Genomic DNA, 144,179 nt, shown 5'->3' with positions numbered 1-144,179 from the left:
TCAGGCAGCCATTTTCCAATTGAGAAATATTGAGCCAAGCAAGTTGAATCTTTCTCAACCAATTTTGCCCCATCAAGCTTGGGCCAAGGTTTGCAGTGGTAATTGAACTAGTTGCTTCTCACAAGAGACCAGAACCGAAGTTGTGCCCTTAATCTGCAGGGGTTTCCTGGTGTAGATTTTCAGTCTGGCCAAGGCCTTATGCAAACTTAAGGGTTGGAGCCCAGAATGAATTTTGTCAAAGACTGGCTCCGTAATCATTGATACACTCATACTGGTGTTGACCTCCATTTGAGCTAGGTAACAATTTAACCGGACATTTATTTGGATTGTTTCTGATTTGAATGTTGCTAGCAATTTAACTGTTCCAAACCAGCTGTAGGTGGACTTTCCAGGTGTGCATTCTCCAGATGCTGGCCTATGAGTTCTCTTACTCGGTTCAGGCCTAGTGGGACTCTTTTGCTATCTCGAGTGGCATTCGGGCAGCAACTACAATGCTTGCTGGCCCAGATACTCAAGAAAATTCTAACAATCAGGCCACGGCTGGGCTTTGTTTTGGGCTTTTGCTGTGGGCTGACCCAGGACGTCTGTGCTCAGGATATGTCCTGAGTGAGCATATGCAATTGCGTTCACTCAAGTAGTGTTGCCCAAGCTCACATAATGCTAATAATATCCATTTGCATTAGCATACCCTGTAACTAATATGCTGCACTTGCCCTATTATCTAATGACATAGCCAGTTGTTGTGCTTGTTTGAAGACCTGTTGAGCTTCAGCTGGTAGGTGTTTTTGCATGGCTACATCGTTAATTCCACATACCAAATGGTCTCTCAGCATCTCATTTAGGATTAAACCAAAGTCACATGCCTCTGCCAGTCAGCTTAACCTTGTCAAAACTCCTGATACATATTCCCCTAGTTCTCAAACTGCTGAGTAAAAATGATAGCATCTCAGAATTAAAGGAGCCTTGGGATCATAATATTCCTTAGCTAAATCTGTCAACTCATGAAAGGTTTTAGTATCTGGTGCTTCAGGAAATGTTGGCTTCTAATAACTGATAAAGCTGCAGGTCCACACCCTTTCAGGAGAATTACTCATTGCTTTTCGTCTGCTGTAATGTCATTTTCCAGAAGAAAACAACAAATTCTTTCCATTTACTGGACGTAGTCTTCGGTGGTAAGGTTGAAACAGTTAAGCTTCCCAAATAATAGCATAATGCTAGAAATATTTACCACCATTCAAAGACGTCTTTTGAGAGCAAATCCCTTCAGGGCATGTTTTTCTCTCATTACCACTGAAGTTACTCCATGAAGGCCAGTATCCCAACACCAAGTCACCCTTTGTTTACGCTTGCTTAGTATATGATACCGATCCAGCCAGCTCAGGTCATAGCATGAACAGAACCACTGACACTCCTATTTGTATCTGTCAGCCAGCACACCCTGATTGGACCAAATTAACATCCTCAATCAGGAAACTTATATTCTATTCACAAAAAGCACATTATTGGATCTGTTATTAGTTCAAGATATTATGCAACATTTTCTTGTTGGTACCTTTGATTGCAAGATTTTGACCAAAAGGCTGCTACACCAATTTTTCCCTCTCTTCAGCTTTAACCCCAAAAGAAATCATGCTTGCTTCTTTCTCTCTTTCTCCTTGTTACTATAGAGCAGTTCCATTTTCATCCCACCTGCAACTTTAAAGTTGTATGTGGGTCTCAGTTGAATCTGACAGGGGCCTCACACTGTGTCCTATTTCGAATCACAGTGAATTTTAGTCAGTTCTTGAACAGAACACCTCGTTGATCTTGTTTTGGCAACCTCTGGTGCAGCTGTAACCTTGTATACCTCGTTCTGTCTAAGCACCTTATAATCTCTATGTCCTTGTTTGCTATGATCTGCCTGTACTGCCCGCAAAGCAGAGCTTTTTACTGTACTTAGGTACATGTGACTACAATAAACCAAGTTGAATCAAAAAAGTTAAAGCCAATATATCCTGCTAAGGTGTGATTGAAAAGAAAATAAAAATGGATGGTGGTTTCAACAAGGAAGTCCAGACTTCTATTGTCCAGGCCATCTTTCTTTGTCCAGTTCTCAGATCATTGAAATGTACCCCCGCCCCCTCCCAGATTTACCTTGCTACTGGAATTGCAAACCTGAGACTGGCAGCTCAGTTACTGCTTTTTGTCTGAGCTAGGAAAGAAACATCACTCAGGTGAAATTCCGCATTATCATCTTCCACAAATATAGATTTATAGATTGTCTGTAGGCTTCTCTGTCCTTAGTACCATGGGAAACCTACAGCATGCAGTCATTTAATATACAAAAGGAAAAAATATGACATAGTGATTTTTTCCTTTGACAGTGCAACATGTTTTATGAAGTTAAGAGAACATTTCCCATCCCTTTTAACAAAAAGCTGCAAATAAACAAAGAAATATGTTCAGACTCAACTTTCTCCAAGGGTTGTGATTCCACAGAGAATAGCGCTAACTCTTTCTAGTCATTCATCCCTAAAGCATAGCAACCCACAGGAAACACCCTAGAGTGCATTCTAGCACTTCATTTCTGTAGCCAGAGGACCCGCAGGAAACCATGCAAAGTGATTCAAGGAAAATCAAAAAAAAACTACTCCCACAGAGTTACAAGTTCCCACACAATTGTACTGTTGAGGTCTTTTATTTCTTTTAGAAAGTGCCATGTCCCTTTCGAGCTTGACGTTTCTGTTGTTAAAGTCCTGCCACATCATGTCGGAATTCTGACTGAAATATGAATAATTTCTATCCAAATGTTCAGGTTCAGGGTGATAGTTAATGATATTTGCTGGGTGAGAATGTTGGATCTCCAATGAATTTGCATCATGCACAATACCTGTATTCAAAGGATTCATCTCAAAGAACCTGGTGTCTTATTTCAATGGGCGCTGGTAAACACAGTGTTCAAATATTTAAATATGTTGGATGTTATTTAAAAGTTATGTCCAATATAATATGTGACCCAATTTGTTAAGCAGTGGTGAGAAATAGATCATAGAGAGGACATAGTACTCATCCATTTTTGTTTGGTGTTTATCATTTTCTCCCAAAAGGTTTCATAGGGTTTTGTTTTCTCATTTTTCTCCCTCAGTACTGTTACTGGCACTTGTAATTGCCTTTAAAAAATTCCATTGTTTGAAACCCCTGTACAAAAATAAGGAGTGCCATGGGAAAAATACCAAACAGAGATACTCCATATCTAATCACCATTTCTCATACCGCAGCAGGACATGTTGGATTTAACTTACCTGATGGGTAGTTCTACGGAGGAACTGATTGAAATTCATTGATGTCCCATGTATGACACAGTATAAGGCCCTGCCAGATTCCAGTGATATCCCTCTCCCTATCCTAGTCAAAACAAACAACTTTAAAATTGTAGATGAAATAGTAGGAGCTGCCGATGCTGGAGAATCTAGGATAACAAGGTGTAGAGCTGGATGAACACAACAGGCCAAGCAGCAGCAGAGCAGCAGGAAAGCTGACGTTTTGGGCATTTCAGAAATAGGGTGGGTAGGGGTTCTCAAATAAATAGGGTGAGACGGGAAGGCCGATAGAAGATGGATAGAGTAGATAGGTAGAGAGGAGACAGACAGGTCAAAGAGGGGGGCATGAATGTAGGTGGGGAGTTAGGGAGGGCATAGGTCAGTCCAGGGAGGATGGACAGGTCAAGGAGGCGGGATGAGGTTAGCATGTCGGAGATGGGGGTGGGGCTTGAGGTGGGAGGAGGGGAAGGGTGGGAGGAAGGACAGGTTAGGGAGGCAGGGCCAAGCTGGGTTGGTTTTGGGATTCGGTATGGCGAGGGGAGATTTTGAAGCTTGTGAAGTCCACATTGATACCATTGGACTGCAGGGTTCCTAAGCGAAATATGAGGTGCTGTTCCTGCAACCTTTGGATGGCATCGTTGTGGCACTGCAGGAGGCCCAGGATGGACATGTCATCTAAGGAATGGGAGAGGGAGTTGAACTGGTTTGCGACTGGGAGGTGCAGTTGTTTATTGCGAACCAAGCGTAGGTGTTCTGCAAGGCAGTCCCCAAGCCTCTGCTTGGTTTCCCCAATGTAGAGGAGGCCACAACAGGAACAGCGGATACTGTATACCACATTGGCAAATGTGCAGGTGAACATCTGATTGATGTGGAAGGTCTTCTTGAGGCCTGGGATGTGGGTGAGGGAAGAGGTGTAGGGCAGGTGTAACACTTCCAGAGGTTGCAGGGAAAAGTGCCCAGTGTGGTGGGACTGAAGGGGAGTGTGGAGTGGACAAGGGTGTTCCAGAGAGGGGTCTCTCCGGGAAGCAGATAAGGGTGGGGAGGGAAAATTGTCTTTGGTAGTGGGATCGGATTGCAGATGGTGGAAGTTTTGGAGGATGATGCATTGGATCCGGAGTTTGATGGGGAGGTATGTGAGGACGAGGGGAATTCAGTTTTGGCTGTTATTGCGGGGAGAGGATCTGAGGGATGAGTCACAGGAAATGTGGAAGATATGGTCGAGGGTATTCTCGACCACTGAGGGGCGAAGTTGCCGTCCTTGAAAAACGAAGACATCTGAGATGTACGGGAGTGGAATTCCTTATCCTGGGAGCAGATGCAGCGGAAGCGAAGGAATTGGGAATAGGGGCTGGCATTTTTGCAGGAAGTTGGGTGGGAGGACGTACATTCTAGGTACCTATAGGATAACCCCCTTCCTCTCCCCCATTTCTGAAGAAGGGTCCAGGCCCGAAACTTCAGCTTTCCTGCTCCTCTGATGCTGCTTGGCTTGCTGTATTCATCCAGCTCTACACCTTGTTATCTTAAAATTGTAGATGCCCTGTTTTGCCAACTGATTACTGCACACTAAGGCTCCTGTTCTCAAAGGAAGCAGGTTTGGTAGACCTGATGCAATCATTGTGATATGTGAACGATTTACTGACCCTAAAGTTGGTTGCTTCATGATCTGCATCAGATCACAATAAGTTTCCTGGTCCTAGTAACACTGCATAAAAGGAAATATTCCAGTTTACTCAACAGGCAGCATATGCTAGTTCAGAAAACCTGCCAACATCCTATCATTTATGCTAGTGACTATAGACACAGATTTTTACAATGACCATGTTTAGTTGCCTTGACAGGGATCAGGTTATCAAAGGGCCAATTTTTAAATTATTTTGTTGATTCAAGATTGCATTAATTAACTTATATTGTGAACTAAGATAACAATGGTTTTGTAACTGGGTCAAACTTTACAATCTCTTACTTTGATAAGTATTTTGCTATTATTCCAAATGGATGAAACAGTCAGCTCCTGTAGGATAAAAATTCAAGTGTGGTAACTAATACAATAAGAAGGAGGTAAGTAGCATACATTGTGCTGGTGTTACTGGAAATCATTGAATTATGATTTCTTACACTAGAGAAAAATGCAATCACCTCCAACCCGAGACATAAAAATCACACAGGCCCAATAAGATTTTATTTGCTTTTGAAGCATTATTAATTAATGATGGAACATTTTGAAATGATGTCCAAACAGAAACAAGATATCTATTGCTGTATGAATACTTTTAAGTGCTTATAACATCATTCAAGGCTAATATGTTTCTCTCTGTTGTTACTGTGCCTAGATGCACTAATTTGCCTTTGTTGGCTGCACAAAGCAAACAATAGCAAGTTTACAACCCTTTTTATACTTGAGCTTACAGGATATAGTGTAAAAACAGCAGTCAATTAATGAAACAATAGAAATGGAATCTGGAAAAGTTGGCAAAGCACAGCAGGCTTGAGCAGAAAGAATATCACAATTCTAGGCGTTTTTTCAGAATACTGCAGTCAGCATGTCCCATGGATATTGTTTCCTTCCCTCAGTCAATGGCAGAAAACCTCATCCATAATAATTGATCGAGTTGCACAGAAGCAAGAAAGCTTTTTATAGTGTTACATTGAACATTCCCTTCTAGTTTAACCACTGTTATTTCCACTTGTAATATAACCTTGATATAAAAACCTGAATGGTCTCATATGTTTATTGTTAATGAATGCCCAGGGGCTGGGAATCTCAAGATCACTGTTTGAAACTGTCTGTTTGACATGTGTTACTCCATTCCAGTAAAATTAGAACACAAACTATGCAAACATTCTCTCAGCATGTGTTAACCAAACAGAAGTGAAAGATTACGATCAGAAATTGTCACAGAGGTTCACCCAAATTTGGCTAACAACAATCTAGGCTTTCTCTCAGGGTGAATAAGAGTTCAGTCAGTTCTTAGCAAATCCATTCTACTACTGCAAGGTCCTGGAAGAGGTATTTCCTGTTTATGCAGTCATTTCATTTTGTTAGCTCCATAAATTTATGATTCGAGAAGTATAACAACGCTTTGTTGTCAACAGCATACATGTTGTAGGCTACGAATAGGGCTGTCGCACAAAGAAGCTGTAACTCTTTGATTCCCTACATTGTTCTCTATCCGTATTCATAACAGAAGCTAAAAACTACAATGAGTGAAAACTAGGAGGGCCAGTAAAAATGCTGTTGGGTCTAGGCCCGAAACGTCAGCTTTTGTGCTCCTGAGCTGCTGCTGGGCCTGCTGTGTTCATCCAGCCTCACATTTTATTATCTTGAATTCTCCAGCATCTGCAGCTCCCATTATCACTGTTCATGTTTATTCCTTAATTGTGGAAAGCAGTACAGTTTATGGAAAGCCAGGAGATCTCCCCTTTGAGCACAAAATTGTTTAATATAATGAAATAACATATGGCTGCAAGGAAAATAAGGTCAAATGTCACACAACACCAGGTTATAGTTCGACAGGTACATTTGACATCACAAGCTTTTGCAGCACTGCCCTTCATCAAGTGAAGTGAAGAGAACACCCAGGCGCAGACTTTATAATCAGAGAGATAAAAAGATCATACAAAGATGCGAATGAAGTGTCGACAGGTCAAATAATAGGTTTCTGAGGGTGGTCAAGACTGTCAGATAAGACCATAAGACATAGGAGCAGAAATTACCTCATTTGGTCAATCGAGTCTGCCCCGCCGTTCAATCATGGCTGATAAGGTCCTCAACCCCATTTTCCTGCTTTCTCCCCGTAACCCTTGATCCCCTTGATAATCAAGAACTTATCTATCTCAGTCTTAAATGTATTCAGTGACATGGCCTCTACAGCCTTCTGTGGTACTGAATTCTGTAGATTCACCACTCTCTGACTGAAGATGTTTCTCCTTATCTCCATTCTAAAAGGTCTTCTCTTCACCCTAAGGCTGTGCCCTTGGGTCCTAGTCTATCCTACCAATGGAAGCATCTTCCCAACATCCAGTCTGCCTGGGCCATTCAGTATTCTGTAAATTTCAATTAGATCCCCCCTCATCCTTCTAAACTCAAATGAGGGTAGCCCCAGAGTCCTCAAACGTTCCTCACATGTTAAGCTTTCCATTCCTGGGAACATTCTCATGAACCTTCTCTGAACCCGCTCCAGGGCCAGTACATCCTTCCTGAGATATAGGGCCCAAAACTGTACACAATACTCCAAATATGGTCTGACCAGAGCCTTTTAAAGCCTCAGTAGTACATACCTGTTTTTACATTCAAGTCCTCTCGAAATAAATATCAACATTGCATTTGCCTTCCTGACTGCTGACTCAACCTGCAAGTTTACCTTGAAAGAATCCTGGACTAGAACTCCCAAGTCTCTTTGCACTTCAGACTTATGAATTTTCTCCTCATTTAGAAAATAATCCATGCTTTTATTCTTCTTACCAAAGTGCATGACCTCACACTTTCCCATGTTGTATTCCATCTGCCACCTCTTTGCCCACTCTCTTAAACTGCCCAAATCTTTCTGCAGCCTCCCCCACTTCTCAATAATACCTGTCCCTCCACCAATCTTTGTGTCATCTGAAAGCTTAGCCAAAATGCCCACAATTCCTTCATCCAGATCATCAGTGTTCAAGGGAAAAGTTGTGGTCCCTACACTGACCCCTGCGGAACACCACTTATCACCAGCTGTCATCCTGAGAAAGACCCTTTTAACCCCAATCTCTGCTTTCTACCAGACAGCCAATCTTCTATCCATGTTAACACCTTGTCTCTAGCACCATGGGCCCTTATCTTACTCAGCAGCCTCCTGTGTGGCACCTTATCAAAAGCCTTCTTGAAGTCCAAGTTGATAACATCCATTGGCTCTCCTTGGTCAACCCTGCTCGATACTTCCTCAAAGAATTCTTGCAGATTTTTCAGGCTTGACCTCCCCTTGATGAAATCATGCTGACTTTGCTCTATTTTACTATACACTTCCATATATTCAGAAATGCCATCCATTACAATGGACTCCAATACCTTATCCACAACTGAGGTTAGGCTAATCAGCCTGTAATTTTCCATCTTTTGCCTTACTCCCTTTTTAAACAGGAATGTCGCTGTGAAGGGATGCTTACATTCCAATTAATTGAGGCAGAGAGATAATTACAATAAATTAAAAGTATGATGGTACCAGAGCCAACCAATTGGCTGGAATAACATGCTAGGTAAAAGAGTTGTATGACGAGGGTCTAACCAAAGTAATAAGTAATTCAAAACTGTACAAACTAATTAAGGTAGAGAGATCATAAGAAGTTATCATGGTGATGTTATCGAAACAGGACAATAAGGAACATTTTACAGAAACAAAATAGTATGGTGGGGCCATATGCAGTGCGACATGAACCCAAGATCACAGTTGGAGACCACCTTCATGGTTATGAAAACTAGCTATCAGTTTCTGCATTGTTGTGTGTTTCAAAGGCTTCCTGCAGGACACTTATTTGAAGATTGGAGTCAGAATGCCCTTGACTGCTGAAGTGTTCCCTGACTCGGAAGGAAAACACCTCTGTGGCGACTGTTGCATGCTGTCCATTTTTCCATTGTTATGGATCATAGAATTGTTACAATGTGGAAACAGGCTCTTTGGCCCAACAAGTCCACCAACCCTCAGAGCATCCCACCCAGACCCATTTCCCTATAGTCCGCCTAATCTACATACCCCTGTACACTATGGGCAATTTTAGCATGGCTAATCCACCTAGCCTGCACATTATTGGAATTTGGGAGGAAACCAGAGCACCTGGAGGGAACCTATGCCCCCAGACATAGGGAGAATGTGCAAGCTCCACACAGACAGTCACCCAAGGGTGGAATTGAACCTGGGTCTTTGGCACTGTGAGGCAGCAGTGCTAACCACTGAGCTACTGTGCTACCTTGTATCTTTGGGACAGCACGGTGGCTCAGTGGTTAGCTCTGCACCATCACAGCTCCAGGAACCCGGGTTCAATTGCAGCCTTGGGTAATTATCTGTGTGGAGTTTGCACGTTCTCCCTGTGTCTACGTGGGTTTCCTCCGGGTGCTCCGGTTTCCTCCCACAGTCCAAAGATGTGCAGACTAGGTGGATCAGCCATGCTAAATTGCCCGTAGTGTTCAGGGGTGTGTAGGTTATGGGGGGGTGGATCTGGGTGGGATGTTTCAGTGGGCGGTGTGGACTCGTTGGGCCGAAGAGCCTGTTTTCACACCGTAGGTAATCTAATCTAATCTAATCTAATCTATATGGTCTCATCAATATACCATGCTTCAGGGCATCCCTGTCTGCAGCCTATGAGATAGTAATCCTGTAATTATCTCTCTGTCTCAATTAACTGGATTATAGGCCATCCCATCACTTGTTATTCAGCTGTTGACACGTTACGCACACTGTCTGACACTCTTGGCCACCTGCAGAGACCTTTTACTCAGCCTGTTGACATTCCACTCAAACCATTTATATGATCTTTTGATCTCTCCGATTATAAAGTCTGCTCTCTTCACTTCACCTGACAAGAAGGCAGTGCTCAAAAAGCTTGTGATTTCAAATGAACCTGTTAGACTATAACCTGGTGTGTGACTTTTGGCTTTGTCCACCCCAGTCCAACACCAGCACCTCCATGTCAGAAAAATAAGGGCATGAGTTTACTGATTTTTAGAAAATTGTAAAGTTCCACCCTATACATTTAATTAAATGTTCGACTCTGCATATCTTGGCTGTATTGTCTATTGAGAGAGTGTTTATTTACGTGAAACACTGACTGATTCATATTCATCGATAGATATAGCTAAAACAAAAGGAGTAGTGACAGTGAAAAACCATCTGCAGAAATACTTGGCCACTATCAACTTGCATAAAGAAGATGCTCCATTTGGTCAATAGCTTTAGCATACTTTGTGAGCAACACAAAACACAAGGTATTGAGTTTAAATTGCGGACACTGTGCAGAATATACAATATCAAGTCAGTGTAGTGCTTGATAACTGCTTTAGTACCCAATTTGGAGAACAAACATTAGATGAGTAGCTAAGTAAACACTTGCCAGGATTGCTTACATGCCATCCAATGGGCAAAGAAAATAATAAACAAATTAAAAAATGACATGTATGACTCAGAGTAACCCCAGCATTCCTACAATGCCTATGAGATTATAAAAATTATAATTGTATAATCTCTAGTGACACATTTGTCTATGACAGCTAAACTGCAGTAAAATGATCTTGATGTGAAAGCTGCAGCACAACTTGTAAATAGAAGAAGCAAAGAATTTACAGCAGAAATGATGGCCATTTTCTGTTTGTTACCCAGTCATCAGTTATTCAAGCGCTGATTGGAACTTCTAAATGCACTGAGACTCATAGATGCAAGAAAGACCCCATCTAGAAGGCCATCTCCCACCATATAAGATTTGCACTGTGAGATGTGGATAGGTGTGTTTTGCATGTTTGAAGTGGGATAAGTGGAAGTAGGCAGGCCCTGACAATGGTGAGGTTCTGGGCGTGTAAGTTTGTGGACAGAGACATGCAGCGATGACATAAGTTTCTATGTTTGATCAGGAGTTTTATCACAATTCTTCTGAAATGCTCTCATTGTTTGGAGGAATGTATTTGTTTGCATAGAATGTCACTTGCATCACTGCTGTAACTACTTTTACTCTAGTTTATGACAGCTATTAAAAACACATTTGCCAAAATAGGACAGCGTGGTGGCTCAGTGGTTAGCACTGCTGCCCCACAGTGCCAGAGACTTGTGTTCAATGCCACAGACATCTGTATGTGCGGAATTTGCACATTCTCCCGTGTCTGCGTGGGTTTCCTCCCACAGTTCAAAGACATGCAGGATAGGTGGATCAGCCATGGGAAATGTGAAGTAATAGCAATAGGGATAGGGTACAGGAGTCAGTCTAAGTGGGATGCTGTTTGGAGGGTCAGTGTGGACTTGTTAGGCCAAATGGTCTTTTATCGTAGTGTAGGGGCTCTAGTCTATGAAACAAGGTTTAAACAAGTTGGAATGGTGAAGTTGAGGTCTGAGGTTTATTGAATGTTTCAGGACTGTAGGAGACAGCTACCACAAGAAAACAAACAGGAAGAATTAAAATTGTAGTCTGCAACTTTAATTTACTGGATGAATCAAAATATCTGCAGCTTTTCTATTCCTGTTGCTGTGGAAATGAGAGAATTATGAGGCTTTTGTTTTCATTCCAGGGATGCAGCTATTCATACATATAAGTCTATGATTCTAAGTGGCAAAACTGTAAAACTGTTATAGAATTTAATAAAAAGACATAGCAAGAGGAACAACTCTGTTATTAGTGCAGGGAAAAGAGCGCTACAATCTCTGTTGCAAAATAGATCCAATTAAGCAGGAAAAGCAGACTGCAGAAATTTTGAAGGCTGTGAAGAGATATATGGCGTCCTGTAATAATGTTATATATTAAGTTTATTTTCAACATCAGAGCTCAAGGGAATTTGGACACAACTAATCAGCATGCAATGACATTGAATCCAATGAGACTGGACAATTGAAAAATGATTTTAACAGAGGTAGGATTGTCTTAGACATAAAAGATCCCTCAGCAAGAGAACATGCACTGAGAGAGGAGAAAAATACTCACAAGAAAGCTCCTGACATATGTAGAATTTCTGCGACTGCTAATGATTAACTAGACAACGATGCTTGAGGCTTTGTTTTATGTTGAGAGGTATCCCAGGCCAAATTAAAGCAAAAAATCAGGAAAAAGGGATTGGAAAAGCAGCCCAGCAAAAAGATCAAGACCAGATGGCAAGATGTAACAATGGCAGAGAATGCCACACCAAAGAAAAGAAAGGTTGACCAGTTTAGGGAAAGACACTGCAAGAATCTGAATTACTTTGCAGCCAAGTGTTTAGCTAGAAATGACAAAAACTAAGCCCATAAAAATAGCTGTTAGGGAGATGTCAGCCACTGGGTCTTGATAATCACGCTACACCTTACAAAGGTTTGGCATTGTCAGGTCAAAATGTGGTAAATGGCTTGTAATTGTTAAAAAGGTGGCTGTAGAAGAAAAGCATCAAGCGCATGTGATGTGTCAGATGGTCACATGGGTTTCAAATGTGAGCTTCGTGGACTTGTGTGAAGTGGCTCAAGATAATGATAAAAAATTAAGCTCACACAAGTAAGGCGAGACAAAGTTGGAAAGTGACAAGGTACTCATCTGAGAGTACAAATGAAAATGCAAGCTGAAGACAGTGGAAAGATTAAGAATCTAGAGTTCCCAATCATGATTGTTGAACAAAACCACTCATTTCACCTGAAGAAAGTCTAGGACTGGTAATCCTGGATGTATCAGAAGCATTTTGCAGGCCACCAAAGCATTGAAGGTTGAACAGATACTAGAAAATTATACATATGTTCTTGTAGGCATTGACTGCCTTGAATGCCTTCCAGATAAAGATCATCTCAAAGTACATGAGGAGGTGAGACCAAATCAACAACTGCCAGGAAGATTTACGCCTACCCTAAAATCCAGTCTGAAAGACAGGATAGAAGAACCAGCAGCCCCACAGAGAAAGATGCAATTGAAGATGCTTGAAATCAAGTACATATGTCATGTACTTACAGGGAAAGGATTTCACTAGATCCTAACAAAATGATAGCCGCAGCTGACAAAAACAAAGTTGCTAGAAAAGCTCAGCAGGTCGGACAGCATCTGTGAAAAAAAAGCAGAGTTAATGTTTTGGGTCCGGTGACCCTTTCTCAGTTCTCTGTTAGCTCTGTTTTTCTCTTTCACAAATGTTGTCCGACCTGCTGAGCTTTTCTAGCAACGTTGTTTTTGTTCCTGATTTACAGCATCCGCAGTTCTTTTGGTTTTTTATAGCTGTAGCTGAGATGTGGTCAACACTATTGAGAACATAATGACATGAATTGTTGGATTATGAAGTAATTAGCAAAGTCCTTAGCCAATTTGTTATCAGACTGCGTCTATCTATGTGTATATATGGTCACTGCAAAAGACAGCAATGATGTGGGTCACACAGCAGATTTCACTCAAATTCAAAAACTAGCAACAACACCTAACATAGTCTTGAAGTCATCTCTGTGCTTTGAGCACAAGGATCTGAAGGTCCTTCGCAATGGCATGGTGTTAAGAAAGGATGTATTCTTCCCATAGGACCACCAGAGGCATCCATGGCACAGACACTGCTCAATATGGCCAGGATCATGAGTTTATTATGTGGGTCAGTGCAGTCTCAGCCCAACAAGGTAGAAAGAAGGCCAATGATCTGTACCTACTGTAACCCGGTAAGTGTGACCACCTTCTGTTTATTACCTCACAGTCACTCTCTTTTTGCTACTGCGTACACCTGTGTACACCAAAAGGCAAGTCAATATTGAAATGCTATCACGTGAACTTGAGCTGAGGGGGCAAAGAGCTAAAAGGCAAGGTAAGGCAAGACAAGACAAAAATGCTGAGTACCAGGCACTAAGTGAACAAATGCTGAGAAAGCAAGCAAGCAGCCCCAAGTTGTAGACTGGAGTAGTCCACCTGTCCCTGTGCATAAAGAGTCCTTGCAGCAACATTTTAATGATAGTTACTGGTGTACTTCAAAGCACAACATTAAAGTGAAGATGCCTACTGTAAGTGTATTGGATTTGTGCCTTGATGATCCAGTGAAGGTAAGCATGTGTTGAATGCCAGTGTCTGTCAATATGGAGTGCTTGCAACTGCTGCACTTAGAGCATGGCCTGGAAAGTTGGCAGCAAATGTCCAAGGTGGAGGTCCAGAGGAGCAAGCAGTGAGTTGGAGTCATTGTTACCTACCCTGAATTTTATATTGAAAATTCTCAGTGCCTAGTTTCTAGCTAGTGTTTGGTTGAGTAGGAAAATGTACATTGAAGAGGTAAAGTTCTTGTCGTCAGAGTAACATGAGTGATAATTTTCATTAATGGGTTTTGCATCAGTCACTAACAAGAATCTTGTCATGAGTCCTGAACTTGGTTGGCAAATATGACTTGTTGCTCCCAATATCATTGGATTTCTCAAGTGATTTTCCTAATTTTTTATTTTGATAGCTCATATTGTTCCGGGACTGGGAAAATTCAACCCATTGAATGAGAGATAAGTGTCTTGCTATAATCCAACATCAAGCATTATTATGGGAATGACACTGCCCAGGGAAGGAACAAGTGCCAGACACACTGAAAACAATAACTTACACCCATGTCATTCAAAGGTTTCAACACTTTAGATACAGTAGATGCAGAAACTGATGTCGGTGACTCTGAAGAGAATTAACATTTTTATTTTTTACAATGGACTTACAATGGAGAACTTGGTTAACTTGTAGCTGAAAATTAATGAAAAGTGAATACAACTTTTTTAACAAAAGGGGATGTTAGGAGAGATGCTTTTGTACATTTGAATACTAACAGTAGTCATGTGACCTCAACAACAGAAGTAGTTGCTTTCAGTGATAATGGGAACTGCAGATGCTGGAGAATCCAAGATAATGAAATGTGAGGCTGGATGAACACAGCAGGCCCAGCAGCATCTCAGGAGCACAAAAGCTGATGTTTCGGGCCTAGACTCTTCATCAGAGAGGAGGGTGGGGGGAGGGTTCTGGATTAAATAGGGAGAGAGGGGGAGGCGGACCGAAGATGGAGAGAAAAGAAGATAGGTGGAGAGGAGAGTATAGGTGGGGAGGTAGGGAGGGGATAGGTCAGTCCAAGGAAGACGGACAGGTCAAGGAGGTGGGATGAGGTTAGTGGGTAGGAGATGGAGGTGCGGCTTGGGGTAGGAGGAAGGGATGGGTGAGAGGAAGAACAGGTTAGGGAGGCAGAGACAGGTTGGACTGGTTTTGGGATGCAGTGGGTGGAGGGGAAGAGCTGGGCTGGTTGTGTGGTGCAGTGGGGGGAGGAGACAAACTTGGCTGGTTTTGGGATGCGGTGGGGGAAGGAGAGATTTTGAAGCTGGTGATGCGGCTTGGGGTGGGAGGAAGGGATTGCGGCTTGGGGTGGGAGGAACGGAGGAAGTAGTTGCTTTCACTTTAGTTTATTGTAGCTTGCAAACCACATTAGATAAAAACTCATGCTTTCAGCTTAAGTTTTTTCTTCTGCCTGTCATCACATTGAACCTCGATTAATCATGTACCAAGAAAATGACATTTGAATAGTACATTGACAATAAAACATTTTTACAAATGGTCATTGAGGAAATTTCGAAATCTACATTTATTGAAAGGAATAAGAAAACAAATTTTGGCTTTCATTCCCTTTTAACCAGACTCCATGTGGAATGCACCTCACATTGTTACAAGCTAAACTTGTGATTTTTTTATTCAACATCTTGTTAAAGAAACTCAATACACTTTTTTTTACAGACATCATAGAAGAAACTGACTTCACCTCCTACCTATTAATCGACACGTAAAAGGAGATAGTGGAATTTGAACCAGAAATCATATAGGGTGCTACTCGATAAATCCTGCTTTGATCCATACAGAATGGGGGAAAATGATCATCATGGATCATAGATAGCAGGAACTGCAGATGCTGGAGAATCTGAGATAACAAGGTGTAGAGCTGGATGAACACAGCAGGACAAGCAGCATTCAAGGAGCAGGAAGGCTGACGTTTCGGGCCTAGACCCTTCTTCAGAAAATGAAGAAAGGTCTAGGCCCAAAATGTCAGCTTTCCTGCTCCTCGGCCTGCTGTGTTCATCCAGCTCTACGCCTTGTTATCATAGATCATTGAATCCCTACAGTGTGGAAACAGGACTTTTGGCCCAACAAGTTCACACCGACCCTTGGACCATCCCATCCAGACCCATCACCCTATAACCCACTTAAGCTACACATCCCTGAACACTATGGGCAACTTATCATGGCTAATCCACCTAACCGGCACATATTTGGGCTGTGGGAGGAAACCCGTGCAGACATGGGAAGAATGTGCAGACTCCACACAGAAGTTGCCCAAGAGTGGAATTGAACCAAGGTGCCTGGCACTGTGAGGCAACTGTGCTAACCCACTGAGCCACCATGCCTCCCCAGATGGATGTCTAGGAGCAGTTGGCTGAGTCAGTCAGAGGTCTGGGACAATGTCTGTTGATTGTTCAGGAGGGAGCCTATGGTGGAAGTAGAGGGATCACTGCCAAAAGCCTGGAATATTACCAAAGGTGTGCGGAGTCAGGGTTTGGTTGGTAGAGGGAAACACAGGGTCCATGTTTGCTGGATGCTTGGATAATGAGCAGGCAAATATATGAAGCATTCATTTGTAAACTCCAGCTGTATTTAATTTCCAATTAATTTGTTGTTAATTTGCAATGCAAACAGAATGAATGTGCTTTGGTTTCAAATGCTAGTCAAAGGTGATTTGCTCCACACCACTGGAGTTTGTAAATTGAACATTGGCAACTCGATGATGCTGAAGTTAGCCACAATGACTTAAAAAGAAGTGAATACTGGCTGAAGGAGACCCATTGCTTGTGCAACTTCCAAGGATATCGTGGCAGGCAGAGGCCATCACTTCTTCATGTGGCATGTACATCTAATTATGATCTGACATTAATGCGACTGAAAGTTGAATGGTTGAATGGAACAGGGTTTGGGCAGCAGCAGGTGCTCCCTTTGATGATATACAATAAAGAAATATGGGTGCTGGAAGTCTAAAACAGAAGCAGAAATTGCTGGTGAAGCTCAGCAGGTCTGGCAGCATCTGTGGGCAGGAAACAGAGTTCGCATTTGAGTCTAGCAATTCTTCATCAGAACTAAAAATGTGCAGGTCCCTCAGTTGATGCATATGCTGAAGCTGAAACTGAATAAATGATGGAGACCTGATCATCATTTTCAAGGTGCAACATGTCTTGCTGTTTGGCAAAGTAGCAGGATAAGGTACCACTGTCTTTTCTCAGAGCTAAGGACACATTTAGCTGTTTGTATTCCCAACATACATCATTTCCAGCAAGGGTCCTGTGCTCTGCCGCTGGTAGGATGTTGGTCTCTGTGGCTGCCTTCTTAAGAAGGTGAAGGTGGATGCAGTAGGACCAGGGCTAACAACAAGACCAGTTGCTATTGAGACAGAGGAGCAGCAGCAAATCACTGTGGAGGATGAGGTGTACCTAACTCAGGGAAAGGTCACAGTAGCAGGACACCTCAAGATGCATGGGGTTGGCAAGAGGAACAGAGATTTTCATCCCTGACTCCATTTCCTGGGAGATGATACAATGTCGATGCATGCTTCATGTTCGTGCGATGTTGCCATTGAATTATGGAGGGCCAGAAATCTGATGGCTGCAGGAGTGGGAGGTCATCATCTCCAAATTGCTGTGAAGGTGACAGCTGCTTTGATCTTCTAAGCAATCAGCTCCTTCCAGGGAGCGACAGGTGACCTGTGTGGTGTCCTTCAGTCATTCAGCCACAGATGCATTAGGACAATCTGAGATGGCATTTATGCAAGATCATACTGATTCGTTTCATTCTCCCAGAGTGAAGTCAGTGCTGCTGCCCTTTCCTCATATATCCTAGAGCACTCTCATGTACTTGTTTCATTTAAGAGTTTCAGGCCCTTGCTAGACTAGTTACTGGGAGACAAGGGCTGCCCATTGCGACCATGGCTCATGATATCATTGTGAACCCCGATATCTGGTGTACAGCACAGATACTATGCTCCCTGTGCTTCAGTCAGGACCAAGGTGGAGCAGAAGAGGTTCTGCTGAAGGTGTGGTTCCAATGCCTAGACCAGTCTGGAACCCCTCCAGTATAGATCAGACAGGGTGTGCTGCATCATCCTGATATTCTGTGCTATACACAACTGGAGCAGGTAACAACGTGATATAATAAATGCTGAGGTGCTAGGAGAGTGTGAGTAATTTTCCAAAGAGGATGTGGAGCTGAATTGGAGAAAGCACTCCTTGTCTGTTACAGAGGCTCAGTTGCATTGAGTGTCACAAGGCAGATTGGACCTGATTTAATACACAGCTCTTGTCAATGAGAGGTGGGTGCAGAAGACCATCATGAACCTAAAATATGTGTTGGTCATAATGACAACATTTGGTCTGCATTGAGGGGGTGAACTGCAGCCTCTGTGGAATTTGTTTGTTTTCACTTTTGCTGGCTGTCTGCCAAAGCTTATATTTGGAATTGTCCAATGCGTTATCTGTACATGATGGTCCCCTACTGACAATGGCAAGATACTCGTCTCCAGTGGGCAATGGAGATAAAGTAATTGTGACTTTGAGAAGTTGTTTAGGCAGGATATGACAGATGGGTAAATTGTTTGTCATAGTGGTTGAACAGTGACAAGGGTAAGAGAATGAGATTGTACGTGCGAAGGAATATCTGTCATACCAGCTAACCGCCATGAGCAGAATAGCTGCTGTGCATTGCGTTGCTGGTGAGGGGCAATGCTGGTTTGCCAATGCTTGTCTGGGGTGCTGAACTACCTTTCGATGATAGCACAGTGCAAGGGGTGCTGGTCTTTTGGTGGCTAACTGATGAGTGGCAAGTTGTTCTAGGAGTGGCACTTGGTCTGGAAATAAAACATTAGGGATGGGATGGATGTGGCAGCTAATTAATGCTGCTAGTTAGGTGAGATGTGAAGGCAGGTTTTGCTGGCCCTTGGGGGAGAATCCCTCAAAAAATCTTGACACAACTTGCACTTTCGTGGAAAATTGTAAGATTCAGCTCAATACTAAAATGTCATTTTATCTTACACTGGGGCCTGTCTGTAACAACACAAGCTAATACACAACAGAGGAGCAGAACTAAACCATTCATTCCTCAAGCCTACTTCACCACTCAATAGGATCATGTCTGAGCTGTTTGTGTTTTGAATTCCACATTCCCATCTAGCCCTGATAACCCTCAAGACTCTTGTCCAAAAAGAATTTATCCACTTCTGTCAATGACCTTGCCTCCACTGCATTCTGAGATAGAGTTCCAATGTTGCTTAACCCACTGAGAGAAAAAAATTCTCTTCTTTCCATATCCAATTATTTTCATTAAGAAGATTTTTTGAAACAAACTGTCCAGTGGCAGTAAAGCCTGACATTCTCTCAGCTTCATTTTGCATTAATCAAAATTCATTTTACATTGTTATAGAAAGATTTGAAGATGTAATGGACTTTCCAGCCTGTATTTACGTTTCTCATGAAGAATGCATACGTACAGGTGAGAATTTAGTGATAAAACAGTAAATAGGTGATTACAAAACAAAATTGAGTGAAATGATGATCAACATGCTTTTCTGGTTCGACATACTCTTTCGTAAAATTATACCGGCAGCAGCATTATTCACTTGTGTATTATCAATAGTGAATAGCCTCAGCTGCTCCGCATTTAGAGACCATGCTGAGTGTGGCCTTTATATAGAGACTCTGTGGGGAATGCTGGAAGTTAATTTTGAACATCACATCTCATACTAATTAGAAAGGTCTGTGCATCACTAATTCTCTTCCAAAGTTGTGAGTACTTGCTAAAAATAGGACCGTACTCAGTGTACTTTAATTTTTGGAAAGAATGGGAAATATAACTTTTGATTAAATCAATTAATGCAAATTCTTTTCTGTTCCTATGCTATGTTTAATGGCCAGAATTCCTTCCATTTCTGGGAGGTTTCCATCCATCATGATTTACCACTGATTAAACTGCTGAAACACTTTACTTGCAGCATTTCACCCAGTCTTTGGCAAAATCTGTTCCAACCAGTCATGTTTTATGTATTTAAAGTGTATGGCCTGGATATTGTATTTACCTACCAGTTTGTCTCCATCCACTATTTTTGAATAGATTAAAACAGACTTCAGACATTACCCTTTGATTTTGAGTTAAATCTTAAAGCATTCAAAAAATAGCCCTCTGGGCAAGTAGGGATGGGTAATGTTGGCCTAGCCAGAGATGTCTTCATCCTGTGAATGAATAAAAAAAGTCATTCCCTAAAAACAAAATGACAGTATGTTACACATCTTTCTCTATAACTCCTCAAAAATCAGCATTAAATCCTATAAACCATTCTTTTCAACAAATAATCCAGAAGAGACATACAAAGGTAGCACTTAAAAGGCTTCAACAGATCATTTCATATGGTATCATATGTTATTTCACAATGGCCCTGAGAAGTCTCTGAGAATGTTTTATTATGTTTGAGGCATTATATATTTTATTATGTTTAAGGCATTATATAAGTTGTTGTTGATTTCTAATGTTTATTCAAAGTGCTAATTGAATTGACTCAGAGAGATGGCTTCTAGAACAAATATATAGATATAGTTTATTAAATACAATGTCACTTTATAACCCAATGCACAATATAGTGATAAACAATCTGCTTTTATAATTGAAAATATGCATCAATTTTTCAAATTCTCATTTCTACTTCCAGAATGTTTGACACAGTTTTGCTCACTTTTAAATCTCATATTAATAATATATATATAAATAATATATAGTACATGAAATGCTTTATAAATCTAAACACCTGCAAAAGATAATCTTCAGTAAAATATTTTTCATTCTGAAGAAGAATACCTGCAGCACACAGAAATATCAAATTGCACAGGTCTATGAAAAGTAAGGTACAATTATTTCATAAAATGTATTTAGTTTACATTGTGTTTAACTAACAAAAGACTTGTTGTTAAAATCCTCCTGCTTTTTTTCAAACCTCAATGTGTCCTTCGCAATTTCTGTTACCTCTTCTAGTTCTATAACCCTCAGAAATGTAGATGAGTGTCAAATGTTGTTTGATAATGCTACAATGAAATACTTAAGGTGTTTTACTACCAAAAAGACATAATAAATGTAAATTATTGTTGTTTATGTGTACAAGATTCCTTCATTTAAAGCAATTTTTTCTGTGTCTCTACTTAATATGAAATAAATTTAGATTTCCATTTGTAAATTAATAAACTTATGGCTGAGAAATTAAGCCATGGCTGAAAATCGACATACATGGGATCGTACTAAATTGATGCTACTGGCTCTAGTGTCTCCTATGCAGAATGGTGTCACATTTTGTTTAATAATGCTGCTGTGGAATATTTGGAATGTTTTACTATACTGAAGTCAATATGTAAATAGTGAAGGGCAGGATATTGAGTGTGAATAAGGCTGCTTGAAGACATCAGTTAGCATTTAACTGGATGCTTTGACAATACTTCCTGGAAGGACAGTGAGACAGAGTACGGGAAGGAGATAGATAACTTAGTGGCATGGTATAAAGAAACAATCTCTCCAGCAAAATGAAAGAGCTTTATCGACTGTAGGAAGCAAAATGGATGACATGCCCCTGTCTGTATCAATGGGGTTGAGATGGAAGTGGTCGAGAGCTTCAAGTTTCCAGGACTAAATATCACCAATGATATATCCTGGTCCATCCATGTTGATATTGTAGTTCAGACAGCACACAAAAGCCTTTAATTCCTCAGAAGGCTAAGGAAATTCAGCATGTCCATAGTGATTCTTTCCTATTTTTATAGATGCACCATAAAAAGCAACCTATTGAATGTATCATAGCTTGGTATAGTGACTACTCAGTTCAAGACTGCAAGAAATTACAGTGAGTTGTGAACGGAGCCCAGTCCTTTATGGAAACCAGTCTTCCTTCTGTCTACATATCCTACTGCCTCGAGAAAACAGCCAATATAATCAAAAACCCCTCCCACCCTGGTTATACTGTCTTCCACCATCTTTTATCAGACAAAAGATATAAAAGTTTGGAAACGTGTACCAACAGATTTAAGAACAGCTTCTTCCCCACTATTATCAGACTTATGAATGCATGTCTCCTATATTAGAACTGATCTTTTTCTCTGCATCTTCTCTGTAGCTGTATTCTGCGTTCTCTTGTATTACCCTGATGTACTTACATAAGGTACAATTAGTCTAGTTAGCATGCAATATAATACTTTTCTTTGAATCTTGATACATGCAATAACTATAAATCAAATCAAAAAGGCAGTACGCACATGGAAGCATCAGCTCCTTTCTCCTCCAAGTGGCACACCATCTCAACTTACATATCATGCACCGTTCCTGCATTGTCAATGGTTTTAAATTCCAGACTATAAAATGTATTTCAGAGCATAGAATGGCTATGGTACTGGTTTAATTATTGTAGGACACTATGGTCCTAATATATAGTATATCTTTATTTTCATCAGTGAGATGGAGCAACAATGTCTCATCTGCTTGTTTTTCTTGCAGCTACTTTGTAAATCACTTAGTTTGGCAAGCTTGCAAAGAAATCAAGGATTTAATTAGAAGAGTCATAAATTGCAATTAGGATTAAAAATTAAGGCCAGCTGGAATGACCAAGTGATCATGGACCAAATATTGGAAGTTCTAAATTGTTCCACAGCTCTTGAAAGAGGACCTGGCAGAAAGTCAGCTAAACTAAACAGCAATGAACAGTGGAAATCAAAGTCTAAAAGATCACAAAGTTTCAAGGAGAGCCTGTTACAACCAGCTCAAGGGTATGTATTGTGGTAGTATCGATTAGATTCCTGGCACCATAACATCCAGCCAGTGCCTGAGAACATGCGCTTTGCACCTCCCTGGCATAGTAAAAAAGGCCACAAAGCATTCACAAAGTCCAGAGCAAGGTTGGAGATAAAAATACAATGGAAACCATCTGGCCAGTGAAGGCTCACAGTAAGACTCATGGCAGAAGACTGTGCAGTACCCAAGAAGATCCAGGAGAAAACCTGCCCTGACTTGCAAAACCCATATTCATTGAAGACAGGCAGTCTTGCGTGAGAGAAGAAGAGATTCAAATCCCCAGCTTAAAATGTGGATCATTGCTGGTAATATTCTTTCTCAGACAAATAGGGCTAGATAAAGGGTAAATATTTGGGAATCTGGAAAATGTACACTTTGTTTCAAAATAAGGGATATTTTTTCATAAAATGGAGTTGAACTGCAATCCAAATTGTGCTTCCTTTTGTCCCCAACTGAGAAGAGCACTTGGGTAAAGTGTTTTTAATCCATTAACTGGCTGAAGTATCCAAAGCACAGAGAACAATACATGGAACAATGATGATGAATATGAGAACTCTAGCTTTTCTCAAACCCTTTGCAGTTCCCTGCCATAACATTGTCCCCAAATAAGGAATTCACTAAGCTTCCATGAGGTTTTACAGCAGCAGAGTGAGAGAAGCGCTGAGAAAGTTTAATATCCCTTGTTACTCGCAGCCATTATTGAGGTGACCACAAATGGATTGTTGAATCCACACGTTCAATGGAAAAATGGGCTTTTCTCTTTGCAGGCCTTTATTCTCCGAGAACTAACAAGGCAGAAAATTGCAAAATGAATGCATTAACAAAAGCAAGTTATGGCAAAAATCCATGAGCAACAAACTCAACAAGCACTAAGTATTTAACTTATTTAACCCAATGACTCACAGTAAATGAAAAATAATCTTTTTGACTGATATTTTAAATCAACTACAAGCTTGGGCTTCTGTTCAAGATAGATACAGAAAAATGTTTTAAGAACAAAATAAAGCCAGTCGATTGCAATGTAGACAGTCTGCCAACTGAGTGTTGGTTGCTTATTTGAATGATTTCTGAGCCCAGCTAGGACTAATCACATTGTCAGTTGACTGGAGACATTAGCAGAGGCCAATATTTGAGAGGCTATTTCCTTTTATATTTAGCCTGCACTGCTTAAAGTTAGCTTGCATTTATTAAAGTGGAGGTGGCTGCTGCTGGGCAGGCACTGGGAGTCATGGGTGAGGAAAATCTGCCTTCTGAAAGAATCAGGAATGGTGCAACAGAGAAATGAGTAATTCTAATGTTTGCGAACGTAGCACTGCATGCCTCTGAAAGAAGTAGAGATGACTTCTATCCACAAGGGATTAAGATTCTTTCTGAATACACAAGGTCAAATAGCAATAGAATCAGACATGGAAGTCAATGCCAGGAGACCAAGTGGCCAGGTCGCAAGCAGTTCAGTGACCTCAAATGAATATTCAAGTCAGTGAATCCATTTTTAAAGGCCATGACTTATCACCAGTGCTATCAGCCTGAGGTACTGCCTGAAGTACCATACCCTCATCATCAATAATCAACAACTACTACCTCAAGGTTAGTTTGCTGCCACCTCCCTTCAAACAGCTATTTTTATGGCTGCCCATGCCATAATGATATAAGATAAGGCTAGACCTTCTAAGCCCAGACAGATCAAAAACAGTCTTCAAGGCCATTTGCAATGCTCACCACTAAAAGTCATCAGCCTTCCTTCAGCTGTGAAAGAGTTGCCGGTGTAACTCAAGGCCTGTAAAGTCTCAGAGAAGAAAACCACTAAATTGCCATTTCTATGCAATAATGTATGTTTTCATTTTAAAATTAGTTCAGAATGTTTATTTTGTGGTGACTTTGATTTTTGTTCTTTCTCTAAGATGACCAGCAGAGAGAAGTTAGGGATAGAACTGTTGCTTATTTTTCCTATATTCATTCACGGGCATTGATGGTAATCTAACTTTTATTGTTCATTCTAAATTGACCTTGAACAGGTGTTGATGAGCTGTTTTGTTGGACTGTTGCAGCGCATCTGGTGTAGGTCAACCATAATGCTATTCGGAAGGGAGTTCCATGATTTTATCCTGTGACACAGAAAGGGAACAGCAATAAGTCAGGATGGTGTGTGGCTTGCAGAGGGGCACTATTGTGTGAAATTCTTGTGATGATGTTACAATACTGAGCTGACTGACGTCCAACAACTATATCCGTCTTCCTTTCTGCTTACCATGACTCCAACCCATTGAGAACTTTTCCCTTTGCAGCTATTAACTTCAATTTTGCTCAGGCTTTTTGATATCACAATTTGTCAACTACTGTTTGGATGTCAAGAGTAGGCACTCCCACTTTACCTCTGGAATTTAGCACTTTTGTCTATATTTGAACAAGACTTTAATCAGGTTAGGAGAGCCTTGAGCTTTAGCAGTGATGAGGGGATTGGATTTGTCCTTGCTGACATTGCACTTGGATGAGCTCTTCAAAGGGCTTATCTTAATTTTCTTCTACTTTCCTTCTCCTCTCTTTTCTCCTCCTCAACCACCTCCTCCAAGTCATAAACCTCTCCTCCAACTGCTCAGCTTGTAGCTGATGAAAAAGGTTACCTCCTCATGAAGGTTGTACAGCATGAAGCAGATCGTGAGATCAACTCTGTCAAATAATGCAAGATTCCTCCAAAGTGGGCATGGAATCAGAAGAATTTGTTTCAGCAAGTCAATGGTCCATGCTATTGAAGATTACCTGCAGCAGCATAACTTTAATTGTATACTTGCTGAGCAAACATGAGTGGGATGCATGTTGAAGCCATCAACTATGTGGTCAGCAGTGATTTTCATGCAGTCAATGGAACCCTAAATTATACACAAGACTGGAGTCTTAGAAAAACCATGTGCTTACTTCACTGGCAAGGCAGCTTAACTGTTATCAGTTCTCTTTAAGTAGAGAGGCTCAATGACCTCCTTAATGCAACTGTAGACAGAAAAATGCTTGGAAGAATCCAAGGGCAAAACTTTTTATAGTCTTGCTCACCTGTACAGCCACTGACAATGCTATTCTTTCCCCGTTCCAAAGATGCAGTTGTGGCAGCAAATGAAAAACATCTGCCAGGAATTTTGGTGAGCAGTGTGGTCTCTTGTGGAGAACTGTATTCCAGACCTAAAACAAAGTTGTTGGAAAAGCTTAGCAGGTCTGGCAGCATCTGTGAAGGAGAAAACAAAGTTAACATTTCAGGTCCGGTGACCCTTCCTCAGAATGAGTATTCCAGACCTGCTGTTTATCCTTCTTCCAGGACTTTGTCCAACTTTGCATAGCCTCTGTTTAATTTTCAAATATAGTTTCAGATCATGCTGAACTATAGTCAGTGTCCAACACCCAAGTCTGGGAGCAATTGGTTTTTGCAGAAGTGTTGAAGTCAGCAAGCATTTCCCCATCATCTGTCACATATTCTCTGTAGTCCAAAGATTAGTTCAATTGATCGTGCTAAATTGCCTTGTTGTATTTAGGACTGTGCAGGCTTGGTGTATTAGCCATAGTAAATGTGGGGTTGTGGGAATAGGTTGTGGGTCCAGGTGGGATGTTCTTCAGAGTGTTAATACAATCTTGATGGGCCAAATGGCCTCTTCCCACACCTGAGGGATTCTAAGGTTCTGTGGTAGAGACAATTGGAGCAGCAACTGCTAGCTGAATGATAACAATAACTGAAGAAAACAAACAAACAAATAACTAAGTTGATGATTCCATTAAATCAAGTCAGTGGGGGATCCAAGATAATAAAATGTGAGGCTCGATGAACACAGCAGGCCAAGCAGCATCTCAGGAGCACAAAAGCTGACGTTTCGGGCCTAGACCCTTCATCAGAGAGGATCCATGCAGCCTTTGAATGTGCATTCAACTGAGCTAAGTTAGGAGATTGGATTGTTCAGGTCTTAAATCATACCACTGGTGTCAATCAATTAACATCATAATCTGTCTACTCTATGCACATTCCACATCAATTCAATGATCGTATACGTCAATATGCCATCAGCAGCGCTCATATCACGAGTATGCACATGGGTCACAAACATAATTTTTGCAGCTCTACGGAATCCGTGAACACTTGGAGGAGACAAACTAATGACTAAAGTGTATAGTTCCTCAGGTCATCACTTAATACAAGTCCAAAAATGGTCATTTGGAACACTTTTATTGGCAAACAAACTTCAGTACTGAAGAAGAGTCATACTGTACTTGAAACATTACTTCTGCTTCTCTCGCTACAGATCATGGCAGACCTGCTGAGTTTGTCCATTACTCTGTGTCTTTATTTCAGATATGCAGATATCCAAATATTTTTCAATATTGACTGATTGGCCATTATTCCATCCTGAGATACTGTGTTTTAAGGATTATTTATTAATGTTTCTCATATTTTTTTCTGTCTCATGTTAACTTGTTTACTTGGATAAGCATATGGATAATGATGGGATAGTGTAGGGGGAGGGGCTTAGATTAGTTCACAGGTCGGCACAACATCGAGGGCCGAAGGGCCTGTTCTGCGCTGTATTGTTCTATGTTCTACGTTCTAACTGTGATTCCAATTGCCAAACTATATAAGCAGGAGTTAACATTTTTCTCACCTTGGAGTAGAAAACCCAGCCCAGAGATACATAAAGTTATGCTAGATATTGGAAGAAGAACATATTTTGTGAGGTATGTAATATCAGCTTGCAATCAAATCTGTTTTGTAACAATGTCAGTGTTTTGGGTTACATCTTCTATTGATAAGGACTAAAACCTATAGATACGAATGAAATAATCCCAAAGTTTTTGTTTTATGGTGGATCCTTGATTAAAATTACATTAAGTATATTTACTGCCGTCATTCTCCTTTTAGATTGAGATCTGAAAGACCTGATTAGTCTAGTGTGATGGATGGAATCTCAGTTGGTAGCGATCATAACCCTTGTAGGAATAGTGAGCTGGAAATCAAGCCCCCTCTATGACCACCATCTGGGGCAGCATGGTGACTCAGTGGTTAGCACTGCAGCCTCATAGCGCCAGGGACCTGGGTTCAATTCCAGCCTTGGGCGACTGTCTGTGTGGAGTTTGCACATTCTCCCTGTGTCTGCGTGGGTTTCCTTCGGGTGCTCCAGTTTCCTCCCACAGTCCAAATATGTGCAGGCTAGGTGGATCGGCCATGCTAAATTGCCAGTAGTGTTCAGGGGTGTGTGAGTTATAGGGGGATGGGTCTGGATGGGATGCTTCAAGGGATGGTGTGGTCTTGTTGGACCGAAGGGCCTGTTTCCACACTGTAGGTAATCTAATCTAATCTAAAGTAAAAAGAGAACTCAAACTATGTTTAATCAAGTGAACAAGACATAAAGGAGGTCATATTGAATTTGGTGCTTGGCAATGAACCAGACCAGGTGTTAGATCTCTCGGTGGAAGAGCATTTCGGTGATAGCAATCACAATTCCCTGACCTTTACTATAGTCATGGAGAGGGATAGGATGCGATGGTATGGGAAAGTATTTAATTGGGGGTGAGGGAATTACAATGCTATTAGGCAAGAACTGTGGAGCATAAATTGGGAACAGATGTTCTCAGGGAAATGCACAACAGAAATGTGGAGGTTGTTTAGGGAGCAGTTGCTATGAGTGCTGGATAGGTTTGTCCCACTGAGGCAAGGATGGGATGGTAAGGTGAAGGAAAGTTGGATGGCAAGACATGTGGAACATCTAGTCAAGTGGAAGAAGGAAGTTCACTAGGAAGTTCACTTAAGGGTGAGGAAGCAAGGATCAGCCAGACCTCTAGAGGACTACAAGGTAGCCAGGAAGGAATGGAAGAATGGACATAGCAAAGCTAGGAGGGGGTATGAAAAAGCCTTGCTGGGTAGGATTAAGGAAAACCCCAAGGTATTCTATCCTTATGTGAGGAACAAGAGGATGGCCAGAGTGAGCATAGGGCCAATCAGGCCACTTGTGCGCGGAGTCAGGAGGAAGGAGGATGTGCTAGAAATTTTGAAAAAACATGGGGATAGGTAAGTCCTCTGGGCCAGACCGGATATACCCAAAGCTACTACAGGAAGCAAGGGAAGAGATTGCCATGTCTTTGGTGATGATCTTTGTGTCTGCACTGTCCGCTGGAGTAGTACCAGGTGATTGGAGGGTCGCATATGTTATTAGCTTGTTCTAGAAAGGGAATAGGGATAATCCTGGGAATCACAGACCAGTCAGTCTTTCTTCTGTGGTGGGCAAATTATCGGAGAAGATTTTGAGAGATAGTATTTATCATTATTTGGAAAAACATGGTTAGATTAGTCAGCAGGGGCAGTTCGTGCCTCACAAGCCTTATTGAATTCTTTGAGGATGTGACAAAACACATTGTTGAAGGCAGAGCAATGGAGATTGTGTATATGGATTTCAGCAAGGCATTTGATAAGATTTCCCATGGTAGGCTCATCAGAAAGTAAAGAGGCATGGACTTCAGGGAAATTTGGCTGTCTGGATACAGAACTGGCTTTCCAATGGAAAACAGAGGATGGTTGTAGATGGAAAGTATTCAGCCTGGAGCTTGGTGACCAGTGGTGTTCTGCAGGGATCTGTTCCGGGACCACTGCTGTCTATGATCTTTATAAATGACTTGGATGAGGAAGTGGAAGGGTAAGTAGTAAGTTTACTGATGACGCGAAGGTTGGGGGAGTTGTGGATAGTTTAGAGGGCTGTTGTAGGTTGCAGAAGTGGGCGGATGGAATTCAAATTGGAAAAGCATGAAGTGATTCATTTTGGAAGGTCAAATTCGAATGCAGAATACAGGGATAATGGTAGAATTCTTGGCAGTGTGAAGGAACACGTAGATCTTGGAGTCCACGTCCATAGGCCCCTCAAAGTTGCTACCCAAGTTGATAGGGTTGTCAAGAAGGCATATGATGTGTTGGCTTTCATTGGCACGGGCATTGAGTTTAATAGCCACCAGGTTATGCTGCAGCTCTATAAAACCCTAGTTAGAACACACTTGGAATATTGTGCGCAGTTTCTGGTCGCCACATTATAGGAAGCTTTAGAGAGGGTGTGGAGCAGATTTTGCAGGATGCTGCCTGGACTGGAAGGCAGGTCTTATGAGGAAAGGTGGAGGGAGCCAGGGCTTTTCTCATTGGATAAAAGAAGGATTAAAGGTGGCTTGATATAAGTGTAAAAGATGATGAGGCATAGATAGGGTGGATAGCCAGAGACTTTTTCCCAAAGCAGAATACTATTATGAAGCGGCATTATTTTAAGGTGATTGGAGGAAGGTGTAGGGGAGATGTCAAATGTAGATTCTTTACACAGAGAGTGGTGGGTGTGTGGAATGTACTGACAGCAGTGGTAGTGGACTCAGATACATTAGAGACATTTAAGCAACTCTTGGATAGGATAGACACATCGATGATGGTACAATATACAATATGCAGGGTAGTTTGACCTTAGAGTAGGACAATAGGTCGGCACAACATTGTGGGCCGACAGGCCCGTACTGTGCTGTATTGTTCTATGTTCTATGTTCTATGTGCTGTGTACTATAAGAACATACTATTACAACAAGTTTACCCTCTAACCTGTGAAAAGAAAACAGTTTTTTAATTACTCATGCAAACTTAAACTCCATGTCCTTTAAATCCAAATACAAACATTCAGTCAAACATATGGACAAATAGTTGAAACAGTCATTTTAGAAATATTAGGCTGAATCTTAAACTTTATTTTTGGTTAAATTTCTGGTTTGTTGAGTTTTTTGGAGGCTTGCACACCATGAGTCCAGCCAAGAACTCCTGCAATATCTTACCAAAGTTTCTTTGTTAACTACTTTGTCCCCCGTATGGCCCTTCTATTACCCAATTCTGGTTGCACCTTGCTGTGTATTAATCCCAGAACAACTTGCCACTCAGCAGACATCCACTGAAACACCTGCATCCCTTACATCAATGCCATCTTTGAAAGACCACTGTGCAACTTTGACAGCATCCAGCAAAATGCCTTGCTGTCTACTTCAATTGTACACAGCATAACATGACAGGTTTATACACCCTTTCGAGACTGTACCATTCCCAACAGGAGGGCTACCCACATCAGTCCAGGTAGCACAACTGCATCTTCATGAGCCCCAATTGTCCACTTCACTACAGCTAATGTTGAAGGTTGGGCACCACTAAACCTGCACTCCATATCAGCTGCAGCAGTTGTGGAAGCAAGGTCATTGGGGTCATTTAAGAGACTGCTGGACATGTATATGGTCACAGAAATTTGAGGGTGCATACATGAGGATCAATGGTCGGCACAACATTGTGGGCTGAAGGGCCTGTTCTGTGCTGTACTGTTCTATGTTCTATGTTCTATGTTCTATGTTCTATCAGTTGAGGGTTGTGCCATGATCTATGTTCACAGTAGATAGCCTTATACCCCAGTAACCAGCCCTGATAAGGCACCTGGGCCTTCAAATGCAATAGGTATATGAGAGTGCTCCAGGATGTAGTACTCGTGGGCTCACATCTCCATGAAGTTGATCACAGATCACCTGAAGGTTAATGGAATGGAATTGTTTCCTGTCAATGGACTCTAAAGCACTGCGATATGGCCCTCTCTATGAAATGTGTGCAATTAATGGTTCTGGGTGAAGGCAACTTTGTACCTGAATCCTACTACCCAGGCTGCAACAGTGACCTCACACTGGGAAACAAAATGAAGGATATGACATTGCACAAATGACATTGGTGACTATCCAAACACAGTTGTAGGTGCATGACCAAGAGATGCCACACAGGCCACCGGTCACTCCCTGGGCAGAACCAGTATTATCAATTGGGGCGGCATGGCGGCTCAGTGGTTAGCACTGCAGCCTCACAGCGCCAGGGACCCAGCGTTCGATTCCAGCCTCGGATAACTGTCTGTGTGTAGTCTGCACATTCTCCCTGTGTCTGTGTTGGTTTCCTCCAGGTGTGCCGGTTTCCTCCCACAGTCCAAAGATGTGCAGGCTAAGTAGATTGGCCATGCTAAATTGCCCGTAGTGTTCAAGGGTGTGTGGGTTATAGGGGGATGGGTCTGGGTGGGAAGCTTTAAGGAGCGGCATGGACTTGTTGGGCCAAAGGGCCTGTTTCCATACTGTAGGGAATCTAATCTATAACATTCAAGGCAACTGTCACGTTCACAACCATAAGAAAAGGAGAGCCTTCCATTCTTGTAGCCCTCCAGCTCCACACAGTTATTGCCATGCTGATCACTTTCTGCCAATGACCTATGTTAGTAACATGATCAAGACAGAATCTTAGCTCTGACAAACATCAGTGGTGTAGCTTACCCTACAGATGAGGACTGAGCTCACTAGTCTACATGGTGGGACAGACAAAGCCCCGATAAGGAGGGCCATGATCTCCATCATTTACTCAGCTTCAGCATCAGCATGTGCACCAATTTGATAGAGGCTGAGTGACCAACAGATTACAGCAAGAAGAGAGTGCCTGCTGCACTCTAAACCTCTTCCCATCTCAGTGGACTCAGAAAAGTCCAACTTAACACTTGCTTGACAGATCTTCAAATGGGAATAAAGAATAAAGGACATAGAGGGACAGTATGAAACAACATAAAAATGAATTGGAATTTATAATACTCTAAAGGGTGTGCAGGAGCATAAAGACCTCGGTTTATATGCACGTAAGTCATTAATGATGGCAGGCCAAGTAGAGAGTATAAAACATACAGCATTCTAGGCTTAATAAATGGGGACATGGAGTACAAGGGAGGTTATGATAAGCTTATATAAAACATTGGTTAGATCTCAATTAAAGCACTGGTGTGCAGGCCTATGGGAGGTATGTGAATACATTGGAGAGAATGAAAATTAGGTTTATGAGAATGGTTCCAGGGATAAGTCATGAGAAGAGAGTGGAAAAGTTGGGACTGTTTTTCTTGGAGAAGAGAAGACTAAGATTATACTTGATTTAAAAAATTCCAAAATCATGAGGAACTGGGACAGAATAGATAGGGAACCAATATTCCCATTCATAAATGGATTGAGAACAAAACAGCACAATGTTAAAGTGGAGGAAGCAGGGTCAAGTGAAGCATTTGCGAGGGCATTGAATGATTATTTATATAGAAACAATTTTCAGGGATTTTGGGATAAAGAAGGAGATTGGTATGAAATTAAAAAACTTAAAGAGCCAGGCACAAGGTCTCCTGGTTGCGCTGTATCAATTCTGTGATTCTGAGTTTCTGACTTCACAAATTAAAACAATGGTTTCCATAGAGTCATAGACAGCCTATTTTTAATCTGTGCCAGTAAATTTTATTCTCAATCTGCTGGCAAATCTGACATTGTAATCTCTGTACATGTTGATTAGGTTAGTTTCTGGGATTAGTTTGGTTTTATTCACCCCCTGTTGCAACTTTAATGGTGCACCCAACATATTCACTTGCCCTGTCATACCACTAGACAACTGCCCTCTCATTAGTGTGTTCTCTGTCACTGATAGAGGCAATTCTATCTTGGAAGCTGAATAAACCATTTTCTGCTTGAACTATAGGCACACAACTTTGCAAATTTATTACTTGAAAGGGATAAATTAGAAAAAGCCAGCTAAATTTAGGATACTGCTCGAAAAGTCTTAATACACACTGTAAAACAATGTCTGATCCTTCCTCACCACTATCATTTTATAGCACTTCAAATTCAGAAAAATGTTCCAAGGAAGGGTCACTGAACCTGAAACACTCACCCTGATTTTTTTCTTCACAGATGCAGCCAGATCTGCTGAGCTTTTCCAGCAACTTCTGTTTTTGTTTCAGAAAAATTACTCATCTTTATGATTTTAAATTACTCAGATCTTTAGATTTGATTTAATTGCATCTCCCCAGTTCCATCCTTTGAACTGTGAAGTCTTCTTACATAGTCACATAATTAAAAGCTTAGACATTTCTTAGTCTTTCAATGATCTGCTAATTTCCAGACAAACTCTTCTGGTTCAAATATTTCACAAGCTCACCTCTTACACTAAAGTAACTGTACTTTCTCTGGACTGACCTATACCCCCTTGCAGAAGGGTCACTATATTCACTTCTGATCCCAGTGAGGCCTCCTCCAAAACTAACCTAAAAACATTCAGTCTCTGGTTTGAAATAAATTATTGATAATATTAAACCAAAGGCAAGCTAAACCCTGCAGTATTACGAAACCTTCCACTGACATTCCAAGGACATTGCAATCACTTACTATCTGACACATACTGGATGAGGTTAGAGTTCTGGAATGAATTTGTTGACCTTGTTTTTTTCTACATCCCTTCACAAAACTATCTGACACTCATACCATTAATTCAAAACCCAGATTTTAAAAACTTGTATTCATATAAAATATAGACATCTTCTTGTCAAAATGGCTGGCTTGGGGTATCTATTTACCCTCAGAGAACCTTGCTTTTTATTCTAGTGCAGCCTGTTCTACCTAACTAATTTCTCAGTGTGAATAGCTCTTTGACATGTTGCTGCTCTGTAACTATATCTGACTTCTATTATCTTCAGGAATATTATTTTATTTTATTTTTATTATTATTATTTATTATTACTTATTATTTTACAGGTGAAACATTCCGTTTTAATAATTGGGCACCTCTTCTGCCTCTGCCGTTCCCTCGCTCCACAGCTTTGACACTGATTGTTAGCATATGCTGTCTTTTTACTTCTCTTTACAAGCTTCTTATGTTTGTCTTTTGCACTTTAAGATCTGAATGGATTCTCTTGATCTCTTGTGATAGGTTTTATCCTCTCCTTTTAGAATTGATCCATGCTAGTTTGGACTTTTGCTTCACTTACTATCTATTTAGCTTTCTCCAAATCAAATTTTAATAATAAATAAATTATGAATAAATAATAAATAACTGTAATAAATTTGAAAAGACTCAACAGTTAAGTCCAACTCTGTCTCTTATGAATTCGGGCCTCATACTTACCTGCCAGCCTATTGTACTATAATCTAATTTAACAGTCGCCCCATGCTGCTGGCGCCCTGCTTACCTGGCAGCTTATCAAGCTGGCCCACACTACACTTAACTTTTGCACTTGTCACTTGACAGCAACTGTAAAGTGGTTATTCTGTGATACTAGACCTTTAACTTCCAGAAAATAACAGGTGACTGTTAAGAAACAGGGGCATTGTTTGCCTTCCCTGACAGTTCCCCAAACAACCAAAAAACTGTCCAAAAGGAGATATAGCTCCTTATTTCTGAAGGAGCCCAATTTGAAATCTCCTGTCAGAAATGTGGAGCCTGATTTTGTTAAAAAGAGAGACAGTGACAAGATTGCCAACTCTCAAAACATCTGGATCTAAGATTTTGAGGGTGATTTAGAGAATAGATCCACCTCCTTCCAGACCCAGAACTGTTCTTCCACTCAAGTCTGTTATGACATCATCAAAATGTGCAGTGCTTATTGCACTCCTTAGCATTAACCCTTTCAAACCAAACACCCTGCTCAGATGCTCCACTTCATGGGAAGATTGAGAAGTTTCAAGAAAGAAATAGCAATGAAATAGAAAATGATAGGCCATTTATTTGAATGCCAGTGGTGGAGATAAAATTAAAACCCCCTCTGATGAAAGGCCACTGTTCTTATTTGTTAAATAACAATGATTCTCTCAATGAATGCTGCTTGATCTGCTGAGTATTTCCAACATTTCCTGTTCCTTTTGCTAAATAGGAAGATTGTTGAGAAGCCAGAAAGTCATGAAATTAAGGAAAAGATTAGTGGTAAAGATGAAAAATTGTTGCAGGTACAGGAAGCAAATGTTGGTAGTGGATAAATGTTTTTCATATTGACATGTGGTTTACAGGGGTGATCCTCAAGAGTCAGGGTTGGGTTCAATACCTCTTTCCAAAGTTAATAAATGATTTAGATGTCAGTGAAGAGAACAGAATAATAAAATGTGCGGATGATGTAAAACTTGATAGTAGATAGTTTGGAGTTGATTATGAAGCTTCATAGTGACACAGGCAGAATGGACTTTTCCAGAATTATAGCAGATGGAATTCGATACAGAGCAATGTTAAGTGTTGTTTGGGACAAATATTACAGAAAGATAGCATACTTTAAATGGCATGTTTGCCTACGATTAGATAGGCAGGGTGATTTTCCTGTTCCTGTACAATAGTCTTTAAAAGGCAACAGCATAGGGTGATAAGTAGACTTAAAAAGTATATGGGTTATTCAGGTATATATAGAGAAAATATAACAGCAAATAGATTATTTCAGAACTTTACAAATCACTGGTTAGCCCTCAGTTAGGTTATGTGGATAGTTTTAGGCCCCACATCTCAGAAAAGATATAAAAACCTCGGAAATGGCAGAGAGGCAATTTACCACAAAGTTACCAAGGATATTTACCACAAAGTTACCAAGGATGCCACCCAAAGGTTGCTGTTCCTGCAACCTTTGGGTGGCATCATTGTGGCACTGCAGGAGGCCCATGATGGACATGTCATCACTTCAGTGATGACTTTAGAAAGCCAGGAGTACTTTCCTTATAACAAAGAAATTTAACAGCTGACTTAATAGATATTTTCAAGACTTTTAGCTTTTTGTACAGTGAAATAAAACTCCCTCTGGTTAGTGGGTCAATAACTAAAGGTTATGGATTTAAATTCATTAGTAGAAGATCTAGAGGGCAGATGTGGAGAATGTTTGAAGTTGTTATTCCTCTGCAGATGGCCTACATGAAAAGGTCATGGAAACTGTTGCCACAGAAAATTTTAAATTGGAGTCGGACATGAGTTTGAGAAAGAGGAAATTGCAGGATTTGGAACAAATATGGTGAGAATAACTTCTTTCAAAGGTCAGAACAGATATGGATGGTCTTCTTCAATGCTATCATTTTCTATGATTCCATAAAATTTATTGCAAATAATTTTGACATTGAAAGATGTTGTTGCTCTCATACAAATATACGCACTGAACATTTTTGTTAAACTTAAAAGAAACAACTAGGCAAGTTCCAGCTCATTTGATGCGTATCTTCCTGCACATTAAGTGGAGCACACAGCACAGCACACAGTTACACAAATATGTTAAAAAATTCAGTAAGCACAATAGTCATTTTCTTAAGGTTGGATGATCAATGACATATTTTGCAGACCATGGAATTACTATTTCCAGGCTGATCTCTTCAACTATAACTTGTTTTGAAATGGGCCTCCTGTTAATGGCACACTGTCCACAGTTTTGATTATCTAAACAATTTGCATACAATTTCTGACACAATCCACACTATGCAGCCAAGTGCTCCATGCCTCAGAAACAATAGAATTGAAGAGTTCAACGAGTCCAGCGAATGAATATCTGGCCAAAGCACTGAATCATTGGAAAAATATAGTCTACTGTGGCTTTTACAATAAAATGTGCGTAAAATAAAATTGGGTTTAAATATGTCTTTGTGTGAGATTTTCCATCGTCAAAGTGAATGTACACTATTCTAAATAAATAAGCAGGAAAATTAGTATTTACTCCAGGTAACCTTGATGTTCCCTTACAGACAGCCTACATTTCAATGCTAGCATGGATGAGTTCCACAATCTGTATGAATTTTGTTGCTAAGTTGGATCTGGACTCCTATATGCTTCTTGAAAATGATAGCAGACTTTCTAACATGCCTGTCAATTTATCATGCATTGCTATGTGTGCACCCATCAATCTTTCTCGTTTCCTTTGAGTCCTCAGCAACAGAAGTGGCTCAATGCAACTTTACCCTTCACAGAGCTTCAATCGGCACTATCCTTTCTCCCAGACTAGTTGTGGACTATTGTGTCAGTGATAATGGGAACTGCAGATGCTGCAGAATCCAAGATAATAAAGTGCGAAGCTGGATGAACACAGCAGGCCAAGCAGCATCTCAAGAGCACAAAAGCTGACGTTTCGGGCCTAGACCCTTCATCAGAGACGGGGATGGGGGGAGGGTTCTGGAATAAATAGGGAGAGAAGGGGAGGCGGACCGAAGATGGAGAGAAAAGAAGATAGGTGGAGAGTAGAGTATAGGTGGGGAGGTGGGGAGGGGATAGGTCAGTCCAGGGAAGACGGACAGGTCAAGGAGGTGGGATGAGGTTAGTAGGTAGGAAATGGAGTTGCGGCTTGGGGTGGGAGGATGGGATGGATGAGAGGAAGAACAGATTAGGGAGGCAGATACAGGCTGGGCTGGTTTTGGGATGCAGTAGGGGGAGGGGAAGAGCTGGGCTGGTTGTGTGGTGCAGGGCGGGGAGGGGACGAACTTGGCTGGTTTTGGGATGCGGTGGGGGAAGGGGAGATTTTGAAGCTGGTGAAGTCCACAATGATACCATTGGGCTGCAGGGTTCCCAAGCGGAATATGAGTTGCTGTTCCTGCAACCTTTGGGTGGCATCATTGTGGCACTGCAGGAGGCCCATGATGGACATGTCATCTAAAGAATGGGAGGGGAAGTTGAAATGGTTCGCGACTGGGAGGTGCAGCTGTTTGTTGCGAACCGAGCGGAGGTATTCTGCAAAGCGGTCCCCAAGTCTCCGCTTGGTTTCCCCAATGTAGAGGACGCCACACCGAGTGCAATGAATACAGTATACCACCTTGGCAGATGTGCAGGTGAACCCCTGCTTAATATGGAAAGTCATCTTGGGGCCTGGGATAGGGGTGAGGGAGGAGGTGTGGGGGCAAGTGTAGCACTTCCTGCGGTTGCAGGGGAAGGTGCTGGGTGTGGTGGGGTTGGAGGGCAGTGTGGAGCGAACAAGGTAGTCACGGAGAGAGTTGTCTCTCCGGAAAGCAGACAAGGGTGGGGATGGAAAAATGTCTTGTGTGGTGGGGTCGGACACCACCCCACCAACCTCCGGATGAACGCATCATCCTCCAACATTTACGCCATCTACAATCCGACCCCACCACCCAAGACTACCTTGTTCGCTCCACACTGCCCACCAACCCCACCACATCCGGCACCTTCCCCTGCAACCGCAGGAAGTGCTACATTTGCCCCCACACCTCCTCCCTCACCCCTAACCCAGGCCCCAAGATGACTTTCCATATTAAGCAGAGGTTCACCTGCACATCTGCCAAGGTGGTATACTGTATCCATTGCACTTGGTGTGGCCTCCTCTACATTGGGGAAACCAAGTGGAGGCTTGGGGACCGCTTTGCAGAACACCTCCGCTCAGTTCGCAACAAACAGCTGCACCTCCCAGTCGCGAACCATTTCAACTCCCCCTCCCATTCTTTAGATGGCATGTCCATCATGGGCCTCCTGCAGTGCCACAATGATGCCACCCGAAGGTTGCAGGAACAGCAACTCATATTCCGCTTGGGAACCCTGCAGCCCAATGGTATCATTGTGGACTTCACCAGCTTCACAATCTCCCTTGCCCCCACCGCATCCCAAACCCAGCCAAGTTCGTCCCCTCCCCCCACTGGACCACAAAACCAGCCCAGCTCTTCCCCTCCCCCAACTGCATCCCAAAACCAGCCCAGCCTGTATCTGCCTCCCTAATCTGTTCTTCCTCTCATCCATCCCTTCCTCCCACCCCAAGCCGCACCTCCATTTCCTACCTACTAACCTCATCCCACCTCCTTGACCTGCCCGTCTTCCCTGGACTGACCTATCCCCTCCCCACCTCCCCACCTATACTCTACTCTCCACCTATCTTCTTTTCTCTCCATCTTCGGTCCGCCTCCCCCTCTCTCCCTATTTATTCCAGAACCCTCACCCCATCCTCCTCTCTGATGAAGGGCCTAGGCCCGAAACGTCAGCTTTTGTGCTCCTGAGATGCTGCTTGGCCTGCTGTATTCATCCAGCTTCACACTTTATTATCTTAGTTGTGGACTATTCTTGTCTGCTGATTTACATACAGTTATCTTCTCCGTATTAAATCCTTGCCATGGGTTCTGGTTTCCAGTTGTAATAAGCATTTAGTTTAAAATAGTCCTCTGATAAGTATTCCTACAAATAATAGGAAAGAGAAAGCCTGAAATGTTATCAATTCCATGTCACACATCAAGATAAAAGTGGTGTTATTGCAATAAATCTACAATGAACAGTCTTCCCTCTCATATCCAAGCCATTTGAATTTCCATGTGGCATAAGATTTTTGTGAGTTTTTGACAAATTGGGAGCATGTATCAATGTTTTCTTCCACTGATTAAGTGAAACACATAACTTTTTGACACATCTCTAAACCTACTGTTGAACAACCTCACCAGAGAATTTCCCTTGGAAAGTCACATGCCAGCTATATGCCAGCATTTTAACACCAGGATATTTCATGGAGAAAGGTCGTTTCTTTTCAATTTAGTGCGTAAGTAAATATCTGATGCAGTGTTAAACTGTTTTGGCCTGAGATTGAGTTGTCAAGACATGTGTCACAGACAGAGAAAAATCAATTCTCATTATTCACTTTGATCAGCAAGTGGACATGTTTGGAGTTTCAATTAAATGTTGATTCAAAATGAAATATTCATTTCCAATGAAGACCACAATCTGAGATGCTCACAATCTGAGCATTTACTGCTAATTTCTATTGCCCTTGAGAATGTGGTGGTGAGTTGATTTCCTGAACTGTTGTTATCTTTGTTATAGATACTCCGGCAGCGCTGTTGAGGAAGATAGTCCAGTGACAATGAAAAATTGATAATAGAAATTTAAAGTGGTATGTTGTGAGCCTTAAAGAGAAACTTTCAGGAAATGGCCAGTGCACCTTCTCTCTACATTGTTCTAGTTTTACACATTGCATGATTCAAACATGCTGTTAAGAATTTTTGCAGTGCACCTTTGGAGATGGTTCTTATTGCTGTTACTGTGAGTCAATGATGGAGAAAGTAAATATTTGTGTGCCAGTCAAACAATTTGGTTTGTATTGAATAAGGCGAACAAAGCTTCCTCGTGTTATTGAAACTGCAGTCTTCTGACTAGTGGAGAGTCCTGACTTCTGTCATGTAAATGGTGCATTTTGGAGAACCAGACAATAGCTTGCTTGCTACAGAATTTCAAATTATTGATTTGTTCTTGTAGCCACAGAATCTATATTGATAAATCCAGTTCATGGTTGGTGGTGATGCACATGCTGCGGCTGGTCGGGATTTTAAACAATGGCTCCCTGTTCAACATCAAGGGATTATAATTAGTTTATATCTTGTTGGAGATATTTCTGTGTATCTATATGAAGTAAATGTCTCTTGGCATTCATCAGTCCAAACCTGAATATTGTCCAGACTCTCTTCCATGTGGCATGGACTGATTCATTATCGGAGGAGCCCCCACATCAACCATCTGAATACTGCACTCATCAGTAAAGCCTTGCCATTGAACTGTGGAAATCATAGTGATGTCCTCGAAGGAGCTGATTGGCCATCACAACGACAATCAGATTCCACTGTACTAAGTATGGCTTTAACTAGTGGAGAGTTTCCTTCTGATTCCCAGTGACTTTTATCTTGCTCGGGCTGCTTGATTCCATAGTCAGTCAAATTCTGTCATGATGCTGAGGGTAGCCACTACATCCCAACTGCGCAACCCACCCACCTGACCCCTTCACTCCACCTTCCTCACCTTAAAAGCTGCAAGTGTTACTTTGGCCTTAAAATGGTGTCCATACTGCAGTGACTGTAACAAGGTCAGCCAGTTGGACCTCATGGAATAAGAGCTCCCCGACTAGAGCTGTTAACATGGTGGATTAATTGTGACGTTAGTCAGTGTGCAATGTGGATTTTTTTTTTCTCTGATCTCAAACAAATCTAGGAGCAGCATGAATATCAACTATATTTTACAGGAGAGGTGAGCAGAGAAAAGTATCACCTTTTGCAGTTGGTCCCATGATTGCACTGCAAGGCAAAAATAGCATTGCTGGTTTTGGTAAGAGTGAGTGTGACCCTGTAATCCACTTTCGAGCAGATCCTTCAGTCAGGAACAGGCAACATCTGTAACATCTCCGATTTTGCCATCCACTGCTGCAGGAGGGAGATGACAAATGCTAAAGAGGAGTGCAATGTATTCAGTCTGATCAGTGAGAAGCAGGCAGGAAGTTCACTTGTGGTTTAATTGGGATAAGTATTTGAATATTTCCAGTAGTTTTTTGTCTTTATTTGAGGGCTTATTCTACTTGGATTGCACAATATTTTGCATGCATAAAAGAACTTCAAAACTGGCTGATAATTGACTGATTAATCATAGACCAAAAACAAATTTCATCATTTTGGAGAAACTTCCAGGTACTTCAGAAAAATTCAAACAAATTTCTTTCTCTGATCCATTGGAGAAAAGAGTCCTATTATTATCATCCACCAGGGAGACAGAGGATCAAAATGCTGACGAGTTGAGGCTCTTAAGTGCAGTGTCCACTAATTGATTCTTTGAGGACCTTAGCTGGTGGTTTGTTGAGGATGTTACCTTTTAACCCAGATCTTTATTAGTGAGGTGATGAGGAGGAGGTGAGTTTGTCTCCAGAGCCAAATTGCTCAACTATCTGCCCACCTTTCCACCTCTCTCACCACATCCAGGGAGGGGAAATTTGTGCCAACCAGTCTTGTGAAGAATCTACAGTAAAATCCAAGAAATGGTGTAAAAGTTCTCAGCAGGCCAAGGAGCATTTTTGGAGAAACACTTTATTAACATTTTAGAAAAATAATATTTCATCAGAACTGATGTAACCCTTCAGTGGCTTGACCACTGACTCACCTTTGGTTGCACATGCAGCTGTTTGATTTTACAGAACAAGAAAGATTAAGGACAGAATCTTATAGGGGTCTGAGCGAGGCCTACGTCAATGATTTGTTTTTCAAGCAGCTCGGTGAGTTTTCTCACTCAATAGCAATGAGTTGCCAATTAATGGGGAGTTTTACTTGCTAAGCACCTTGTTCATGGCCCATCTTGCCTCATTATTATTGAACTTCCCATCTTACCAGATAAGCTAGACATTGAGAAAACTTGACTTTGGAAATCAGAGCACAGACTGGCAGGTTAAGTTCAGTGTTTGCTCCAAAGGACCTTGATGTTTCATAGTTCCAAGAATACTCAGGGTGTAATTATGAGCACCAACCAAATTTATCCCATTGCATAGGCATTTGCTTCCAGCAGTTACTAACTCATCACACCTCTCAACACCTCTCTAATCCACTGGCAGTGTGCTCAGAAAGTACAGATTTGCATTGCAGGTTGCTCCAGCAATTAACATTGCAGTTGGGATACATTACACGCTGAAATTGGAATCCAGCTCACAGATTGGGCCTGGTTACATCTCAGGGCTGCTCATTTACTCTCTTAGCACTTGTTCACTCAGCACTTACCAACATGTTTCCAGCATCTATGCTATCGTTGCTATTGACATATTGGGGCTTCACTCAGAGCAAAAAGATACCCTTACTGTCATTTTAGGTGCTCTTTTGCCCAGACACACAAACAGGATGGTTCTTATTGAGTTCTGTCCAAGATAGTAATGTTTTGCTCATGGCACATCAAGACCTACAGCATGTTCCAGGTGCTAGTCAAGGGGACATGCAGCTGTTGGTCAGTGGTCCCAATACTGTCAGTCATGGGCATAGTATACACACCATCCAAGAACCTGGCCATGGTCATTCATCCACTTAGGGTGTTCATCATCCGGGGATATGTGTGATTATAGCTGGGGAATGAGCAATGCCCTGTAAGACCAGCAGCAGCAGTCAATGATACCATGTATTGTCAGCAGGGGAGCTGCAAACACAGTGGTCATGGGTCCAGTGAAACTGTTTGTTGAAGGTGGTCAGAGGTCTGGAGCAAATGTATTCCTTGATAACTATCCTTTGATCATTAAGGGGGGTGCAAGGGGGCCTTGGAGGTAGCAATGGAAACCACAACCAGAAAGGGTGGGGGAGTCATGGCTGGGGTTGGGGTAGCAAAGAAGAAGCCAGGGTGAGCCTCAAGGTGGATGAGGGTTGCATGGAACAACATCAAATTGGCATTGTAAGTCGTGGGAAGGTGTTTGGTAGCAGTGACTACTGTGATGCATTAGAGGAACAGGCTGTATTATTAAGGTGTAATGCTGAGTTTCAGAGTCAAGGGAGAACAGTTGGAGGTAAAGTTCAAAGTAGTGTGCCTCCATATGGAAGGAAATGGGCTGTTAGGGTAGTTTGGTATGAAGAGGGCATGGAGACACATGAAGGTACCTGATATCCAGGCAAAGCTCCTATTAATGGTGTCCACCATGATCTGTGTCCCTCAGCATCGCTTGCCATCCTCTAGATACAGAATGCTTCTAGGAAATAGATGCAACAAAGCCCAGGGTGAGTGGGGACCATGTCACCTTGATGAGTGGAAAAAAAGGCTCCTCATTTGCTGAATGATAGGACATCAAAGGAACAAATACCTAAAGAGCACAGCTACATTTAAATTGCAATCATTACATTGCCCATTGCACATACATGCAGTGTAAGGTTGCTTACAGGCTAGATGCTGATCAAACCCATTGGAGCTTGCAAATTGAACATTGGTATGTCAACAATGTTGACGTTTGCAGCAATGAGTTGAAAAGTGGCCAGTGCGGGCCACAGGTGGCCCATTGTTCATGTAACCTTTTATTTCTGCAGTTCTGGACATTTTATTTCTCTATTTTTTTAAGATCTTGTAACTAAAGAAACTGTACCTGAGTACCTTTGCACATAAGATGGTGCTGTCAGTGGTGACTTACAAACTTTTTACTGTACTCATTTGAGTCTATGTGACAATAAAGCTGATTCAATTCAATTCAATTCCATTCAATTCTACCAATGTTTCATTACCTGTCATGTAAGTTTTACGATAATCTGTACTGGATGCAGTGAAAAGTTGAATGGATTTCTGATGTGGATGTTAATGTGGTAAACCTTCATGGGATGAGGTGATGCGGGAATCTTGAGCCAGTCAGTGAGACTCTGTTTGCTGATGTTATATTCCACCCTGCTGGGCTGATTTCTTGCTTGTAGTGAACAATGACATCAAGACTTCTTACATTTATTTACATTCTCAGTAGTATTTATTTTAGGGTGATTTTGATTTCTTTTGTCAGACTGCCAGTTTAAGGCAACTGAGTACACTTCAGCGTTATGAAGAGTGTACATTTCCTGTTAACATCCCCACTGAAAGTAAAGCTACCTATTTGGATAGGCCATCAGTGGGGGAAAGCAGAATCACATTTGATCTTGTCTTTATTGAATACCCACCTGTCTTGCATTCTTTAGATCCTTATGAAGGTCACAAACTCTGGCTTCAGCTAAATAGTAGATTAAAGAATTTAAGAGGAATGCACTAGAAATTTGTGTCTGTGTATTACCATTTGCACAGCGCCCATTTTAAGCTTTTGTAAAAGAGACAATTGGAAAAAAAAGTTATAAAGTTTTGCAAACCCTTTTAAAAATGAAAGTACTTCTGCAAGTTCAAATCAATTTATTGTCTTAGTCAGAAAACAAACATAGAACATAGAACATAGAATATAGAACAGTACAGCACAGAACAGGCCCTTCAGCCCACGATGTTGTGCTGACCATTGATCCTCATGTATGTACCCTCAAATTTCTGTGACCATATGCATGTCCAGCAGTCTCTTAAATGTCCCCAATGACCTTGCTTCCACAACTGCTGCTGGCAATGCATTCCATGCTCTCATAACTCTCTGTGTAAAGAACCTGCCTCTGACATCCCCGCTATACTTTCCTCCAACCAACTTAAAACTATGACCCCTCGTGTTAGCCATTTCTGCCCTGGGAAATAGTCTCTGGCTATCAACTCTATCTATGCCTCTCATTATTTTCTATACCTCAATTAGGTCCCCTCTCCTCCTCCTTTTCTCCAATGAAAAGAGTCCAGAGCTCAGTCAACCTCTCTTCATAAGATAAGCCCTCCAGTCCAGGCAGCATCCTGGTAAACCTCCTCTGAACCCTCTCCAAAGCATCCACATCTTTCCTATAATAGGGCGACCAGAACCGGACGCAGTATTCCAAGTGCAGTCTAACCAAAGTTTTATAGAGTTGCAACAAGATCTCGCGACTCTTAAACTCAATCCCCCTGCTAATGAAAGCCAAAACACCATATGCTTTCTTAACAACCCTGTCCACTCGGGTGGCCATTTTAAGGGATCTATGTTTCTGCACACCAAGATCCCTCTGTTCCTCCACACTGCCAAGAATCCTATCCTTAATCCTGTACTCAGCTTTCAAATTTGACCTTCCAAAATGCATCACCTCACATTTATCCAGGTTGAACTCCATCTGCCACCTCTCAGCCCATCTCTGCATCCTGTCAATGTCCCACTGCAGCCTACAACAGCCCTCTATACTGTCAACGACACCTCCAACCTTTGTGTCATCTGCAAAGTTGCTGACCCATCCTTCAATCCCCTCATCCAAGCTATTAATAAAAATTACAAACAGTAGAGGCCCAAGGACAGAGTCCTGTGGAACACCACTCACCACTGACTTCCAGGCAGAATATTTTCTTTCTACTACCACTCGCTGCCTTCTGTTGGCCAGCCAATTCTGTATCATCTTTTCCTTGTTTCAGGTTCTGTGATTATTGAAATTGTAAATCAGTGTATATGATACACAGTTGACCTTTTGTTCTTTAATGTGGAGAATTGCATGAGTTGCATATTCCCTTGGGCTTCATATGAAAATAACAGGTCACAAATATCATCTATCAAAATGAAATTCAATAGTTTTGCACATTTCAGTGATTTATAATAGAGTTTTTCTTAAATAGAAATCTGTTGTGATAACAATTCATATTAAATAACAATCCATTTCTCAATACGTTGGGTGTCTGAACTTGTCTTTTTTCATGCAAACATAAACTAATTCAATTATAAAAGTGAAAAATTTTATGGGTCTTGAAATATTCTTCTGATCCAATATTAGTTTGTTGATTCTTGGACAACTAAAACTGAGCTAAACTCAAAACTATGAGTCCAGGCAACTCTGAACACCAGCACAACCTTCCTGTCAATGGTTGCTATTTAATCCAATTAAGCAGGAATTCTAACCTAACCATTTCAGATTTTGGCAAACATATTGTTTTCTTTTAATCTATAGGAGGGAGAGGACATTGTTTTGGAAGCAATTTGTAATTCCTTTGCCACGACTTTCTTGGATGAAAGAGTTTTGTGATTGTCTGAATTTCTTCTTGGCAACAAGAACTGAGCTGTGAATTAAAGGTATGATCTGAACAGTGCACTAAGCCATTTGATCTTTAATACACATGACTCATATTGAACAGTCAATGTCAATATCTTACATTAGCAAAAATATTAGGACATAATTCTTCTCAGTGACTAATACCAGGGCATCAGGAAGGTCAGTGGAACTTCTGTTGGTAGCATGTGAGGCAATGCATTCTCTTCCATGATAGGACTTAATACATTGCATTATGATTATAATTATTTCTGGCTTGGACCTTAGTTATAATATTATTGGTTTTACATATTGCAATGACTCAAAATGAAGTAACAGCCATTTGACAACTACTACACTTGCATTAAATTATACTCAGGATAATGCAAGTTTCAATATCTGGCATTATCTTTGTGACAATTCACTGGGATTGCACACTGGAAGTCAAATCCCGCTTTTCTCAAGTTATCACAAATGTGAAAAGATTTAATCAAGCTATTCAAAGTCTCAAATTTTCCTTACTGATGAATACAAGCTTTTAAAAAAATCACCAGGCTTCTGTACTTAACAAGAGAATGACTATTTATTTTGAAAAGGTCTTTAAACAATGGTAGTTAAGACATACACATTAGAAACATAAAACTATATAACTTAAATGTACCCTTCTTAAATCTGTTCCATCACAAAAAGGGTAGACACACACAAACCAAAAAAAAGGCACAGATATTAAAGGTGGAATAAGAAAAAAAAATCCAGGAAACACTGTTGAATAGGGCTTGTCAGAATCAGAGGATTTGATGTGCTGCCTTTCTTCTCTTCCTTTCAATTCCTTAATGTTGACACAAGATTATTTATACACCGATGTTCATTCCTCCACTCATGGTTGAGACTTTGCCCTATTCAGAATCTCTGAAAGTGATATTCCCTTTTTCAACATGGAACTTGGAATTTGTCAAGAAAGGTGATTGAAATGTAGTTATCATTGGTGGCATTTTGATATGCAGACACGCACATGCACATGCACATGCACGCACACGCACGCGCGCACACATGCATACACGTAAGATTTTCTGATGCTTTCTGTTTGCTGCATGCGTCTTTGCTGCATTGGCCCAACATAAGCCATCATTCCTGGTCAGGAGCCAATCAAATACAATGTGGCCAAGCAGTTATCCTTTGGTTCAGAGCCCATCGGTTCCGTGGTATCTGTTTTTGCTTTCATTCCAACAGGAAGTTACAGGATTGTATACTGTTATGATCCCAGATGATGTTATTCCTGGATGAGTTAAATACCAGATTAAAATCTGGCTTAAATATACCATAGTTTTTATTTGTTTAACAAGGTGGTCGTTCACTGAAACACAAACATGCAATGCTACAGTTTCGCATTTAACAATAAAACAGAAGGTTATTACACAAAGAATTGAAGACATTATGGAATAAACCAAAGCATTTACATCAGCACATATTTAAAGACTAGAAAATACAGTAAAATGCAACTGCATTAATTGTAACAATGTCAGGACTCAGCATATGGCACTCAAACAACAGAGAGGATTCCCTTCTCTATTGCACATAGGATTTGTGAAATAGCTGCACAGAGGCTGGTATCCTGTCACCAAATCACTCTATATTTACAAATATGAAGTACACTGGCTGCAACCAGTCAGCTTGGAGTCAGTCCCTGAAGTCAGGAGATTCTCTGAATGCCTTGATTATATCTGTCAACCAGGGCTCCCTGATTGATCTAGGTTAACAACCCCAATCAAGAATATAAGAATGAACGAGATCCACTTGTTTCCAACCACTAAGATTTGACTTAGCTGTGGCTGCAATTCCTGAACATCACAATCTGATAGTCTCTTTCTAATGCCTTTATACAACTGAGCTCAGAATTTATTAGGCTCAAATAAGCCTTTCAGGGTTTCAACAAAACACACCTAGTATCAAAATTTTTAAACTAAGCTCCTTACATTGAGGTAAAATAGCCATGGGGACAAGTAAAGTCACCACAGTCCTAGGGAACCACAGGTTTTATCTCCCGTTAGAGAGAGCTGACTGGTGTTGGTTTAACCCAAGGGACGTTACACCTTAGGCCAGTGGAGAGATCTTATATCCCTCAGCCAGTTGGGGAATTGAACCCATGGTTTTGGTATCACTCCATCTCACAAACCAGCCATCCAGCCAAATGATCTAAACAGCCCCCACATTTTGAGATAACTCTGTTTCATAACAGTCCTAAACTACCTCCGTTTCTTAGAAACAACAGTTTCATTCATCAGCTTAAGCCAAGATTTCTACAAAATTGTCCAAACTAAAACTAAAATATTTCATCTTTCTCCAAGCAATGGGTGTTTCCCCTAACTTCCAAGAACACAATTCTGGAATCTCCAATCTAAAAGTCTAATGCACCAGAATGTTTGCACTGTTTGTTCATAAATGCTTCCACTGTAACCCATTTCTCTCCAATAGGCCTTTTCTAAAAACTGTGTTTTAAAAGAAATCATCACAGGAATACTTACCAGTTAGTCATCAGATCCTTCAGACACTCAGAACATCTAAATGCATGAGGTCAAAGTTCAAAACTTATTATAAATGATTTTAAAATGTATAGGGATCATACACGTTGCAGCAAAATGCAACTCATAATGTGTTCCTGTAAACATGATTTTTTCAAAAAAATGGAACAAATTCTTCATGCAGTCTCTTTGAGTTCAAAGTTGTATATTCCTCATGTAATCAACAATGCAGAATGTGGTGCTGTCTCGACATCAACAGGAAATCAAGAAGCAAATTTGTAAAGAGATCTCGGTTATATGTAAGAATAGTAGAATGGTAATGGTAGGGGATTTTAACTTTCCAAACATAAACTGGGACTGCTATAGTTTTAAGGGCTTAGATGGAGAGGATTTTGTTAAGTGTGTACAAAAAAAAATTCTGTTTCAATATGTGATTCGGGTAACGTAAATCTAACTTACCTCGTGGATTCGTGGCCTTGTTTTCTGGAGCGGAGCTGAAGGGAGGAGCAGCAGAACAACCGAAACCTAACTGGAAAGTCGACATCATGGTAGAGCTGGCAGGAAATCTTCCCTAAATTTAAAGAGGACACTCCAGAACTAATAAATAAATTAACTAACTGTGATTAACTAACTGATAAATTAATTAATCCAGTAGAGATATCTGGACAGGTGAAGTGTTGTAGCTGTATGATGTGGGAGCTGACTGTTCCCATTGCGCTGCTGTGACCACATCTGCAGCAAGTGTTGGCTACTGGATGAACGTCAGCTCAGAATTGATGAACTAGAATCCGGGAGCTGGAGAAGTACCTGGACACTTTGTTTTAGGAGGCGGTTGCACTAGTAAATTAAGTACTTCAAATTCAGTCAGTGATCAGGAACAGCAGGGTGTGATTGCAAGTGAGGAGGTAAGGGATGCTGAATGCAGGAATGGAGGATTCTCAGCTCATAACTTTGTCCAACAAATACTCCCTGTAGGCACGAGGAAAAGGGTTGTAGGGAGGATGAGCCAACTGACCACTGCACCATGGTACAGGAGGCCATCCAAGAGGGGGGAGCAAAAAGACAGCGTAGTTGTAGGGGACTCTAAAATTAAGGAAATTGATAGCATCCTTTGCAAGCAGGACTGAGAGTCCCACGTGGTATGTTGCCTGCTTGATGCCAGGATGAGTGACATCTCTAACCGGCTTGAAGAACCGTGTTGGAGTGGGAGGGCAAGGATCCAGTTGTTGTGGTCCATGTTGGGACAAACACCAGAGGCAAGGCCAGGAAAGAGGATCTGTTTGGAGATTACCAAGCACTAGGAATGAAATTAAGGAACAGGTCCTTAATTATAATCTTCAGATTACTACACGAGCCACGTGCAATTGCCATAGGGATTAGAAAATTAGGGAAGTAAACACTTGTCTCAAGGAGTGGTGTAGGAAAGAGTAGTTCCATTTCATGGAGCATTGGCATCAATTTTGGAACAGGAGGAATCTGTACTGCTGGGACGGTCTCCACCTAAACTGATCTGGTATCAATGCTCTAGTAGAAAGGATAAATAGGGTGGTCTCTAGGACTTTAATAAAATGGGGTGAAGTGAAGCGGAAAATGATAGGAAATAGAATGGTAAATGGAAAAGGAAACAGCAGGTTAACATTTATGCAGCAAGGTTTAACTATATCAAGGACTATGAAGGAAGTTAAAAGGCAGGAAAACTCAGGAGATATTATTAATGGAGATGTTAAAATTCAAAGAGAAGCTGTAAAAACTAGCTTAAAGCCATAAATATTTGTAGCATTCGAAACAAAGTAGATGAGCTGATGGCACAAATTATCACGAATGAGTATGATTTAGTAGCCATTACGGAGATATGGTTGATCACGACCTGGAATTAAATATCTAGGGATATCAGACTCTTCGGAAGACAGACAGGAAGGTAAGGGAGGCTGTGATATTTAAGGACAATATCAGGGTGGAAGTGAGAGATGATATAGATTCCATGCAGAATAAGGTTGAATCCATTTAGGAAGAAATTAGAAATTCTAAGAAGAAAAAGTCGCTGATAGTTATAGTCTAAAGGTCACCAAATAATAACATCACATTGGGACAGGAAATGAACAAAGAAATAATTAATGCCTATAAAAATGGTGCAACAATTATCATTGTATCAGAGATAATAGGAAGTACAGATACTGGAGAATCCGAGATAACAAGGTATGGAGCTGGATGAACACAGCAGACCTAACAGCACCTTAGGAGCAGGAAAGCGAACGTTTCAGGCTTAGACACTTCATCAGAAATTTCTGCTCCTCAGATGCTGCTTGGCCTGCTGTGTTCATCCAGCTCCACACCTTGTTAACTTGACAATTATCATGTGGGATTTTAATCTACATGTCGATTCGTCAAAGCAGTTCGGTCAAGGCAACCTTGAGGAGGAATTCATTGAATGTATCTGTGATAGCTTTCTTGAACAGTATGTCATGGAACTGACGAGGGAGGAAGCTATCCTAGATATAGCCCTGTGTAATGAGACAGGGATAATATTGATCTCATAGTTGGGGATTTTCTTGGAAGGAGTGATTACAGTATGGTTGAATTTAGAATTTAGAGTCCTGTGCTTAAACAAAGGTGACTACAATAGAATGGGGAGGAGTTGGCTAGAGCAGACTGGAAGCAAAGGCTGTGCGGTGCGATAGTTGAAGAACAATTGAGGACTTTCAAAGCAATTTTTCAAAGTGCTCAGCAAAAGCATATACCAGTGAAAAGGAAGGACTGTGTAGGAAAAGGGGTAATCAGCAATGGATGTCTAAGGAAATAAGGGAGGCTATCAAATTGAAAGATAAGGCCTACAAAGTGGCAAAGACCAGGATGAAACTTAAAGATTGGGAAAACTTATAAAAGCCAACTGAAAGCCACAAAAAAGACTGTAGAGAAAAGTAAGACAGATAGTGAGACTAAATTAGCTCAGAATATAAAGACAGATAGCAAAAACTTCTATAAACACATAAAATGAAAAAGAGTGGCAAAGGTAAATATTGGTCCTTTGGAGGATGAGAAGGGGGATTAAGTAACAGAATATGAGGAAATAGCTGAGGCATCGATCAGGTATTGTGTATCGGTCTTCACAGTGGAGGACACAAATAACTTGTTAGTAATTGATGACACCATTGAGGTTGGTTGGCTCATCGAGGTGGTTTGTTGTTTCGCAGATGTTTTGTTACTATGCTTGGTAACATTCTCAGTGGAGCCTCCGATGAAATGTTGGTGCATTTTCCCACCTGGGTTTTAAACTTTGGGGTCCGTTGAGATGAATTGCCTCATAGTGGAATGTATATGGGGTTGAGTTCAATGTGTTTATTGATAGCATGCTTCGTGGAGTGCCATGCTTCCAGGAATTCTTGTGCTTGTCTCTGCCTAGCATGTTCCAGGATCTTGGTTTGTCCTAGTTGAAGTCATGTTTCTCCTTGTTCATGTGGATTGAGATATATGAGTATTGGTTGTGTCTTTTTGCAGCCAGTTGGTGTTTATGTATTCTTGTTGTTAGTTTCCTTCCTGTTTGTCCGATGTAGTGTTTCTTGCAGTCTCTGCAGGGGATTTTGTAGATGACATTGGTCCTGTCCATGGCAAGGAGTGGGTCTTTAATTAGGGTGAACAGTTGTTGTAGGGTTGACATGGGCTTGTGTGTCACTCTGATGCCCAGCGGTCATAGGAGTCTTGTTCCAACGTGTTCCTTATGTAGGATAGTGTGATGAGTGAGTCGGGGCATGTAGAATCTTTCTGATGCTGTTTGTGTAGGCACAAGCCACAGACCTATTCCAAAACCTTAGATGACACAATATGTGTTGGACAAACTAATGGATCTAAAGGTAGACAAGCCTCCTAGCCCTGATGGAATGCATTTCAGGGTTCCAAAAGAGAAGGCGGCAGGAATAGCAATTGCACTCATGGTAATTTTTCAAAATTTGCTGGATTCTGGGGCAATTCCAGCAGATTGGAAAACAGCCAGTATGACACCACTGTTCAAAAAAGGAGGCAGAAAAAAGATGAGGAATTATTGGCTGGTTATCTTAATTCTGTAGTGGGAAAAATGCTTGAACCTATTGTCAAGGAATAAATAGCAAGACATTGAGATAGAAATTGCCCCACTGGGCAGATGCAACATGGGTTTATGAAAGACAGGTTGTGCTTGACTAATTTGCTGGAATTCTATGAAGACATTATGAGTGCGGTTGACAGTGGAGTCCCAGTAGATGTGGTGTATCTGGATTTCCAAAAGACATTCAACAAGGTGCCCCTCGACAAAAGGCTGCTGCATTAGATAAAGGTGCCTGGTGTTACAGGCAATGTATTGGCATGGATTGAGGATGTGTTAACTAGCAGGAAGCAAAGAGTAGGGATAAAGGGCGGCATAGTGGCTCAGTGGTTAGCACTGCTGCCTCACAGCGCCAGGACCCAGGTTCGATTCCAGCCTCGGGTAACTGTCTGTGCGGAGTTTGCACATTCTCCCTGTGTCTGCGTGGGTTTCCTCCGGGTGCGCCGGTTTCCTCCCACAGTCCAAAGATGTGCAGGCTAGGTGGAGCGGCCATGCTAAGTTGCCCATAGTGTTCAGGGGTGTGTGGGTTTTAGGGGGATGGGTCTGGGTGGGATGCTGTAAGGGGCGGTGTGGACTGGTTGGGCCAAATGGCCTGTTTCCACCCTGTAGGGAATCTAATCTAAAATGACTGCTTTTCTGGTTGGTGAACAGTGACTAGCAGTGTGCCTCAGGGATCAGTGCTAGGACCGCTACTGTTTATAATTTACATTAATGATTTGGAGTTGAGGGCAGGATTCTGAAAGTTTCCAGAGTGATATAGTCAGTGAGTGAAGGTCTGGCGGATGAAATTCAATGTTGATAAATGTGAAGGTGTCCATTTTTATAAGAATAACAGTGAAATGGACTATTGCTTGAATGGTAAACCATTGCAGCATGCTACTGTGCAGAGGGACATGGGTGTCCTTGTGTATGAATCGCCGAAGGTTGGTTTGCAGGTACAACAGGTAATTAAGAAGACAAATGCAATTTTGTCCTTCATTGCTAGAGAGGTTGTGTTTAAAAGCAGGGAGGGGTTATGTTGCAGCTGTATAGTGTGCTAGTGAGGCTACACCTGGAATACTTTGTGTGGTTTTTGTCTCCTTACTTGAGAAAGAATGCACTTGCACCGGAGGAGGTGCAGTGGAGATTTATTAAGTTGATTCCAGAGTTGAGAGGGGAGGCTGAATGGACTGGGATTATATTCATTGGAATTTAGAAGAACAAGGGGATATATCATGGAAACATATAAAATTATAGAGGGAATAGATAAGTAGAAGCAGGAAGGGTGTTTTCACTGGCAGGTGAAACTAGAACTAGAGCCTCAACATTAGGAGAACCAGATTTAGGACTGAATTGAGGAGAAACCTCTTCACCCAGAGGGTTGTGAATCTGTGGAATTCCGTGCCCAGCAAAATAGTTGAGGCTTTCTCGTTGATTGTTTTTAAAGCTAAGACATTTTTTGAATAGTAAGGAAATTAAGGGTAATGGTGAGAAAGTGGGTAAGTGGAACTGAGGTCATGAAAATATCAGCCAAGATTTTATTGAATCATGGAGTAGACTCCATGGGCCAGATGGCCTACTCCTGCTCCTGGTTCTTATGTTTTTGTTCTTATATTCTTACGTAGAAATACCTGCTAGAGAAGAAGCAAAACTTGAATGACTCTTGGGAAATAAGGCAGGCCAGGTGACTGAAGTGACAGTGGGGGAGTACTTTGAGATAAGTGAGCAGAATTCTGTTAATTTCAAAACTGTGATGGAAAAGGATGGGCTGGATCAAAAGTTGAAGTTCTAAATTGGTGGAATGCCAATTTTGAAGGCATTAGACTGGACAGATTGTTTTTCAGACATGAGGCTTTTGACCTGTAGTGTGCCACCAGGATCGGGATGGCTCCATTGCTTTTCGTCATTAATATAAATGATATGGATGTGAACATAGGAAGTATGATTAGTAAGTTTGCAGATGACACCAAATTGGAGGTGTAGTGGACAGTGAAGAAGGTTAGTACAAAGGGATCTTGATCAGATGGGCCAATGGGTTGGGGAGTGGCAGATGGAGTTTACTTTAGAAAAATATGAGGTGCTGCATTTTCGAAAGGCAAACTGGGGCAGGACTTTTACACTTAATGAATAAGGACCTAGGAAGTGATATTCAACAAAGAGACCTTGGAGTGCAGGTTCAGTTTTCCTTGAAAGTGGAATCACAGGTACATAGGATAGTGAAGGAAGTGTTTGGTATGCTGCCTTTATTAGTCAGTGCATTGAGTACAGAAAATGGGAGGTCATGTTGCAGCTGTACGGGACATCAGTTAGGTCACTCTTGGAATACTGTGTTCAACTCTGGTCCCCCTGCCATAGGAAGGATGTTGTGAAATTGAAAGGATTTGGAAAAGATTTACAAGGATGTTGCTAGGGTTGGAGGGTTTGAGCTATAGGAACAGGCTGAATAGGCTGGGGCTATTTTCCCTGGAGCATCAGAAGCTGACAAATGACATCATGGAGGTTTATAAAATCATTGGGAGCATGGATAAGGTAAATTAGAAAGGTCTTTTCCCCAGGGCTGGGTAGTCCAAAACTAGAAGATATAGTTTTAAGGTGAAGAGGGAAAGATTTAAAAGGGGTCAAAGGGGCAACTTTTTCACATGGAGAGTGGTATACATTTGGAATGAGCTGCCAGGGGAATTGGTGGAGGCTGATACTATTGCAATATTTAAAAGACATTTGGATGGGTATATGAATTAGAAGGGTTTAGAGGGATATGGGCCAAATGCTGGCAAATGGGAGTAGATTAATTTAGGATATCTGGTTAGTCTGGATGAGTTGGGCCAAAGGATCTGTTTCCATGCTGTACGTCGCCATGACTCTATGGCTCTATAACTTTCAAAAGTTGATTGGGACAGATATTTGCAGGTAATGGGGTGGCTGGGAAGTAGGAAGCCTTCAAAAATGACATAACGAGATTCCAGAAACACAATGTTCCTGTTGGGATGAAGGCAAAGTTGGTAGGTGTAGGGAATACTGGATGACTAGAGAACTTAAAGTTTTGGTCAAGGAAAAGAAGGAAGCATATGTAAGATATAGACAACAGGAATTGAGTGAATCCCTTCAGGAGTATAAATGAGGTGGAAGTATACTTAAGAGGGAAATCAGGAGCGCACAAAGGGGACATGAGATAGCTTTGAGAAATAAGGTTAAGGAGAATTCAAAGGAATTATAAAATATGTTGAGGACAAAAGGGTAACTCGGGGGCGAATAGGGTCCATTAAAGATCAGCAAGGCTACCAATGTATGAAACCACAAGAGATGGGGGAAATACTAAATGAGTATCTTGTTTACTGTGGAGAAGGATATCAAAACTAGAGAACGTGGGGAAATAAATGGCGACACCTTGAAAAATGTCCATATTACAGAGGAGGAGGTGCTGGATGGCTTAAAATGCATAAAGGTGGATAAATCCCCAGGACCAGGTCAGGTGTACCCTTGAGCTTTGTGGGAAGATGCGAAGTAATTGCTGGGCCCCTTGCAGAGATACTTGTAGCATCGACAGCTGCAGGTGAGGTGCCAGAAGACTGGAAGTTGTCTAATGTGGTGCCACTATTTAACAAAGATAGTTAGGAAAAGCTAAGGAATTATAGGCCAGTGAACTTGACATCAGTGGTAGGCAAGTCATCAGAACGAATCCTGAGGGATAGGATTTCCATGTATTTGAAAAGGCAAAGACTGATTAGGGATAGGCAACATGGCTTTGTGTGTGGGAAGTCATGTCTCACTAGCTTAAGTGAGTTTTTGGGAAAAATAGCGAAGAGGATGGATCAAGATAGTGCAGTAGACATGATCTATATCGATTTCAGTAAGGCATTCGACAAAGTTCCGCATGGTCGACTAGTTACCAAGGTTAGATCACATGGAATACATGGAGAACAAGCCATCTGGGTTCAGAACTGGCTCAAAGCTAGAAGACAGAGGGTGGTGGTAGAGAGTTGTTTTGGGGCCTGGAGGCCTGTGACCAGTGATGTGCTGTAAGGATCGGTGCTGGGTCTGTAGCTTTTTTGTCATTTGTATAAATTATTTGGATGTGAACGTAGGAAGTATGGCTAGTAAGTTTGCAGACGACACCAAAATTGGTGGTGTAGTGGACAACCAAGAAGATTACTTTGGAGTACAAAGGGACCTTGATCAGATGTGACAGCAGGCCAAGGAGTGGCAGATGGACTTTAATTTAGATTAATGTGAGGTGCTGCATTTCAGAAAAGCAAATCAGGGCTGGACTTGGTGCTGGGGAGTGTTGCTGAACAAAAAGAGACCTTGGAGTGCAGGTTCATAGTTTCTTGAAAGTGCAGCCTTTAAACAGAATAGTGATGAAGGCATTTGGTATGCTTACCTTTATTGATCAGTGCATTGAATGTAGGAGTTGGGAGGTCATGTTGCCATTGTACAGGACATTGGTTAAGCCACTTTTGGAATATTGTGTTCAATTCTGGTTTTCTTGTTATGGGAAGGATGTTGTGAAATTTGAAAGGATTCAGAAAAGATTTACAAGGGGGTTGCCAGGGTTGGACGGTTTGAGATATAGGGAGAGGCTGAACAGCTGGGGTTATTTTCCTTGGAGCGTCGGAAGCTGATGGGTGACCTTATAGTTGTTTATTAAATCATGAGGGATGTGGATAAGGTAATAGACAAGGGTAAGGGTGCCCAAAATTAGAGGGCATAGTTTTAAGGTGAGGAGGGGAAGATTTAAAAGGGACCTAATGGGCAACATTTTCATGCAGAGGCTGGTGTATATATGGAATGAGTTGCAAGAAGAAGTAGTGGAGGCTGATACAATTTCAACATTTAAAAGGCATCAGGATGGGCATATGAATAGGAAAGGTTTTGAGGGATATGGGCCAAATGCTGGCAAGTGGGACCAGATTAATTTAGGATATATTGTTGTCATGGACAAGTTGGACTGAAGGGTCTGTTTCCATGCTCTGCGGCTCTGTGGCTTTATGACTATGATATTCCTTTCAGATTATATTTTAAATATAGTGGATGTATTCAAGTTCCATTTTATGACAATTTAACAAACAACTTCTTTCTACTGAAGACAACATTACAAAGATCAGAGTTGAAAATTGTAGCCTTTTGGCTATGGCAAATAAATCTAAACTCAGATAAAGCAGAGATAACAGGGTGTAGAGCTGGATGAACTCAGCAGGCCAACCAGCAGCAGAGGAGCAGGAAGTCTGACACTTCGGGCCTAGACCCTTCTTCAGAAATGGGGGAGGGGAAGGGGGTTCTGAAATAAGTAGGGAGAGATGGGGAGGTGGATAGAGGATGGATAGAGGAGAAGATCGGTGGAGAAGAAACAGACAGTTCAAAGAGGCGGGGATGGAGCCAGTAAAGGTGAATATGTGTGGGGAGTTAGGGAGGAGATAGGTCAGTCCAGGGAGGACGGACAGGTCAAGGGGGCGGGATGAGGTTAGTAGGTAGGAGATGGGCGTGGGACTTGAGGTGGGAGGAGGGGATAGGTGAGAGGAAGGAGACATAACAAAATTTTGACTATATGATGAAGCATGTTGTCAACAATTTTTTACGTCTCTCTTTCTGAATTTTATGAAGCCCCATTCTTTGCAATTAAGTTTTGCATTTCGTAAATGTTATGAATCAGGTTTGAATGTGTGAATTATATTTGCACACAATTATCATGCAAAATGTTTCACTACAGTTGCTTGGAGCAAATTAACAATAGATCAATTATCCAACTGCAATGGTCAGGAGAAGCAATTGATCTTTCTAGCGTTTAGCCTTGACTACACAATATTGTACAAAAGTTGTAAAAGTACAAAACCAATATGTTTTCTTTTCTTACTTTTATAACAGGTGACACTATTTTTCTGAGAATGTGTGTAAATTTCTTACTTGCATTAAAATGTGGTGACGAATGAGTTTCAGAATGTTAACTGACAAGGCACGGATCAAGTTATCTCACAAGCCTCTCTGCCATTCAGCTTACAGATAATGCAAATGACCTGTTGGATATGTTTCTTAGAACATAGAACATAGAACAGTACAGCACAGAACAGGCCCTTCAGCCCACGATGTTGTGCCGACCATTGATCCTCATGTATGCACCCTCAAATTTCTGTGACCATATGCATGTCCAGCAGCCTCTTAAATGTCCCCAATGACCTTGCTTCCACAACTGCTGCTGGCAATGCATTCCATGCTCTCACAACTCTCTGTGTAAAGAACCTGCCTCTGACATCCCCGCTATACTTTCCTCCAACCAGCTTAAAACTATGACCCCTCGTGTTAGCCATTTCTGCCCTGGGAAATAGTCTCTGGCTATCAACTCTATCTATGCCTCTCATTATCTTGTATACCTCAATTAGGTCCCCTCTCCTCCTCCTTTTCTCCAATGAAAAAAGTCCGAGCTCAGTCAACCTCTCTTCATAAGATAAGCCCTCCAGTCCAGGCAGCATCCTGGTAAACCTCCTCTGAACCCTCTCCAAAGCATCCACATCTTTCCTATAATAGGGCGCCCAGAACTGGACGCAGTATTCCAAGTGCGGTCTAACCAAAGTTTTATAGAGCTGCAACAAGATCTCATGACTCTTAAACTCAATCCCCCTGCTAATGAAAGCCAAAACACCATATGCTTTCTCAACAACCCTGTCCACTTGGGTAGCCATTTTAAGGGATCTATGTTTCTGCACACCAAGATCCCTCTGTTCCTCCACACTGCCAAGAATCCTATCCTTAATCCTGTACTCAGCTTTCAAATTCGACCTTCCAAAATGCAGCACCTCACATTTATCCAGGTTGAACTCCATCTGCCACCTCTCAGCCCATCTCTGCATCCTGTCAATGTCCCGCTGCAGCCTACAACAGCCCTCTATACTGTCAACGACACCTCCAACCTTTGTGTCGTCTGCAAACTTGCTGACCCATCCTTCAATCCCCTCATCCAAGTCATTAATAAAAATTACAAACAGTAGAGGCCCAAGGACAGAGCCCTGTGGAACACTACTCACCACTGACTTCCAGGCAGAATATTTTCCTTCTATTACCACTCACTGTCTTCTGTTGGCCAGCCAATTCTATATCCGGACAGCTAAGTTCCCCTGTATCCCATTCCTCCTGACCTTCTGAATGAGCCTACCATGGGGAACCTTATCAAATGCCTTGCTGAATTCCATATACACCACATCCACAGCTCGGCCCTCATCAACTTTTCTAGTCACATCCTCAAAGACCTCGATAAGGTTTGTGAGGCTTGACCTGCCCCTCACAAAGCCGTGTTGACTGCATTTAATCAAGCCATGCTCTTCCAGATGGTCATAAATCCTATCCCTCAGAATCCTTTCTAACACCTTGCAGACAACAGATGTGAGACTTACTGGTCTGTAATTGCCGGGGATTTCCCTATTTCCTTTCTTGAAGAGAGGAATTACCATTTCCTCTCTCCAGTCCTCAGGTACGACTCCAGTGGAGAGCGGGGATGCAAAGATCTTCGCGAGTGGCGAAGCAATTGCATTTCTCACTTCCCAAAGCAGCTGAGGACAAATCTGGTCCGGGCCTGGCGACTTGTCAATCTTAATGTTTGACAAAATTTTCAGCACATCAGCCTCCTCTATCTCTATCCATTCCAGCATGCACACCTGCTCTTCAAAGGTTTCATTCACTACAAAGTTCGTTTCTTTCGTAAAGACAGAAGCAAAAAACTCATTTAGGGCTTCCCCTACCTCCTCAGACTCCACACACAAGTTCCCTATGCTCTCCCTGATTGGCCCTACTCTTTCTTTGACCATTCTCTTATTCCTCACATAAGTGTAAAATGCCTTTGTGCTCTCCCTAATCCGTTCTGCCAAGCCTTTCTCATGCCCCCTCCGGGCTCTCCTCAGGCCATTTTTGAGCTCCTTCCTCACCTGCCTGTAATCCTCTAGAGCTGAGCTTGACCCTAGCTTCCTCCACCTTATGTAAGCTCCCTTCTTCCTTTTGACGAGAAGCTCTACTGCTCTCGTCATCCAAGATTCCTTTATCTTACCCCTTCTTGCCTGTCTCAGAGGGACATATTTATTCATCACTCGCAACAACTGTTCCTTAAACAGTCTCCACATGGCTATAGTGCCTTTACCATGGAACAATTGCTCCCAGTCCATGCTTCCTAACTCATGTCTAATCGCGTCATAGTTTCCTCTTCCCCAATTAAATATCCTCCCATTTTGCCTAATCCTCTCCTTCTCCATAGCTATGTGGAATGTGAGGCAGTTATGGTCACTATCACCAAAATGCTCTCCCACCACAAGATCTGATACCTGCCCCGGCTCGTTTCCGAGCACCAAGTCTAGAATGGCCTCTCCCCTCGTCGGCCTGTCAACGTACTGAGTTAGGAAACCCTGCTGAACACACCTTACAAAAACAGCTCCATTCAAATCTTCTGCTCGAAGGAGGTTCCAATCAATATTGGGAAAGTTAACATCACCCATTACAACAACCCTACTACGTCCACACTTTTCCAAAATCTGCCGACCTATGCTTTCTTCAATCTCCCTGCTGCTACTGGGGCGCCTGTAGTAAACCCCTAACGAGATGACTACTCCCTTGCTGTTCCTAATTTCCACCCATACTGACTCGATAGGCAGATCTTCCTCGACAATGGAAGCTTCTGTAGCTGTGATACCCTTGGTGAATCTCATTGTGAGTAAGACAAAAATTCTCATCACTATAGAAATGTTGCAGCTTCTGAGCCTCAGGCACCAGTTTAAAGCATTATTAAACACTACTTTAGATGCTGCAAGCTAGGAATGACCCATCTCTTTGCAATGCTCACCTCCATGCTGTGAACACAGTGCAAAAGAAAAATGACTTGCTTCCCACTTTCTAGAGAAGCATGTTCAGATTGTAGTGGAGGGTTTGATAGGCAGAATGTTAATCCTCTTCCTGGCTGACAAGCAGCCAAACCACCAGAACCGGTCAGCTTGAAAAAATGTTTTTTGAAGTAGCAGCTTGAGTTAATGCTGTCTCCCATGCCAAACAGGAGGGCAAGCAGTGCCACAAGAAATTCAATGATCTTTTGTGTTTTACAAGGATAAGTGACACCATCTTCAAAAGACCATTAGTCATTGGCAGAGTTAAAGAACCGTTATTCTAACTCTGCCAGGGCACACATATCTCACCAAGGCTGATGAGCAATAACTCTCAGCATCACATCCGGAACCAAAGCTGAAAAGATCCTCATTCCTTATGACGAGAAGGTAATGGAGATGGCCAGGGAAGAACAGGACAAGCTCATTTCCATTTCATTAATAGACCAATATTACACTTAGAATTTTACTTTACGCTATCAGAAATTTTGCAGCCCAAAATGTTGATAGGTAAAACAAAGTAACTACCTGGTTATTGCCTCGTTAGTGTCCACTGCACTTACAGAATACCTGTGCCAGCCAGCTGGTTCACCTCCATAGGCAGCTACTACTTCTGCACAAGGTCCTGCTCAGTCAATGACCATGATCCTGCTGTTGTGAATCCTTGTTTCTTTATTTTTCTCTAATAATTTGTGCTTAAGAATTTGTTCCTAGGTACATCAATACATACCTAAGATGGTGCCGTAATTGGCAGCTTGTAAACTTTTTACTGTACTTATGTGAGAATATGTGACAGTAAAGTTCATTCAATTCAACTCAATTTTTAATCCATGCAATTCAACTTTGCTAAAGCACAAGCTCACAACATCATCATTCATGCCTTCAGACAAACTTGACCACCAATTTGGACTTCAACAGCCTACTTTGGAGCCGCAGGACATCAGGACTTACATGCTTCTTGTTAATCAGTTTATGTTCAAGAATAGCCCAACATCTCACCTATCCATGCAGGAATTTTAGTGCTGACAGGCTATTAGCTTCTAACATGCCTTTAGCACACAACAGTCATGATTATCTGGGGCTCTGGCATGTCAGGCTAGGGTTTGTGCAATGGGCAGTCTGGAAGTTTTGTTGCTAAGACACTTATGGCTGAGACCAAGGACATGTCTTTTGCATGTTTCTGAGCAGATATCTCATTTCCAAAAGTTCTGTAAGTGCTAGAGCCCTGGGGTAGTTATTTTTCAACTGGTAGCAGAGATGTGCCAGTGGAGTGATGTGCTCATTAGATTGTGGGCCCAGCTAGAGATCTCCCCGAGGTGAAAGTCTGTGCTGGTTGAAGGTGCAGGTGAAAGCCTTGCAATGCATCCTTGAGGCCATCATAGTTTTTCTGTCAGAGGTGGAGGTAGAGCTGAAGGATCCATCACTGGCCTCTTTGTTACTCAGGTTGCATCGGTGCTGTTAGGTTTTGCGTCAGAGAGGAGAGGGATTTACTTAGATAATATAAATTAAACCTTGAGTAGAATAAGAATGAATTGTCATTGGTAGTAGTGGGAGAAAAGCACAGCACAATAAAACTTTCGGGGTTGACTGCCAATCAGTGCCTCCCCAACAGTGAAATTCTAATTCATCATCTCAGGCCTGAGGCCTGAATTGTATGAGGTTAAGCCATATCGAGAATCTGGTATTTTCACTCTCACCCAATTCAGTCATTTCACTCGCCAATATTCTTGCCACACAGGGGTGGGAAACTTTCTGTCCAATATTTTGATAAAGTTGCTCTGCATTCCTATGTATTTGTAACATAGAAACATCTTGTTAACATATAGCAAACAACCGGTAGTCTCTTCCCCAGAAAATTTCACAAGAAAAGGATATATGGCAATGCTTTCAGCTCAAATAAATATGATTGGTTTTACAATCAAAAGCATTACACATGAGGTGAAAAAAGGGGAGAGTTGGGGATGGGGGAGGTAAAGAGGAGCAGAAAGAAGAGAATAGGATCAAACAAATAGTAATTCAAGACAAAGAAAAGAGGAAGAATGGGGTGAGGGGAGTAAAAGGAGGGTGATGATGGGAGAGGAAAGGAGGAAAATAAGAACAATAAGAGTGAGCCAGAGAAAACAGAAGTGTAAGAGAAGGAAGACAAAATGAAGAGATGTTAACAGAGTGTGAGAGGAGGTTAGCAGACAGGGAGAAGAAGAGTAGGGACAAGGAGGGGAGAATGCAGGTGAGGAAGCAAAGAATAGAAAAGTGAAGATAATGAGAAAGGAGTGGCAGCAAATAATTTAGGCCACAGTGTTAAATGGGGAGAGGAGCATTTGCTAATAGAAAACTATATAGATTTTATCACGTGATAAAGTCTGGAGCTGGATGAACACAGCAGGCCAAGCAGCATCTTAGGAGCACAAAAGCTGACGTTTCGGGCAAAGATGAAGGGTCTAGGCCCGAAACATCAGCTTTTGTGCTCCTAAGATGCTGCTTGGCCTGCTGTGTTCACCCAGCTCCACACTTTGTTATCTCAGATTCTCCAGCATCTGCAGTTCCTATTATCTCTAGATTTTATCACGTTATTGTTTTCCATTGAAATATAAGTGGTGCTTTTTCCATATTGTCATTAACATTGAACAGTGAGACATATGAAAAACCTTCCAGGGAAAGATCACACACTTCTTCAACTGTCATAAAGTTTTCCAAATACAAAGCCTTTTTAAAAAAAACATGCATGTTAACTGATGTCAGGATCAAGTCCTAGAGAAAATAAAATCAAATTATAGCAGAGTTTATAAAAAGATATTTTAATTCAAGATAAGATTCCACACAAGTGTCAGTCAATGATGATTAAAACAAATAAAAACTGAGAAAGATACAATTTTGAAATATATTTTATGAAATGGCGCTGTCAACACCACAGTTTAATTACAAAAATATATGTTGAATTATACTTAATATGAGTTTTTCCTTGAACAATGTTCATTGTATGAACTGAAATGCCTTCTCAACCTCTATTAGTGCATTAATACCAGTGCTTTAAATTACAGTGTTTGGAGACTGAAGCCTCTTTGTTTCCAAATTCCAAGGAATATGATATACTCCTGGATAAAAAACTAGCACGAAAGCATTTAAGCAATAAAAGAACTGTTTTGTTGGTTGGAGCAACAGGAGAATTGGTGGTTCCCCCACATTGCCGAAAAATAAAGCTGAATAAAAGATTGTCATTTGGGCAGATATATCTTGGTCAATAAATCATGACTTGATTTGGCAGGATGTATGACATATTGGCAACACTACCATAAAAGATGATATCATTTTGGGATTGTTTTCTTTTCTAAAGGAAGATTGTAACAAACAACTCAACCCATAAAAATTATGGGCTTCCTGGTACATATTTTATTAAGAGAAATCCATGGTAAACAAAAATGTAAAACTGATTTGAGGGAAGGAGGAAATGGTCTCTTCCCACACTTAAGTTTAGATTTCTAACCTAAAATTCCCAAGACTGAGATTTCATTCAAGTCAACTTAAGCCTTTTTCACTATAAATGAGGCCTGTGATAATGAAAGGTTCTTCAGATTTTCTGTTCTGATCTGACTGCCAAATGTACAGGGATTCATAAGATAATGCAGAAATATTCAGTAATATTCATCAAATTATAGTAGCATCATTCTATTGAGAGAAGATTTTATATGTCTCTGCAAGACACCCAGGAAATTCCCACAATATCTACATTCTACTGCAGACATATCTCCCACAGATATTCTCACGTGCTTTCAAACAGACAGCCACTGTGTCTGAAAGCTCCACTGTCCCCATGAAAGATATAATCAAGTGGCATGGTGATACAATGGTTAGCACTGCTGCCTCACAGCTCCAGGGGCCCGGGTTTGATGGGCGACTGTCTTTGTGGAATCTGTGTGTTCTTCCCATAGCTGCGTGAGTTTCTGCCAGGTGCACTGGTTGCCTCCCACCGTACAAAGTTGTCCAAGGTAATAGGTTAACCATTCTAAATTGCCCCGTATTGTCTAGTAATGTGTAGTTCAGTGGATTAGCCATGGTAAATGTAAGTTATGGGGATAGGGTGGGATGCTTTTCAGTGTGCTGGTGCACACTCAATGGACCAAATGGCCTCTATCTGCTCTGTAACGATTTTATGATTCTAAACCACACGAGAGGCAGAATGACCACTGAGAAAGCCGTTGAAATGTAGAAGATGTGAAGCAGGTGCTGAGGCAGATATAGGGTCAGCCTTTAATGTGCACCAGAAAAGGTGTCCAGAATGATAACGATCAACTGCACCTTGCACAGGATTGTTGGTAGGTTTTTTTCTAAAATTCATGCAATGTTGGTGTCTCTGGTTGGCTCAGCATTTATTATTCATCCACTTACCTTGAGAAGATGGTCGTGTGCTGCCTCCTTGAAACTCTGAACTGCAATTTGTGTATTTACGTCACATGCCATTAGGGAGGGAATTCGAGGACTTTGAACCAGTCAGGATGGTGTGTGTCTTGGAGGGGAACGTGCAGCTGGTAGTGTTCCTATGTAAGTGCTAGACGGAAGTGGTCATGGGTTTAGAATTTGCTGTCTAAGGAGATGCAGAGAATTTCTCCAGTGCATCTTGTAGATAGTAGCTTCAAAGTGTACTGAGTGTCAGAAGTGGTTGGGGCAGATGTTTGTCAATGCTTTGTCCTTGATGGTTTCAAACTTCTTGAGTGTTATTAGAATTGCTGTCATCCAGACATGTGGGAAATATTCCATCACATAGGAGATAGCGAGAACTGCAGATGCATCAATTCCTGATGTGTTTTGTAAATGGAAGTCAGGCTTTCAGGAACCAGGGATGAGTTACTTGCTGCATAATTCTGGGCCTTGACCTGTTCTGGTTGTCACAGTGCCTCAAGTTAATTCTTCATATCAAGTGGGTTGAATCAAATTGGCTTAAGGTTGACCTCTGTGATGCTGGATACCTCCTACGTGGATCACTTACTTGGTACTTCTGGTAGAAGGACACCATTCAGCCTGTTGTGTCTGCACCCGCTCTTCAAATGAGCATTGTTACATTCTTCCAATCTCCTGCATTCCCCCCATCACTGTGTGCTATTTATCTGCAAGTAATCATCCAATATCCTCTTGAAGCCTCAATTGAACCTGCCCTCCATCAGACTTCAAGTCAATGCATTTCAGCCTTGCTGAGTGAGACAGATTTTTCTCACATCACATTTGCCCTTTTGCTAATCATTTTAAATCAATGTCTTCTGGTGTTGATCCCAATACCAACTTCTGAGGAACTCTGCAAACCTTCCTTTAGCTTGAAAAATATTCACTATTTCCTACCACTCAGCCAATTTTTGTATCCACATTGCTACTTTGTTTATATTCCTTAGCCTTTTATGTTCTTCATAAGTCAGTTGTATGGCACTATATTGTACAGTTTCTGGAAGTCCATGTACACCACATTAACAGTGTTACTCTCATTGAGCGCATCCATTAACTCCTCAAAAAACTCCAGCAAGTTAGTCAAGCATGATTTCCTCCTCAGAAATGCCTCAATCATGTCTTTATCAATAATGTACAGGACTCCTCCATCATTGAGACTGGGGATGTTTGTGGAGGCTTCTCCTCCAGTGAGTTACTTAATTGCCCAACAGCATTCATGTCCTGATGTGGCAGGACTGCAAAACATAGATCTCATCTGTTGGCTGTGAAATTGCTTAGCTCTATTTACCACTTGATACTTTACATTAAAATTGAGTAATGCCCAAGAGGCCAGTGTTAAATTAACCCAGCAATTCACCGTGCTAAATTTGTTAGCTCACCTCAGAAGCTGTCTACCCCACTGAGTATTTTCAGCCTTTTGTATTTCCATTTCAGATTATACTCTCCACTGTGGATCCATCGAGTTTTATATTCACATTCCCACATTCTCCATGTATCACAAACTGCCAGTATGATCTTGGACTCCAATTTGGTAGCTACAGGGAACAGTACCAGTAAGAGTCCTTTTTCAAACTTCCAAATATACAAAGTACAAGTGGGAGAATTCCGCAAACAAGAAACATTGCATGGACGTATATAGATTACCTGGAACTCTTGGGGTGAAATATTAGGTTTACTGGGCAGAAAATAATGAACAGGATGTATTTTGAAAATGTAACTGAAATAATTAGAGGCATTCCATTCCGTGTAGATACAGTCATGTAGTTAGGAACATCAGAAAGAAAAAACACATGGTTGAAGAATAAGCCTCATCAACTACATTTGGAAACAAAGTAATTTATATATAGACACCAATGTCATGACATTGACATAATCATGGAGTTCGTAACAAGACCTGAGGAAAGTTTTATACAACACTAGTTGCATTTGAGGCACCTGAAATAATGACTCATGATGGAGAGAATTTATAAAATGAACTCCAAAAAATGTATGTGATCCATATATGGCCATAACTAACTGGGGAGTATCATCTATGGAAATTATAATTAAGACAGTGATTTTAACAAAATAAAATTCTCAGTTTAATGTTCTCACTGAAGCTATAATCCCAAGTGCTAATTATCCTTTCACTTCATCTTCAGTGTCATAATTATTGATATGATGAATTAAATACTCAGCTAGTTTTCAATGGATTCTGAACAGATCTATATTATCTGATGCCTCCTTTCTCCTTACTTTTGCAGTTCATACCTCCTTGTTACAGACTGTTTTCATTTTGGCAACCTTCCAATACAGAAAGATCATTTTTACATGGAAAATCTTGAAGTAACTACATGACAAGTATCTACAACTTTCTAAACCTGATAATATTGAAGAATGTATCACTGTAATTTTGTTCAAGGGGGTATTGCTGAGATTTCAAAGCACTTGCAGTTTTCAGTGGTAAATGTATGCAAATACACAAACTGATATTTAGTGACACACTTCTCATTGTCATGTTCAGGGATTGCACTGGCTGATGTGTGCTCCACATATCCTTTGAACAAATCTACAACATTGGAGTAGTTTTGGTTTTCAGCTAATACCCTATTGTTGTTGACTCCTCCTCGTGTGATAAAACCGGAGACTCTGAAACAACAACATGCAATTCCTCATATAAGTCATGGACGACATGACTGACTATAGTTACTCAGGGGTCAACCTCTATAGATGCAGCTCCCACCCTTCCTTTCTCTTATCCCACCTGCATATTTGGAACATCCTACCTGGCTGAATTTGCTGTGGGCTAAAGTCCTTCTGGCAACATACCATTCCTTTTCAATTGAAATGAGACCTGGCCTTCAGATTTCCCATTCTTCAGAGCTTCTTGAACATGTCTATAGTTGTCCCGTTTGTATCCAGTCAGATCAAATGCCTGTCAATCACCTAAAAGAACTGATCCTCCTGTCTTACAGCCAATTTTTATTTTCTTTAAAACTCTACGTGCAAACTTTTGAAATGTAGTTTTTAAAAAGGACTTTTAAATGTTTATTAAAAGATCGCATTTCTTGTGAATGTCATTACCAGGTGGAACAGTGAGCATGCACACGCAGAAGCACTAGGTTGAGACTAGATAAGGTCACTGACTCCATCTGTACAGGTACTCATGGCCATTTTAGCATCTGGATAAAGAGGTGAGCCATTCAGTCTTTTGACAGATGTCAAGAGGGAAAAGCAGGTTGGTTGGGAGGCAGTGACACAGCAGCTAAACTGCTTGGCACCTCCAGACAGAGTCCCTTGGATCTGAGAATGGGGCATCTCTGAGAGCTAGCCAGTGAGGCAGTTGTGGAATGAACATTGTGGCAGAGGAGCAACTCCACAGATATTACTGGGAGTGAATCTTCACTTTCTTCACCTTACCCTCATCCCCAACCTACTCCACCACTTCACATCAACTTCACTGGCCCCTTCACCCTGAACTCCCCAGACCCCCCATCCTGCTAACACCCCAGGCTCCTTAATCCTAAACTCACTGGCTCCCTCCTTCCTGAATGCCCAGCTCCCCTCACCCTGAATACCCAACACCCTACCTGCAAGAGCTTGCTGTCACCCTCATCCCCAAATCTCTGACCCCCAACTCCCAACTCCATAGGTCCCTCACCCCTGCTGGTGCAGTCCCCACCCCCCAACACCCTGTCCCCATTCCCCTCGACTCCCACCTCCCTGACTTCCAAGATCTCTTACCCCCAATTTCCTGGGCCCATCACAGCCAGCTGCCCAGCCTCCATACCCCCTGACATCCTAGCCACCTCATCCCCGACTTCCAAACCCACTCACCACAAGCTCCTTGATCCTTCATTCTCAACTCATCAGCCTGCTTAATACTGATTCCCCAGCTCCCTTACTCCAAATTCCCCAAACCCCTCACCCCAAACTTCCCAGTCCCAACTGCCTGGGTGCCTCAGCCCCTAACAACCTCAGCCCCTTCACCGTCAACTCCCCAAGCCCCTTAACACCGACTCCCCAGCCCCCTCACTATCAACTCCCTATCCCCCTCATCCAGACACCCTGGCCACCTAAACCCCTACTTCTCAGCCCCCTCACCCCTGACTCCCCAATCCCTTCACTACCTGACTGCCTGGATCCTTCATTCCTGGATATCCTGCACCCCTCATCCCCAAAGTCCCGACTCCTTCACCCCCAACTCCTGATGTCCCTCCCCCCAACTCCCCAACCCCGTCAGATCCCCGACTCCCTCATCCTCTTGCTGGAGATTTCCCTGTCCCCTCATCTCTGAGTCCTCAGTCTCCTCACTCCCAAATTCCCAGCCCCCTCACCCCTAACTCCCCATCACCCTCACCCTTGACTCCCTGATCCCTCACCCCAACCTCCAAATCCAGTCACTCCCTACTCCCTGATCCCTCACCCTGAATCGCTAGCCCCCTCATGCCCTGACACTTCCTCCCCCTTACCACTAAGACCCCAGCCCCCTCACTCTCAACTTCCCAGCCCCCTTACCCACATCTCTCCCGCCTCCCTCATCCCTGACATCCTGCACCCCCGTTGTAAAAGTTGCCAACAGCTGAGCAAGAAGAGAATTTGCCCTTGGAAACATAGAATAATAACACAACATGGGAAAGAATGGGCTCAAAATTTTAGGATGTCTCACTGCTCGTCTTTGTGTAGGAAGTGAAAAGGTTGAGGAGATGAGTCCAAGAAACAATTCAACACCTATCAGAAATCAGCAAAGGCAAGATATCCACAGAGACCAATGCCAGCAGTCTAATCCAGAGGATCTGAATTCTATTCAATATCTTAATCAAGGGAGGTCCAGCTGAAGTACATCTTCAAATGTTGACAAACTGTGCCTCTCTTGTCACACATTGTTATTTCACTACACCAGCAACACTCACCTACAAACAATCTCTGCATTCAGATCTCGTGCTTAAAATAGAAATATTCCACAGCACCGTCACATACTTAAAACTGTTATCAACCTCATATTCACATCTCACAGTTTGCAAACACTGCCAGCTATTCAACAATGACAAACACATCACCTAAACAGACTGCTGCACGTTCACAATAATACCCTCCCTCTAGCAGGACAAAGCAGTATACAATTGTAGACAGCAGGACACTAAATCAAAAGGTGACAGGCATGCCTGCATATTCTGAACATAAGCTAACTTTGGCTTATTTTCATGTGCGCAGTAAGCAGCTTAGATGCTGGCTTTGCACAGAATACAATGGTGGAATAAAGATGGACTCTTCATGTGTCGAAATGCTGAGAATGAATGGCCTGCAGTCAAGGTAGGGGGATAGACTAGCACAGCTGTTAGACTGCTGAAGGGCAAGATCTCACAAAAGATCTGTTGCAGAGGACTCAATTGAGCACAGCATTTTGGGCAGTTTCTAAAACACACTGCAGAGATGTTATAATCCCAGCTGATGTCATTACTGTGCGAGTTGGATCTCAGATGGAAGTAGAATCATGGAAGCCTAGGCATGGAAAAAGGCCCTTTGGCCCATTGAATCAGTGCCAGTCAAAAACAAATGCCTAACTATTCTAAATCGATTTTCGGTATTTGATTCTTGCACGCCTTGCCATTGCAAGTGCACATCTAAATACATCTTAAATGTTACGAGGGCTTCTGAATCCATCACCCTTAAAGGCACAGATCTAGATTCAGAGATAACACAGAGTAGAGCTGGAGGAACACTGCAGGCCAGGGAACATCAGAGGAGCAGGAAAGTTGACGTTTCAGGTCAGAAGCCTTCTTTGGAAATGGGGAGGGGGAAGGGAGCTGGGAAATAAAAATAGTGAGGAGGTCTGGACCTGGGGAAGGTCAGTGGTATGGTGATATTTGAATGCAGGTAGAGAGTGGTGGGCATTAGTCAGTGGGATTGATGGGTCATATAGGCAGGGAATAAGATGGACAGGTTGTGTCAGGTCAAGGAGGCGAGGATGAGACGAAGGGTTGGACCTGGGATGAGACCAGGGCTGGGGAGACCTTTAAATGAGTGAATTCTATGTTAAGGCCATTGGACTGTCGGCTTCTGAGGAGGAATATGAGGCGTTGCTCCTCCAGTTTGTGTGTTGTGTCATTGTGGCACTAGAGGAGACCCAGATTGGACATGTCACCCAAGGAGTGGGAGGGGGAGTTAAAATGGTTCGCAAAAAACAGTTGTTGTCATTTGTTGCGCACAGAGTGCATACACTTTTCAAAATGGCCCCTAAATCTACAATTGGTCTCACCGATGTACAGGAAGCCACACCAGGGGCAAAGGATACAGTCAGCCAAGTTGGAGGATGTGCAGGCGAACCCCTGTCGAACAGGAAAGGTTTGCTTTGGGCCTTGGATGGTGAGTGGGGAGGTGTAGGAGCAAGTGTAGCACTTCCTCGGTTGCAGAGAAAGGCGCTAGGTATGGTGGGGTTAGTGGGGAGTGTGAAGCAGATGAAGGAGTCGCGGAGTGAACAGTTCTTATGAAAAGCAGATGGGTTGGGGAGGCAAATGTCTCTTTAGTCATGGGGTTGGATTGTACATGGGAGAATTGGCAGAAAATAGTACGCTTAATGTGGAAGATGGTGGTGTGGTATGTGAGGACCAGGGGTTTCTGTCTTTATTTTTGTTGGGGAGAATGGATTTGAGGGTGTAAGTGCATGAAATGCAAGAGATGTGGTTGAGGGCATTTCTGATCCCTGGAGGGAGGATGTGGTGGTCCTTGAAATAGGAGGTTATCTGCGATGTCCGGGAGTGGAACGCTCCATCTTGGGAGCAGATGCGGCAAAAGTGGCAGAATTGGGTGTAAGGGATCACGTTCTTGCAAGAGGGTGGGTGAGAGGAGGGGTAGTCCAGGTAGCTATGGGTATCAGTGAGCTTGAAATGGATGTCACTTTTGAGGCGATTACCAGAAATGAAGGCCAAGGAAGGGGAGGGAAGTATCGGAGATGGTCCAGGGTGAATTTGAGGTTGGGGTGAAAGGTGTTAGGAAAGTTGTTGAACTATTCCAGTTCCTGGTAGGAGCACAAGGCAGCACTGATACAGTCATCAATGTAGTGAAGGAAAAGATGAGGGATGGTGCCAGTGTAACAGCGGGAAAGGGACTGTTCCACATATCCTACGAAGGCGCAGGCATAGCTTGGACCCATGCAGTAACCCATGGCCACTCCTTTAGTTTGCAGGAAGTTGGAGGAGTTAAAGGAGAATTTGTTCAGAGTAAGGACAAGTTCTGTTAAGCAGAGGGGGACTGGTAGGGCCTGTGGAAAAGGAAGAAGAGAGTGGCTTTTAGGCCATCCGTGTGGGGGATACGGGCGTACAGGGATTGGATGTCCCTAGTGAAGATGAAGTGTTGGGGGCCAGGGAATTGGAAGTCTTGGAGGAGGTGGAAGGTGTGAGTGATGTCCTGGACCTAGGTGGGGAGTTCCTGGGCCAGGCGGAAAAGACCGAGTCATGATAAGCAGAAGGGAGTTCATTAGGGCAGGAGCAGGAGCAGGCAGAGACAATGAGTCAGCTAGGGCAGTCCGGTTTGTGGATTTTGGGAAGGATGTAGAAATAGCAGTGCGGATTTGGGGCTCAATGAAGTTGGAGGCTGTGGGTGGAAGGCCACCTGAGGTGATGAGGTTATGAATAGTCTGAGAGATGGTGGTTTGATGGTCAAGGGTGGGTTCATAATGCAAGGGGCAGTAGGAGGAGTTGTCAGACAGTTGGCGTCTGGCCTCAGCAATGTAAAGGTCAGTGAACCATGCCACTGCTGCGCCTCCCCCCAAACCCCCTTATCCTCAGGTTTGATGATGAGGTTAGGATTGAGCAGACGGCTGCACATTCTGTGGGGGAAAGATTGCAGTGAGTGAGAGGGGTAGAGCAGTTGAGATGATCAATGTCATGACAGCAATTAGAAATGAAGATGCCAAGGGAGGGTAGGAGGCCATGGGGTGGTGTCCAGGAGAGTGGCGTTTGTTGGAGGTTGAAGAAATGCACGGTGAGTTAGATTCCCGGTCAAAGAAATAAGCATGGAGGCAGAGGCAGTGGAAGAAGAGTTTGACATCCAGATGTGAATGGAATGGGCACAGGAGAATGAAGATAAGTCCTTTGCTGAGGACTGACTATTTATCCTCAGTGAGGAGGGAGGGGGGCGGGGGGTCTGGGGGGATGGTAAAGGCCTGCCAGGGCTTGGGGAGGAGTTGGGTGTAGAGCTGGACCTGGGCATAGGGGTGGAAACTGTCTCAGGAGTGGAAATGATGATGTCAGTGGGGGAAGTTCATCCTGCTCTACATGTTGTTATCTCAGATTCTCCAGCATCAGCAGGTCCTACAATCTCTGTAACAAATGATTTAGATCTTTATTTAGGGTGGAAGATGAGTGTTTGACAGCTAATAATTATTTTTTTTTAATGTGTATTTTAACATCTTTATGTTGCATTTTTAAAGTTGAAATTAAAATTTTCCTTTGGTTTTGTTCCAATTAATAAAATTAATTTGAAAAGGAAGGCAAGTAAAACATCTTTGAGGAAGTCCACACAAAACTTTTACTACAACAAATCATACTGTCCAATGGATGTTTGCAATAGTTGTTCTTGTCATTTTAAGACTACTAGCTCCAGACTAATTCACAAGAAGAAACATCTTTTTTATACCACCCTGTCAAAACTGCACAGGATCTTCTGCTCAATTTTCAATCAAGTTGTCTCTTACTTTACTCAGTTCCAGCAGGAACAACCCAATCATACGTGACTTTTTCTATTAAGACAACTCCATCCCCATTCCAGGTATTAGTCTCATGAACTTTCTCTGAACTGCTTCCAACACATTTGTTTGCTTCCATGAATAAAGGGCCAATACTGTGCACAGCACTCCAGATATGGTCTAATCAATGCCCTGTATAACTGAAGCATACCCTCCACTATTGTGCTCAATTCCCTTCACAATGAGCAACAAGACACTATTAGCTTTCCTAATAATTTATTGTACCTGCATAATAACTTTTGTAACTCATGAATGAAGACATGCAGACCCCGCTACATCTCAGAGCTCCATCATCTCTCAACATTTAGATAATATCCTTGCTTTTAATCTTTACTGCCAAAATGGACAATTCCAGATCATTGCCCACTCACAATCTATCTAGAGTATATACCTCTTGTGATGAAGAGCCACTAGGTTTGAAATGTTAATTCTGCTTTCTCCCCACAGATGCTGCCAGATCTACTGAGTTTCTCCAGCATTTCTGTTTTTGTTTCAGATCTCCAGCATCTGCAATTATTGTGTTAATACACATCTTTGTAAATCTCTATTTAGTAATAAATTGAGTACACTACCGACAGCCCATTCAACATAGTCTTTTATATAAATTGTAAAAAGCTGAGATCCAGTGTGATCCCTGTGGTACACCAGCCGCTACATTGTTCCAATGAGGAAATTATTTAATCATAGATACTCTTCGTTTCCTATTCATTTGCCAAACTTAAACCCATGTCAATATGTTACACCCCCACCATGAAACTTTATATTTTGCAATACCCTTTGATAAAATGCGATTAGAATCAGACAAGAGGGATGTCACAGAGACAGAGTATGTAATTAATGAAATGTTTGATCAGATATGGTGATAAGTCCAAATGTAGTCAACTAGAGGCAAGGATAGTGGAAGCAAAGGGTTCGCCATGGTGAGTGACCTCCTGCTCTTGCATTTGACATCACTTTCCCCATAACCCCCACCCATCAGAAATGAAATAAATAGACGCACCTTCTTGCCAATAGAGCCTTGAAAAATCAATTTCCACCAACCATCTTCAGGACTTAGCCTATTATAGTCCAGGACCTTCAGGCAAGTCAGGGCATCATGTCAAAGTCTGCAATAGATTGAGACTCTTGCTGTATCCTCTTAATAATCTGATTAGACAAGTTATGATGAGCTTTCTCAGTGGTGGAGTGACAAATTAGTTGACAACTTGGTCAATTAGTTTAAAAAAGGAAAAATTTAGATTTAGCATTAAAATGGCCTTAAACAGGCCTTGGTAGCCTAACAATCCTTTGTTGCTAATAAATGACTCATTATTTTTATACAAGGGCTTCCTAAGAACTTGCCAATTTCAGATTGTAATGTGCTTTTAAAATAAAGCCAGGTACTAGTGCGTAAACTCAAGAAACGCAGTGCCAGGAGTAACACAATTTCCTGTGTGAAACATTATCACCTATTGTAATCAGGATGGGTTGCAGCTTGGCACACCTAGCTCTGTACAAGTGTCATTTTTGCATGCCTGGCATGATTAAATCATTAAATAAAAAGAAAATACAGTCGAACAAGGAAATGGGGAAATTGTGATTGTAACTCATTTCCTGGAGGCATCCACACTGGACAATCACAGCAGAAGACAAAATTGTGATGGACACAAAGTTGCAACTCCCTTCAGAGCACAATTAGCCTAAGTTGTTTAGAATGGATGCTGTCCTGCACCTACCACTTTACATTCATTCCTTTGCTGTTATTTAAAGTGCACAGTGGTAGCTGGTCCAGACACGCAGGAGTTAGATATCCAACATCAATCATTGTTCTATAACTGTAGACCAGAGGGCTACATTTACCAGTATTACGTTCACAAATCTTTGGTGCACACTTTCTGGTGATGCAAGTTTGAGGAAGCAGCACTTGTTGAGTTCAAATTCCAAAGTTCTGTCTGAACCTGATCAGCGAATGTAGGATTACCTGAAGGATTCTGAATTCAACATCACTAACTAGTGCCCATACTGCATGTGTACAACCTGTCCATCTGATAGTTGGGAAAACTTGAGGAATATGGACTTGGCTGCTCCAATGCATTTACATGGGGAATTACTAATTCTTCAAATTCTTTTACATTTTCAGTGATCCAGGCCTTGACTCAGACTTGGCTAACAATGCTTCTATGGTCATTTATACACAAATCAAAGTCCACACAAACTTTGTGAGAAATCCTGGCCCCTATATTTCCAGGACTTCAACCAATTCCCAGTGCTTTCGCTTAACATGCATGAAGCACATTCCTAAGCATGTATCAGATGGTTTATCACATTTGTCACCTGCTGTTCCAGATTGTAAGGACTACAAGACAGATCCAGACAATAGGAATTGTGCTGCTGCTAAGAAAGTGTAGGAGTGAAATAAATGGGTGTACACTGAAAATTGTTCCCCGCTTATATTCAATTTTTATTTTCTGTTTTGACTGATTTCCTGGTGCCCCACACTATTGAATTTGACAGTGTTGGAGATTTTCTTGTTGCACATTTATGCCTCTGAACTTGTGGGTGGAGTTACTTCAGCAAAAATAAACGCAAGTTCAGCACAAGCTTAAAACAAACAAGCACCAGCTTGCATTTACAAGGCACCTTTCACAACCTGAGGTTAGACTATTTCAAAAAGCTTTACAGCCAAAGATGCACTTCTGAAGTATAGTTATTGTTGTAATGTAGGATCTGTTACAGCTAATTTGTACACACCAGCCCCCTCAAACAACATGGAGCAGGTAGTTTTAATTACGTTAGTTGAGAAATAAATTGAGGGGAGTATTAATTTTCACTATAATATGAATTTGCGTTAAGGTTTTTAGGATCAGTAACTTGCACATATTTCCCCAGACAGTCTGCTGATGAACTTGTTACTTAGAGATATTCATAGCTTGAATTCCTAGCTGTGCAATGATAGTTCTAGAACAAACTTATTTAGATGAGTAGGTGCTGGTGAAGTCAGGGATTCTACTGTTGAGACATTATATATTCAAGCAAATTATAATTGCCTGTTGCTATTGTTATAATTTAAATTTCACATTTGGATCCTCTGAATGCCAGGCCAAATGGCTTTTAACAGCCATCAATAATCAGTTCATGTTACAGCAGTTATTTCCACACTCCAGGGATCCTTTATATCAGTGAGACATTGTTAAGTATGAACAATCTGTTTAAGTCCAATGGTCTGACAGCTATTTTCAGCCCAACAAGACTGTCTCCATGAATTTGGCAGAATCCTTAGAAATATTTCTTTGGAAGCCAAGAAAAAGACCATAAATGGTCTTAATATTTTGATATGTTCAGAGAACAATCTGTTATTCTATGGAACTACACTCCTTTATGAAGATCAGTTGGCCTTGTGCTTCAAATGTAGCTTTCCCAAAAATATTTGTTATTTATTAAGTGTGCAGGCATTTACTACATAGAGGGGCTGTACGTCACTGACCTGGCCAGCAAGAAAGAATAGAGGAAGTAGTGATCCATTGCGTGCTCTCACTGTTATTACCTGGATTACCATTTTTGCTGCCTAGTGCTATTAGGTGGTTACAACAAGACTGACTGCCACCTCTTCAAACAGGACATCCAGAAAGATTTTAGGGTCATTTCTAATATTTTTCAATTTGTACTATTGAAAGACAGCACTGTCAGGTAAAATGAATGCAACAGCATAGACCATCTCTACAAGGGTGATCCAATGTAATGTGATTTAAGATTACAACTGAAAAAAAACATAAATATGTCAAAAAACGGGGTAATACATCGAAGAAAGGCTGATTGAGAGTCAGAGAATAGAACTTGGTGAAATAAAGTTGCAAAAATATTGGAACCAGTAATGTAGAACAGCATCAGGAAACATTTCAACACAGTCCAGGGAAAACATACTCTGCAAACCATCAAAAGCAAACTAAAATGTAATGAGATGCTTAGGATAAACAAAGACAGAAGAGAAAATTGAGGTACAAAAAATTACATAAATGATGGTTATGGACAGTACAATAAGGAAGAATGGAAAGTAAGTGAGAAGAATCAAGAAAAATTAAGAGGCAAAGGGCAGCACTGCTGCCTCACAGTGCCAGAAGCCTGGGTTCGATTCCACCCTTGGGAGACTGTCTGTGTGGAGTTTGCACATTCTCCTGTGTCTACGTGGGTTTCCTCCAGGAGCTTTGGTTGCCTCCCACAGTCCAAAGATGTGCAGGCTAGGTGGATTGACCATGCCAAATTGCCTGCAGTGTTCAGAGATATGTAGATTAGGTGGTTAAGAGGGGGATGGGCTGGGCGGGATACTCTGAGAGTTGGTGTGGGCTTGTTGGGCTGAAGGGCTTGTTTTCACATTGAAGGGATTCTATGAGGATCAAGGAAATTAAATGACTGCTGCATAAGTAAAATGACAAGTGTGATAGAAATAAACCACTTAGGGATAAGGAGAAAGCAAGAACTGTAATGCTGGAGTCAGAATCAATACAGTGTGGAGCTGGGGAAACACAGCAGGTCAGGCAGCATCAGAAGAGCAGGGAGGTTGATGTTTCAGGTTTGCACCTGATAAAGAGGGTGTGGACCTGCTGTGTTCCACTTAGGGATAGCATAGAAATAGAATGGATATGCAGCATGGAAGTGGATCATTTGGCCCAAGAGTCGATGTGTATAGGTATGGTCGTGGGGCTTTTATGGGTTTTACCTTTCAAAAGCATTTAAACGTTTAACTGAATGTTTTTGTTTTAATACCAAAACAAACTTTCACTTGCTAACTCAAGATTTTTTTCTTCATTGCTGTGCACTTCCCTGTTTTTCAAAAGCTTAAAGTCTTTTAACTGATTTCAGGTGTGATTGAAAAATTTATTCTACCTTTTGGACTTGTTTGTAGCAATCATCACCAAGAGCCTATCAGGAATTCAGAAGAAATGTCTCCACAAAGAACGTAGCAAAGAGAATCATGAACCTTTCCTATTCATGTACCTGTCCAAATATCATTAAAATGTTGTAACTGCACCTGTGGCCGCCACTTCCTTGGGCAGTTCATTCTACATGCAAACCACCCACAGTTTGAAAAGTTTGCCCCCCCCTCAGGTTCCTTTTAAATCTTTCTCCTGTCACCTTAAAAGTGTACCTCCTAGTTCTGAACTGTCCTACCCTATGGAAAAGGCCTCAGCTATTCATCTCATCTATGCCCCTCATGATTTTATAACCCTCTATAAGGCCACTCCCCAACCTCCTACACTCCAGTGAAAAAGTCCTAGCCTATTCAGCCTCAGCTTATAACTCAAACACTCCTGTCCCGGCAATACCCTGATAAAACTTTTCTGAACTCTGGACCATTTACTAATTTCCTACAGCAAATTTGTAGATTGCAAAGTGAGTGCTGCATCTCCTACAAGTACAACAGTCACTATGCTTTAGATTTGTAGCTATGAAATACTTTGGTTATCCCAAAGTCATGAAAGAATCTGCAGAATAGAAGTCTTTTATTTTACTTTTTTAAATTCACTGAGAAGTTTGGAAGTGACGTAACCAACTGTTGAGGGTGGGTCTAAGTGCATTCATAAATGAAGAGCTGTGTACCTAGCATTGACATTGTTGAAAAATGCCTCAATATCACATCTAGTAGTGTTTCTGATCCTTCCTTATAATCATTTATAAGCAGTGACTATGTGATTTGGAAGCATTTATGAAATAATGGGACAGTAAGTAATGGAACAGGTTATGTAACAATGCAGAAGAAAAAGATTAGGAGCTCTTGTTAATTCAGGTTGGTCAGTATATATCCAGTGCCATGTTTTAAATGCAGCATTGCAGTTTTATCTTCACCTTTATTTTGTTCTCTGATAAACAAAAGTTGTGAATTAATTGGATGGTGAACAAGAACAATAGCAGAGGGCATTATCACTTACAACTACCCGCTGCTCCAAATGAAATCATCATGCATTCACAGTCTTTTGACAATTTCAGATCATGTGAGTCTGTGACAATAGCAAAGCTTTAATTATTGAGCAGTTTGATATTAACTGAAATATATGTTGCCAGATTAATTGGGTGATGATCACAGATAGCAAAGTAGTTAAGTAAAGAAATACAGCAGGCCTTCAGCATGAAAATTTGTTTATTTACAAGATGTTTTATCAACTTGATCCTCTTACCATTATAAAAAAAACTGTCTCTATCAGCCCTGAATAAACTGAATGATCCAGTCTCAATAACCTTCAGAGGTAAAAAATTTCACAGATTTATTGCCCCCTTAGAGAAGAAATTCTGCCTGAACTCCCTCCTACATGGGCAAACTCTTGTTCTGAAATTGTGCCCCGGTCCTAAACTCTCTGACAAAGGGAAACAATCTTTTCCCATCTACTCTGTCAAGCTGATTAACAGTTTTATATTTTTCAGAAAGGTCTCCTCTCATTCTTCTAAACTCCTATGAGTATTGGCCCAACCTGCTCAACCTCTCCTCATTAGAAAATTTATTCATTTCCAGGATCATTCTGGTAAAATTTGGATTGTCTCCAATGCCAATATACCTTAAGGGGACCAAAACTGTCCTAGGTGTGTTTTGACTCATGTTTTCTGTAGTTTTAGCACTCCGTTCCCTTTCAAATAATGGTCCAGTTGCCTTCTCTATTACATATTGACATTAGTTGATTTTTTTTTGTGTTTTATGCACAAGAACTTCCAAATCCCTCTGTGATTAAGCCAGTACACAGTACAACAACTGAGTCTAATGGTCTACAACTCACACAATTGCCTGCAACATTTCCATGCAAGAGCTCTCACCAACCTTGTTCTCCCAAACTATAAAACCCTACTGCCCTCTGTGCTTCCTACTTACTTATCGGGGATACCTCACCATCTCTGCTGCTCCTGCACCACAAGCAACAGCTCTTTCAATCACTTTAATCTCACTTTATCCTTCCTTTTGTCTCATTTCAGGAGAAAATGAAACCTGAGAAGGAAGTGTCAAGAATATTTGACATTTTGTCCCCTCTATGAGGAGGTCATTGAGATGGTTGGAGAGAATTGAGACCACTCAAGTGGGCATGTTGAGAACTCTATGTTGAAGCAATTCAGTAAATTTATTGTGCTGTGCTGTGCTGTGCTGATATCCCATTATCATCACTATGAATATTTTCTGAAGATTCTTGTACTATCACTATTGCACAACTAAGGAGATTGTAGAGGCATTGGTGGTGATCTTTCAGGAGTCACTTGAGTCAGGAATGGTCCCAGAGGACTGAAAAATGGCTAATGTAACTACCCTGTTTAAGAAGGAAGGGAGTCAGAAGACAGGAAAGTATAGGCAGGTTAGCCTGAACTCAGTAATTGGTAAAATAGTAGACTCCATTCTTAAGGATGAGATTGTTGAATATTTGGACGTACATGGTAAAATAGGGTGGAGTCAGCATGGCTTCGTCAAATGGAGTTCATGCTTCACAAGCCTATTAGAATTCTTTGAGGAGATAACAAACAAATTAGAGAAAGGAGAGCTAGTGATTATGGTGCATTTGAATTTTCAGGAGGCTTCTGACGCGGTACTGCACAGGAGGCTGCTAAATAAGATAAAGGTCCATGGTGTTCAGGAGCAAGGATAGACAATTCACTGACTGGTAGAAGGTACAGACTAGGGATAAAGGGTTTTTTTGAGGATAGCACCCAGTGACTAGAGGAATTCCACTGGGGTTAGTTTGGAACCAAGCTATTCACATTATACATAAATGATCTGGTCAAAGGAACTCTTGCTTCTTTTACAGATGACACGAAGATTGATGGAGGGACGGATAGAGTTGAGGAATTGGGGAGGCTGTAGAAGGACTTGACATGCTAGTTGTGTGGGCAAAGAAGTAGTAGATGGAATACAATGAGGGCAAGTGTGAGGTTATATACTTTGGAGGGAGGAATGGAGGCACAGACTATTATGTAAATGGGGAAAGGCTTTGGAAGTCTGAGGCACAAAGGAACTTGGGAGTCCGAGTTCAAGATTCTCTTAAGGTCAACATGCAGGTTCAGTTGGCAGTTAGAATGCAATGTTAACATTTATTTCAAGAGGGCTAGAATACAAGAACAGTAACATTGCGTTAGATCCGAATAAGAACTCTGGTCAGACCAGACTTGGAATATTATAGGCAGTTTTGGGACCTATATATAAGGAATAATGTGCTGGCATTGGAGGGGATCCAGGTAAGGTTTATAAGAATGATCCTGGGGATGAAGAGCTTATTATATGAAGAACAGTTGAGGACTCTGGGTCTGTACTCAATGGAGTTTAGAAGGATGAGAGGCAAATCTGATTGAAACTTGCAGAATACTGAGAGGCCAGGATGGAGTGGATGTGGAGAAGATGTTTCAACTAGTGGGAAGGACTGGGACCTGATGGCACAGCCTCGGAACAAAGGGACAACCCTTTAGAGCTGAGATTAAGAGGAATTTCTTCAGCCATTGGATGGTAAATCTCTGGAACTCATTGCCACAGAGGGCTTAGGAGGCCCAGTCATTGTTTGTATTTAAGGCAGAGATAGTTAGGCTCTTGATTAGTAAAGGGATGAAGGTACAGGGAAAAGGCAGAAGTTGAAAAACATGATCAAATGGCAGAGAAGACTAATTGGGCCAAATGACATACCTCAGCTCCTATTATCTTGTGGTCTTCTCTTAACCAGGCACCAGTGGCGTCCATTCAACCTCTGCTCTAAAAAGAGTATCCCCTTAGCCCAACAGCATCACCTTCATCTCTGAGGGGGAAGTCATCTGAACCCTCAGAGTTTGCACAGACAAGGGTTTCTTCCACACTACCAGGCTGCTCCACCTCCACACACCTGCAATTGCCAACCCTATAGAATTTGTAACTTTGGAGGGTGAGCCTGCATCTGGGCAGTACACTCGCAACATATCAGGGGCCTCTTTCCACATAAGTCCCCAGTGTTGCCCACCCAAATCTTCCAGGCCAACAGGGTCAACCATAGATCAGGCTCTCTTCACTCCAGCATCTGACTCTAGGATTGAACCTTGACATAGTGGTAGGCCAATGGTTAAAAGACATTGATAAATGAAAGATGAGTAAATGGATCAAGTAGTACAACATGCAAGTTAGAAGGGCAGAGCAAAACTGAATTGAGAATTAGTGTTTATTTAGTAGAATTGAAATAGTGAAATTGAAAAGTGGAAACATAATTATAAACTTTTATCAAACCTTGATTAGATTACATTTAGAATACAGTACTAGTTCCCACATTATGAGAAGGGTATAAACATACTGGAGAGGGTATACTACAGAATTACGATTATACCAGAATAGCAGGGTTATCTTTATCAGAAATTGATTAATAGTTTGAGTCTCATTTCTCTTGAATTAAGAAGGAGGGGGGTGACCTAATAAGGGACCTTTAAAATGATGGAATCTTTTGATAGAGTAGGCACAGTGTATAGAAATTCTCTATACTAAAAACAGAATGTGCTGTTAAATCTCAGTAGGTTGCATGCATTTGTGAAGTGAGAAAACCAGACCTGATATTTTTAGTTAAATATTGCTTTTCTTTGGAATTGAAATTCTTTGCATCCTTACCTTAAAAGGTGCATTCCTGCTTCAAAAAGGCCTCTGCGAGACCTCCTAGAAATTATACACAGACAATGGGTAGACATTGTGTTCCTGAAGTAATCAACTGAGAAATGCAGTAGTCAAATTTAAATGAAATGTGGCATTTAAAATCCTACAGATCCAAAATTTAGGTCACCAAAGGTGTTCTGCAGTTGTCTCAATTGAAACCCACCTGAAACGCATACAATTTCAGAATGCCATAAGCCACCGGAGTGGTGAGATGTTTCAAACAAAAAATCCCTTCCACTGTTTGCAACAAATAAAGTACTGACCATACCTAGAGATAGTGAACTGCTGATGCTAGAGTTAGAGATAACACAGTGTGGAGTTGGAGGGACACACCAGGCCAGGCAGCATCAGTGGAGCAAAGAATCTGATGTTTCGTTTCAACCCGAAACGTTAGCTTTCCTACTCCCCTGATGCCACCTGGCCTGCTGTGTTCCTCCAGCTCCACACTGTATCATTACTGACCATACCCAAATTGCTTGTATTTGCAAAATATCCAACATGTTATATAAAATTAGACACAATTTCATGATTGGGACAATATTTCTTAAACAACACAAAGTATACAAATAATTATGCTGACAGCTAATTTAGGATTGTCATTTATGCATATGGTATGACACACTGGAACCTGTATATATTAATACATGAGTCTCTGTTTTTTGCAGACAGAAAGGACACGTATACCAATGCAACTGTTTCAGGTCAAACAAACGGATGACAGTCATCAGAGATAATGGGTACTGCAGTTGCTAGAGAATCCAAGATAACAAAGTATGAAGCTAGATGAACACAGCAGGCCTGCTGGGTGACTGTCATTCTCTAATTTGTTTTGTAGGGTGATGCCTTGATAAAGTGAGGCCAACCTTCCTGGTTTAAAAATTGGTCAAAATTTGGCAATTAACTGTCAGATATCATTAGCCAGTGCATTCCCCACAATAATACCTCCACTAATCTGATCCCACTTTTCACCAATCAGTGGTCCCCTTTCATATTGTACGAACATTGTTTCTACTCTACTTTGATATTTCTTGCAGATGAATGCAACATGAAACGTTTTAACAAAATAAGTCTTCTGTCAGCAATACTCAAATCCAAAAATAATGAGATGCACCAATACAAAGTCTGAGCATCTGAAATAATCCTACAGAAATTTTGAAGGAAGTTATAATTAAATACATAAAACAATGCTAAGTATTTCAGGAAAAGCAACTACTTAAAATAGGATTTTTTTTCCTGTATTTTACCACATGAAGTATACTTTTATCTTCTGGTCTTCATCTCACAGTGCCCCAATTTAGAAGAAATCAGGATATTTAATTGTAAATATTTATGGTGACTACATCTGTCTGAGCCTTTGACTACAACTTCTCATAATTTTCACATGAAATCACCCAATTTATTTTAGAATTGCTAGTGGGCCCCATCTGATGGTATGTATGGGAAGTTTTATAACAAGATCTAATTTTAAACATTTCACTTGCACAAATTTTGTTGTTGAATTTCCGTACATATCCAAGTCCAAATTTAGGGTAGAATAATCTAATTCCTTGGATTTTGTAAATTAAATGAAAGAACCTTCACTTTAGTAGCATTTTTCATTAATTCAAAATAAGCAATGTATTTTTCAGCCAATGCAGAAATTTAGAGGTACAGTTAAAGTTGGAATGTAGGAAATATGGTAATCAAAATACACACAACAAATTCCGATGAACATCATTTGCTTATTTTCCATTACGTCTTCTGCTTTTTTGCCACAGTTTTCCTCTCATCTATCTTCCTGCTTAGGTCTTTGTCCCTCTGCCATTTTAGTTTAAACGTTTTCCAATTACTGTAGCAAATAATCCCACTAAGCCATCAGTTTTGGTGCATCCTTAGTGGAACCCAGCCTCACCTCCCTCAGAATTGGTTCCAGCATCCCAGGAATCCAAAACACTTGCACTTACATCAACTCTCCAGCCACATATTCATCTGAAAAATTCTGCTAGTTCTATTCTGACTAACATGTAGCAATCCTGAGATCACTACCTTTGATGGCCTACTTTTTAACTTGATTCCAATTATTCTATAGTCTGCTTTAGGATCTCACTCTTTATTTAACACCGGTGTTGTTTATTAATGATCAATGATCAGATAATTTATTTAAGTGGCCTTTGTTGTGGGATAATGAGAAAGTGTTCACTGGTACTCCAGGGCAATTTTAAGATGAGTCTTGAGGTGCTATTCTTCAAACAAGACATTAAACCAATTAAACTTACAGGTAGTTGTAAAAGATCCCATGACACTATTTTGTACATCAGTGAACTCTCAATATACATCTCACAACCTACATTGAGAACAAACAAAATAGCTAGTCATTATCACTTGTTTATTTGTAGGGCCTTGCTGAATGTAAAGTGAATGCTACAGCTCCTACGTTTATACATAATTACATTTCAGATTGCCAGCTATAAAATGCTTTGGTTATCCTCAAATCATGAAATGATCTATACAAATTTAAGTCTTTTATTTTACATTTTTAAATTCACTGAAATGTTTGGAAGTGGCGTAAACAGCTGTTGAGGATAGGGACTGAGTGTATTCACAAATCAAGGACTGCACCTTGTATTAACACTTTTGAAAATGCCTTAACATTGCACACAGTAGAGTTTCTAATCATTCCTTTCAACCATCTGCAGTCTATGATTTGGTAGGAACAATGAAATAGTAAGGCTGCAGGAAATAGAGAAGGCCCAACCTGCTTAACCTCTCCTCATTAGAAAATCCCTCCACATTTAGGATCAGCCTGGTAAACTTTGGATGGTCTGCAACGTCTATATATTTCATACTAGATAGGGGAACCAAAACTGTCCTAGGTGTGTTCTGACTCATATTTTTTATAGTTTAGTACCTGTTTTTGAACACCATTCCCTTTCAAATGAAGGTCCATTTGCCTTCCCCATTACCCATTGAATTTGGCTAACGTCTATTTTTGCAATTCAAGCCCAAATCCCTCTGCGTTGAAACTTTCTGCAGTTTCTCTCTATTTAAATAATTTTGGCACTTTCTATTATTTCTGTAAAAACGCGTAACTTGCATTTTCCTTCATTGTATTCCATCTGCTAGATTATTTCCCTCTTACATAATGTGTCCATTTGTAGACACTTTGTGATATCCTCACTACTTGCTTCACGTATTTTGTGTCATCAGCAAAATTAGCAATAGTATATTCAGTCCCATCATATCAGTAAATAAATCTGTACTCTGCACTGTTTCATGTCACAGTTAATTAGTTATAGGTTGCTGTCCCAAAAGTGTCACTCTTCTCCTAATTACTTAGTCATTCCCCAAATAATGATAATAGCCCGATAGCTTGGAATCTTATCTTATGAAGTAGCCTTGTGTAACTAGAAATCCATGAAATACTTTTGGAAATAGTTTATATCTACTTGTCCTCCTTTATCTGCCCTGCTTATTATTTCCTTAATGAATTCTAATAAACATGTCATATATGATTTTCATGAATCACACTAACTCCACTTGATCATTCTTCATCATTCTACATTTTCTGCTCTGAGATTCTATGTAAACAGCTTAACATTTACTGAATAATAGATGTTAGCCAACAGGGCTATGGATACCTGTATTTTTCATCTTCTTGCTTTTTGAACAATGGTGTTACACTGACAGTTTCAGGCGCATAGGATGAGAGTTAATTGGCCAGGCCAGCATTTATTCCTCACCCCTAATTGCCCTTAAGAATTGGTGGTGAGCTGCATTATTGAATTTCTGCTTTCCATGTGATGTATAATACTTGTTCAATTCCTTTTCCATTTCCTGGTTGCCCATTATTATTTACTTTTAAGACTTCCCTCTGGTTTGCCATTTGCCTGGTCTTGACTTCCATGGTTAACCATAATTGATTTAACACCCTCTTAGAATCCTTCTTCCTCACTGAGATATATCTGTTGTGAATCATTAACTACCACAACAATTGTTTCTCCTAAACTCCTTTTCCAGTTCATTCTGTCAATTCTACCCTCATCTTTTTTGTCATTACCTTTACTTAAGTTTAGCACAATTGCTTCTTTATTTTTCCTCTCAAACTGAATGCTAACTTTTACCATCTGTCACAGTTCCCAAGGAGTATCTTTTACTAAAAGATAATTTATTAAATCTACCTCATTACACGTCACCAGATCCAAAATCTCCTGATCCTGTTTTGGGTCTACAACATATATGTTCTGAATACATTCTGAATACATACCTGTGGCTATCTCTGCTCATTTGAATTTTTGAAACCACATGTAGATTAAAATCACCCATGATTAATGTACTGTCATTTTTGTCTCTGAATTTATTTTCTGCCCCACAATATAGCTCTTGGGGAACCAATAGACTACTTCCACCAGTATTTCTTCCCTTTGTTATTTCTTATCCCTGCCCATATAAATCTTACATCTTTTAATCCCAAGATCATTTCCTGCTATTATACTTAGTATATTGTGTGCTGTCAAAGCTACAAAACTTTCCTTTCTGCTTGCCCTTTTGAAAGGTAAAATGTTTCCTAGTTACATTCACAGCAAAAAGGCCACTCTCATGAATTAGGAACAGAAACTAGCAACTTTTACTTGACTTAATAAGAAATAGAACATAGAACATAGAACAGTACAGCACAGAACAGGCCCTTCAGCCCACAATGTTGTGCCAACCATTGATCCTCATGTATGCACCCTCAAATTTCTGTGACCATATACATGTCCAGCAGTCTCTTAAATGACCCCAATGACCTTGCTTCCACAACTGCTGCTGGCAACGCATTCCATGCTCTCACAACTCTCTGCGTAAAGAACCTGCCTCTGACATCCCCTCTATACTTTCCACCAACCAGCTTAAAACTATGACCCCTCGTGCTAGCCATTTCTGCCCTGGGAAATAGTCTCTGGCTATCAACTCTATCTATGCCTCTCATTATCTTGTATACCTCAATTAGGTCCCCTCTCCTCCTCCTTTTCTCCAATGAAAAGAGATCGAGCTCAGTCAACTTCTCTTCATAAGATAAGCCCTCCAGTCCAGGCAGCATCCTGGTAAACCTCCTCTGAACCCTCTCCAAAGCATCCACATCTTTCCTATAATAGGGCGCCCAGAACTGGACGCAGTATTCCAAGTGCGGTCTAACCAAAGTTTTATAGAGCTGCAACAAGATCTCACGACTCTTAAACTCAATCCCCCTGTTAATGAAAGCCAAAACACCATATGCTTTCTTAACAACCCTGTCCACTTGGGTGGCCATTTTAAGGGATCTATGTATCTGCACACCAAGATCCCTCTGTTCCTCCACGCTGCCAAGAATCCTATCCTTAATCCTGTAAATGGAATATGAAAATTTTTTCACTGTGGTATCGTGCATCAGTGACAATGGGTAATGTATAATATGTGTTCTCCTGTCCACTTCAGAAGGAAATATATTGTTACTTTCTGATTAAAATTAGTAGTTGCTGTTCATGTGCTCATTCAACATTACTAGCCTATTCAATAATAACCAAAAATGAAGCCATACATTTGCACAAAGTACTATGTTGTTATGATCAGTCCCCGGTTGATGTTCCTGAATTTCTTATGGATCCAGAAGGGATGCACCAAATTGTTAAGAACCCAGATGAGGAGGGATGAACTAATTTGCCTTCTTTATTCACTTGACCCCTAGGTTGGTGCAACAAGATTAATTTAACCAGAATCTATTTCCTTGTGGATACCTTTCCCCAGGATAAAATGAATTTACATTTTAAAAAGAAGCCAATTTAACCAGGCGTTTTTCAGTTCACATCAGAATGAGTTTCTTAGTTACTAAATACCTCAAGAAATAATAATGTGACATATGCACACATTAGGAAGAAGAAGTGCGTTCAAAAATTGACAGTTAAGACCAAATAGAGATCAGCCTCTGAGTCATTCCTGAATAGTAGATATTCGGGTGTTGCAACTTTCACAATGGATGACAATGCCAGTCACAATGCCAGTAGCATTACCTTTGATAGTTGGGCAGCCAATTGCAAAACATTTGGCTTTCCAGGTTTATTAAATTCTTTCATCTCATTCCTTTCAATGGCATTATGATGCCAGCTGATGGTACTAGATCTGGTAATATGTAATGAAGTAGGTTTTATAAATAAATGGACAAATCAGACCTGGAATCAAACCTAGCTTGATATTTTGTGTTTTCTTTATTTGTCGTGATGGTCTTTCACTGAAATATAAGTACTCAAGGATACAGATTTTGTATTAACAATAACAAAGAACGTTATTACACAAAAATAAAAACAAAATAAATGAATTAGCTATCTAAATATACCAATTTTAAAAATTTCAAAACACACAGCAAAACAAAATCCTAATGGCTGCACAACACCATTACTTCACAGTTAATCAGAATCCAGACCAAAAAAAAATCTCCCTATAACTTATTGGTTTGCCATACCTGCTTCTTCTCAGTTCCTGTCCTGGGATCTGATAAATATTTTCCTTTCTCAGTTTTGAATAATCTGCAAATTTCTAATGAAACACTCCTGGTCTGGAAGATTCCCAAACTATTCTCTTTAACCAAGGTAACTTATCTACTTAACTCACTGAACATATTTTTCTAGAGAAGATTATATTTGATTCTGACCCCAGTCACAATTCCTTCGAACTGAACCCAAAAGCTTTTGAAACAACAAAGTGTGGAGCTGGATGAACACAGCAGGCCAAGCAGTATCTTAGGAGCACAAAAGCTACAAGAGAGTTGGAGTGGGAGAGAGATTCCCCTGAGGTTTGTCCGGAGGGAGGAGGGTAACTTCTTCAGATTAGGCATCCCTGGAAGAGGCTTTACGGTGAGGTTAAAATTGTATCAGAGATATTGGGAACTGCAGATGCTGGAGAATCCGAGATAGCAAAGTGTGGAGCTGGATAAACTTTGTTCATCCCAGATTCTGCTACAGTTAATGGCTTAATGGTGTAAATTTCGGTGTTTTTTGGTGTGAATTCTCATAAAATGGAGTCACAGAATTTCTACACTGTGAAAGCAGGCCATTCAGCCCATTGAGTTGACACCAATCCTCAGAAAAGCATCCCACCCAGACCTGCTCCCTTACTCTATGTCCCTGCATTTCATATGGTTAATCCACCTAGTTCACACATCCCTGGACACAACTACAATTTAACATGGCCAATGCACTTAACCTGCTCATCTTTGAACTTTATTATAATTTGCCATATTTACATATTTCAAGAATGATTAATAAAGTATTTGAGAAGTTGAGTGTCATTAATCAAGGTATTGAATACAACATAGGATTGTCGATTTGAAGTTCTTAAAAAATCATGTAACATTATTGTATATGGAAACAAAAACAGAAATTGCTGGTAAAACACAGTAGGACTGGCAGCTTCTGTGGAGAACTAAATAAAATAAAATACAATCTCCTTTATTGTTATGTGTACTCAGGAACAGAAGTGCAGGAGTATAGTGAAAAGTTTTACAATGTCAACTCTTATTGTGCTACCTTAGTTACAAGCACCTAAGTACAAATCTCAGATACAAAAGAGGAAAAGAGGGAAAAGTACTTGCATTACTTTACCATGTTTAAAGAATAAGTTAGAAATAAGAGATAATCAAAGATTGACATTACAGTTAGATTAAAAGAAATTTCAAATCAACATTACGTTGCAGCAACTCAGCGCAGGGGACTGTGTTAACATTTTGGGTCACGTGATCCTTGTTCATAACTTTTTTGAGACATTAGACCTGAAGCATTAACACTACTTTCTCTCCTGAGAGAAAATTAGATGCTGCCAGGTATGCTGAGTTTTTTTTCAGTAATTTCTGTTTTAGTTTCTAATTTCCAGCATCACAGTTCTTTTGTTTATTTTGATTATGTATTATGCATCTCATTTTGCTTTAGAGAAGATATGACGGTGCTTGAACAGGTGCTACTCCTGCTAGAACTTTATGGGAGGTGAAGAAGGCTGTACCTGCCATTAACTAGTTGAGATCCATAAGTAGTCAATTACCAGTCACTCGTGTCTCTCTAATCTGTTCTTCTGGAGGTTGACCCTTGGTGCAAGGGTCAGTTGAGCAGTCTGGCAACTTCCACTACTTGGGCTTGTGTTCAGGAAAAAGGGGCCCACTGTACTAATCGGAAATTCCCATCCTGAGGTTTTTGCATCTATGTATTTCACCTTGCTGCCTGTAATTTCCATTTCAGAGCGTTCACCCTCTTATCCTGTCTGGGTCTTTGCCCCAGTGTTACCTGTATATTTTCACATGCATCTATTGATGATCACTGTTGGAGCTTGATTTTGCATTCTTGGCTGAGAGTTCAGACGTCCATTATCCTGTTGAAACTGCCGAACACCTGCTGAACTGTCTGCTATCAATTTTATAATGTTTACTGACATAGGGTTAAAGTTTTCAAGTGCTTTCCAATGTTAGGAATTGAAAATTGAAAGGGTCTGGGTGACTGACACATTTATTCTCCTGTAGGAGAAAGGAAATTGTTTTTAGAAGCAAAGTGATATGTTACCAATAAATAAATATTTTAAAAGCATTTTTACACATCCAACTGACAGTTCCTTACTTCAATACAGTGGCTAGTGGATGAATTTGCATAGAAGTGGCATAGACTGCCCTGAAGATCATGGGAGTTGTTTGGGGGCATGAGGACCATACGGGATAATAGGGAGACATGAGATGGTCTCTTGGATGGGGCAAGAGGATTGTTTGGCAGTTGAGGGTATATTTGAAGTCAGGGCCTTTCTATTTTTACTCTCACTTGGATAAACTCCAATAGCATTGAATATGACCGATTATGCAGCCCTGTGGCCCCAACAATGAAGACCCCATCTTTCCAGGCATATTCTCTTAAGATGTGTGAGCAGGGCTGGGAATTTTCCATACACCTAATATCTACATCAAAGGATGAAATTTCAGGCTTATGAGTGAATTTAATCTGAGTTCCAGTATTGTAGATTCCACTAACTAGTAATCCAGGACATTAACAGATGACAATTTACTTCTGGATTTTGATTGTAGTTAATAGAATAATTACATCATGAGTGATTTCTCAATGAAATAGACATGACTTTGCTATAAATGTAGATCTGTTATGATACAACTGAAAATGTGTCAAATCAATTGAAACTGCTCGACCATGTCCTGAAGCAAACCAGGTACCACAGTTCAACCTCATCCCACCTCCTTGACCTGTCCGTCTTCCCTGGACTGACCTATCCCCTCCCTACCTCCCCACCTATACTCTCCTCTCCATCTATCTTGTTTTCACTCCATCTTCAGTCCGCCTCGCCTCTCTCCCTATTTATTCCAGAACCCTCACCCCATCCCCCTCTCTGATAAAGGGTCTAGGCCCAAAACGTCAGCTTTTGTGCTCCTGAGATGCTGCTTGGCCTGCTGTGTTCATCCAGCTTCACACTTTGTTATCTTGGATTCTGCAACATCTGCAGTTCCCAGTATCTCTGAATTTTATCTTTCACAGGTTTTATGCAATATGAGGGAATCTGAGTCTGATTTGTATTTTTATTAAAAGTAATATTTCTTTAGAAATTAATTAATCTAAATAGTAATTTTCACAGTGCCACAAACAGTTTCATAGTCATTGAGTCATAGAGTTCTACAGCATTGAAACAGATACTTCAATCCAACTCATCATGTTGACAGGATATCCGAAATTAATCTAGTCCCATCTGTTAGCATTTGGCCCATATCCCTCCAAACCCTTCTTATTCATGTATCCATCCAGATGCCTTTTAAATGTTGTCATTGTACTAGCTTCCACCACTTCCTCTGGCAGCTCATACCATTCACATACCCCCCAAAGTGTGAAAAAGCTGCCCCTTAAGTCCCTTTTATATCCTTGCCCTCTCACCTTAAGCCTATGCCCTCAGGTTTTAGACTCCCCTACCCTGAGAAAAAGACTTTGGCTATTCACCCTATCCATGCCGTCATGATTTTATAAACCTGTATAAGGTCACCCTTAGCCTCTGATGCTCCAGGGAAAATAGCCTAGCCTATTCCATCTCTCCCTTTAACTCAAACCTTCCAAACCCGGCAACATCCTCTGAAATCTTTTCCGAACTCTTTTGAGTTTATCAACATCTTTCCTATACTAGGGAGACCAGACTGAATGCTCTTTTCAAAAAGTGGGCTAACCAACGTCCTCTAGACCTGACATCCCCAACTCCTATTCTGAAAGCACTGACCTTCACTACACTGTCTTCTTACAACTCCACTTTCAAGGAACTATGAACTTGCAGCCCAAGTTCGCTTTGTTCAAGCCATAATTTTACTGCAGAAAGATTTGAAATCCACTGCACTTGTAGTAAATTTTACAAATAGCAATGAGATAATTGACCCAGTAATTTATTTTACTGAAATGAATAGTTATACGTACAGTGAATGATAATATATTTATTTCAAAGACCACTTTGTTTGAAAACGCATCCAAAAAGCAGTGCTTGTTCAATACTACATGAACTGCCAACCTAAAATAGATGTTCAAATCTCTGAAGTGGGACTTCAACCCACAACCTTCGACCCACAATCTTCGATAAAGAGGAAAGGATACAACCAATGAGCTACAGTTAATATTTAAGTTAACTGTCAGATATATCCATACTTCTTTTCTATTTTCATAGAAGTGCGGCTTTTCCTCCACCGTTTGATGGAATTAACAATGAAATGATTAATACTTAATGGAAAGGAAATGTAGTGACTGGGCCAGATTATGTGAAAATAAAAACACTGATTATTCAGATATATAGTTTTATTCTTGTGCAAATCAGTGAACAACTTATGGTGAGGGAGTTATACCCCATGAATGCAAATCATTTCAAGTTGCTGTATGGCTTGACTTGCTCAGTTATTATTTTTATGGAAATGGCATCTTGCCCTTAACCTTCCATAACTTTCATAAAGTTGCTATATTTGCACATTAATAGTCTGATTTTTTAAATCAAAAAATTTAACTATTTTTACCTTACAACAGAAGTTGCCTCTCAGAGGTATGATAATTGTTAACGATTACTAATCGACAAACCTGACCTAGAAAGTTAAAAAAAACATTCTTATGGAATTTTATTCAATAACTTTTACAGGAAATTCTGAAATTGTCAAGTTTACACTTTCTGCATTTTTTTCTTATTTTTGTTTTATTTCCACTCTTCTAAGCCTTATTTTGTTCTCTTTATTTCTTTTTCTGTACCTGATATGACATTGATTTCCTCCAGTCTAATTCACATTATTTTTCAATCTTTCCACTATTTATTTCTTAATCCATAATTCCGTTTTACTTAAATGTTAGGCTGCTAGTCCTCGCAATCATTAAGTTCCCAGATGCTCTGTTGCTTTGAATGCACCATTCATAGTTTGTAATTTTGGTAACCAGTTGGGCAAAGATTTTTGAACCATAATTGTATGCAAATACATCTAACAGGGCATGTTGTCAGTTCTCATGCTGCAAACAAAAATGGTCTAATAGGTTTTCCTATTAGTCTAGGATTAAAGGCCAATATAATTTAAAGGTACAATGGGGAGCAATTCAATCTCATTTCAACACTTTTTAGACACTGAATGAAGGCAAGACCATAAAAAATTGCACCAGAATCTTTGGGACCCAAACATTACCTGAGGTTCAGTAGCTTCAATATTGTTTCAACCAGGTGTCGGGCCCCTTGAATCTGGTAATCAAGGATCTAACAACTTGTTTCAGCCTATTGGTACCAAAGTGGGCAAAATATGGACAGAACACACAGAGTTTATGGTAGCCTAATTTGCAGTCTTGAAGTGGTGTTTTGTTTTGGGCTTGTTTCAATATGAAGCTAGGTGTAATTGGAAAACTCCTCTTGAATCAAAAGCAAAATCGTAAGTCACTGACAGTCCATATTCACTGTCCAACTTTCTTCCTCTACCACACCACCCTCCACTTCTACAGTTCTCTGCAAAAAAGCAGTTTGCTCTCCAACAAGGAAGATATGTGAAACACTTGTTTCCTCAAAAATTGCAGAGTATTTTCATTCACATTGTGTCTATACATGAACAGCAATATTTATTCTTAGCAAGAACAAATTGAATGTGTCTGTAATTAATGTTAGTGAGTCACATTACTTTATATTTAGTAACGGGTGTAAACCATTCTCTGGAACATTTTGCCCTTGCATTACAAGATTATGAATCTGGTTCTTGGCTCTCTTGCCTGCCACAGATTATTTTGACTTGAAGGGAAACAGGACAAAGAACTGGGAATGTATAAGATGAGAAATTGACAATTATCATAACAGTATTTAATCCTCAATGTGATGAATCCCAACTTGGACAGAGATTTCAAATTAAACAGATCATGGTTTAAAAATTTCTCTAGCTTACAGGAATGTGACAAATGGATAATGACTTTTCAAGTAGCTGTTGTGAAAAATACATTGTGTCCTCGACGAAATATTCCCGTATGGAGTCATTCAATACTAAAAATAGAAAAAAACATAAAATAGGCACTAATTAATATTTACTTTGTGTGTCCATACTTACACTTCGTAATACCCCAATTTTAACATGCTTGCCCATCAATAGTTCATCTTGTGTTCATACACTTTTTAAGATATCAATTGTATACACAAGGATCTCACATCTGCACTGTCATTCATTAACCCTCATCTTTTCTTTCTGCAACAATTGGATCTCTCATTTTATTTTTACTGCAGTCTTTCTTCCCTCCTGTTCGCTGACTGCTCTTTGATGGCTTATTCAGAAACAAAGATTGTAACAAATTGCCATAAACACATTAGTTGAGTGTATTTTGGGGACTGCTTCTCAAACACCATTCGAAATATGGCTCATCTGTAGCTTTAAGTATCTCTGATACAAAGATACAGTTCAAGTTCAGGTCCTGAATTCAGCAGTTCATGTTGCTCTATTGAACTCACTGCACCCAGAATGAGCACTGTAGCAAATATTCTAATAATAAAGGCAGCATGAGTTCATTTCACCAGGTAATAAATAAAACACCATGACTGCCCCTGTCCCCAAGGACTGCAGTAATTCCAGAAGGAAGCACAAAACACCTCCTCCAGAAAGGTTGGGGGGTGAGCAATAAATGCTGGCCTAGCTAGTTATGCTCACATCCCATCAACAAATTAAGAAAAAACACTAGGAATGAATAACAGATGGGAATGGAGGAGGGTTAATGTAACATATAAGGGGTCACTTTACAGAGGTTTATAAAATCATGAGGAGCACAGTTACGATGATTAGCCAAGGTCTTTTCACTAGAGCAGAGGCTCCAAAACTAGACAGTGTAGGTTTTAGTTGAGAGGGAAAAGATTTAAAAGGGACCGCAGGTAAAATGTTTTCATACAGTGGGTGGTGCGTGCATGGAATGAGCTGCAACAGGAAGTGGTAGAGACTGGCACAGCTGCAACGTTTAAAAGACATTTAGACAGGTAAATTAACAGAAAGATTTAGAAGGATACTGACCGAATATAGGCCAATAGGATTAGTTAGGTTTGGAATGCTTAGTTGGCATGGACAAGATGGACCGAAGAGTCTGTTTCCATGAGGTGTGATTCCACGGCTCTATTACTCTTTGGCTTATGTCTATCCTTAGATTCAGAGTCCAGGATCTTAATCTGCCATCTATATACCACCACGGAACCATCAGAAACATTTCAAACTCAAAAGAACTGCAGAAGATATTATTTAAGACTTCAACAAACGGTTAAGACAATGTGTGTAAAATTTCCTGTTAATTTGTTTTGTCAGTACTTTGTAAAATATATTTGACCTTGGGTGTTAGAATCTGCCTTTGAAATTTCAGAAATTGTTTTATAGGGGAGTTTGCCTGACCTTTTTCATTTCATGATTTATTTAATATTTTTCGCATGAGTTAATGAAACTGAGGTAATCATTCAATTAATGTTACAGGGTATAAATATCCCTGTTTAGTTATATTCTTTGGTAAGTAATGTGATACTTATCAACTATCTCTGAATAATTTATCCGACTTATAAATATGTTTAAGTGTTACCAACAAAATAGGCAGACTTTTGAAGATTTTTGCCATATATTTGTCAGGCAGGAATTGGCAGAATATCGGATTTTGTAGAGATTCACGATTCTTACTGCATGAGAAGACAGTGTTGCTGAGGTAGCTGGTGGACTCAGAATCGTAGAGGCATTACTTTGGAGAATGCACTAGGGTACAGGTAACTGTCAATCTTTTATTTGAATTCAAACCAGGTAAATCTATTCTGGCTGATTACCGTGGGAATTGTCTCAGGGAATGACTGCCCTCCAAGGTTTTGTTTCATTGGCGACATGGTGGCTCAGTGGTTAGCACTGCAGCCTCATAGCACCAGAAACCCAGGTTCAATTCCAGCCTTGGGGGACTGTGTGTGTGGAGTTTGCACATTCTCCCTGGGTCTGCGTGGGTTTCCTCCAGGTGGTCTGGTTTTCTCCCACAGTCCAAAGACGTGCAGGCTAGGTGGAGCGGCCAAGCTAAATTGCCTGTACTGTTCAGGGATGTGTAGATTAGGTGGGTATATAGAGGGATTAGTCTGGGTGGGATGCTGTAAGGTTCAGACTGGACTTGTTGGGTCAAAGGACCTGTTTCCACACTAGGGATTTTATAAAAAAAACAGAGGTTCTTGATGATTGTGTCTGAGCCAAATAACCTCTTTCTGTAACTCTATGATTTAATTACTTTCGTATTAAAGAGGTTGAAAAACGAATATGAATAAATAAGTCAACAACATTTGGTTTTGAAGCAATAGTTATTTCTGATATTTGAGGTAGCTTTGCTTTGTAATTGTTAGAATATTCAGGAAGCATGCTCCCTAAGCTGAAGTGAAACTAAAATCATTTGATTCAAGAGGACAAGTTAAAACTTCTTGACATTTAGCATCATAAATTGCACGCTTATATATTAGTATATCACAACTTACTTTCTGGTCATATAATTTACAGTTCCATGTGTATAACCCCAGTTTTCAGATAATTAAACTGATATGGGTGATTGCCTTTGATTAGTAACTGAGCTGAGTAGACACTTTTTCATTCAGAGTTGTGAATCTGTGAAATTCTCCGTTCCAGATTATTTGGATGTATAGCTTTTGGGGATATTCAAGAGTGGGACAAATACATTTTGGACACCAAAGGATTCAAGGACAGCAGAATAGGCAGAAAAATAGAGTTAATGTAAAAGATCAGTCAAGATTTATTAGAAAGTGAAGCAGGGCGTTGTGGTGGTCTACTCCTGCTTCTGTCGCACCATTACTTATTTTATAGATTTATGGCTTAAATTAGTCACAGTTTAAAAATGTAATAATTTACAAAATTAAACAGGCACTGGTCAGAAGGCTCGTATACAATTAATAATTTATTTTAGGTTAACTTGTCATTAACACCGAACAGAAGGGCATTTTCAAGAAGATTTTACTCTATTTCCCCTTAAATAAAAGCTTAATTCTAGAAAACACTATAAAAAATGCTGAAGTTGCATTTCTGACATAAATATTTTTTGTCTTTAACTGCTGCACAAAAACATGTAGTGACTTGTTACAAATAAACACGAGTATTGACTAGGATGGAAGGTTTTCAATAAGCTTTCCTTTAGCACATTTTTGTTCATGTTGAGTTTTTTTTGTATTTCTACATTATCTGGCTGGTGCAATAAATAAAGGAACTAGTTTCTGATGTAAATGATAAACAAACTTGCTGTGAAAGTATATTAAAACATAAAATATGAACTGTAATTCTGTGACAAAATTATAATCAGACAAAATATATCAATTCAATGTTACACAGCAATGTTTAATATCATTTAAAATCTTTTTCTAATTTTCATAATCCGTCATTGCGCATATGTTTGACTGTTAACTCCGTGATTGGAATTCCAGCTCTGAGTCAGAAATGGATTGGGCTCAAGACCTCCTTCAAACACTTGCAGTTTGTAGGGGATCTAGCAGTGACACTCAAAACTGGTTTAAAGCTACAGGGAATAATTGCATTTTCTGGCAGTGGCTGGACACTGAATCAAGCTTAAATGTGGTTTTTCAGTCTTGTTTGTAGCAAAGGAGAAGTAATATGGAAAGATAAAAAAAGCCGTGGGAATGACAGTGATAAATCACTTCTCCTTTTGGTACAAGAATTTAATGTGAGAAATCTTACAACTTGCATAAAAGTACACTAACAAACAATATATTTCCACCACATCTTAAAAACTATAGGCATGAAATTCGATGATCCTGATTTTTCATTGAGTTGAGAATAATTCCTGCCTATTTACATAGACGTTCAAGCTGGGGAGAACAATTGGTGTGCATAGTTCATCTGTGTGATTGTGGTCAAAGTTCCTGGACCTGTGGTACTGGATGACCCTTCAGAAAACTTTACTCACAGCAGATAGTGCTAATGTTGTCGTTGACCTTGGCCTGCCTCCAGCAGCCTGCTTTTTCTTAAAAGTAGTCTGTATCTAAATAGAGTATTGGAAATTTAAATTACTGTGTTAGAAATTATTGAAAAATAAACACCAAATCCAGACTAATATATGGCATCCTGGACAGATCAATGGATTAAGTGGACAGGGAAGGGGAGCTATGGCCCCATGAGAGGTGCCGGAGATCCTCAAACACTAGCCTCAGAAGGTGATGGAAACAGATGTCCAGAAGATCAGCTCCCCCAGGATCTGCAAGCCTAATGATATAATAGGGGCTGGTGGGTTAATAAATTGGCCTCCACTCAACATCTTCTACACACCATGTCATTGGTCTTCCATACTTTCTAAAGCCCCACATCCTCTTCACAGCCCCACACCCAGCCATTTAGGATGCATTCCTAACATCCGGATACTCCCTCCTTTCACTTTCCTTTGATCCTTGATTGACCTGTTTTGGTGCTTAAACCTATTGTCCCATGCTTCTATGATGAAGTTTCATTGATCTGAAAAAATGAATTGATTTCCACTCTGGGCAGACTGGCTAGATTGGTATAGATTAGGGTTTTTCACTGCATTAGTAAGATGTCCTGCTACAAACATCCTGGTGGCACTAGAGATTGGTAATGGCCACTGCAAGGGCCACAAACTATCCTGAGAACATAATGGAATCCTTGACTGTGGTAAGTAGGGGAAATTGACAACCTTAGGGAGAGACAAGAGTGAGGTGAAAGATGGTTTATGAAAATCCTTGCTGGGAGAAAACAAACAGCTGCATTATTTCCTGTGGTGGAAGATAGTGTGGGTGCAATAAGCACAGGATATCCTTCAAAGCTAGTATCCTTCATCCTTCCTGCAACATTCAAAACTTTTTAAGGATGCCAACCACTTCTGCCTGCCTGTATTATGATAGTGGTGTCAATTGAGCTCTTAACGAGTTCAGTTGACAGTTATTTGTTCAATTAAATGTGGAGGGCAGGTTACTGCTTTCAGTGTCCATCTGTGCTCTGTGTTATGAGATGGAATTGATGGTGGCTGGCTGGGCTTCTTCCTACAATAATCAAATCCAATCCAGCCCACTAACTTTGTCCATCTCCACAGGTAGTGCTTGACCTGTTCAAATATTTCTAGTATTTTCTACTTCTGTTTCACATTTGTAGCCTCAGCAGTATTCAGATTTTCTTCACAGATATTCACCTTCAGAGATCTGCTACTGCTAGCCTCAGACCTGGATCTCAGTACCTCTACAAACCTTGAAATATTCAACCACATCTCACTTAAATACGGTATTCCAAAGCACTGACATTCCATTCTTTCTCTTGCAGAATTCAACAGAGGGATGCAGAAAAGAATTGATGGGAGACAAACCTGAGCTCCCATGAGGTTGACCCTCTACGTCATGGTGTCAGGAATGTTGAAGCCCGCTGTATGCAATGGCTGAGAACACTGAGGATAACAGCATCTCCTTGCTTTATATCTCTTAAGATCTAGCTCAACCAAATCCTGCATTCTGGTGTGATGAGTGACCTGTTCTTAATGTGACCACAGACATTCTGCTGCTCACTCTAGTTACAATGACCTTTCCCATCTGGGTTCTTGACTTTAGACATCCAGGAACTGTTATCTACTCAGCCCAACAAGGAGGAAGGAGAGCATCAATATAACAGTGATAATGAAACCCTGTCATTTGTGTGGTACTAACAGCCGCCAGTTCAGATCTATGGGCTGCACTTAACTTGGAGATTGGCATAAAGTTATGATTAGAACATGCTGAATCACTGCAATGCAGGACTGATTTGCACCAGAAAATATGATTTTGGAATATAGTACAATTAGTTTGAAGAATGGCATGTGGCCTCTGTCCTAACCTGATGTGTGATTCCATACTCACAGCAATGTGGTTGTCTCTTAACTGCAATAATGGATAGACAATAAATGCAAGCCTAGCCAGTGGCACCCAGATCCTGCGAATGAATATTAACATTGCTGAGGAGGTCACCCGGGAGTTTCAATGTTGCTTCTGACACCTGATGCTTCTGCTTTGGTTGTGACAGACACACATCGTACCAGCCTTTAAAATGGTTAGTACTAGTTAAACCAGATATGAACTTGACAAGCAGTCTCAAAACTTATCATTGGAAATAATTCAGAGAATATTTCAAATGATGTACCTGTAACTGTTTGTTTTGACACTTTTCTACGCTATGGGATTGTTCCTGGAAAGAAAGATAGTTAATACACTGTTTTGAAACAAATAGTCTTTGTAATTTTATGCGGGTGTCTTCCTCTAATTCTGTCATTGCAGACAGGCAGATTCTTGTTTCTGGAAATTCCCACGGGTCTATTTCCAAATGCATAATCAGTTTATTTTCACCCTCCTTTGCTACAGTAATTCCAATCCCAAATCTTTGATCAAGTATGTGAAGTTGGTATATCTCCTATCCTGATGCTTGCAGCATATTTTCAGATCACTTCAATCTTGTTTTTATCTCTCACATTTTGCTTCAGAATCCATCTGAAAAACGGTCCTTGACCTGAGATGTTAACTCTGTTTTCCCCTCATCCAATGCTATAGAACTTGCTTAGTACTTCTGCTATTTTCTGTTTATTTATACCATAAACCTCTACTAATGCACACCGAATCTATCAAATCCAACACCATCGATTGAGACTCATGGTGAAGTGCTGAAAAAAATGTCCCTCACTTCCCACATATCAAATCCCATGTATCTTCAAAAGCTGACTATGATGAAGAGGTACACCGCTGAATTTATGTGCTGCTCAAACATGGTAAATAATACATTTCCATTTTTACTCACGTTTCGCTGTGATGCTGAAGTTTGGACAATTTCTTGTAATATCAAGGCCCTAGTAAAATACTGGGTTAGGAAGATCTTAGAAATCAAATGTGAGGATAAAAGACTAAACATGACAATTCCACAAGAGGACATAACAATCTCATAAGAGTTGAGGTGGACAGGACTTGTATTCGGAATGCTTGATTCCACTCAGAGCTACATCAGACAGCCCACTTACACAGTGTCAAAGAAAATATTTCAAACGTATCCTCCATCATGGTTTGCCATATTAAAACTGAGACATGGGAAACAGATGCCAAAGGGGTGGTCCATCATCAAAAATAATGTCAAGACCTTTGAATCAGCAAGAGCAGCCACAGAGAGTGAGTAAAGAGAGAGATGGAAAGAGAGGATAGCTGCTTAGGCCAACAACCCACCAACCACTTGCACAACAACAGACATCCATGCAGTAAAAGAACTCACAAGGCTATGATAGAACTCAAAAGTCATCTGTACACTCACTGTCAAATCTAAACTCTTACTTAAATCCAGCTATCTGCTTGAAGAACATCTTTGAGGCAAGAGATTTTTATGGTGATTATGTATCGTTCATGGTGCAGAATGTTTAGCTCATCCTATGAGATGGTTTAACTCTCAGTTTATGCCTATAAGAAAGCATAAATATCACTCAATTCTTAGGCCTTAGTTGCCTGGCAATCATTACATTGTGTGAAACATCTAACTCTTTACCAGCTGTAATCTAGAAGGTCATTTTGCTAACTGAGCTAGGAGTGCAGTTTAGGTGAAATATTTTGTCTCATTACATTGACACAGATTTTTTCAGCTCACTCAAAACATTACTATTTCATTTTGTGTTTTGTTGAGAATAATGTGCCTGGGACATACCACTGGGTCCTGGCCTATCTTTGCTTTGCTTGAAATCTTCCACTGGCATTTAGGCGGGAAGATTTAAATGCACAGTGTGACGTAATGTGTATGATTTATATATCTGTTTTAATAACGGTTATTCTGAAATTTTAAATTATAAACTAGTGCCATATGGGTTTCTGTGTGTCTGAAGGAATTTAACAATTAAGATATAAGTATTTCAGCAGCCATGGTGATTTCTTTTAAAACACAGTATTGGAAAGATACTTCCTGAAGGCGATATAGGATTTTGTTTACCTTGGATGAGTTTATGAGTGAACAAAGTCAAAGGTGTAGTATATAAGGCTTAAGGCAAAAGTTTCTAGAAAAGATTCTTTTGGGGCTCGGCATAAGACTCATAACTTGGAACAAACTGTTTTGGATTCAGTTTGGACCAGTTATGCAGAAGTCTTCACTGAATCTGGATGGAAAATTGGTTTCTCCCGAGAAAGGAGATAATTGTGGCCGATTAAGATAAAGGTTATTTCAGTGGAAGGAGTTTAGTTAGAAGTTCCAAACCAAAACTGTTTGATTAAAACTGTAAAGGAGTTATTTGAATTTGAGAAAGTCTAAGCTCAGTTATAGATTAGATTTAGGTTTTATGGTCATGTATACTCAAGTGCATGATACAAGCAGACAGTGGAAAATGTACAATATCACCACACATGGTACCATCTTAAGTACAAAGTTCCTGGGTACAAAATCTTGGTTACACAAGTTGAAAATTAAAGAAATCAGTTTAAAAACCTCAGCATTACAGTTTTTAGATTAGATTCCCTACTGTGTGGAAACAGGCCCTTTGGCCCAGCAAGTCCACACTGCCCCTTGAAACATCCCACCCAGACCCATCCCCCCTATAACCCACACACCCCTGAACACTTTGGGCAATTTAGCATGGCCAATCCACCTAGCCTGCACATCTTTGTACTGTGGGAGGAAACCGGAGCACCCGGAGGAAACCCACGCAGACACAGGGAGAAAGTGCAAACTCCACACAGACAGTTACCCGAGGCTGGAATCGATCCCGGGTCCCTGGCGCTGTGAGGCTGCAGTACTAACCACTGAGCCGCCGTGCCGCCCCTTTTCTTAATATAAAAGTAGAGAAAAAAAGGAAATCAAATTAAAATGTCAAACATTACAGTAATTTCTTAAGCCATGTACCTGCAAATGCTCCAAGCTACTCCCCAAGAGTCCCCCTGCCTTAGGCATGTTTTCACCTGTGATGGGCTAAAGCCCACCTGTGCTCACCAGCTGCCTTCACTGCCAACCGCCACTGCTGACCTCCATCAGGCAAGACAGGTTTCGTCACCACTCAAAAGACTTTGGCCCCAGTCGCTGCTGCCATTCTTCACGACTGACTGCTACTGCCACCATCCTTCACTATTGGCCGTTACCTCGTCACTGCCATCATCTGTGTTCACTCTGGGCCCCAGATGCTGCCACACTCCATTGCCACATTAGTTGCCACACTGCAAAGTCCTGCTCTCATACCACTCCAGACACCAATAAAGTGCTGATGCCACTGACCATGACCAGTCACTTCATGGCTGACCGTCAAAGTCCCCCAGTTGCTGCCATTGATGCTGCTGCCTCCGTGATCGAGTTCACTCCAAAAGTTAAATTGAGAAAGAAAGAAAAAGAACTAAAAGAAAAAAAGTGAGTAAAGAAGAATGAAGAAGAAAAGCAAACATAACAGATGAGCTCCTGTGACTAACCTTACACTGCTGCCATCTTGCCGAGAAGGAGAAAGGATCAGATTTTCATGATAGGGTGTTGAAACCAGGGGTAAGCCAAGCCCTATACATATAAAATAGAAAGGAATTTTCTCTGGTGTTTGGACTCTAAAGTAGTCTCTTCGAAATAAATGGGACTGGATTGTATTTTGTTGCACATTTCAAATTCTTTACATCTGCATTGGATATAAATAGTTTGGTTTATTCTTTTTTTTATTCATTTCTTTTGCATAAGAAGCTTCTTTCAATTATTGAAACAGACTTTGCAGTGTTTTATGTTTGCTTTTCAGTGAAATACCACCTCATTAAAAGCAAAGAAAAAACAAAAGATGATCTATTAAGCCAAATTTCAGCCTGAATAACATCATCAGGGATCATAACAACTGTAATATCAGAACGCAATATGCTCTAGTCATTACAACTGAAGGGATTATAGGTTAAATGCCAAGGTTATTTCACCTTGTAACATTTAAAAACCCTATCTATGAGTAAACCTAAAATTACAGCATTAGAAGTAAGAGAGAGAGAAATCATCCAAAATATTGAAGAATGCCTATTGTAATATTTCTCTGCTTTCTCAGTTTACCTTTATTAATGGTAAGGTGCACTTCACCTGTTCTGCCACTAGATTGCTCTGGAATTGCATTGAACTCCTCATAGTTTTTGTAACATCAACTGGGGCCTTTTGCCTACTATTCCCTGTCAAGGTCATTTAAAAATATTTTCAAATAGCAGTGGCCGCTGTATTAATTCCTGTGGATTACCACAACTCACTACTGCCAAACTTTAATCAATTCCATTTACAACCACTTCTCAATATGCCACCTGATAAGTTTTTTTTTATCATGCTTCAAGCCAGAAAATTCCAGAACAACTTGCAAAATACACTTTCATTAATATTAGGAGACGTGCACTGGCAAGCAAAATCAGAGTGTTGCGCCAAGCTGACATTTCCCTAATGTTCGTCCAGGTATATGCCAAAGCCTGTCTACACTGATGAATAACCTAATGATTTCCATTGTTACTGTAATAATACAACATAAAGACATTTTGTTTTACTTTGTGACCTAATTAAATCTCTAAATTATTTCCAGTTTTGAAATAAAAATGATTATATCTTGTTTAGTAACTGACTTTGTACAGAAATAAATCAGAAATTACTCACCAAGCAAGAGTTTTAACAACTGAGTCAATTGAATACAATATAGCTCTTTGTCAGCATCCTCGACAGAAAAACAAAGTGGATGTGAATAACTGAGAGTGATTCCATAATGTGTAAGGAACTGTCAGAGTTAAAATTCCATTGAGATTTGATTCAATCATTCAACTGCCAAATGTAGTCAGCTAAATCCTCATTTCTAGTCTCATTGCTAACACATATCTCCTGGATTCAGTCAACAAGAATATGCCCCTTCATTAAAACCTCAGAGTTTTCACCTCTACAATGGCTGGAAATGTGTGCAAACTTGGCATTGGCCACCAATAGTCGCTTAGTCAACCTCACCAACAAACTAGAACCTTCCGTTCCATGTCCAGAAATCTAATACTGTTCAGCAAATCTGGCCAAGTGTATGTGCGGTACCAGATTTGAAGAGTCAAATACAACAGTAGCTTATCACCCAATTATATCATGGAACCCCTTCCAGGAGAAAGCAGTGCTTCAACACGTGAAACAGTGTTGTTCTGAAGCCCAAACATTGTGTTTACACTGTGTGGTATATTCAAAATGTCAACAGTTATATGAATGCAACTATTCATATAAAACGACGCACAGGGGTCATTTTGACTTTGGGAGATAAAGTAGACAAGATGATATCAATTCAGCTACCTGTTATCTATCTCTCCTGATTTTCATTAACCATTGATGCTAATGGAAATTAAAATTAGGGAGAGCTGTAGAACAATGGGCTGAAACAGTCTCACTCAGCTTTCCCGATCTTCCAAAGCTCAAATCACCCTTTGTACATTTGTTAAATATCTAGTTAACCATACAAGTATCTAAACCATCTCTTACACTTCTGTCCTTAACCCTCTCTTCCCTCCAACAACAGCGGTCGTGTCCACCTTGTCCTTACCTACCATCCCGTAATCATCCACATCCAGGGGATCATTAGCCACGATTTATGCCACATCCAGTGAGATGCCAACACCAGACACATATTCCCTTCCTCTCTTTTGTCATCCTTCTGCAGGGTGTATTTACTCCAGGACACTGTGTTCCTCTCTTCCTTCACTCCCAACAATCCCTCACAGTCCCACAGCACCTTCTCCTCCCACCACAGAATGTGTAACATCTGTTCGCTTACTTCCTCCCTCCTCAACATCCAAGGGCCTAAACACACCTTCTATATGATGCAGCGCTTTACCTGCACTTCAAACAATCTAATCTACTGCATTTGCTGCTCACAATGTGGCCTCCTTTACACTGGGGAAACAAAGCGTAGACTGGGTGACTGCTTCTCAAAACGCTTATATTCTGTGCACAAAAAATACCCTGAGCTTCCAGTTGCTTGTCAATTCAACATACCACCCTGCAACCCTGGTCAACATCTCTGTCTCAGGCTTGCTGCAGTGCTCCAGTGAAGTTCAGCAGCTCATTTTCTGAGAATCATAGAATCCCTACAGTGTGGAAATAGGCCATTCAGCTCAACAAGTCCACTCTGACTCTCTGAAGAGCATCCACCCAGACTCACTCACCCCCTACCCTATTCCTGTAACCTTGCATTTTCCATGGCTAATCCACCTAATCTGCACATCTTTGAACTGTGGGAGGAATCTTGGAAACCTAAAGGAAACCCACACAGACATTAGGAGGCTGGGACAGAACCCAGATCCCTGGTGCTGTGATGAAGCACAGCTAACCACTGAATCACCATGCTGCGTGGTGACCTTGCAGCCTTCTGCTTTCAATATTGAGTTCAACAGCTTTAAGGCTTGAGATCTTCCATGTCCTTACCCCAACCCCACAGACCAGGCCTTGTTATCACATAGTCTGCTATACACACCACCCATTGTTAGCCACCAACAGTCCTCATTTATAGATCCAAATATCAAAATTAAGCATCTCATTGAATCTTCCTGCTCCGTCTGATGCTAGTTGATCATTTTCTTAGCCAGATTATTATCAATTACTTTGCCTACCCAACTGTTCTTCTCTCTGTTTGGGCTCTATCCCCACCTATCGTTTACTCCTTACACGTACCCCCCACCTTATCTTCTGAAATGTTTCCCCAGCTACCATCAATTCTGAGGAAGAGTTGCTCGACCCAAAACATTAATTCTGATTTCTCTCCACAGATGCTGCTAGACCTGCTGAACTTTTCCAACAATTTCTGTTTTTGTTAACCTTCACTGTTGTGTTGTTTACAACTATAATTCGGGATGAATCTTGCAAACACATGGTCAATAAAAAGACACAATCATGTCTTCCTGCTCTGGCAATGTTGAATTTGATGTTTCATAAATGTGGACTGAGATGTTCTGGAAAGTAACTGACACAACGTTGTCAATTAAATTTGTATTATTCTGCTGATCAGGGAGTTGTGTGCTCGACAAGAGTTAGAAAATCAAACTATTGTGGAATCATCCTAAACTTAACTGAATTAGTGATTGGTATATGCAAGGTGAATTTGATAAAAGAATGAATGCTGGAATTGAATTTTGTCAATGCTGGAGCTTTGAATCGAAAACAGAAATGAATGAAAACACTCAATAGGTTCAATAAGAAAAGATGCAACTTCCTTTATTTAATTTTGGAACTAAGTGATTTAAACCTAACATGGTTGGGTGACCAATGACCTCCAGGGTTCATAGAATCCCTACAATGTTAGGCCATTCAGCCTAACAAGTCCATACCACCCTCTGAATAGCATCCCACCCTGACTCATTCTCCTACCCCTGCATTTCCCCTGGTCTAACCCAAACATCCCTAGGCACTATAGGCAATTTAGCATGGCCTTTCCACCTAGCCTGCACATCTTTGAACTATGGAAGGAAACTAGAGCACCCATAGGAAGTCCATGCAGACACAGGGAGAATGTACAAACTCCACACAGACAGTAGCCCAAGGGTGGAATTGAACTCAGGTCCCTGGCGCTGTGGGGCAACAGTGCTAATCACTGAGCCACCGTGCCACCCAACCCTGTTGAAAGCAAAAGGTGGGCATAAAATTAGTGCAACCAAAACCTCATTTCATCAGCAAAGATTTGGAAGGAATCCAAAAGGCCTGAAAAAAGGTCTTGTCACATCTGCTATGCAGAATGGTACCAGAACTGCGCTGACTTGTTTCCTTCCACACCAACTTTTATTTGTGCCTTGTGTTGTCTCTGTGTCTGTTTATAGGGCATTGGAATTTTAAGAAAGGGGCAGAGTTTAAGTCATAAAGTTACAGATTAGCAATTCAACTTGTCTACTTTTACCATTATTTAAAATTAATGTTTGATTAATCAGAAATTATCTATTAATTACAATGGAAGGAAAATTGGTGTCCATGCTCTTTTAACATGAGCAATGTAACATGGGTAATTTTGTGGTTTAACTTAAATTTTCAGATTTGTGATGATTCCTGGCATAGTGGAGCTTGATTACCAGCACACTACCCCAGTGAACCATGACACAACACGCAATCATTAGGGAAGGGGCTCATTTCTGATCTTAGGACGGAGGCCAGGTCATTGAGGAAACAGCTGAAGGCAGCTAGGCACAGGCCACTAACTGAAAGAATTTTTGCAGTAATTGGCTGGGACTGAGAGGTTTGAGGCTGCAAATGAGACTCTGAACTGAGGACCTTCATGCATTCTTCATTGAGCCAGGCTCAATTTCGTTATACAGTAGGTGATATGCCAAGTCATAATTGTGGTTCAATACAATTGTATGGTTGATAACCCATAGTACCTCATGGCTACCTAGTTGAATTGCTAGATCTTTTCAAGTCTGTCTCAGTTAATATAATGGCAGTAGCACAAACATAATGGAGAGTAACCTCAATGTGAAGGCAGGACATGGTCTCCATTGTGACTGCCTTGCCATTCCTACTGCTATTGTCATGGGCAGATGCATCTGTAATTAGTGGATTATGGAGGACAAAACCAGCTATGTTTTCCACCTCAGTAGACCCCACAACCAACTGGTGACACAGACAAGCAGCCATATGGTTCAGCACTCAGCCAGCAGTAGTGCTACTGAGCCACTCTTATTTGTTGAAGGATTACTATACTTTTGAAAAGCAAGTAACCCGACTCTTATTCTAAGTGCTGTTCCACTGCTGTTCAAGCACCTCAGGGAAAGTGTACAGATGAGCTAGAGCCAAGGAGAGTATACGAAGAGAGCTTTGGCTGACAACAAGCAGATGATTGGTCTATGGATTAGTGACCAGTTATCAGAGACAAGGGCTTCTGCCTGCCAACAACTTTGTGATTGGTTCCTGAGTCACTGCACAGTCCATGGATTTGTGTAAGATAGGGAGAAGCCATTGGATCTCCACAAAGCCAGCAGCCATTGCTTTTTGCTGCAGTAAAAACTACCTGAAGGCTGAAGAAAACCAGTTTGTTTTTTCTCTCAGCAGTTGCTGTAATCTGTTACTCTTAACCAGTTAGACAGACACTTCGTAAGTGTGAACCAGCCAGCCTGGACGTTCCACAAGTCAGTAACCTAAGGAGAACAAAGGAACAGTAATTCTTGACAAACAAAAAGGACCATCTCGTGAGATAGGGACTAATGAACTACCTTTCTCGTCTTTCCCATCTTTCCCATCACCCATGTTGTTTGCTGTCTGTGTGTGAAAGGGGCAGTTTATAAATGACGGTTAGTTTTAACTAGTGGAGTTCAATGTCGATGGTTCATAATTGTTTATCTGCAGTTAGAACCTATTTATTTGCATTAAGTAGTCAGTCATTCTTGTTAAGTACAGAAACCTGGCTTTGCTTTCTGTCAACCAGAGTCCAAAAGACAGGTAAACTTCAGGAATTTTCCGTCCTTTTTATAAATCTCTAGCTTTTGTCTCAATTTCGGAATAGCACTGCATGACATCCAGTGTGCTACCTCAATGCGGTGCAACATGGCTAAGACGATGAAGTCAACTCCCCCATTACCAAAAAAAAACTAACCCCAGTTTTAACTTACAAAATCTATTCTTAGCAAACGCTAAATTTCCGTCAAACCACCCTCAAGAGTATCGCCCTGTGATTGCATTCCTCTTATCAACGCTATTCATTTAAATTAGAGACATACATTCCAGTCAAGTTGTTCTGATATTTCTTTCACATGTTTCAGAACTCGGTAGACTTCGATCCTCCAATCATATTCTCTCAATTTCATTTACTACCAACTCATCAAACAAGTCAGGATTGTTGCAAAGATATTTACATTTCTTATTAGCATGGACAAAAATTCAAAAGATCGGAGTCAGGTTTAAACCCAGCCAGGTTTGCAATTTGCAAACCACAGATCTGGACAGACAGTATTCATGCAACCATGCATTGGACAATCAACTTATTGTTGAATCCAGACAGGCCTGAAATTGCCTAGCCAGCTGCTAATGGCTGCATTGTTTCAGAATGAACCTCCAATGAACCTGCATTGTTAGAGGAATGTTACAGAGACTTGGTGGCACCCAGCTTAGTAGGAAGCCAGAGGAATAGTTTGACAATGACAGTACTTGACAGTTGAAGATCAAAACTACATTCTACAACCTCCAAATATCAAAATTAGTCGCCTCTTTGGATCTTCTTACCCTGTCTGATGTTATTATGAAAAACACCACAGAATCTTCAAAAAGGGCATGAAGAGAGTGATGACAGGAGCAACCTGGAGCCGTAGCTCTCTCCACTTTTGCACATTCATCAATGGCATTCCCAGAGAGACTTTCTCAGTGAGAGACCGCAAGAACAGAACGAGCCTCATATAAGAGGGAATGGCCAAATTAACAACTGCAGATCCTGAAACATCAGCCAACCCTCAAAGACCAAGGAACAGTCTATCCCAGCCTTATTAAATGGGTAATACCAGTCATTTCAGATAAACAGTTCAAATACAGTGGTAGGAACCTGTGTAGTGAATCCTCAGAAGGACTTTTACTTAGAGATTTAAAACCACTTCCTGAAGAGTCCTGTGAAGAAACTGATAGAGTTTAATTAAAGAACAATAGTAGAGTCTGCCAAACATTGTCTGTCCTTGGTAAAATATTCAACAAATTTGTGTTAGACATTCCCCTGAGTCTTGTCCACTTTGTCGATTCACCATGTAACCCCCCGAGTTAAAAAAAGGGTTACTGCAAACTGACCAAGATTAGCATATATTTAACCACCATTCACTTCATAACATTGTAATCACCAGAGGATCTAAACCTTTTTACTCATATGATGGCCACAAAAAGAGGCTACAATTACATGCACATGTTATTATTAATATACATTTCGTAATCTTCAAATAAATGCTATTTGCCTTAGGTGCAGAATGACTAACTAAATATCTTCAAATACAAAATTTGACATAGCTGACCTTAGAATAATCCATACATCTTTATTTCTTAATACTTATAGAACTCTGATTCAATAACAGATGCAGCACAGGGCTTTCAATGGATAACATTACATCCTGTGTAGGTTGGAGAGGGAACATGTTGGCTGGCAAGACATAGCTGTCGACGAAACCTAGAAGCAGCTGTCCATCCAAGAATGAGTGTTGCGTGAATATGTCACTGGGTTTTGCAAGGTTGTCAGCAAGATCAAGGAAAACTGCCAAAAAGCAACCTCTTTACAAAACCTGGCAATCTCTTTCTGGTGTTTAGATATGGATAACATCATCATGAAAAATTTCCACAATATACATGCTTGGTTAAGAATATGCAAGACATCTGTTGTTCCTGCTAGAAAATATATTGTTTTAAATAGCACACAAACAAATGAGAAATCAAGCACTTAGGGATGGTGGAAACCAATGCCAATTTTTAATTCATAGGAAGAAAATCTCTTTGGTATTTTGTCTGTGCATGCTTGATGGAGAAGATGATCTAACATCTAACTAATTCTCAGGCTGCCACACAACATTGTTTTTCAGTTACCCAGCAGGAGGTGTGCAATAGCACTAAATTTCAGAAATTGCTGGAAAATCTCAGCAGGTCTGGCAGCATTGTAGAGAGAAAGCAGAGTTAATGTTTCAGGTCCAATGACACTTTCTTGGAACTACTTGTAGGTAAGAAAAGGTTGGATGTGCTGAAGATGGAGTGGGGTAAAAAGGGGAAGAGTAAACAATAGGTGAAGATGGAGCTTAGAGAGAGAGAACAGCAAACAAAGGAATAGGTACATGTTCGTGGGGAGAATCAATAACTGCTAATGGAGACCATTTGTAGCTGAAAATGGGTTGATTATGGTGGCAGCCCAAGTAACGACAAGTCCTGGTGTATGGAGTAAGGGGTAAGGACATGATAGAAGTGCTCAGGTCCCAAAATTTTTAAACTCAATATTGAGCTCTAAAGGCTGCAGGAATCCCCAAGGAGAAAATGTGATGCTGTTCTTCCAGCTTACGGTGAGCTTCACTGGACCATTGCAGCAAGCCCGAGACAGAGATGTTGGCCAGGGAGAATGGTGCTTTGTTGAAGTGGCAGGCAACCAGAAGCTCAGGGTTATTTTTGTAGACAGAAAATAGGTGTTCTGTAAAGCAGTTGTCCAGTCTACCATTCATTTCGCCAATGTGGACGAGACCATATTGCAATCAGTACCGTACATAAGATTGAGTGAAGTGCAATTAAATCACTGCTTCACCTGGAACATGTGTCTGAGGCCTTGGATAGTGAGAGCGAGGAGGTAAACAGGTAGTTCAGATGAAGGGTCCTGACCTGAAACATCAACTTTCCTGCTCTTCTGATGCTGCCTGAACTGCTGTGTTCCTCCAGCTCCACACTATATCGACCCATATTATATTTTCTGCGACTGCAGGTGCCATTGGGGTGTGGAGAGCTGCTGGGAGTGAAGAAGGAGGGGATCACAGTGTCATGGATGGATTGGTCTCTGTGGAAGGCTGACACGGGAGGAGAAGGAAGTGTGTGTCAGCGAGTAGTATCCCACTGGAGATGGTGGTAATAGTCGCTAATGATCCTTTCAATACAGCTGCTGGTGGAGTGGTAAATGTGGGCCAGGCTTTTGTGAGAAGGAAGAGAAAGAGTGAGGGCCAAGGTGCAGGAAATAGTTTGGACACGACTAAGATCCCTGTCAACCACAGTGGTGGAGCATCTTCTGTAGAAGAAGAAGGTGGACATTTCAGAGACAAAAGTTTTCCTAGCCACACAAACAGAAGGCTGGAAGAACACAGCAGGCCAGGCATGATCTGGAGGAAAGGAGCAGTCAATGTTTCGGGTATTTCTCTTTTTCAGGACTCGATGTGGGTGTAGGGGGAGTTGCAGATAAAGAGGGTGGGTGGGGGCAGAATGATGGTGATAGGTGGACACCGGGGTAGATATGACCAGGTTGGTCAATGGGAGGGATGAATCCGGTTGGTGGCTGGAAGGGAGGGTCAGGAGGTGGAATGGAAGGGAGAAAGTGGGACTGGGAGGGGAGTTGGGGGGTGAGTGGTAAGGTGATTTGAAATTGGAGAACTCAATGTTGAGTCCTGTGGCCTGTAAGTGGCCGGGCATAATATAAGGCTTTGTTCTTCAAATTTTCTTTCTGAGTTGCTGTGATACTGGAGGACACCGAGAGTGGATATGTTGGAGGGGGAGAGGGCCGAGAAGTTGAAATGGTTGGTGACTTGGTGGTTAGGTGGCCCTGTCAGGCCAGGCAAAAATGCTCAGTGAAACGGTCAAATAGTCTGTGTTTGGTCTCACCGACATAGAGAAAACTACATTGGGAGCATTGGATACAGTAGACTAGATTGGAGGAGATGTAGGTGAAGCTCTGTCTCACTTGGAAGAGCTGTTTAGAACCCTGAACGGAGGTGAGGGAGGTGGTGTGTGGATAGGCATTGCATCTTTTATGGTTACAGGGGAAGGTACTGGGCAGGTTGGAGTGGTTAGTGGGGAGCGTGGCATGGACTAAGAAGTGAGAAAGGGAACTGTCCTTGCAGAAAGTAGAGAGGGGTGGCGAGTGGAAGATGTTCTGGGTGGTGGGTTCTAACTGTAGTTGGTGCAAGTGTTTAACGCTGCTACATTGGATGCGGAGGCTGGTAAGGTGGAAAGTGAGGACAAGGGAGACCCTATCTTTGTTATATTTGGAGGGGGGTATTGATTAAGAGCTGCGGAGCAGTGAATGGAAGAGGCGCAGTGGAGGGCTATCTAGATGACAGAGGTGGGAAAAGAGCATGTCCCCTTCTAGCCCCACCTCCTCCTTTCCATTCCACCTTCTAACCTTCCCTTCCAACCACCAGCTGGCTTCATCCCTCCATCGACTAACCAGGTCATACCTACCACGAGTGTTCACCTTTCACCACCATTATGCCTCTACCCCTCCCCTCCCTTTATCTGCAGCTCCCCTTTCCCCCATATCCAGTCCTGAAGGGTAATACCTGAAATATTGACTGCTCCTTTCCTCCAGATGCTGCATGGCCTGCTATGTTCCTCCAGTCTCCTATTTGCCTAACTTGGAATCCAGCATCTGCAGTTTCTTTTCTCCTTTCCTAGCTACAATTAGTTCTGAAGAAAAATCACAGGACCCAAAAGATTAGCTCTGCTTTGTCTCCTCAGATGCTGCTTGACCTGCTGAATTTTTTGAGCAATTTCAGTTCTTGTTTCTGATTTTCAGCATATGCAGTTCTTGTGTTTTTTTGAGCACTATAATTTCACTGCCCATTGACAGGTTTGAATTTGGTTCTTGTGTGCCTGGTTTTGACATGGTAGTGTACTGATTTTGTGAGTATTGCCTAAGCATGTGAGGGAACCTTCTGTGTCTGTCAAGGCTGCATTGCTATCGCGATCTGGACACAAAGAATGATGTCTCTCTTGGCTTTGGGGTCACCAAATACTGAGATTTGGGCATGATTTACATTAAACTGTCAAGTTAGAAATTAAGGACACTGAAAAAGGTCTTAGGTTGACAACGAAAATATTTTTAAGAGTTGTGTCACTGGCCTGAGTTACACCTTTTTAAGCGGTGGCGTTTGATAGATCCTTCTGTGTAGATGGTTAGGTTCTCATTTTTGTGGCATCTGATTTTTTTTAAAGGCTGTACATGCTTTTTCTAGGATTCATGCTCTGCATTGCGAGTACTGATTTTTTAAACTGTCACATTAAAAAGTACTTATGTCCTGGGTGTGTTTTGTATTAAACAAGAGGAATTTGAGTTGAGATTTAACAATATGTTGGCCTTAACCTACATGTTAACTCCATTTCAACATAAAACAAGTATCAGTTGGTATTTGCATTGCATGTGTTTATGAAAGGGCAGGGCTTGTACTTTGAATCCATTCCACCTGGATTTTAAAATTATAGAGTTAAATACATTAATTGAATCGGTAAAACTGTGCCAAATAGGTTTCACTGCAAGCAGAAATGAGGTCAGCCCTTCTGAATTTAGAATGTTGAGATCATTGCCACATCTGCTTTTAGTTAAACACAACCAATTTTTGTAAAAGATCTCATCAAAAAAATGCCGCAATTTGGAAGCATCATTCAAACTACAGATATTTTTTCCTTGCTTTTCACAAGTTTCGTTCTGTATTTGCTGCCTCTTTGTGGAGTTTCAGAAATGATACTTTTTGAAAATTATCAGCCTGCATTATTAATATTGATTGGTTTACATACCTATTAACATGTGACTCAAACTATTAAATTTTTTCAACATTATTTTTCCAGTTGTGGGAGATTCCACCCTGTATTGTCCAGTCACTGTTCAAACCATTCAGCAGCTACCCTCACTTTAGCCAGGGATTTTTAATACAGATTCATCTGTGTGAGAAGGCTGTTTTGATAAAACAGAATAAATGCTGAACTCTATGGAACTGTCTAATTTATTTTCGTTTTTACCACTGCAGTTTATCCTCGAGTTTATTGGCTTCCACAAAAAACATACAAGTTGTGAAGGCTTCTGCTTCCAAGCCTGTATTCTTTATTTCATTTTTAAAACATTTCAATGTCTGTTGGGAATACTGCTGTAAATTCTGTCTCTTGCAACACTGGAGTCTCTCTCCACACACTACATAGTTGCATTCTAATGCCAGAATCACATCCAAGACCACGATTGAAAAAAAACTTTACAATTTTTTGCTCCCCATTGTTCTACCCTATACTGTTATTCCATAGATCTCACTGAATGGTCATCATCCTGAAGATTCCACCAATCGTACACTTTGTAAGTAAGCTTTCCTGCAATTTGTTGCAAACAGATAAGAAAAAATATCGCTCTCATTGAGGTCTCTACAAATATTTTTGTTTCATTTTAGTGTGCAGCTGTATCACAAGTCAATTAAAAACATTGTTCACAGAATTAAATTGAAGAATGCAATTACATTCTTTTTAATGAAAAAGAATTTTATCACCTACGAACCTTGAGCAAAAAGTAAGACCAAAGTAACATTTGACACACAGAAACATACGTAATGAGAGTGAAAATGAGGGTGTGTCTGGTACACACAGGAAAAATAACCATGCAGCTTTAAAGAATATTGAGGCATTAACCTATTAATTTGAGACCTAGTTATACATATATATTTGATTTTTACCTGGTATCCTCAGCAAAGTGTTATGTAGTGAAGGTTGACTCTTCTCTGATAATTAAAACTGAAACCCTAGAAAAGTTCACCTCATCTCGTAACCTGTCAAAGCAAATGTGAAAATTGGTATGACCTGTCTCTCACTTCCTAATCTGTGACAAAGGAAAGTTGAAATAAAATGAACTTCTGACAGTCATTCTACAATCAACAAGTAACAATTTATTTAGCTAACACTAACAGGAAACAAATTAACAGAACTATCAACAAGCAGAATAATTCCCTCTTAATTATTAAAAATTTCCCAAATAAAACAAAATTCTAATGGCATGTTGTTCCAATAGGTACAGGTACCACTTCTATCAAGCAAATTAATAAAAAAAATTAGAACTTAATCTCTTGAAATTACAGTCAGGGTAAGTCTTCCAGAATGTTCTTCTCTGCTGTCCTCAAGTCAGTAAAACTTTCCTCCACTGAATTTCCGTGTCAGTAATATTAGCTAAGAGTGCCATCGTACCTTAATTTAGTTAGTGCTTACTCTGAGACCTTAAAGATATCTGTGAGAGTCAGCAAGTTTCTCTTCAGATGGCAATTCACATGCACACCAATTTTCAAATACTATATTATTTTGTACCTTTGATGACCTACAAATTTTTACAATAGGATTGTCCTAAGTTGTCAAAACCATCACATTTATTCAAACTGGTTGCCTTACTAACAAAATAAGGCTGTTTTATTTTCTAATCATACTGCCTTTGATACGAATGATTCAATTTTGAGAACTCTCTGTGCATCTGCAGACATTTTATTAAATCTCTAAGCCTAGAAAAGCACATCATCTTTTAAAAGGGGCCACAGACTGTTACCCTCTTACCCCCTCTGATTTTACAAACAAACTCTAACATCTGCCTTCCAAATCACAAGTATTAAACCCAACCACGCCCATCCCCCCTTAAGAAATAATGAACCATTATGAAAAGATGGCTTATTCTTTTTCTGTGATAGGTCATTAATCTAGAGTTACACATTTCATACCAATTTTAAACACACACACACACACACACACACACACACATGTATATATATATATATATATATATATATATAAAGCACTAAGATTTTTATCTTATTTTCACATTTTCCTTTTAAACCCACAATTACATTTTCATGACTTGCAACATGTACAATCTCTAAATTAAGTGCTTCTAACATAAGACAGTAATAAAATAGTCTGGTATTCTTTAAATCTTTCCAAAAATGTCAAAGTGTTGTGATTAGTGCAAATAAGCATTTTCAATGCATTGTTGGCAGCATTAACATTAAAATATTGTAAGGCCAATAACTACCTCAACAACTCATTTTCAATGGTTGAATATTTTAACAGGTGGATGTTGAGTTTCTTTGAAAAATAACCAATTGGCCTTTCAATTCCACAATCATCCTCTGGTAACAACATAGCTCCAACCCCTACATAGATTGGTTGATGGTGAATTTAAAGGGTTTCAAGAAATTGGGCATGGCTAAAACCGGTGCAGTAGTTAACACTGCATTTAAATTCTCAAATCCATCCTGGCATTGTTCTGCCAGCTGGAATTTCATGTTCTTTTGAGCAAATCCATTTTTGGTGGCGCCATACTAATAAAGTTTGGTACAAATTTCATGTAGAATCCGCTCAGTTCCAAAAATCACAGTACTTCCTTCTTTGAGAATGGTCTTGGAAATTCTTTGATTGTGATTCTTTGATCTTCACATTCCTCAATGTCTTTCATCCATGCCCAATGTTGTGTCCTAAGAATGACACTTCTGCTGACATGAATTCTGTCTTTGCCACATTTATGACCAACTTTGCCTTCTGTACTCTTTCAAAGACCTCTGCCAAATATGCCATGTGATCTGTCCACGAATAGCTAAAGATCACTAAGTCATCTATCTACAGACTCGCCAGCTCCCATAGGCCTCAATATTGTAACTTCTTTATCTGATCCCGTTGATCTACCTGAGTAAATCTTACCCACTGAGGTGAAGTCTTTGAAAAGATCAGGCACTATCTTACTATCCAGCCTGGCCAGTCTTTTCTATCTTTAATGCTCTCACCCATCTATCAAAGTTGCTATGTTATATTCATTCAAATTTGACATAACTCTGACCTGGCTCAAAGAAACAAAGAAACTTACAGCACAGGAACAGGCCCTTCGGCCCACCAAGCCTGCGCCGATCAAGATCCTCTGTCTAACCTGACATCTATTTTCTAACAGTCTGTGTCCATTTGCTCCCTGCCCATCCATGTACCTGTCCAAATATATCTTAAAAGACGCTAACGTGTCTGTGTCTACCACCTCCGCTAGCAACGCATTCCAGGCACCCACCACCCTCTGTGTAAAGGACTTTCCACGCATATCTCCCTTAAACTTTCCTCCTCTCATTTTGAACTCATGACTCCGAGTAATTGAGTCCCCCATTCTGGGAAAAAGCTTTTTGCTATCCACCCTGTCTATACCCCTCATGATTTTGTAGACCTCAGTCAGGGCCCCCTCAATCTCCGTCTTTCTAATGAAAATAATCCTAGTCTATTCAACCTCTCTTCATAGCTAGCACCCTCCATACCAGGCAACATCCTGGTGAACCTCCTCTGCACCCTCTCCAAAGCATCCACATCCTTTTGGTAATGTGGCGACCAGAACTGTACACAGTACAGTCCTTCCTTATATTTCTGAACCATTGTCTATATGCTTCTGGTACCAATTCATAGGCACTCAAAATAGCCTGTTTTAACTTCTTCGTATTCTCATGGCACTCATCTGACAGTACTGCAAACACTTCACTAGTCCTGCTTACCAATTTGGTCTGAATTAATATTACCCACATATCCTCTGGCCAGTTTATCTGTTTTGCCAACTTCTCAAATGAATTGAAAGAGGCTTCTACCTCTTTTTCATCAAATTTTGGTAATGTTTTGAATAATTTGTATATATCCCTACTAGGCCTTTGGCTATAGTGAGTTTGCTCATCATCACTCCTCCTAACTAAATCTATCTTCTACCTTCATCGCCATCTATTTTACTTGACTGTCCTGTCTAATTGTCAACTTTTGAAATTCAAAGTCTCTCTCTTTTTCTTTTTCTTCTTCTAGGACTCTTCTTTTCCTTTCTTTTTCCTCAGCTCGCAATCTTTTTTCTCTTTCTTTATCTTCTCACTCCATTCATTTAATTTGCAATTTAATTTCTTCTAACTCTACTGCATTTGCCTATTTCTCTGGTATTCCTGAATACTTTGCCAACTCCTTTGCAATTTCAGCTTTCTTCTTATCCCTAGTTAAACCCACTTCTAGTCTGTTTGTTAAGTCTAAAAGTATATCCTTCCTCTGTCTTTCTAAACTTTCTTGGTAAATTTGGGAAGTATCCTCAAACTCTTAGAACCCATTCAACAATGATAAAAACCACTTCCCCCAACTTTTGATTTAGCCAACCACAAGTAACTGAAATTACACAAATTTTCCACTTCTCACCTAAGTTTTATTTGAAGATCTAGCACACTAATCCACAAGTCTGTTTAAATCTACTGGGACCTCTTGTATCTCAGAACTGTTCAAATCTATCATAATCCATTCAGATCCCATACGCAAACTGGCCTGATCCCAGACTTGAGCCCCCTGCCCGTTACAAAGCAAGGGTCGACACTTCTTTGGTAATTTAAACCAAAACCCTCAGAGAAGCTCGCCTCACCTCTTAATCTGTTAAAGAAATGTGAAAACTGGTATAACCTGCCTCTCGCCTCACAATCTGTTCTCAAGGAGAATTGAAACAAAAAAAACTCCTGATAGTCACTTTACAATCAACAAGTAACAATTTAACTCTAACTGTCAGCAGTTCTTGGTACCACCAATGAGGAAGACTACATTGTTCTTGAAGAGGGCAATAAAAACATAACTGATTGATATCTGGTTTTAGAGGTAAGAGGAACAATGAAACAAACAAGGGTTATATTCCCAGGATTTACAAGGTTAAGTGTCTGTTGAATCAAGTTTGAAAGATATTAAAAGGAATTGACAAAATAAATTGAACAAAACTATTTCTGATGGTTTGGAAACCCAAGACTGGGTCAAATTCTGAAAATTAAATCCACCCTACAGGAGTGAAATTAGCAAATTGTCACAAAGTATGTAATTTATTGCATCCATGATCAAAAAGTTTAAATGAGAAAGATGTTGTAGAAGACTGTAAGGGTCTGAAAAGTTTAATAGCCAAGCACTTCTTAAGCACTACCCATGATGATGATGGTGATGTCATGTGGAACTGTGGGCAGAACAGCTTAAGATCTTTAAGGAGTATGATCTACTATCCAAGTACTCTTAAGTTTTTGTAACTATATCAATGTAGCATATTGATGTTGTCATGTTTGTAACGAGCTGTTAACATGGTATAAACTACTTCTTGTTCAAGACAGCAACATGTTCTAGTTGGGCTATTAAGTGATTTTGCTCTACCATACTGGACTAAACACACTTAAAGAAAATGGTGGCAGCAAACCAACTCCATGGCAAGGAGTAGACTCAACTTAATGACAATAAAAGGCAGTATTGTGGATATATTTAGCTGCCTTATACAGCGTGGTGAGTGGCATTGCACATTTGATTTGACTGCTCATACAACACATGGTGAGCAACGAGTACTACAAATTTTAGCTTTAAGAGATATGCACATATCTATTTTTTCGCTTTAGGTGACCCTCAGGATGGAGAATGGTTTTCTTCCACTCTGTAGTTTTGGATCTTGAGGTGACTAGTTAGTCCAAAACTGGATCCATACACTCTGCCACAAATGGATTCAATAGTATTTGTTGAGGTAGGTGGGTAAAGTGCCCTTTTTTTTCTATATCTTCTTTCTACTACTAATACTAAACCTCTATTTGGGCCTATCAGATATAATTGGCAACACTGTGATATTTCTTCAGCTTGGCTGGTTTTGAACCAGAGATTCCCATGAGGCTATGGGGCTTTATATTTAAAATCAAGGCAAGTTTGAGACGTCCTTGAAGAATTTCCTCAGGTAAATGAGGAACTATTATGAAACTCAAAGTAAACAGCTTGTTTTGTGAGTCTTGGTCACCTGAATGATGTGACCTGCTAATTCAATTGGTTGGTAATCAGTACCTTGGCGCTGAGGCAATTGGCCAGAGAGAGGACACTCTGAAGAACACCTATCTAGTCAGCCAGTAGAGGATCTTTGACTTCCAGATAACTCAAGCTTCATTCACTGATATGTCTCCACTGGTTGCTCCGTGAGTCTACATTGCAAGAATTGTTTGTATAGTACAATTTAATAAATGAGATTGGGGTTGTATTATTTCTGGATTGGACATGATGCAGGGTGAATAGTTTCTTGTTCATTCTGCAGTGAAAATCCAGTCTAGCAGGATGCTTCATGGATTTGGGGTTTAATACTTCAGTGAAGAATTGCAGAAGAATGTTCATGTCATTACTTGACTTTACATGAATCCAGTTTGACCACAAACTGATCAATGATCGATCTGTTAGTCAGAATCACACTTGTGTATCATCATGTAACAAGCGGAGGATGGTGACAAATTTCTACAGACAACAATCTTTGCGGAGGGGACACTGCATAATCCAGCCTGGTTGACAGACTCTCAGGCTTATGTAACATCAGAGAAGGCCATATATAGAGGTTGGTGTTCCTCCTTGCTGTTTCTTTGTTCCACTAAAATTGATTTCAAGCTTGTCTTTCTGATCGGAGATCCTCCCTTACTAATGGTCTGATGCAATCTTTATTATTATTGCAACTCCATCTCAATTTCCTTCATCTTCCCTTGTGAAATGTTGAATATCCTTGAATATTCAATTACTAGTCCCTATCACCATATAGCCATGTTTCTGAAATCACAATTAGATCATAGTCATATATCTCTGCTTGTGTCTTTAGATTCTCCAACCTGCTAAGAATGTTTTGTGCAATACAGTTAGTGTTAGGGCTAGGTTCATGTCGTGCTCTTAATGTTTAATCTTTTGACATCATTCTGCTTTCAAAATATGTTTGATGGTTGACTTCATTTCTCCTATCTTCCAGTATTCCTACCACCTTTTTGTCATCCCATTACCAACTTTACCTCCCTCTAATTTGGGTTATCCCCTGGATTCCCATCCCCCTGTCAAGCTAGTCTAACCGCACAAGTAAATCTCCCTGTGAGAATATTATTTCCAGTCTAGATTGTACAGATCCCACCCAACCAAGAACTGACTCCAATTCCTAAGGAATCTGATGCCCTAACCCCTGAACTGGTTCTTGAGCAATGTGTTCAATTGATCAATTGTTGTGTTCTTATGTTCACTTGAATGTGGCTTTATGAGAATCATGTAATCATTGCTTTTGTACTCAAGCTCATTAACTTCCTTCCTAATTTCTTGAAATCTTGCCTTTAGAACCTCATCACTCTTCCCAACTATGTCTTTCTCCCAATTTGAACCATGATTTCTGGCTGATCCTCCTCCCCCAGAAGGCTGTCCCACAGTCTAAAGGTGTTAGTTGGATTGGCCATGGTATATTGTCCAGTACTGATCAGGGATATGTAGGTTAAATGCAGGGATGGAGTGGAGCATTGCGTTTGGATGGGATGTTCTTTGGATGGTTGCTGCAGACTTGTTGGGCTGAATGGCCTATATCTGGACTATGGGAATTCTATGATTTTAGCATTCAGGGGAACAAATTAGTTCATGATGAAGGGTGGGATTGTTGGGGAAAACCATCTTTCTAGAATACATTCCTACCCTCAGATTTTTGTACATTGTATATGCCAATCTCATAGCTGTAATCAAGTAAAAACTTTCTGCATGCACCTCATTAAATGGCTTTTTAAAAGTTTTGCATTCACTGGTTCTCCTCTATTTATCTTTGCAAAAAAAGTTTGAAAATCTCAAATAGGCTTATCAAAAACAATTTCCCTTTTATGAAATGTGTTGACTACACCTGATTATGTTGTGATTTTTCTAAGTGCCCTAATGCTAGATCCTTAATAAAAAAATTGTTGCATTTTTCTTACCATATCCTTTTTAGATTAAATATCCTGACTTCTCTGATTTTTCTATAATTTCGTTCTTGACCTGCAAGGGTTACATCTGGTGCTTTTCCAACCCATTAAATCTCTACAGTGTGGAAGTGGGCCATTCCATCTATCACGTCCACACTGGCCCTCCAAAGAGCAAATCCCCAAGACCCACATCCTCTCTACCCTATCCCTGAAACTCTGCTTTTCCCATGGCTAAGTCACCTAGTGTGCACATCCCTGGACACTATGGGCAATTTAACATGGCCAATGCACCTAACTTGCATACCTTTGGGCTGTAGAAGGGAACCAGAGCACCTGAAGGAAACCCCCACAAATATGAGGAGAATGTGCAAACTCCACACAGACAGTCATGCACTGCTGAAATCGAACTTGGCACTGTGATGTAGCAGTGCTAACCATTGAATCGTTGTGCCACCTTATCCAGGGATACAATCCTAGAAACTAGAACATCAATGTATTCACTACCTCTGTAAACACTTTTTCTTAAAACCGTAGGATTAGTAATAATCAAGTCCAGGGGATTTTACATCTCCTCGTTCCTTCATATTCTTTAGAATCTTCTCTTAATTTTGATTAATTATGTTAGGCTCCTCATTCTCAATAGAGAATGCTTCTCAACTACGCCTGGCATGTCCTTTGTATCTTCTACTGTGAGGAGAAACACATAAATTTGTTTGCCATCTCTGCCATTTTGTCATGATTTCTTCTGTCCTGTGTCTAAGACAGCCGCATTACTTTGCCTTCCTCTTCCTTATTATACATTCATAGAGGTTTTTGCAATCTAGTTCTATATTTCTTGCAAATTTACCATTGTTATATATTCTCCCTCTTTTATCAATTTCTCATTAATTTATTGCTGATTATTTCTAAATTCTTCCCACTCCACAGGCATAATTCTCTTTTTATCAAAGGCGTCAGCAGTACCGTTAGTCGAATTCTAGTCTTAACTTTTCTGGTCAGATGGGGCAGTACTACTTCTCCAATAGAATTTTAATTCCTCAAGGGAATGCATATTTATTGAGAGTTATGAATTATTTATTGAGAGTTATGAATTATTTATTTCAATGTTTGTAATTTCTCAAGTGTGTCCAAGTTTTTGATCTAATTTCCCAATCTACTACAACTAATTCAGTGTTCATTTCTCAGTTATGGATTTTGTGTAAATTGAAGACCCTGGTTTCACATCATTCTCAAACTTAATGATTACTGTTTCTGAGAGAATCCTTTACTGCCAATTACTAATTGACCATCACAACATGTAATTCTAGGTACGTCAGCTAATATTTAAGAGACAAATCAGGAGGACATAAAACAGGAGATAAGTTTTGCCAGAGAGGGTAATGGAGAATCCAAAGAGATTCTACAAGTATATTATGTGCAATTAAGGAAAGAATAGGATCCCTTAAAGATCAACAAGGCTGTCTATGCGTGGAACCACAAGATGAGAGAGTTCCTAAATGAATATTTAACATGGAGAAAGATGTGGAAGACAGGGAAATCAGAGATGAATAGTGATATCTTGAAAAGAGCCCACACTACAAGAAAGGATGTGTTGGAGGTCTTAAAATCCATAAAGGTTGAAAAATACTTGGTCCTGATCAAGTGACTCTCAAGACATTGTGAAAACCTGTGGAAGAAGCTGTTGGGCCCCAAGCAGAGATATTTGCAAAACTGAGTGAGTAACATGAGTGAGCCAGAAGACTGGAGGTTGGTTAATGTTGTGCCATTATTTCAGAAATGCTGCAAGGTAAAGCGAGGGAACAACAGACCAGTGAGCCTAACATCAATCATGTTACGTTGTTGGGCAGGTTTCTGAGAGACAGGATCTACATGTATTTTGGAAGGTAAGGACTGATTAAGGATAGTCAACAAGGCTTTGTGTGTGGGAAGTCATGTCTCACCAACTTAATTGAGTTTTTTGAAGCAACAAAGAGGATTGATGAAGGCAAAGCGGTGGGCATGATCTATATGGACTTTATCAAGGCCTTCGTCAAGGTTCCACATGGTAGACTGGCGAGTAAGGTTAGAACACATAGGTTCAAGGGAGATCTAGCCAATTGGATAAAAAATTAGCTTGACAGTAGGAGACAAAGGATGATGGTCAAGGGTCGTTGCTGAGATCAGAGGCCTGTGACTAGTGGTGTGTTGCAAGAATTGGTGCTGGGTCCACTGTTGTTTGTCATTTATATAAATGATTTAAATGAGAATATAACAGGCATGGTTAGTAAGTCTACGGACAACACCAAAATTAGCTGTCTAGTTGACTGCAAAGGTTGACTCAGAGTGCAACAGCATCTTCATCAATTAGGCCATGGGCCAAGGAATGGCAGATGAAGTTTAATTCAGATAAATGTGAGGTTTTGCGTTTTGGTAAGACAAACCAGGGCACAACTTATATTATTTGTGCTGGGGCCCTGACGAATGTTGTCAAACAGAGAAACCAAAAGTGCATAGTTCCTTGAAAGTGACATTGAATGTAAACAGGATGGTGAAGGTGCTGTTTGGCACACTTGTCTTCAGTGGTCAGATCATTGAGTCAGATCATTGATGTCATGTTACAGCTATACAAAATAAAGGTAAGGTCATATTTGGAATACTGCATATAATTCTGGCCACCCTGCTATAGGAAGGATGTTATTAAATTGGAAGGTGCATAAAGGATTTACTAGGATATTGTCAAGACTGGAAGATTTGAGTTAGAAGGACAGGCTAGATAAGCCGGAGTGTTTCCTTGGAGTGTGGAAAGCGTGTGTGGGGGGGGGGGGGGGGGAGGGTGGTGACTTTATAGAGATTCGTGAAATCATGAGGGGCATAGATAAGGTGAATAGCCAAGGCTTTTTTTCCCAGTGTAGGGGACTCCAAGACTGGAGGACTTAGGTTTAAGGTGAGGGAGGGGGGGAAGATTTAAAAGGGACCTGAGGGGCAACCTTTTCATACAGAGGATGGTGTGTACATGGAATAAGCTGCCAGAGGAAGATGTAGAGGCAGGAACAATTACAAAACTTAAAAGACTTCTAAGCAGGAAAGTATAAATAGGAAAGGTTTAGAGGGATATGAGCGAAATGTGGGAAAATTGTACTAGTTCAGTTTAGGATAGACTTTCTGATGAAGGGTCTAGGCCCGAAACTTCAGCTTTTGTGCTCCTGAGATGCTGCTTGGCCTGCTGTGTTCATCCAGCCTCACATTTTGTTGTCTTGGATTCTCCAGCATCTGCAGTTCCCATTATCTCTGACTTGATGACTGTTTCCATTCTTGAAGAGTCAAAAATCAGATGAGTCCAATGAAGGCAATTGGCAACAGAACTGGAACGTAAAAGGCAGCAGTAGTCAGGATCTGGAATTCATGGCCCAAGAACATGGTGGAGGCACAATCATTTGTGGTTTTCAGAAGGGAATTAGGTAATTATCTGAAAACAAAAAAAAATTAGACCTGTTGGGAAAGGGTGGGTAGGCTTGTGAATGGGAGAACCAGTCAAGTTATTCTTGTCTAGAGACAGCATCTACAAGATGAGTAGGATGACCCCCTGGGCTGTAATCATCCTATGATCATAATGGTATGTTTCTTCACTGATTCGCCAGCAAGTACTCAAAGGTTTTTACAAATGAACTCATCCTCCAAGTTGCTTTAGCCTAGTTGGACAACCCTGACAACATGAAAATTAAAGGTCCTCCCATAATATCATACTCTAATAAATTCCTGACTCTGGACAGCACAATGATTACTCTTGTGTAGTGCTATAAACTATTCCTACCTGTGTTTTTAAGATATTAACGTGTAGAGCTGGATGAACACAGCAGGCCAAGCAGCATCAGAGGAGCAGTGAGACTGATGTTTCGGGCCTAGACCTGCTTCAGAAAATGTGTTTTTACATGTATTTCCATTACCCTTTATTTCCAAAATTGCTTAGGTCTTTCTTTTATTTTCCACCTCTTTTGTACTAAAATAACTGCACAGAGGTTGCTATCTCATCACCAAGTCATCCCTTATTTACTTGTTCACAGTATACTGGCTATGGCCAGCCAGTCAGAGTCAGCCCCTTGAACTGAGGAGATTCTAACATTGGTCAGCCAGGGCTTTCCTGATTAGCCCAAGTTAACAACCGCATGCAAGGACCTCATTGATTATGAGGCCCACATGGTTCCAAACACTACATCCCTCCCCACTTAAGTCCGGGTATGTAGGCCTAGTCTTCCATTGTAGCTTTTCCTGCAATGTTGTCACACCCAGTCTGGTTCCTATGATTCGGTCTCTGACTCGCACAGCATGTACAGGACAGTAGTCCATCTCTTGTGTATGCAGCATTTTGGAGAGTTTCCTCCACTTTTGCCGGCAGTAATGGCATTGAAGCCACATCCATCTCAGACTCTTGGAGGTTTGTTCAGTACGAGGTGGAATGGGAGAACTTATTTTTGAAAAGCTTTCTGACTGTTCTAAAGGGCCATTTATGTTTTGTTCCTGCCCCATTTGCAAGGTGGTAGCTTTCAAGTGATCCACATGTTTGTCAGCACTGTATTACTGACGTGAGCTTTGTAAGTGATGGGCCCTGATCTCACTTCAACCTCACCTCATACCTATACAGGGCCATTTGCATGGCTCCAGCACTAACCTTTGTCTTCAGAATTAAATTGTCTTTCTCGCTCAGAGTGGGTCTGTGGCCCAGCTTTGGCATCTTTGCTGCCATTTCAGTTTGGCATCAAATAAAGCTGTAGGCCTGTTTCTTTAAGCCTGCCTTCAACGTTTGGACCGATCTTTCCACTAAATCATTGGATGATAGATGGTCTTGTTCTGTCCTTATATGTCGAATCCTATTTAACTTTAGTAAATATTCAAATTCCTTGCTGGTAAATGATGTCCCATCATCCGTGACCAATCCTTCCAGGAGTCCGTGTACTATAAACGATGCTTGCAGCTTCCCAATTTTCATACCTGAGTTTGCTGAATGAACTTTATGCATGTTCAACCACTTTGAACAGGCATCCATAATGACTAAGAACATAGGGCCCATGAAAGGGACCAGCAAAGTTGACATGCAACTGAATCCAGTGTTTACCCAGCAATTGCCATGAATGTGGAGATATGCTGGTGGCAACATTTGTCCTTTTCGGCACTCTGGGCACTGCCCCACCAACACAACTATGTTGGCATCCAACCCTGGCCCTCAGGCAGTATATGGCAGTGATCTTTACTCAGGACAATGACCCTTACTCGCCATAGTAATATGCTGTGCTCTATGGTGATTTAGTCTTGCCATATCTAGAAGGGTTTCAATCCGGGTTGCGATTGCCCTCTGTCTCTCCCATTGTTTTACTTTCACCAAGACAGGATCTTTTTATGTTCACAGTCAGATATTGTCAGCCGTAACTGGAAGAGTGTCCATGAAGTTTTAAACCAAGTTGGTATCTTCTAGGGGAGGCACTGCCAGTGGAGTATCTGCCAATGGGTGGCGGGTCAAGGCATCCACATTAGCAACTTGTCTTCCTGGATAGTGTTCTAGCTTGCACTTGTACGCACTAAGAATAAGGCCCCAGTGTTGAATTCAACTGGAAGCTATGGGCGGCACCACCTTCTCTTCTTTCACTAGCCCTAGCAAGGACTTGTGATCTGTTACTATGGCAAATTTTCATCTGTAAAGGTACTGGTGGAACCTCCTCACACCAAACATGGCCATCAAACTTTCCTTCTCTATCTGGGCATATTTGCGTTTGGCATCAGCCAAAGTCTGGGAAGCATACGTTATTGGATGTTCCTCTTCACTGGGCCACCAGTGAGCCTGATCCCATATGGGGGGGTGGGGGGTGGCTTCACATGTCAGCACTACCTCTCACTTCGGATTGTAGTGGGCCAAAATATTAGCTGACAATAGCTGCTTTTTTACTTCCCCAAAGGCCACTTCTTGCCTATATGCCCAGGCTGACCCTTTTGCAACCTTTTGTGTACAGGTGCTGAGATGGACGCTAATTCACATATATGAATTTTCAGTAATAATTTGCTAACCTGAGGAAAGGCCTAAGGTACAGATGTGGGAGCTGGGGCTCCTTTGATCGGCTTCACTTTATCCTCCAACAGGTGTAATGCACTTTTGTTGACTCTGTAATCCAAATAGATCATTTGGGGCACCTGAAAAACATATTTTTCATTCTAAGGCATGCATCCGCCAGGGAGAAATGTTTAAGCACTATGTCCAAGTTCTCCAAGTGCTCCTTAAATGACTTCCCTGTACCCATCGAGATGCCTTATAAATGTTGTAATTGTACCTGTCTCCACCACTGTTAAGTTAAATAAAAATATGACAGGTGGAAAAAACATTTTGTGCATGTAAGAGGAATTATCTCATTTGTGTAAACAAGATGACAAATAATAATTCAACCTCTACTTCTAACTAAACAGTGATATATTTAACATACCAGCTTTTCTCACAGTCTTTCTACTTTAGAGGGCATTATTTGGCAAGGATGAATAGATTTCACTGAAGTTGCAAGCTCCCAGCAGCAAGAAATTAATAAATGTTTAATCAGGGGACTATTATGCTGAAAGTGTTCTTTATCAAAGTTATTATACTGAATAATAATGTTTGATTTGCCAGTTGGTTTGGACTTGGAGCTCTGAATCCAAAGCCAGAGCAGCATTACTTAATGATTACCCTAATTCCTGCAATCAGTAGTATCCATAAAGACTAAAGCCCTGCCTTTATCTTTAACATAAAATATCAAACTTAACTGTACAGAGTAATTCTGTGCCGGGCAGTATCCCTTAGTTTGCTGAGAAAAGTGACATGCTGTCAAAGATTTTCATCTTGCACTCATGAGGACAAGCACAAGAATGCCAAGTTTCAAAGGAAGTAACAACTTACACTGGGGTGAGGAAAGAATACTGAGTGGTTAGCACATGCTTGAAACTAACACTGACATTGATTAATGAAGGTATATTTGCAGTCGACATTGGCAGAGATTCCATTAGTATATTTCTCAAATACCACGTCATAGAAAGGAAGATCATCATATTGCTCAAATTCAAACTTGAATTTGGGTATGAAATAATTCTTGCTTTTCTTCTTCTTAGAATCCCTACAGTGTGGAAACAGGGCCTTTGGCCCAACAAGTCCACACTGACCCTCAGAATATCCCACCAAGACCCATCCACCTAATCTACACATCCCTGAACACTATGGGCAAGTTAGTATGGCCAATCCAACTAGCCTGCACATCTTTGGACTGTGGGAGGAAACCAGAGCACCCAGACAAAGCACATGCCGTCATGGGGAGAATGTGTCACTCTGCACAGACAGCCACCCAAGGGTTCATCGATCATAGAATACCTACAGTGTGGAAACAGGCCATTTGGCCCAACAAGTCAGCATGCCCCTCTGAAAAGTATCCCACCCAGGCCCATCCCCCCAATTTCCCATGTCTAACCTAAACACCCCTGGACACTATGGGCAATTTAGCACAGCTAGTCCACCTACCTTGCTCATCTTTGGGCTCTGGGAGTATACTGGAGCACCCAGAGGAAACCCATGCAGTCAGTTGTCCAAGGGTGGAATTGAACCCAGGTATCTAGAGCTGTGAGGCAGCAGTGCTAACCACTGAGCCACCATGCCACCCCTTTTTAAAAAGAGAATACCTCCCAGACCCATTTCCTCGAGCTCTGATTTGCATGAGGTTTGCAAATTGCATTCCTTAGTATATGACCATTTAAAGACTTCCTATTTACTCAGTGGGTTCCCTGAAGCCAGCTTCTAGCTAAATAGTCCTTTAACGTAACATATATCCAAATGGCTAAACTTAGTGTCTACAGTGACATTTAGTTTGACATCACATAAAGGTGTAATATACTCTACCTACGCAGAAAAATAACCATTCTGAAATCTGACCAAATTCAACTTAAAGTTCAAAAGACATCTAGCCTTCTAATCTATATGAAGGAAAAACATTGGTGTTTATAGGGAAGAGAATGTATGATTTAACATAATAATACCTGATAATTGGGTACCAATTAATTAATAATGAAATGCATTTATTAAGGAAAGCACAAAACTGCACTGGCTTGTAAATTGTTATCGAATGTCAGTTTGTGACGCATGCAGCAGTGTTCTTCTATCATCTGTGGCACACCAAACAAAATGTTTCTCCTGAGAGAGATAATGGGAACTGCAGATGCTGGAGAATCCAAGATAATAAAATGTGAGGCTGGATGAACACAGCAGGCCAAACAGCATCTCAGGAGCACAAAAGCTGACGTTTTGGGCCTAGACCCTTCATCAGAGAGGGGGATGGGGTGAGGGTTCTGGAATAAATAGGGAGAGAGGGGAAGGCGGACCGAAGATGGAGAGAAAAGAAGATAGGTGGAGAGAGTATAGGTGGGGAGGTAGAGAGGGGATAGGTCAGTCCAGGGAAGACAGACAGGTCAAGGACGTGGGATGAGGTTAGTAGGTAGGAGATGGGGGTGCGGCTTGAGGTGGGAGGAAGGGATGGGTGAGAGGTGTCTTTAGTATTGTACATTAGAATTTAAATTCTTTCGCACAAATTCTAAACCTACACTTTCTAGCTTTTTGACCATAAGACCATAAGACCATAAGACATAGGAGTGGAAGTAAGGCCACTCAGCCCATCAAGCCCACTCCACCATTTAAATCATGGCTGAAGGGCATTTCAACTCCATTTCCCTGCACTCTCCTCGTAGCCCTTGATTCCTTGTGAGATCAAGAATTTGTCGATCTCTGCTTTGAAGGCATCCAACGTCCCGGCCTCCACTGCACTCCGTGGAAATGAATTCCACAAGCCCACCACTCTCTGACTGAAGAAATGTCATCTCATTTCAGTTTTAAATTTACACCCTCTAATTTTAAGGCTGTGCCCACGGGCCCTAGTCTCCCCGCCTAACGGAAACAACTTCCTAGCGTCCACCCCTTCTAAGCCATACATTATCTTATAAGTTTCTATTAGATCTCCCCTCAACCTTCTAAACTCTAATGAGTGCAATCCCAGGATCCTTAGCCGTTCATTATACGTTAAACCTACCATTCCAGGGATCATCCGTGTGAATCTCCGCTGGACACGCTCCAGGGCTAGTATGTCCTTCCTGAGGTGTGGTCCCCAAAATTGAATACAGTATTATAAATGAGGCCTAACTAGAGCTTTATAAAGCCTCAGAAGTACATTGCTACTTTTATATTCCAACCCCCTTGAGATAAATGACGACATTACATTTGCTTTCTTAATTACAGACTCGACCTGCAAGTTAGCCTTTAGAGAATCCTGGACCAATACTCCCAGATTCCTTTGTCCTTCTGCTTTACGAATTTTCTCACCATTTAGAAAATAGTCCATGCCTGTATTCTTTTTTCCAATGTTCAAAACCTCACATTTACTCACATTGAATTTCATCAGCCATTTCCTGGACCACTCTCCTAAACTGCCTAAATCTTTCTGCAGCTTCCCCACCTCCTCAGTATTACGTGCCTGTCCACCTATCTTCGTATCATCGGCAAACATCACCAGAATGCCCCCGGAGCCTTCATCTTGACCTTTTGAGGTGCATTAGTAATCTCCCTACTTATGAGACAGAAGGTCTAGGTTTAAGTTCTACTTGTAGCAGAAGCATGCCATAGCATGTCTGAATAAGTTGATCAAAATAACTACACTTTCTAGTTAGAGTTTTAGTTTAATCAGCCATACAACTGTCAAACCTGCTGGTTGACTCTTCTATCTTTATATTTGAATAAAATTAACGTTAATCAACCTATTCAGATATGCTATGATATATCTCAAGGGCAAGTGAAACTTGAACCCAGATTTTCTGATCCAGAGGTAGGAGTACTACCACAATGCTACAAAACCCTCAGAAGATTAAATAGTTATTTTTAAGCGAACTACTTACGCCACAACTTTAAGGCAGGTTAGACTTAAACCAAGTCATGATTATGCCACCACAAAGCCAAATACAAGTTATTTGGAAAGGACCTGTCTGGAAATATATTTGAACAGATATTTTCTTTGAACTTGTTTAGAGATGTCATAACACACCTCTAGGGCAGGTGGGCACATACAGCTGGGCTTCCTGGTCCAGAGGTTGGGACACTTCCATTGTGCCACCATAGTTTTGATGAGGCTTTTTTTTATATAGTCAACCTGTTCAGAGATGTTCTTCAATGCATCCAGAGTGGGTGAGACTTGAATCTGGGCCTTCTGATTCAGAGGTAGGAAAATTGTGCCACAAGTGCTCCACTTTTTTGAATACAATTCACTACTTATTTCACAACATCCCCTTGCATTTGTGAATTCCTTTAACTCCTAAATATTTAGAATCTTATACATGCAGTGTTTAGTGTCCCTACCTCTGAGCCAGAAGACCCAGGTTCAATTCTTATCTGCTGCAAAGAGAGTAATGACATCTTGGAACTGGTTGATTGGAAAATATCCGGAATCTTGCATCAATGGAATCATTGATTTAGATTCCGGATCTAACAGAATTAGATACTAAGTTGTACTCTAAGTAAAGATTCCTCCGGTGCTTTCTCAAAAATTACTCAAAATTTATTAGTTCTTTATTGGACTTCAATAAAATTGCTAGATTCAGCTTGATGCTTTGCAATAAAGATTTTCATGTAACAAGATGCTCATCTCTTCTGCAATAATCTCCACAAGAGATGGGCTACATCACTCAGAATAGAGCAGCTGATCAACGTTTTTCTATAGATATTCTCTTGAAGTGAGAAGTAATAGACAGGGTTTTGGTGTCAAGATCTCGAAGTAGGGATCATTTCAGTGTTCTGACGTAGTGTGGTGGCTGAGACACAATCAATGTTTTTTCTTCGATTTTATTTTCTTTGAATAGCTATTTAATAGCAAGAGGATGGGCCTGCTAACCAGTGACTTCCTGCCACTGAATAGCTTCCAATATTGAGGAGTCTGCACCCTGATGGGACAGGTGAAAGAGAAAGAGTGAGAGAGAGAGAGAGAAACAGAGAGAGAGAGAGAGAGGTTACCTTCTAAACATTTTTAGAAACTTTAAAAATTGTCAGAGCTGCCAGACTGCCTAAGTGTCAGTCTGCTGACAACAGCATGTTGTTTAATGTTAAGATAATTAGTCAATCTCACCTGTAGACTATCATCAAACACCAATGGTCTGCCACTGTTGGCAGTAGTTCGCCAGTTTTATGAACTTTTTTTTATTTTGCACTGAACTGTTAAGGTTACCTTAGCCTGGTTCTGCTTGATCCAGCAGGCATTTTGGCAAAATATATAACACAGCAACATAGATTTTCTATGACCTTGCATTGTTTTTACCAATACAATCTAGCTGTATTTGGCCAAACCATCAGAAAGGAGCGCAGAAATTTAAATGCCAATTCTGTCAAATGTCAGTTGAATTTCCATGATCTTTAAGGTTGGTTTATAAGACAATCCATTCCCTTTCACTGGGTGGCCTGTAGCTTTTTGTAAGCCAGCTGTAGGGCGAAATTATTAAATAATGACCCAGGGCTACTGCCAGGAGGCCAAGTCATTTCATTGGCCCTGTTTGATTGATTGATTGTTTGATTTACTGTCATGTGTACCAAAATACAATGAGAAGCTTTGTTTATGAGCAGTACAGGCAAATAAAAGCAAGCAAAGGATGTACAGATCAAAAAGACTTACCGGCATTCAGGTTGCCTTACAAGTTACATTATTTGAGGCTAGAGTCCATTCAACAGTCTGATAAAGGCTGGAAAGAAGCTGTTCCTCAACATGCTTGTGCATGTTCAGACTTCTGTATCTTTTGCCTGACCAAAGAGGTTGTAGGAGGTCATTACCAGGGTGTGATGGGCCTTTGATAATGACGGCTGCCTTTCCATGACAGCGAGGCATGTAAGAGTCTATGCATGAAAGAGGGTCTGAAGAAGGGTCCCAATCCAAAACATTGATTTTCCTGCTTCTCTGATGCTTCCTGGCCTGCTGTGTTCCTTCAGCTCCACACTGTGTTGGCTCTGACAGCAGGATCCGCAGTTCTTGCTATTTCCATGGATAGGAGGCTAGCTTCCGTGATGGCCTGGACTGTGCACACCACCTTCTGTAGTTCCTTATAATCCTGGGCAGAGTTTGGGTCAACCTAGGCCACTTTCTGCCAGGTGGAAAATTGAAGGTCAGCATAGGAGAGGAGCTATAATATCCTTTAATGGTCTCAACTAACTGTCTGCATCTCACCCTGCCTCCATAAAAAACTGTCTAGTACTGACAAGCCAGCATAGTGCCATAGTAGTGAGAAATTCCAGTCCTACATGCCTCCATTTGGACTTCTGACAGGCCTTCCAAAAGATTTGCTCATGTACTTGGTATTCCATGGAAAATCAGACCCTTATTGCTGTTTAAACAGGCATCGCTGGCCCTTGTTCATCATTTATGACAGTGTTGGGTTTCAGCACTAGATCTTCCAATGTTCTTTGAGGGGCAGCTGGTGACTCATTCCAAAGCATCGGGACCTGTCATTCTGCACCAAACTGACAGAACATCCATGGGCATGAGAAAACATAAGCAAAAACTAATCTCAGAAGAAAAAATGTGAAAGAACTCATAAATTTCTATAATTTGCACTGAAATCTTATGAAAAAATAGCTAAAAGAATTATGACAGGAATTAGAGCATATCACCTCCTTTTGATAATATTCTACATCAAAAGAATAATTATATATTGCCATACCAATGATACATCAAGAACAACCTGAAACAATTGTCAGCTACTAACAGTTGCATGCTGTTTAATGACAAGATAATTTATTACTCCCATGTGGAGATTATCATCAAACAACAATCATCTGCCACTATTGACAGTAATTCTACAGTTTTATGACCGGTTTTCATTTTCCACTGAGCTATTACGATTAACATACCCTGTGCTGCTCGATCTAGCAGACATCTTTGGAAATATGTAACACAGTGCCATAGATTTTCAATGAGCTTGCATTGTTTTTATCAATACAATCTGGCAGTAATTGGCCAAACCATCAAAAACAAACACAGAACTTTAAATGCAAATTCTGTCAAAGGTAAGTTGGGTTTACACGATCTTTAATGCTGGTTTAAAAATCTTTATGGGTAAAGCTGATTACACATATAAATCTGGTGACACCCTTAAATTTAGACATCTTGGGGAAAATGACTCTTAAATACATTTTTTAAAAAATTAAAAATAATTAATGGAAAAATGGATTACTTTCCATTATGTTGATGAATATATTTCTTCATGAATAATTTTATGGATTTGGGAGGAAATGTGAAACCTAGGGCAAGACTTTGGGTTGTGGCTCATGTTATGCAATGGTAGACATACTGATATGCAACTTCTGACATCTGATACTAATATCTGAGACTTCATGCACTACATGATACTTTTTAAAAATACAAATACTGCCCTGAAAATAGGAACCCTCAACAGTTTACAGTGTAAGGAGCTAATACTCAAGACGTTGCTTTGAGGGGGAAGGGAATGTGTACATACGTTGCACCTTTAATTTTTGCAAAGGGGGTCATGGTGACAGCCAAACTTTACTGCATATCCATGGCAACACCCTGTTCAATCAGAACCTATCTTCCTGTCTAAAAATTAAGATTAACAGCCTTCTTGCTATTTTTCCACGTCAATTATGGCATCAATGAGCATCCTCTTTTCATTCTGTATAAAATTCTGTATCTTCTTTTCAAGTCCTTTCCTTGTGTCCTAGTTCTGATAAGTACAAGATCAAAAATTTCAGTTTCTAGCCTCCTTTTAGCTACATTTAATGGGTAATCAGAAAGTAAGGTATTTCCCAGACAAGAATTAATATTGTTTGAAAAAAGCCAGTGATGAAGTTCCAATGAATATCAAGTTACACTACTGCTCCAAGCCTTCAAAACAATCAATGCATGACCACAGCTACTGATCTTCATTTACCTCTCCTTGTTAAGCTTCAAATACTAATTACTTTCACTTTCTAATTTACAAATTATTTCTCTGTCACTCACACTCAAAGAGTGCAACACCACTGGACTTGAGTGAATTTTATAGGAAGTATTTGGCATTCTTAATGGTTATAGCAATGTGATTATTTGACAAGCCACTGACTTCTCAGGGTAATATGAGCTTCATCTCTGAATTAATCCCAGATTCAGGTTCTGTTTTTAGGTTTTGAATGACCTAGGTTGTTCCTGTGGGCCAAATACAGATTGGATTGGACTTTCATTAAGCATCCAATATGTGGATTATACTGTTCGAATTTTACAGTCCCAAGTATTTCAATCAAGTAATAATAATGTAGACCTTTCATCACATTGCTGTCCTCAGAAAGGTGAAAGCTTAAAACACTTGAATGAATGCTGAGTCTTATCGCATGCAAGTTATCAAAATAAAAATTGTCCTTGAAGCTTTTTGTTCCTGTAAGGCAATAAACTTCAAATTACAGATTTATGAGCATCATTTGTGAGTATAGCATCGTAGCGCTACTTTCTAGCAATCAAGCTAAAATCTAATTTTGATAAGTTTGCAATGATATTTCCAAATTTTAATTTTTCACTTGAGTTGTTAAATATTAACCTTTTCTCCCAATAGCATAGCCATGTCTGTAACTTACCAAGGCTGACACACTTCGAAGTACCGACAAAAGCTGTTGCCTCTATCGCATAAGACAAGGGCACCAAGAAAAACAGATTACCAGCATCTCCATTTATCCTTGTGTCCTAGTTCTGCTAAGTACAAGACCAAAAGCTTCAACTTCTACTCTTCTTTCAGCAAAGTTTCAACCCCATAATAAGTACTCAGGAAGCAAGGTGTTTCCCAGAGAAGAAGCCTGGCTTGGTAATTTGTTACTGGTCAAAGTCTTACTACTCATTTCCTAACAATACTGTTGGGGTATTTTCATCATTTACTGCCATATCTCAAGGATAGTTAAGATGATCAATACATTTCTGTCTTGCCAGCAATGGTCACAACTTGTGAATTAAAAAAAAGAAACACTACCCATAAACTAGGCTTGTTGCTTTACTCTGAAACAAGACATTTGATGCTAAAAATAGAAAGCCTTCTAAATAACAACAGATCAATTTTCATATATAATGTTACACCTTCTGTAAGCATTATGGTTTTGGGTAGAATACCCCAAACTACTAACTTCCCAGCTGAGAAAGGACAAACTAGTTCTACTTCTTTATTCATTCAAGGCCACTACCTCTCCCACACCCCTAAATCATGGTTAATTGCAAGAAGATTAATTTTAAATTTCCTCGTGGATGTCTTTCTTCCAAACAAACTAAATATATGATTTTAAAGGAAGCCAATTTAACCAGACTTTATAGAGTTAACAAAGTGAGATCATTAATTATTAAATGCAAAATCAGTGATGTAACATACATAAACACAGTTGTGGCAGTGTTAATATGAATAATTGGCCAGTTGGTTTCATGATTCTTAGTTTTAAAGATTGGTTGAAATTTCTTTTCATCATGGTTAAAATCCAGCAATCAGGGGCAACTAGGTCCTTTTGTTGTCTTCTTTCCTATTGTCAGCTTTGAATCACTAAGGGTGAGAAAGTATCTTCCTTCAACTGCAACTCAGAAATGACTAGGGGTAGTTCTTCTAGCGTGACATTCACAGTACTTCAACTCTTAAACTCCAAGCTCTTAAGCAAATGAGCATTGTTATGGATCAGACCAAAACCTGTCAAAATATTCAGAAGATAGCCTGGATCCTAACTTTTTCTTATTTTAAAAGTAAACGTAAGGTGTTGCGTTCCAGATGCAATTCAATTGGTCAAATGCCTGATTTAAAGCAAAATGCGCTCTATTCACCCAAAATATTTAAAACACAATGAAAGATAGAAGGAGATAGCAAGGTGTATAGCTGGATGAACACAGCAGGCCAAGCAGCATCAGAGGAGCAGGAAAGTGGATGTTTGGGTCTGGATCCTTCTTCAGAAAACAAAAATCACTGTCCCTAAAAAGACAGAAGGAATTGGAAGAACTTAATTCTATTGGAAAACTTAAAAATAACACGTACAGGAACTATTACAAATGAACTGTTCCAATATAACAACAACGTGTTGCACAAAAGGCTGCTGCATAAGATAAAGGCACATGGTGTTACAGGCAATGCATTAGAATGGATAGAGGATTGGTTAAAAAACAGGAAGCAAAGAATGAGGATAAATGATTGCTTTTCTGGTTGGCAGTGACTAGTAGTGTGCCTCAGGGATCAGTGTTGGGACTGCAATTGTTTACAATTTACATAGATGACTTGGAGTTGGACCACATTTGGTGTGTCAAAGTTTGCAGATGACACTGAGATGAGTGGTCAAGCAAAGTGTATAGAGGACGCTGAAAATTTGCGAGGGATTTAAATAGTTTAAGTGAGTAGGCAAAGGTCTGGCAGATGGGGTACAATGTTGGTAAATGGGAAGTTATCAATTTTGGTAGGAATAACAGTAAAAAGACTATTATTTGAACTGTAAAAGAATTGTAACATGCTACTGTGCAGAGGGATCTGATTGTTTAACAGGTAATAAAGAAGGCAAAAGGAATTTTGCCCTTTATTGCTAGAAGATTGAGTTTAAAAGCAGGGAGGTTATCTTACAGTTGTATAGCGTTCTTGTGAGGCCGCACCTAGAGTACTGCATGCAGTTTTGGTCTCCTTACTTGAGAAAGGAGGGGGTACAGAGGAGATTCACTAGGTCGATTCCAGAGTTGAGAACTTTGGCTTATAAGGACAGACTGAGTAGACTGGGATTATATTCATTGGAATGTAGAAGAATGAGAGGGATCTTATGGAAACATATAAAATAATGAAAGGAATAGATTAGATAGAAGTAAGGAGGATGATTCCACTGGTGGGTGAGACTAGAACAAAGAGGGCACAGCCTCAAAATTATGCGGAGTAGATTAAGGACTGAATTGAGGAGGAATTTCTTCACACAAAGGGTTGTGAATCTGTGGAATTCCCTGCCCAGTGAAGTAGTTGCGGCTTCCTCATTGAATGTTTTTAAAACTAAGCTAGATAATTTTTTGAACAGTAAAGGAATTAAAGGTTACAATGAAAGGGTGGGTAACAGGAGCTGTAGTAAAATTTCAAGCAAAAAAACTTAAATCTCGACTTTAACAGGACGAGGGCTGAGGCAAACAGGAATCCATCTGGGCCACATCACAGGGAGGGGTTTGTAGGGGCCTTACAATTAGTGGCAAGTATGTAAGAAACTTTCAGCATGGAGGATTACATTTTTCATATGTTTCTTGGCTTGTTTGTGTGTTTATAATTTTCAGCAACAGGGAAAAGGTTAGATGTGTACGATCTATTAAGAAATTGGGAATTAGGTTGATGTTTAGTGCTATTGCTCTTAGATGAGTTGGTCACAGACTCTGAAGCCAGGAAAAGCCTCCATTGGTCGCTTCCTTCCTTCTCCCTTCCTTTTCTGTGCCTTCAACTATAGCTTGTCACAGCTAGTG

This window comes from Stegostoma tigrinum, chromosome 13, assembly GCF_030684315.1.
Source record: "Stegostoma tigrinum isolate sSteTig4 chromosome 13, sSteTig4.hap1, whole genome shotgun sequence".
Taxonomy (NCBI): Eukaryota; Metazoa; Chordata; class Chondrichthyes; order Orectolobiformes; family Stegostomatidae; genus Stegostoma; species Stegostoma tigrinum.
Note: the sequence above shows the minus strand (reverse complement) of the source record.